The sequence below is a fragment of the Ochotona princeps genome, chromosome 2 (genome assembly GCF_030435755.1).
Source record: "Ochotona princeps isolate mOchPri1 chromosome 2, mOchPri1.hap1, whole genome shotgun sequence".
Classification (NCBI taxonomy): domain Eukaryota; kingdom Metazoa; phylum Chordata; class Mammalia; order Lagomorpha; family Ochotonidae; genus Ochotona; species Ochotona princeps.
In genome coordinates this window covers 118517208-118653320 of record NC_080833.1, presented here as the reverse complement: position 1 = coordinate 118653320, position 136113 = coordinate 118517208, and the positions used below count along the sequence as shown (strand labels likewise).

Below are 136113 nucleotides of genomic sequence, written 5' to 3'. Positions count from 1 at the left end.
CCACATATTAACACCAAGAGAAGAAGGTTCCTTGATGCAGAAGTTCTTTAGAAACCCACAGCATAGAAGACAGAAGGAAAATCACATTCAGAAAAATGAATGCAAGTCTCTCCGGAAGTGAATATTCGAGGTTGGACATAAAAGGGGCATGGAAAGGAAGTGTATGATGTGACAGATGGAGAGATACTGTCTCCCTGGCTACTGGAGGTCATTTGCAAAAGCTAAGCCGTCTTATGACAAAACCAAGTGGGGATTTTTGCATTTAGGGATTTTTTTTTTTTTAAGTAAGAAAACCCAGCAACCAAAGGGCAGTTCCTTTGTGGAAGCTCAGTGCTGAACTGGGAGAGAGCTTGAATTGGAACCAGATCATGGCAGAGATCAGCTACTTTCAGCTCCTTTTGCTTCTTGGGGAGGCAGGACTGAGGACTGGGAAGGTCAGTACTGATGTGAATACACAGGGATTGAAGCCCCCAGAGAAGGGGACAGGCAGTGATGGGGGCACTTGGTGCCCCACCTGCATGAAGATCTCTCGGGGGGAACAGACTGCATCCAGGGAATGGCGAGAATTGCACCTGACTTATCTGCGGTGACTTTGGAGGGATCCTGAGAGCCCTGGTGATTGAAAAATTGGCTTGTGAGCACTGCGCAAGGAGGTGAAGGTCTTTTGGGTCCAGCATGAGTGTACTATGAGGGCAGGTGATGCCAACACTGGTATCACAGGTATTTAATGAAACCTTTGAAAAACTATGGTTTGAAACTTGAGCCGCTAAGTAAAATATTGGGTGAGAGAATTAGAATCCCAGAGGCTTGGTAGACTGGGCCAATAAAGCAAATTCAACAAGATGATAAAGACATAAAATTAGCTACTATAGCATAGGACGAAGTGCCTTTGGAAAACATTAGGGCTTCAGCCACACATAAATGCGATAGGCATGTTGGATGTAATATTGTCTAACCAGTTAATTCAGACTTTATCTGTATGCATGGAAATGCAATGTTCAGAACCAGGAATACAAGGAAATCTGTATATTTTAAAAGTTTCTGCAAAATGCTTTCAACTACATCATCTCGCTGTTTTTCCACAACCTATAAACCTCACATTTTACAGATGAGTTAGGAGTTCATGACACAGAAAGGCTAATTAATTTTCTCCATATCATGTAGCCGGGAAGTGGAAATGTCAGAGTTCAAACTCAGGTCAGACTGATTGCCAGGCCCTTCTCTTTGCACCGTCCCACAATAAGGCTTTTAGAGACATGTGTGGGGCTCTGCTTACACGGCAGCACGGTGCTGGGCTTGGCAGCAGGAGAGGCGATGGACTGAAGGAATAAGTACCCTACAATATTTGCAGAGGGGAGTCCTCTGCATTTTGCTCTGGAGTTGGTTCAGGGCACCAAGTTTTTCTGAGAGATAGGACAAATACGGTATGTAGTCGCAGTGACAAGATATCCAAACTCTGTCGTGCAGGGATGCACTGACAGTATTCAGCCCGTAAACTAAAGCTGTAGGAACGATCTGAAATGTGAATGTGTGCCACGAGGAAGAAGCAGAGATGCTCTCCTTACTCCTGAGGCAGATTTGGAGCCAATGGGGAAAGTGACTGGAGTGTTGGTTTCTGTTCTGTGTCGGTGTCCTGTTGCTACTATTACAAACCACACGCACCTTAGCGGTCCCAGCGCCACCAGCATGCAACCCCACAGTTCAGCAGGTCGAAAATCTAACATGAGCCTCAGTGGACTAAAACCAAGGTGGTGACAGGGCTGCTTCTGGTGGCTCCAGCAGGCCGTTTCCTTGCCTTTTTCAGTTCCCCAGAGGATACTCACATTTCTCAGGTCATGGCTCCTTTCCTATACCACAAAGCCAGCAGTGCTACCTCTCTGCAGCTGCTCCTGGGCAGTCACATCTCTCTCTCTCTCTCTCTCTCTCTCTCTCTCTCTCTCTCTCTCTCTCTCTCTCTTTCTCTCTCAGCCAGAAAAGCCTCACTGCTTTTCAAAACTAGGATAATTAGATCTTGAACAATCAAGGAGATGCTCCTTATGTCTAGATTTTTCAACTTTTAAGAGATTGATTGATCTGTTTATTTGCAAGTGAGAGAAAGAGAGACAGAGGGAGAAATCTATGCATTGACTCACTCTCCAAATGACCACAATAACCAAATCTGGACCAAGCTGAAGTCAGTGTCCTGGAACTCCATCCTAGTTTTCCATATGGGTCACCATCTACTGCCTTTCCAGGTGCATTTACAGGGAGCCGAGTTAAAAGTAGAGTACCCAGGACTTTAACTGACCTTTCCATGGAGAATGCTGATGTCACAAGAAGTGGTTTAACTTACTGTGCCACAACCCCGACCCCAGACCTGTAAAAAAAGAAAACAACTCCTTTTGTCATGCAAGGAGTAGTATTTCCAGGTTCCGGGGGAAAGACCTGGGCATCTTCGGGAGGACACTACTCTGCCTGCCACACATTCACCGTAGGCTGACTTCCTGAGAAAGCTGCCCAGAAATACCAATAACCCTGCTCCTGCAAGTAATCCAGCAGAGAATGAACTGACTTCCGATGGTGATGCTGGAGAAGGGATTTAAGTACCTGATGAGAAGATGATCAGATATCTTTCTGTGATTGCTCCAAGTCTGAGAAGAGGACTCTGGCACAGACAGTACAGTGGATGGAACAATGGCCCTCCATGATGCACGTCTATTTGGAAACGCAGAATGTGACCTTATTTGAAAGTGTGATTAGTCAAGGTGAAGACATATTGGATTAGGATGAGTGTAAATCTAATGGCATGTGGTTTTAGGAAAAGAGAAGTTGACACACAAAGACGTAGAGTGAACAAGGCCCCATGAAGATGGAGGTGAGATTGGGAAGGAGAAGTAGGATGGCCAAGGAGTGCTGAGGGAGCCACCCTAGGGGATGACGACCTTGACTTCAGACTGCTGGGCCTAGGCCTCTGAGAGAAGAGTTGTGTGTACTCCTGAACCTCCCAGTTCGTGGCAATGTATCACAGCAGCCCTGGAGACTGACACTGAAAGAATTAAACAACTCCCAGCTGTCATTTTGTTTCAGAGCCTTGGTAGCGTTCTAGCTCCAGTCCTTTGGGGCTTTGCTGCACACATAATTTTCCACTCTCACCAGCTCCCTCCCAACCGGGCCTTAGAGTCTAATGGCTCAGAGCTGGGCACTCAACTTCTTGGAGTTGCTTTTGTCTTTTCTTTTTTTTTTTTTAGATTTTTATTGTTATTGGAAAGCCGGCTATACAGAGAGGAGGAGAGACAGAGAGGAAGATCTTCCATCTGATGTTTCACTCCCCAAGTGAGCCGCAACGGGCCGGTGCACGCCAATCTGATGCCGGGAACCAGGATCCTCTTCCAGGTCTCCCATGTGGGTGCAGTGTCCCAAAGTATTGGGCCGTCCTCGACTGCTTTCCCAGGCCACAAGCAGGGAGCTGGATGGGAAGTGGAGCTGCCGGGATTAGAACCGGCGCCCATATGGGATACGGGGGCGTTCAAGGCGAGGACTTTAGCCGCTAGGCCATGCCACTGGGCCCGCTTTTTTCTTTTGTAAACCAAAGAGTATAGAGTTGTAGAATGGTTTAAATCAAATTATCTATATTAAAAATTAAGTGCTGGGGGCCACTGCTCAGCTTAGTGCTTGGGATGCCTGCATACCTGGGATGGGTGCTTGGTTCTTTCTTCTGAGTCCAGCTTCCTGCTGATGCAGACCCTGGGCAGTGGTGATGACTCAAGTAATTGAGTCCTTGTTCCTCATGTGGGAGACATGGCTTAAGTTCCTGACTCCTGACGTTGTAGCTCAGTCACAACCAGTATGGGTATTCTGGGAGAGAACCAGCTAGAGATAGGAACTTACCCTGAAAACTTCATAATTAAATACAGAAACCTTCAATAAAGTGTCCATGCTCATTCTATGACCGTTTATGGGTGCCAAGACATTCGAGTGAACCATGTAGATAAAAGCCACTGGGACCACTATGCTTAGACCCTAGCATGCAGTAGGAAACAATGAACAGTAAAAACAACAAGTATGCAAATTTCACAATATTCTAGCAAGATGTAAGAATTATGGGAGGGCCCGGCGTGATAGCGTAGTAGTTAAGGTCCTCATCTTGCACACGCTGGAATCCCATATGGTCTCCAGTTCTAATCCCAGTGGCCCCGCTTCCCATCCAGCTCCCTGCTTGTGGCCTAGGAAAGCAGTTGAGGACAGCCTTGGGACCCTGCACCCGTGTGGGAGACCTGAAAGAGCTCCTGGCTCCTGGCTTCGGATTGGCCGCTGCGGTCACTTGGGGAGTGAACCATCGGAAGGAAGATTTTCCTCTCTGTCTCTCCTCCTCTCTGTATATCTGCCTTTGCAATAAAAATAAATAAACCTTAAAAAAAGAATTATGGGAAAAAATAAAGCATTAGGAGTATGTGTGGGGAGATGTAAGTAGAAATGTTAAACAAAGTCAGAGTGGGTAAAATTTGCTCAAAACTTGAAGATGAAGGAGTTAGTCTGGGAAAGAACATTCAAGACAGAAAAGAGGTAGTGCAAAGGCCCAGAGGTAAGGATATTCCTGGTAAGTTAAATGCCTGATAAGATGTAGTTGGAACAGAGAGATGATTGTGCTGGCAAAAGGAAACGGGGGTGGAGAAACAGGGAGGGAGAAGAGAAGCAATATGAATTTGTAATACCTGAAGACCTAAGATACTGATTTTGTGTGGAGAATACATTGCAGGAGACATAGATCATGTCTGAAATTCATGAAGTAATTCCTGGAAAAATATTGACTGCTGACTTCTATCTTACTGGATTTGTAGCAAGCATCCTCGACCTTGAGCCGATGTGCCTAAACTGCATCTACATAATTTCTCCTCTGCTAATGAGAACTTCATCAATAGCCACTGAGAAGAGCAGAGAGCCTGATCTGCTCATACCCTCACTAAGCACCAACTTCTCTTTGGCCTTCAGTTCCTTCCTTTGCAGTTCTGAAGTATTCTGCTCTTTCAGTGGGGTGCAATTGGGAAAGAAGTAGGCTATGGGGCTTCTTAAATGTCAGTAAATTTCTTCATGCACTATAAAAATAACTAATAGGAAAAATTTGCCACCTGCCTCTCCAAAATTTTCCTATTCTCTGTATTTTTTTTCATCTATATTTAAGATAGAATCCGGACCCAGTTTCATCCGTCCAAGCACCTGCTCTGGACTTGGTAAGGGTGTTTTCATTTAAAAGCATGAGAGAAAGAATGAGCTCTTGATCCCCTCAGAGACTTGAACCTGTTTGTAATCTCAAATACTAGCGAAAACCAGAAGAATCACCCAGCGGCTTAACGTTCTCATTTTGTCTCGAGCTTAAGCCGGGAGCTCTCTGCCTTGAATCTTGTTTTCAAATCAGTCCCAGCTTGAACTTGGCCTGAATGTGAGTATGTACCCCTGGTCTGGCACTTCCTAAACCTAGAGATACATACAAAGACCTGTTTAAACCACACATCCCAGAGCCATACCCAGAACCACAGAACCAGAAACTTGCAGGTCTGAGGCCCAAGACTGCATCATCTAAAGCCTCACTGTTGATTCTGACACAGATGGTCCTTGGATTTAGTCTATGCTACTTCCTAATTAAAAAAGATGGGACTTATACTATCTGAGGTACCACTCCTATTTTTAAAGACATCACAAAGAGAAGTTGTTCAACCCATCTCTGCAAGTCAATTTTCTAATAAAAAATAAACAGCTCCATTTTGAAAGCTTTTGCAATTTTTTTGGAGTGATGACTGTGCTTATTATTTATTCCTTTTATTAACATTGATTAAGCCAAGCCGTTTGCTAGCTCATGGAGATATAGCCATAGACAAAACATGATCCTGATCCTATTTGGACTCTGCCTCTAGGGCAGAGACAGGCATGTACCCAGTGCGTTGTGGGAGGCAGGCAAATAAGCAATGCCCCGGGTGGGGGATGCTAGCAGGCATGCCCTACACAGACGCATTGAAGGACACATGTGTATTGCATGCATCAGGACAGGTGTGTGCATGGATCCATGCAATTTGCTCATAGCTCCTTTGTATCTATATCACCCTCAACTTCCAGGTTGGAAGGAGATTGGTTGATTTGCTATCTATCCTTGTAAATGGATTTCTTAGATACCTGTTGAGTATTTCCCTATGCAAACCTTAGGGCTGCCAGCCAGAACAACGGGCATATATAAACGCAGACAAACACTACAGCCGACAGAACTGACATCTCAAGCAGGAACATGACGTGAATCACTCCGGTTTACCAAATAGGAGTCCAGACTACTGCCATAGACGGGACATTTATAGCACTCATTGTTTATGTCAGGATCAACTTCCTGTATGGCTTCATGGTTTCCTACATAGCTTCATATATACCACCCTGCCGTTCACACATGGTGTGGAGGTTACCTTTCTATTACGCCTATCAAGGACCTGCAAATGGTTCTGCATTTTTTTTGTTTATTTCACAGGGTTGGCAATGAGTATCCCGAAGGAGGAAAGATAGACTGAAGAATTCTTAATAGCAAAACTTTTGATCCTGTATGTGCACACACACGGATCATATATCTATATATATACACATACACCCACACATAGCATATATAAGTATATATACAGTATATGATACACAATATACACTATGTGTAAATGTATAATGTGTACATTATATCTACAGTATATAGTATATTTAAAGTATATTATATGTGTTAACTCTCTCTATATATAGTGTTAAGGATCTGCATGTACACACTGAACCTTTACTATTTGTGGGTGGTGTGCTTACATTTCATGCCGTCCTGAAATTCCTGCGAAGAAGGTGGGACAGAGGCTAGTGCACTCATTTTGAAAAAAAAAAAATGAAAATAAAGACTTAGTTTGCATTCTCTCAAGTTTCCCAGCTAGTAACAGTAGCCTGAATGTGACGTTTCTAGACTGTTTCGTGCAAGCTGTGAAGGTTTTTTGGTGCATTCTTTGGTAAGTCATACCCTACGAGCCTCTTGAAAAGTGGGTTGTGGCTTCCATGAACTTCTCTTTCAACTGCCTCTTAGCCTGGGATCCGAACTGAGGATGGCGCCCTGCTGATTGCAGCCTTGGGCAGAGACAATCACCTGCCCACTTGGCCGTGCCTGGGATGTCTTTGTGCAAGTACCTCCATCACACAGGTCGTGCCCAGGCTGTCTGCCCTTCATGCCTACTCCTGGCAGAGGAGCTGGGTGACCTGTTGGCAAGTTCTTTCCCATCTCTCTCGGAGATGAATCTTCCAGTAACCTAAAGAATGGCTTGTGTGTAATGAGAAAGAAACACACTTGCTTGGGACAAGCCAGAGAGGGCTAAGATGCGAATTCGCGTGGCCCATGTGGCTCTGTCCCTGAGCACTGCTGTCATTTACAGTAATGATTTACATGGATTAAGCCCGCTGCCTTCCAAGGTACAGGGGGAAGGATAATTCTGCCATTATGAGATGTCACACTGAGGTCAGCAAATAAATGTCACGGGCACCTAGAAAAGCAACTTGAAGAGGTTAGGGGCATGGAGTCTCGCCTCCAGGGTGACCAGGGGTGCTTCTGCACACCCGACACAGGCTGCACCGCTTGTCCTTGTCTGCGGGAGGAGCAATTCCCCAGAGCCTCTGCTTATTAGTGGGACACCAGCTGCTCCGTCTTTATTGCTGTCAGTCACTGAGCTTGCTTCTGCCAGTCTGCAGACACGCGGAGCGGTGGTCGGGGTGTGGCGACTCACGTCTGTGTTTGCTTTCTTTAGCCATATCTTTGCTTCCATTCCAGCGCGGCCTTGCTTGGTTAACTTGATTCCATGAACTGCTTCGAGGACAATCGGTGTCAGACAGCGCCACCTGCTGGGTCGCAGAGTGAGCCAGCTGAGAGCAAGAACCTGGAGCTGGCTTGCCACCCATCTCCACGTGGCTGCCTGCTGGATGACTTACACATAAACTGCCAAAGGATGCAGCTCGCAAACAGACAAAGCGGAATTCTGGTTCCCAGGGGCTAAGAAGAGGAGAACAGGCAGGTACTGTTTAGTGGGTACGGAGATTCAATTTTGCAAGGCCGTCAACGGTCACTTAATGTAACTGTGTTTTAAAAAACCAAATTCCTACAACTATTCGAAGAAATAATTTTCCAGTAAATGAAATACTCCACTAGATCATCAGAAACAAGTAAATATCCTGAGAATGTGAATAAACAGATAACTAAAAATAATAAATAAAAAGAATAAACTGAATAGACCCAGTTTAGGAGGACTTTCAGTTCTAAAAGTTCTTTCTTCATATATCATTGATCTTAGAATAAGGCATGCTACATTTGGAAATGGCTCCATGGCATGAGACCAGGGTTCGGGTTCCCAGCTCTACAGCCAGCGATGCTAAGAACTGAACTTTTGGAGCTGATCTACTAACTCATCAGTTGCAAGAAAACAAACCCTGGGATTTTTTTTTTTCTCTAGGTATACACATTTGTGTGTTCCTTGTGAAGGTAACAATTTGACTCCTGTTCTGGGTGTGACGAAGGTGACTGAGCTTACAGCCCACCTTAAGTAGAGGCTTTATGCAAGGAAAGCACAAGGGACAGGGCATGTTAATGCAGAGGCAGGAAGCATCCTTCAGCTTGGTTCCAGCCAATGCAGATCCCGGGAGGTATCCGGCTGATCCTTGGGGATGGTGATGACCCATGTAATTGGGTTCCTGCCACTGGCATGGATTGAGTTCCTGGTTCCTGGTGCTGGCGCTGACTGTGGAGGCATCTGAGACGTGATCCAGGGACTAGATCTGTCACTCAGTCCCTCTGCCTCTCAAAAACATATAATAATTTTGAATGAAAGGTATGAAACCACCTGGAGTAGGTGGTTTCATCAATGGTCTATGAAAAATGTTGGGGGTCAGACAAGCTGGGCAAAGAAGCTCCAACAGCTGGGTAATGTGTCAATTGGTAATGGAACAGGGTGGACTGGGCAGGACTGAGCAAACCTTAGCCCAAAAGCAAAACTAGAAACCAGCATGCAGCACAGGTCATGCCGAGCTAGGCTCTTGTACCTACTGGTCTGCATGAGCCAGGAATGCTAAGTTACAGTGTCTAAGGCAGAGGTCGGGACAGGTGAGGGGCTGAGCCAAGCTGAGTCAGAGCAACCACTGGCAGACACGTGATCTACGGCTGGGAACAGGCCCAGCTGGGGAACTAAGGGGACAACCCTAGCTGGGTTGAGGTTCCCACCAAGGGGCACGTGGCCTGGAATGAGGGCTGCGTTCTGATCAGGAAACAGTTGTAGCATCCCTTGGCACAAGTGTGGACTGGGATTGACGCACTGAGCCGGGTCAGACTCCAACACCCTCTGGTGTCCTGGAGGACCAGGGTAGATGTGGTTTGGACTAGACAAAGTTTCAACCCCTACTGAGAGACCAAGTGTGAGCCATATGTGGGTATGGATGAGCCAGGACTGGGCTGAAACATCTAACAGCAAGGACCAGTTTGGGTTGAAGGCCAGTCAGGAAAAGCCACTGTTCCTGCTAGGACAAGAAGTGAACTGAGTAGGGATGGCTCATGGACCCCCTGGTATGTGCAAAATCTGGCATTGGGAGACGTGCTGATGGAGGAGCCTGGGCAACTCCTCTGGACACAGACCCGGCAAGTAAGCGCAAGAAACATGATAGGAAACAGCCCAGAACAGGCCATGGAAAGTTACCCACTGGCACACATATGGCAAGGGTCAGGGGAAGACCAGGCTGAGTCAGTTCTCGTCATCCACTGGCAAATCCGAGCACCAGAACAGTGTGGGTCGAGCCGGGTTTGGTTGCAACAAAAACTATTGCACAATACGGAATGCCAAGGTGAGATTGCCTGTACTGGATGTGACCACAGTGCCCAACCAGCAACAGAACCAGGCAAGAGAACCAGACAAGAGAACCAGGAAGAGAGGGGCAGAGCCGGCAGGGGAATAAGGGGTGGTTTCCTTGCTGAACAGCTACTCCCACTGGAGAGCGTGAGCTGGGATGGGGGCAGACCAGACTAAGCAGGGCTACAACACCTGTGCGCCTCATGCAGACCAGATCAGGGAAAAGCCAGGCTGGGCTGATTATTCCTACTGGTGCAAACAAAATTAGAGTGGGTGAGGGTTGTTTGGGCTTAGCCACAGCATCAGTTGGCAGAAGCTGGCACTGGGGTCTAATTCTGTCAAGTCAAACCACAGAATTACCTGGAGAGTGCATAATCCGGAAGTGGGAGAGGCCTGGGAGGGAAATAGTGGGCTCCTCCCTCTTGGGTTACCACTTCCATGAGAGGGCACGAAAACTAGGACAGGGGCTGGGGTGGCTAGACAGATACCCAACAGCATCTGTGTGGCCTGCATAGTGGGCTCGTTAGATAGAACAAAGCTTTAATACCCCTTGACATTTACGAGAGCCGAATGGGGTGTGGGACAGACTGGACTACTGCTACACATACTGGCAAACCAGGGTAGGGGGCAGGCCTGGTGGGGGTTATTGTGGATCACTCCAACTAGGCTGTAGCTTCCACTGGTTTATGGGAGGGCCGAGTATGTGCTGGGCAGAACCAGGCTGGACTGCAACACCCATTGGTTCCAGTGGAAGTCGGGGCTGAAAACAGAACCAACCCAGCAATCACAACCACCAGCTGATCAGGGCGAGGGACTGTGCCGGGCCCTGTACTTGCTAGTACATACAAGAATCTGGTCTGAGAACACCTCAGACAAAGTTTCTTTGGAGATCTCCCCAATCAAAATGCTGGACTCAGAACCCTAACCAAGAAAAGACAGAAGGCAGAACAGGTCAATCAACGATCTCAGCTATATGTTGGCAGCGAAATACAGGGCAAATGGAGACTCTATGATGGGCTATGTCAATCAGTGTATTCTTCAAAGACCTCATCGTGCTTGGAGTGGCAAGATTGGCAGCGATTCATAACTGGTGAACTATCAAAACCACTTGAGCAAAAACCTCGGAGCATGCCCTACATCCGGGACCTGGGGAGGGTGGGAAATTGGGTGGGGCTTCTCCCTCAATATCCCCTTTACCTCAGACATATGAAAGAAACAATATGGGAATAATAGTCTTACCCACTTTCCTATAGCCATTGAACCTTTTTACCGTAATTAACTATGTAAAGATTGTCAAAAATAATAAAAAATAAATAAATTTTTAAAAATAAAATAAAAAATAGAAAACATTCGCCTACATTGCCTGGAGGTGTGGGGCAGGTGTTATATTGTCATACTTACATTTCAGTTATCTGTGTGTCTGCCCACATCTTCTAGTTCGTGATTCTGGATGAGAGAAACCAGACTAGAAACTCTGCAGAGGGTTGGGAGTTCATTCCTCTGCCCCCCGAGGACCGAAACAGCAAGCCACATTATTTAACTGGTGGTTATCCATTATGTCAGTCTCTCCATTCCATACCACGTCTAATTTGTTAGTGTGACTTTTTGTAAACCAAATATACACAAAACGCTGCAGGGCCTGGGTGGAGGAAGTAAATGGACAATTGTCAGTGTTACATCTTGCAGGCCTTGGAAGCTATTCTTCTGAAATAGGTCCATCCACCAATGATCTCACTGGCTGTCTTTTCCAACATTCCACTCAGTAATTGGGCAGTTGCCTTCGAGAGACCTTTGCAAATGTGAGGGTAAAATATCTTCCAAGAAGCAATGAATTTAAGGTTGTTCTCATTTTTTGGTGAGAAGTTGTTCGTGTCCACATTTTAAGACATGCCCCACCCAAGTTGGGAGGAAGCCTTTGAAAAACTCCTAACATTTTCTTTTTAAATTATGTGCCAATGAAATTAGATCATAATAGTGGAAGTAGTTGACTATAATAAACGAAGAATTTATAACCCCCTTGCCTATGTATTCAGTGTTACTCAAGGATGGTTCAATTCTGTAGCACAACTACCCCAGAACTCAGAAACTTAACAAAATATAGACGGTATTTTGTATTCACCCTGAAATTCAGGGCAGTCCCCTTGGTTGGCTGGTTCTTCTGGGAGCCTCTCCTATAAGTGGGGACTCAGTGTCCAGGTTTCTTCCATGACACCTGCTCAAGGCCATTGTAGAAGGGCAAGGAACATGGGAAAGGTGCCCTGGATTTGAACAACCTTGGCTTAGAAGTGACATCACATTGCAATATGCCAGGACTGGACACTCAGTTACACAAAGGCCTGGGTATGTAGCCCTGGCTGGAGAGCAACAAATTCACACTGGGGAACATGGACCTCTGTTAGTCACTACCACACCCTGCACTTGGCAGAGTAAGTATCTTCAACATCGGCTGGATCTGTGGGAGAGGGGGAATGTTAATGGGTGAATTCTGTAATTAGTGTATATATTCGTGACTGTTGTTTCATCTCTTGTTTTAATTCAGTTTAAAGACTATTACAAAGCAAAGCTCTTTTACTCATTTTTGCTGCTTTCCCTGGAAGAGCTTCCAAAATTACTTTGTATCTTGTCTCAGGTTTGCAAAGATTTGTTTATTTGTTTGAAGGTCAAAGTTATTGACAGAGAACAGTCCCATGCGGGTCCAGCTGTCTCACGTAGACAACAGGGGCATACAGTGTTGGGCCATCTTTGCCAGGCCATCAGCAGGGCACTGGTTGGAAATGAAGGAGCTGGAACATAGACTGGCATTCATATGGGATGCAGGCATTGGAAGTGGTTCCTTTACCTATCATGCCACAACCCTGGCCACCACAGAAATTAACTCAGCAATCTGATAAATGCATCTTCAATCTTTTCTGACTTGTACTGTTGTAAGCTATATATTACCCATCTTGTCCTTGCCCATAACCCATCAAGTGGTTGGTTCCAAGTTCTGTTACAGTAAATTTGATTCAGCTAATTGTGAGATGTGTTTAATGCCGTTGGCAGTGTGGGCTGAGTTGGACCAAAGCTGGGATCCAGGATCTCCGTCTAGTTTTCCCACATGTGTGGTAGGGTTGCAACTGCTCGAGCCACCACCTGCTGCGTCTTGGGGTGTGCATCAGCAGGAGGCTGGAATTAGGAGCAGAGCTGAGACCTGAAGCTCGGTGCTTTCACACAGGAGGCAGAAATCCTCACGGGTGTCTCAAGCGATAGGTCAAATGTTCACCTCTATCTTTGGTTCTGACATCATAAGAAAGAATACAAAATAATACGTTCATTGTTTCCAAGAATTATGGTCACAAGGGATGAGCATTCATAAACTTGGATGAAGCCTCTTGAATTTTTCTCTAGTTTGTATTTTGTTTTAAACCTCTACATATTCTGGAATCTGATGGCTGTTAATTGATTACCCCTTAATCAATGCACCAAGCTGACTAGCACTTTCCATTCCTTCCATAAGCCTGACAGACTGATGCCCACAGTGTCTTTCCTGGAATGGAAGTCTGGAGGCAGGGAGCCGAGTTCCATCAAGGTGCTAGGGACCCAGGCTGCCTCTGCTATCTACTTCCCTGTCTCCAAAAAGCAGCCCTTACCCTCATGGTCCATTGTGGATCCCAGAGCACTAAACAGAGTAACAGGTGGTAAGCCCATTTCTTCTATTTTAAGAAACTTGTGGAAAAATATTCTTTATTAAATTAAAATGTTTGATACATGTTTGTATAATTTTTCTTTTTAAAGAGGTGTATGTATGGAGTCAGCAGTGTGGTGTTGCATGTCAAGCCACAACCTGCAGTGATGGCATCCCGCATGACTGCTAGTTCGAGTCCTAGTTTCTCTATTTTCTATCTAGCTTCTTACTAAAGGGCTGAGAAAAGAAGCAGAAAATGGACCAATTATTTGGGCTCCTGACCCTTCAAGGGAGACCCAGATGAAGTTTCTGGTTTCCAGCTTTGATCTGGCACAGCCCTGGCCATTAATTGCTTGTATGGGGAGTGAAACCAATGGATACAAGAGCATTCTGTCTTATTCTGCCTTTCAAAAAAATAAGATACATTTCTTTGAAAAGACAGAGAATAGACAGAGAAGGAGAGATAGAAGTCTTCCACTAGCTGGTTCACTCTCTAAGTAGCCTGAATGGCCAGGGCTGGGCTGTGCAGCAGATCCAAGAACCAGGGGCCTCATTTGCATATCCCACGTGGGTGGTAGGGGCCCAAGAACTTGAGCCTTCTTCTGCTGCTTTTCTCAGGCAATTAACAGGGAAATGGATTGGAAATGAAGCATCTGAGACACAAACAGATGTCCATATGGGATGCCAGTGCCACGGGAAGTGGCTTAACCTGTTATGCCATGAAACAGTCCCTGAATCATTTCTCCACCGTAACCAACTCCTCTAGATTAAAAATCAACTAGTAACTCTAAAACTATCTGATAAAAGAGCTCTTAATTTAGTTTTCTCTGATTTTGGATACCAAATGAGACAAGGATGCTTTTGTAGAGTGAATTAAACACTTTGGGGAGATGTGGACAATGAGAACAGCTGGCAAGTAGTTTTCTCATTGGTCTTATACACACATGGTAGTCAGATTATATTATGGTCTAAGTTGCTATGACACCAAGATCCAAAAATGCAGTACCTTACATTAGGTAGGAACTAATTCTTTCTTGAATGTAATAGTTCAGTGATAATTTGGTGGTTCGGGGCTGGTAGGCTTGCTCTCTTTGTTTTGGGAAAAGATATGTTCTCCAATGGGCACAATTTTTTTAAAGGGCCAGAGGAGAACATAACTGATCTTTTTAAGAGTCCCAGGGTGGTAGGAGCTAGTGTTATAACACAGCGAGTAAGACTGTGAACTGTAACACCTGCATCCCACGGGGGCACTGGCTTGAGTCCTAGCTGCTTCCTCTCTGCTAATCCAGGTCCCTGGAAAAAGCTGAGGAGAATGGCTCAAGTTTTTGGGAACCTGGACCCACATAACAGAGACAGATGGATGAGATAGAAATAGAGATAGATCTCTCATCTGATAGATTATACCCCAGAAGCCTGCAATGGCCCAGCTGGGCCAGGCTGAAGCCAGAAGCCAGGCACGCCATGAGCGTCTCCCTGATGTAGGTGAGTAGCAAGGGCTCAAGGAGACGAGCCACCACCTGCTGCTTTCCGGGATGTGCGTTGGAAGGGAGCTGGACTGAAAGTGGAGCAACTGAGCCTCAAACCAGGCTCTCCAATACGGGATGGTCATTCCAACTGGGTGGTTAACTGCGCTCAGTGCCCATCCCACTTGTGCTAATGTTCAAACAGAATCACCATTGCCTTATTCATGGTTGCAGGCACTATTCTAGATACAGTCTTACCAGATGTGAAGGGATTCCTCAAATGTATGCAAAATGTGTGTTACCAAAAAAATTACATAAATTGCAGATTTTTGTACCAACATAAACATGTCTTTAATTGAGTTTGCACTAACTGAAGCATCTTTGTGTATCATTAGCAGGTTTTTTTTTTTCCAAATTCTGTGAGCTGTCCTTTTATTCTCTTTGATGATGTCAAGACAGACAAAATTCTCACCTGCAAGCACAGTACAAGGGAGAATTTGATTACAATGAACTAATTTTTAAAAAAATCCCAGGTAGAAAACAGATTTCCTTTTGGCCTACCAGTTCAAGCAAAATAGCAGGTAGTTCAGTAAAATGCCTATTCGACTGGGTTCGTTTTTCAGTATCTTGAGTGACTGAATCAGCAGGTCTTTCAGAAATTAAAAAATTGCCAAAGAACCTTACTGTTTTTCGTTTACCTTATGACTGCCTTTTCTACTCTACTTGGTTAGGAAAGATTTACAGCTGACTTGGAACAGAGAGGAAGTCAGAGTTGCAGCCAGGGGGGTTGGTCTTTTGTTTCACGCTGTCAGGGCAGAGAACGGAAGCTTTCTGCCCTAAGTTCCAGGCTGATTCTTTCCACTAAAGGGCTCCTTTACTGCCCCGTGGCCCGCTCTTCCCAGCTGCCTGTTGAACTTGCTCTCCTGAAAGGCAGCCCTAGGAAGTGAGCATTTCCGCATGGTGTTGTGGACTGACCGCTGAAGCAGGCAGGGCGGAGGGTGGCTGGGCCCTGAGCTGGAGTCCCTGCGTCCTTTCCCGGAGCAGGCGGAAGCCTCTCTCGGGTTGCAAGGGGCTTGGCGCACAGAATCTGTCAGCGAGACCTTCTGGCTGAGGCTGCTCTTGCACAGGAACAGATGATAGGTCGGCAGGCAGTCTGTCCCCTTCTAGGGAATAAGGCAAGGATTCCTTTAACACAATGTGACAACTAAGCTCTCTGTAGCACCTGACTGAGAGGCTTTAATTACTCCTGTGCTATGCACACGTGATTTCTTAGACACATAAACAGCCGGGGCTTCTCTGGTTTTCCGTTGCTTTTGCAGAGGACATAGGAGCAGAGAGGGTTCATCCTGCATCCTTCTCCTTTACTCCCCTTGCTCCCTCCTCTCCCTGCCTCCTTTGTTGCTTCCCCTTTGCTTTCACGTCTTCTTAGTTTGCCAGAAAGGACTCATCGGTGTTGTGCTACGAACATAAGGCCGGGTCCTTCAGCTCTCCTTCCCCTCCCAGCTAAGGTAGCAGCCCAGTAGTCTCACAGAGTCGAGTGTTTTTCACAGCCTTTCAGGCATTCAGACAAAATTCAGATGAAGATCTCTTTAGGAGGGGGTGCGGGCTGGTGTGTGGGAGTGGCAGGAATTTCTTCCGGCCAAGGACTTAGGCTGTGAGCCAGATCTGAGCCTGTCTCCCCATAATTGAACTCTTGATGTCACTTACCAAATAAGAAAATAAACACCTCAGGCCTACCGTGCTATGCACGTGGATATTTTGAAATTTCAGGATATTTGACTTTGATTAGTTGTTTGCATTCAAATATGAGGTGACCCAAATGACCACTTTGAAAGAGTATTTGGAAAACTCTTGTAGATCTTCCTCTCTGTAGACAAAACAATATTGTAAGAGAAGGTACATTTTCAGCAAATTAAAATATTGGTCAGATGTTTTTGAGAACCAAGGCCTCTCTTTGAAATAAAATCATTATTTATGTGAGAGTCAGGACTAGACAGAGACAGGAAAAGACACGGCAAGAGATCCTCCAGCTACTGCTACACACTCCCAGTGGTCGCCACAGCAAGAGTGGGGCCAGGCTGAAGACAAGAATCCGTGGCTTCTTCTGCATCACTCACTTGGGCGCAGGGGTCCAAACAAAGTGCTGATCAAATGGCTGCCCATATGGGATACCAGTGTTGCAAACAGAAGCATTCCGTGCTACACCACCACGCCGGCCCCCCGCCAAGGTTTTTTTTTTTTTTTTTGAGAAGTTCTTTGGTATTGGATTTGCCAGAATTTAAACATACATGCTGCAGTACCTGTTTTATTTAAATGGAAAGATATAATAGTATCAGTTTGAAACCATGACAATGATACAGGGACCAGAATAAGGCCAATGCTTGGTATTCTGTATACCATTATAATTCCAGCCTTGTGGGGTTGGGGGAGTAGTTTTTTTGTTTTTGTTTTTTGTTTTTTTCTTTAAATTCCATGTTATCTCAACAGTTGGGAGAGAACTGAGGGCCTGCAACTTTTTCCTCTCCATCTCAGGTATTATGAAACACAATACCAGAGACAATGTGAAGAGGTGAATTGATCCACTTAACCCACTATTAGGAGTTTTGATGGAAAGAAAATTTAGTCATCCCTGCTCCCAGCTCCAGAAACAGACTCGAGGTCCACATGGTTCGTTGTCTAGATGGGCTTCCCTTGGTGTGCTTGCCAGTTTTCCTCCTGTGTATCTGAAATCTGGTGTCTCACCCTCTGTTCCCTGCTAGGCTGTCCTTATCCTCAGCTACATGACTCACTTTGGCCTGGATGACCTAATAAAACTCGCAGTTTCTGTGTACCTTGGTTTTGACGATGCCATGCTAACCTGATCTTGCCCTTGGCCTGACCCTTTGGGTTGTCCTAGGTCTTGGCTTCACTCATTCTTTATGAATCCATGGGATCAGGCATGTTGCCAAGACAGGGACTGCTTTCCTCTTCTCTGTAATCCCCCTGTAGCTTTCATTTGCTGTTCTATCCCCTGGGATGCTCTTCTTGTCGCAATGCTGTTACCAACATGTCGAAACCCTACACATTTTTAAAGACAGGATCTGGAGGCTTAAGTTTTCAGGAGCTTCTCCTTTAAATTGCCATAGAAATTTGAAATGTATTTGCTTAGGAGATATGGAGGAGGGGGAACATGAGAAAAAGGGAGAGAGGGAGAGAGAGGGAGAGAGAGAGAGTGTGCATGTGTTCCATGTGCTGGTTCACTCCCCAAGTACCTGAAATAGCTGACTTTGGGCCTAAACTAAAGCTGGAATCAGGAAAAACAATCCAAATTTCTCACATGAGGGGCAGGAACCCGATGATTTAAACAAGTACTGCTGCCTCTCAAGGAATTCATGCCAGGAGGCTGAATTAGGATCCTTGGACATCTTAATCCAGGAATATGATGTGGGCATCTTAATTACTAGGCTAAATGCCTGCTTCCCCTCCATGGCACTTTTCCAAAAAGATTTATTTATTCAGATATTTGAAATGCAAAGTGCCGGAGAAAGAGTGAAAGAGAGTGATATCTTTCCTCATGTGTTCATTTCCCCCATGTCTGTCTGCAACAGCCAGGAGAGGGCCAGGTGGAAGCCAGGAGCTGAGAACTCCATCTGCATCTCACAGGGGCCCACGTGCTTGTGCCAACTCCCTTTGCCTTCCTGTGCGTTTGCAGGAACCTGGATCTGAGGCAGAGCCACTGAGACTTCAGTCCGCTTTTGGATATGCGATGTCAAGACTGCGAGTAGCACAGTACCATCTCCAAAGTGCTTTGGCTGCAGCTCTGTGGGAATCTGGAGTAGCAGAAGGGGAGTGGATGGGCGTCAAGGGGCGACGCATGAGCTTCACTATTTTATGAACACAATAAGGTGGCCTGAACTGTCCCTCAGTGTCCCTAACCCTCCACCTTTCCTCAGGGGGTCAGTGGGAAGGTCTGGGTTGCATGGCCTCTGCAGTTCTTCTGCTTTAAGTCTGGTGAATCTGTGATCATCATTCACACTCCTACAAACCTTCTAACTCGTTTAAAGCAGTACTGGTAGCTTATTCAGTTAACTCTCTCTCTCTCTCTCTCTTTCTCTCTCTCTCTCTTCTTGTGCAAGATACCTGTTGCATGGTAATCAGCAATAACTACGTGTAAAATGGAAGCGTGGCTGAGGCTGTGGGGAGTGGGGTGCCAGAGCCACTCCCAGGAATAGGAAAGGCTGTTGCAGGATGGCAGCTGGCCCAGGGCCAGCAGGTAAACAGGAAGTCACAAAGATAGGCTGATGCCCTCGCTGCGATTATGTCATTGCTACTGGCCTATCAGGTAGCGCCGAGTGGACCCACGGGGAGAAGTGATTGGTGGAGAGCGGTATAAAAGCAGCCACTAAAAGCAATCAGATGAACAAGGAGAAGAATGGGGCAGCAGACAGGGGTATAAAATCAAAAAGACCTATGAGGAGAAAAGCTCAGGAGAAGAATGGGGAAAAAGCAGCAGCAAGGGGTACAAAAGCAGTAAGACTGACGGGGAGGACGGATGGAAAAGCAGGAGAAAAGGTATAAAAGCAGTCGCTTTTGGCAATAAGGGGTCCGGTTGAGGTTCCGGCTTTTCCCAGACCCTCAAGAGTGTGCCTCGTAGGTAGAGTCGCTGCTGAAGCGCTAACTGGTAACCCGTACGGGGAACTTTCAGGCCTAAGACAAACAAGAGGGAGCGCTACAAGAGGCCTTAGCTCTTGCTATGTCAGATCACAGCTTGCTTTCGGACATGATACAGGTAAGAGCTGCCATGTCTGTTTATTTAATAACTGTCCATGACCTCCTTGTGTTCACCTCCTTGCTTTGCCTAAACACTTCTGTGCCACAGAGCAAATGTGATTTAAACAGAGAGTGTCCCATCTTTGTCTGTTGATCGTCTTTTTCTGTGAACATATGGACTTTTGTTGTTTTGCTGAATAAATTGTGTGCAAGAAATATGAAGTTGTTTGAGTGTGTTTGCTTCAATATTCTGCCTTCTGTCACAGGAGAGGCAGGCTTCGATTTTTGCAGAGGAATCTGGTGCCTCTAACTACAGCTTGGTTTCTCGATCTGTCAGTGTTGATTGGCTGCATGGAGTAGGTGATCACCGATGTGATTTCCAAGGCAACAGTCTTCCAACCCCATGGCTGTCATGAAAGAACCACTCCTTCATTCTAGAATGTTCTACACCTTCCAGAGCAGCCTGGCAAAATGAAATACCTCAAAACAAAACACCTTTTGGGCCAGCAACATGTGCCTCGGCTGCATTCTACATAACTCATGCTCCATGAGGTGCTCTTAGCTGTTGCATGAAAAGGGGGAAGAAATTTGCCAGGTCCAATAAACTAAACAAAGAGGTTTTTCCTAGCTGCAGGACCTGAAGGGGCTAATGTGCACAGTGAATCTTCATGAGAAGAGTGAAGTAAGCCATCTGTAACTTACACAGCTACTGCATTAGAACCCTGGCTGTCAACTCTCTTATTTTGTTTTTTTTTTTTTTAAAGTAAGCACTCCACAAAGTCTAGATTTCCACTGAACATGTCTGGGATAGCTGCCAGAGGAGGTAACAGAAGCTAGCCAAATTCAGAGAAGCAGGAAGACTGGGGGAAAAAAAAGCCATGGCCAAGACAGACTGCCACTCAGCAAAGCTCTGTGTGGCAGGTGGAAGTGCTGAGCAGGTGGTAGTGATCCAATTCTGCCTGAGCCTCTGCTTGAGCCTTTTCTCTCAAAAGCTGTGCCTGACTCGGCTCTGACTTGCTATCCTCTCACTTCCACTGGGCGACCTTGAGGGATCCAAGAAAGCAGTGTGCTTTCACCAGCTGGGCTGGTGCACTTGGCAGAACAGACGAAAGCCTTGTGGATTCTGACTCAAGGACTTCAGATACTATGCCCAGAAGATGTTAAAACTACTGCTATTTAATTCCGTCCAATTGTATAGGGCTAGCACTGTGGCACAGTTGGTTAAGCTGCTGCCTGCAGCACTGGCATCTCATGTAGCATATGTGTGAGTGCTGGTTGCTGCACTTCCAGTCCAGCTCCCTGCTAATGTACCTGGGAAAGCAGTAAAGGTGGCTCGGTGTCTTGGCCCCTGGCACCCATGTGGGAGACCTGTATAGAGTCCCAGACTCCTTACATTGGCCTGGTTCAGCCTGACTTGCTGTGGCCACTTGGTGAGTGAACCAATTGATGGACAATCTCTCTTTCTCTCTCTCTCGCCTTCTCTTAATGCAACTATGCCTTTCAAATAAAAATAAAACGCATCTTTTAAAAACTCAGTCTTCTCTGAAAGTTTCTGTCAATGGCAGGTGTAGGCAATAGGAAACCAGTACAGTCCATTCATGACAATACAGAGTGAAAAACATAAGTAACCATTGATCATTTGCTCTCAGCCTTCCAAAAACGTATTGGATTTTTCAGGGTGTAAAGTCCCCTCGACTAACAGGTTGACTACAAAGTTTAGCAGTGAAGTGGCTATGGGAGCACAGCAAGTTAAGCTGCCACTTGAGGCATCTGCATCCCAGGTTACCATCCCTTGATTCAAATTCCATCTCTACTTCTGATCCAGTTCCCTGCTAATGCACATGCTGAAAAGCAGCAGAAGATGTCTCAAGTACTTGAGTATTTGCCACTCACAGGGGAGTCCCACATGGAGTTCCTGGCTCCTGACTTCAACTTGTCACAGTCCTGGTTGTTGGGGTGTTTGGAGAGCAAACCAGGGGATTCGAAGATCTCTTTCTTTCTGCCTTTCAAATAAAGATGGAAATCCTAACAGAGTTCCTAATAAGCAGCTACATGCACCATGGTTGTCTAGGAAATGTTGGCAGGCCACTGAGATAGGCACATGGGGATTAAGAATAAGAGAGCAGTGATGAGCCTGGCCGAGCTCCGAGGAGCCTCCATCGGAATCTGATGCCCACAGGAGGTGGACGGTGGTCAGATGGAAAGAGCCAGTGAGCGGGCTAGCTGCTGTTTATCCAAAGTCCTCCTAGGGCATATACCGTGCCCTGACTGTGCCAGGCTCCTGGGGCTGTCACAGTCAGTGCAGCCTCCGTGTCGCAGCCCCATCCTGCTCATCGCATTCACATCTGCCACTCCCGCTCCTGTGCTCTGTCGACTCTACCATGCTTGCCTGTCTTCGTCTGTGCCCTTCCCGCTATGTGTTCTGTCTGGGATATCACAGGCTTCAGTCTCCACCTTTCCTGTAAGCTGTGCAGCATCACCGGCCACAGCTTCTAGGTTAGTCACTGTAGTCCCAGGCAATGATACACAGCATTTATTTTTGTTTATTTATTTCTAAAGATGTATTTATTTTTATTGGAAAGGCAGATTTCCGAAAAGAAGGAGAGGCAGAGGGAGAAAGATCCTCCATGTGCTGGTTCACTCCCCAAGAGGCTGCAACAGCCAGAGCTGAGCCCATCAGAAGCCAGGAGCTTCCTCTGGGTCTCCCACATGGGTGCAGGGTTCCAAGACTTTGGGCCGCCCTTGAGGAAGCTGGATAGGAAGAGAAACAGTGGGAATGTGAACCAGCACCCATATTGGATCTCCAGCACCCATGTTGGATCCCGGCGCATACAAGGCAAGGAGTTAGCCTCTGAGCCATCACACTCCTTTAACACTAAGACATCTCTGGCATATTGCCGTTGCTTTCTATATACAGGAGACTGGCTAAACTGCAACAAGGTGAAGTAGCACTCATGTCTGGTCTGAACACATGGCTCACTTAATCAAGGGTGGAGCTGCACCTGCTGGCCTGTGGCCGGAGGACAGGATGGAGAGCGGCTCCTCTGTGTCGAGCAGGGTTGTCGGATTTTGACCACTATGGAACCGACGGTGAAGCTCACTTCTCCCTCTTCTGTCTCTCTCTTTTTTTAGCTTTATGATTCCAAAGTTGGAGGACAGGGATGCAGGCATCAGGTAGTGCATGGTGGTTAGGGGAGGATAAGAGCAGTAGCATGCTGGGGCTGGGGCTGGCTGGCTGGGGCACAGCAGCACTTCCTCAGCTGCCAGAGTGGCAGCTCGGCGGGGGGCTAATGAGAAGGGAGGTGTGATGCAGGGCTTCAGCTGGAAGGGCAATTAGGGGCTGCTCAGCTGGCTGTCAGCACAGGCTGGCTGCAGGATGGCTGGCGGCGGCTGGGGCTACCTGTGCTGGGGACTCCATCCCTTCTAATGAGGTTATTACTGCCCCAGTGGCTGAGGGGACCCCCAGACCTTCTCCAGCTCTGCTCTGTCTTCCAGCTCGTGGGCCTGCAGTCCTCCAGTTCTCTAAAAAGATGGTGGTCCTGAGTCAGGGGTCTCTAGGTCTGCATGGTAAAAGTAGGACATGCCCGCATCTACCCAACTGACATTCTGTTCTTGGTCTTCATCAGGTTCCAGTCATGGAGAAAAGCTGGACAATGACTAGGATGCTCCCCACGTGAGCCAGTTGCCAGGGGCAAGCTTACGTCTCTCTTTGCCCCAGCACTGCCAAGAGACCACTTGATAATGTCGGCTGCATCTTTACCAGTCTGCCCGGCACTTCTTTCCTCTGGAAGCCTCTTGGGAGCCTGCCCACTCTCTCTTATAAGATTTCTCTCTCCTAAGATCCTCTGCACTCTGGGTTGGAATGGGGATTGCTTTTGAGTTTCTAACCTCACCCAAGTACTCCTCCCACTCCTCTCTCCTGGGTGCCTGGCATGAGCCCAGAGTCAATTCCCTGAAAGTTGTCCATGCAGAGAAATATTAAGTTAAACGTTCAAACTGGGTGCCCAGCTCAAGCCTGAGTCGCAGGGTATGCAGCACCCTGGGAGCTACCCTCCCCGGCCAGTGGCAGCTCAGTAAATATGTGAACTGATTCCTGCTGTTCTTTCCTTGATCTACACACACAAAGGCATCTTTTTGCCAGAAAATCATCAGAATGATTTTCAGGAACACCTGCTGCTGGGGAAGAGCCATCCTAGCTTGGTTTGCAGCCTGCTTTTTAAGAGAGTGTGCCTTCCCTTGGATCTTACTTGCCCCACGTGATGGGCAAAGCCCTTGAGCTCTTGTGTATCATTCCCAGGCCTGGTTTCTCCCCCGGCCTCAGGTCAGTTCCTCTCCCTCTCTGGCATCTTCCCCCAGCCCATGCCCAAACATCCCAAATTACTCCCTCACTTCTTCCCCCCTTCTCTAGCCCCAACCCATATTATCCTTAAAAACAGAAGGAATCTGCTTCAAGGTGAAGAACAGTGGCGTGCTGCAAGGATTTCAGTGAGAACGGAGTGTTGGTTTTCAGTGTTAGAGGAACAAGATGAATCCTTGTGGGCCCCTTGATTATCTGTCCCGCATTGATCTGGCCCTAACCTTATGGCTGTGATCCACAGTAAAGGCAGAGGACACAAAGAGAACGCAAAAGCCCTAAGCTACCCACGCGGGTCTGGAAACAAAGCCGGGGTGGCCAGTGGTTGGCTCCCAGACAGGCCCAGTAGCATCCACCTGCCCCAGCCTGAGTCCCCCAAAACGCCCCACCACGCTCCACCTCTCACAACAGCTGGCCTGCGTGTCACAGCCAATTAGGCTTCAGAGGGAGTGAGAGGGAAAGGAGTGACACCGCGTAGTGACCCCTGCTGTCAAGGGGCAGATGTGAAGGCCAGGCACGGCCACGCTGCTAATTAATCACCTCAGCCTCTGAGTCCTGACAGCGCTTTGCACCGCACGGGGCACGCGTGAAGGCAGGGCCCTGCACCTGCCGAGAGGCTGGCCGCCAGCAGTCGCCTCTCAGCCTTCCTAGCAGGCTGGCTTCTGGCACGCTTTCCTGGAAGCTGCCGGGGTTAACAAGAAGGGTGTCAAAGGAAGGGAGACTATAGGATCATAGAGTGCAGGCTAGTGGGCAGGGAGCTGGGCATGCAGGACAGGTCTTGGAGCAGCCAGACAAAAAACCTGCCGTCCAAGGCCAGAATCTGGGAAGAGCTGGTGGGGGAAGAGGGTGTGCAATGATTCCTAGGAGAGCAAGCCTGGGACTGGGTGGCCCTGGGTTTTCCTTCTGCGCTCTAACATCAGTGTGTCCCCCTGACGCTTTATCATGCTATTGCTTGGTTGGACATGGTCTCTGTCTACATGCTGGGGAGAATCTTTGTGTACAAGTTTTTTAGGACTTGACCTAGGGGCAGGTATCGTCGTGTTGTGGTGAGCCTCCTTCGGGGCACTGCATCCTATGCTGTTGCTCCCTTGGGAGGCTTACTTTAGATAGCCCAAGTGCTTGGGTGCTTGTTGCCCACATGGCGACCAGGATGGAGTTCTTGGTTATTGTCTTTGGCCAAACAGAACTGCCTATTGCAGGTATTTGGGGGAGTGACACAGCAGATGGAAGATCTCTCTCTTTCCCTCTCTCTTTTCCTCTTTCAAATGAGCAAAAGCATAAATAAGTAAAAATTAAAAAGAGAACTATTCTTGACAGACTCGAGATAGACTTCACTGCCCCAAGAAAGTTGCCCCGAGTTCTCAAGTGCCCTGTGGTGGCTCCCTGGGGTCCTCCGATAGGCCCCTGAAGCCCTCAAGGCTAAGCACGGAGAACGCTCAGATTCACCCACCTTTGTTACTCCAGTCCATCACATGCTGTGTGGTTCTGGTTGTCTGGGAAATAAGACATGAAGGAGATAGGGTTCTTTTTTTTTTCAAAGATTTATTTACTTTTATTGAAAGACAGATACCCACAGAGGAGGAGAGACACAGAGGAAAATCTTCCGTCTGATGATTCACTCCCCAAATGATTTCAACGGCTGTAACTGAGCCAATCCAAAACCAGGAGCCTGGCTTCATTGAGGTCTCCCATGCGGGTGTAGGATCCCAAGACTTTGGGCCATTCTTGACTGCTTTCCCAGGGCACGAGCAGGCAGTTGGATGGGAAGTGGGGCTGCCAGGATTAGAACCAGTGCCCATGTGGGATCCTGACATGTGCAAGGTGAGGACTTCCGCCACTAGGCTGTTGCACTGGGCCCTAGGATTCTTATTTTCAAGAGATGCTTAGCTTCCTGGGTCTCAGTTGTGGACCAAATCCTGTTGAAGACTGTATTAACACTTAGCAGTGTGGGCAAAGAGAAATGCCAACTCCAGCTTCAACCACAAAACACTCCCCAATTCTGCTAGGTGGGCAACTGCCCTTGTGGAAAACTTGGGTCGGGTCGACTATACTTCTTGTTTTAAAAGATAAGATTTATTGACTGGGGCTGGGGTGGTGGTGTAATAAGCTAATCTTCTACCTGCAGCGTCAGCATTCTAAATGGGTGCCAGTTCAAGTCCCGACTGCTCCACCTCCAATCCTGCTTTCTGTTAATGTCCTGGAAAGGCAGTGGAAAATGACCAAAGCCCTGGGATCCTGAATCCATATGGGAGACCCAGAAGAAGCTCCTGGCTCCCAACTGCAGACCTAGTCCAGCTCCAGCCATTTCAGCCATTTGGGTAGTGAACCAGTGGATGAAGATCTCCACCTCTCTCTTCATTTCTCTTGTGTGCAACTCTTTCAACTAAAAAGAATTAAATCATCAAAAAATTAAAAACCTATTGACTTAGTTATTTGAATGACAGAGTGATAGAGACCTTCATCTGCTGGTTTACTCCCAAATGGCTCCACATAGCTAGGATTGAGCCCAGGTGTCAGGGGCCCACTCACTTCGGCCATCTTCAGTTGCTTTCCCAAACTCATTATTAGCAGGAAACTGGATCAGAAGCTGCGCAGCTGGGACTTGAACCAATGCTTGCCAGTGTTGCACGCAATGGCCTAACCTCCAGTGCAGTGCTGGCCCCTCTACCATGTCTCTGATGTGCAAATAACAGCTGAAGCAGCCAAGGCAGTCACTGCACTCCTAGACAATGCTCTTTCTTCCTTCCAGACATGCTTGCCCTGTGACTCCTACACGTACCCAAACAAGGCTGCTGAGATGCTGTGCAGTGTGTAGGAGAACAGAGCATGACCTCTGAACTGGATTTAGATCCTTAGAGATTTGTTAGAATGTTCAGACTCATGGTCAACTTGTATCCCTCTGATCAGGCCCATGGTCTTGGTAGGAGAAGGAAGCCTTGGTCACCTGGCCCCTATACTAGTTGATCCTGTGGTTTCTTGGCCTTGTGCCCCAGGTCTGGCCCTGCCGCTCTGCAGGGTGGCGCTCTCTGCTGGAGAACCCTCTCCCCTATTGGCTGAACAGTGACTTCTCAGACTTCTGTTGTAGGAGAAAGCCTGAAACAGGAACTTGATGGGTTTGCCACAGGCCCTTCTGTCCTACTGGAACAGTGTCACAAGTGGTTCAGACAATGAAGGAAGACTCTGGAAAAATTCTTCCCGATTTATCAACTTGCTAGTGGATGAAAAACTCTACAAACAGATGAGGGAGATTTTAGCCTCTCTCTTGAGGATGATCTATCAGCCCAGCAGTTAAGCAGCTGTTGGGGAGGCCCTCTCCCATGTGTGAGTTCTGACTTCGTTCCTGGTTCCAGCTTCCTGCTAACACACAGCCTGGGAGGCAGCTGTGCTGGCTCAGACACTTTGGTCCTTGGCACCCCATGGGGGCTGTGGATTGAGTGCCTGGCTTGCAGCTTCACCCTAACCTAACCCCGGCCATCACAGTTGTTTGGAGAGTGGACCAGAAGACAGGAGCATTCTCTCTCTTTCTCCCTCTCTCTCAAACAAATAAATGAACATTGGGAAAAATAAAAGATCAAACTGTTGGGTGATTTGATTAGAAAAAGAAAATGATTTCTCTAAAAAGCGAGAAGTCCAATGTAAGTACTTTGCAACCTCCGAAAAGCAGCCCAGGATTGAGATCAGATCAGACATATCCCCCGGCCCTTGGAAATGGATCTAATTAATATTCAACATCCCCCCACCCCCATCCTTCCTGAAGCCAGCAGGAGCTGGCAGCACATCTCAGGTCTGACCCAGGGTTGAGTTGTAAGGGCAGGGTGAGGCCTGGAGTCCGCAGGAGACCTGGTTGTGTTTATAGGAAGGAAAAGGGAGCAGGAGGGCCTCACATGCTCACAGGGTCCCCATCAGCTGCCGCAAACAGGCCATTGTCGCTTCTTGGCACGGGCTCCTGCACCTTGTTGTCCATCCACTGCTGTCCTGTGGGCTTTGTGGACCCAGCCTCGAGGGCAGCAGAATGTCAGGAAGGGCTGGTGCTTTGTTTAAGTCTCCCTGCGTGCAACAGGAGGCCTAGCAGGTCTGCAGTCTCATGCTTGCTTTGTAGCCCTGCCCTCACACCTGTATGCTGGACACGTATGGGTGGTTACAGGCCCTTCAGACGGAGCGTGCAGTTGGCTCAGGGGTCTGGGGCCGAACCAGAGCCAAAGGGCAGCCTGCTTTGGTCTGAGGTTCCTCTTCTCCTCCTCCTCTTCCACCATCACCACCAAAAGGGACTCCCAGGGGTCTCAATTTTTACTCCAGATCACATTTTTGTTCTTTTCTCTGCCTTTGAATAGTTATTTTTATTACTGTCATCATCATCATTATTATTACTATAAACTTTGCTTTCACTCCATGAAAGCAGCATGTCTTTTACATTGATTGCATAGGGGATGCTTGGGGACACACAACAGGCAATGGGGACACACCCATCCTCACTTGTGTGGTGGCCTAGCAGAGTTCCGGGGGGGTGGGTGTTTATGAGGTGTTGAATGTTCCTGGTAAACATGGGCCCAGTCTTGTCATTGTAGGCTGTTTCTGTAGGAAGTTGCTCTGGCATAGGGAATACTTTTGGGGAAGCTTGTTCAAGAATCTTGGTCCCAAGATGGCACGGCAGGCATGGAATACAGAGTTCCTGACAGCCGGCAGGTGTCACTCAGCTCACAGTCCTTCGGCCAAGGAAGCTGACCATGGGCTTCAAAGAAACAACGCTGTGTCACATTGGCGAGGAGAGCATGCTGTATGTGCTGCTGCCATGAAGCCCTGGGACACAGAGCCATCGGCGCCAGCCACACCAGCTCTTCTTGCAGAGGAAGTTGAGCTAATAATTGAATGTGGACTAATTCAGCTGAAGCAAGAAAAAAAAGCCCAAGGGAAAGAAATAAAAGAAATGTAGGAAGAGAACCAGTGCTTGGCTTTCTTCCACATCCTCCCAAGAAAGTACTGTCAGGGAGACGTGATGATGCTGGCTCCTGGTTTGTCTGTTCAGGCTTGTTTCAAGCCTTGGGGTTATGACTTTCACAGCTACCCTCGTGCCTCTTCCTCCCACCACAGTAGCTGTGCAATAAGGACATTGCAGTACATGATGGTTTCCTGGGGAAAGAGCCAAGAGGTCATAGGAAGGAGGATGGAGGAGCTGGAACAGCTCAGCCAGTGTCCGACCTGTGCGTTGGACAAGTGGTTAAGTGCTGACTCCACATCCCGAATGCTGACACCCAGGTAACTACATCAATAAGAGGTTCAGCCTGTCTAACGTGACACTGTCCTATATATTAACAACTTTCTTCCAATCCAAGCTCTCTGTCCTTGCCTGTAGAAATATCAACCTTCAGGGCTTCTGTTTGGTATTGTATGGGTTAATGAAGACATACAGAGACCTACACTGATCAGGGTGACTTTTTCAATTAATTAAAGTTAAATATGAGTTGCAGCCCTGGCACAGTGGTTTAATAGACTAATCCTCCACCCGTGGTGCCAACATCATTATATTGGCAACAGTTCAAGTCTCACCTACTCTGATCTGGCTCTCTACTTATGGCCTGGGAAAGCCACAAAGGATTGCTCAAGTCCTTGGGCCTCTGCTCCCACATGGGAGACCCGGAAAGAAGTTGCTGGCTCCTGACTTCAGATCAGCTCAGCCCTGGCCATTATGGTGGTCTATAGACTGAGCCAGTGGATGGAAGATATCTCCTTCTTTAGCTCTCCTGCTAAATATCACCATGCCTTCCAAATAAATAACTTGGCTGTGCCAGATTATAGACATACACACTATTGATATGGAGGTGGGCATGGGGGTGCACCCCCCATGGTTGCTGCCAATTTCTGGCAGGTGGAGAGCCTCCACCCCTCCTTGCCATACCCAACATTTGTTGCCTGCAGCATCCCATGCATTGCAAAGTGCTGTGATGCAACAGTGGACAGGACGGGGCTTGCTAACAGCCTCATGACCTCATGGCAAGTTCTGTGGGTGCAAAAAGGACCAAGGTAGAATCCGTACCCACGGGCAAGCTCAAACAGGAGACAGCCCTGCACAGCGGCTGCCATGTAGAGCCAAGAGTCACCAGCCAGCCTGGCAAGCCCACGCCGCAGCCATCAAAACTGGCACCCCAAGCAGAAGCACCTGAGAGCAAGTGAGGAGACCTGAAAGACCATGCCAGCCAAAGGCCAGTTCCAGGGGGCCAGGGTGGGAGGTGATGAAGCCAGCAGGACTGCAGGGTTGGAGTTAGGAGTGCAATAGGCCTCGTCAGCCTCACATTCCAGGATGAGACAACCGGATGTTGTCCTAAAGGCAAATCAGCTTTGAGCAGAGGAGTTTCGGCAAGCCTGCCCTGCCTGATCGGTGGGGATCTGAAACTGGATGCATGGAAACTTGCATTATGGAGCCTGATTAAGGATGTGGCCCCTGCAGAGTGTAGGGCCAAGGAAACTGGCTGTCAGCAGCAGCGGGATGAAGATGATGAGCATGGGATGAGAAACACGGAGAGAGATGTCCTCGAGCAATGGCGGATGGTCCCTGCAGGATTGACAAGCAACAAGTGACAAGCGGTGATGGGAACAGAGATGGGAAGTGGGGTGTGAGCAGGGGACCCTGAGGCGGCGCTGTGAAAGGCTGGAGTTGTCAGGGCTGGTGTCCGACCTAGTGGGTAAAGCTGCTGGCCACCACGTCCTACTGGTTCATGTTCTGGCTGCTCCACTTCTGACCCAGCTCCCTGCTGATGGCTGGGGAAAGCAGCAGAGATGGCCCAAGGCCTTGGACTCCTGCCACCCATATGAGAGACCCCAGTGTCGCTCCTGGTTTCTGCCTGGCCCAGCTCTAGGCGTTGCAGCGATCTGGGGAGTGAACCAGCAGGTGGAACATCTCTCTCACTCCCTCCATTTCTCACTCTGTAATTCTGATTTCCAAATAAATAACTAAATGTTTAAAAGAAAAGAAAAAGGCTGAGGTTGGGGTCAGGTGTGGTGGAACAGCAGGTTAAGCTACCGCCTGTGATGCTGGCATCCCATAAACACACTTACTATGTTAGGCCCTGACTCATGTTTCCCCTAAAATAGTTTTATGCAGGATGTAGCTGAGAACCTTCTGTTGGAAGCTTCCTGTAGGTAATACGGAGCGATGCTAAGAGCCAAGGCAGCAGGTGTGAAGATAAAAAGCTTCCAAGGCTTGAGCTGAAACTCTCAGGTTATGGACCACAGTGAAGCCAGTGCTGCCACCTGCTGGCATTGTGTTGGTAGGAAGCTCAATCACCACCGAATGGGGAGGGAAGGGGACTGGCTCACTTCTGAGTTGAGAGATGAGGAAAACTAGAAGGGACATAAACATGACCAGAAACTAAGCTTGTGTTTCTAGAAACTTATGCCTGCTCCCCTGGATTCAGACATGTGGGATATACATTCTCCCAAGCATTGCACCCTGGCCTTTCCCCACCTCTTCCTGCCTCTCATTATAAGCCCCTGGGGCATCACACCTCCACCAAGGACCCAGTCTCTATTTGCCTTCACAAGGTCCCAAGCCAATGAAGTGTAAAAGAGGCGTTTGAAGGGTGAATGTTGTAAGGAGGATGGCTGGCCTCACTAACTCTCCCAGGAGCATTTCTCCCAGGGTGCCAGTGTTTGCCTGGCAGTCCTGACAAGTGCCCTTCCGGCAGCCGGGACTGGTCCAAGTGCAGGGTGGACAGCACTTGCAGAACAAAGCAGCCTGTGCAGGATGGACTCCCATGCTCAGCCTCCATCCCCAGTACATGAGGGAAGTTCAATGTCAAGCTAGCAGGGATTGAGCCTGGCTTCTCATCCCTGCGTCCACTGCTCTGGTGTTCCCCCCACCTTCACCCAGTGCTTCCGCTGCTCCCAGCAAGGGGGAACTCCTTAGAGCAGTGCCTTTCCCTTCGCCTCCAGAGGTGAACAGCAAACAGGAGACACAGAGACCTTTGACAAGCCAGTCTACCTGGGCCAGGCCAGGGCTGCCTCCACCAAGTGGCAATGAACGAAAGCGGTTTTTTTAATTTCATTTTTGATAATTTGTATATAATTGATCAGGGTGTGAAGGGTCAAGGACTCGGGCAAGTGGGTGAGACCATTGTTTTCACATTCTCCTTTCTCCTTCCTGTATCTGGGGGAAGGAGGAAGATAAGGGGAGAAGCCACACCCAGCCTCCCAAACATCCCTGGGTCCCCGATGTGGGGCATGCTCTGAGCGCACTGCTTAAATGGTTCTGATAGTTCAACAGTTCTGCATTGCTGTTGATCTTGCCACTCCAGTCACGATGAAATGTCTCCAGAATCCACTGGCTGACATAGTCCGCCTTAGAGTTTCCGTTTTCCCAGGTATTCACTGCCGAGGATTGGCTGGGGTAGTTGATCAATTTGTTCTGTTCTCCGTCTTCTGGCATGCTACCAGGTGTCCTGAAAAGGCTCCAATGTACTACCATATCTCCATGTGCACCTGGACATGCTGTCCACTACTCCATCTGAGCCACTGAGGAGGCCCAGCTCTGACACATGTGCTCCACGGTCAGACCTTGGAACCTGCACGTCTTTTCATGGTTGGAGCTGAGTTCAGTTGTGGGGGTTCCCAAAGAAACCTCATCTAAGATTATCTCAGACCTGGTTCTTGTGTGTGCATGCCAATACAGGGTCCAGCAGGTCTGTCACCCAAGTCAGCCTATGCACACACTGTTAGTTGCAACTGGCTGTTTCCAGCCCTGCCTTCTACGCAAACCAATGTGTGTTGCAGTCCAGCCCGATCCTGCCCACCAACATTTGACCCTCATATAAACCAGTGGGAGCTGCAGTCCAGTTGGAGTGAACCACAATACCCCCTACCAGGCCCGCCCTCTGCCCTGGTTTCTGTGTTTGCCAACATGAACAGCAGACTAATCCAGTCTGTCCCACTTCTCATTCAGCTCTCATACGTGTCAATGGGCATTGAAGCCTAGTTCAACCCAACCAGCCCCACTGTCCAGCTCACGCTAATGCTAGTAGGTGCCACTCTCTGTCTAGCCATGCCTGCCTCTAGTCTTGGTTTCCATGCTCATCAGTGGGAGTTGCAGCCCATCAGAGAAGTGCCCACTATTTCCCTAATGGGCTCACTCACACTCTCAGATCTTGCAGTCTCCAGGTGGTTCTGCCGTTTAGCTTGGCAGAGTTTTCTCTTCTGTGCCAGGATCTGCCAGCTGATGCTGCAGCAAAGCCCAACCCACCCACACCCACTCTGGCTTATGCATGTACCAATAGGTACAGTCTGCCCGGCTTGGTTTTTCCCTGATCCAGCTTACACACAGGCCAACCAGTGCTGCAGCCCTGCCTAGTCTGGTCTGTACCTCAATCCCATGAGCAAAAGAGTCTTCTGAGACCATCCAAGCCCACTAAAATCCTGGTCACATCTTCAAGTGGGTGGCACAAGAATTGCCCAGCCATTTCCTAACCACCAATGGAGAACTTTCCTGCTTGTTCTCACCCAAACAAGGAGTCAGGGAACGCTTAAAATCCTAGACCCTTCCAAAAACCCTCTCTTCTTTCAAGAGTTCCCATTTTCCAGGCTTCTCCTGGGAGGTTCTTTCACTCTTCCTCTTCCTTCTAGATTCCTCTGGTCAATTAACAAATAAAATTTCTCTGCTTGCAACTGATTCCTGGCTTTTTATCTCTACACTAAGCTGAGGAAAGAACCCACCAAACTTTTCTGGTAATATAAGGAAAGAAAGAATGCCTGCCACTCTTACCCAACAGATTAATTTTTAGATTTTCATTTTATTTGAAAGGCAGAGAGAGAGAGATGGAGAGAGAGAGAGAAAGAGAGAGAGATCTTTCATCTACTAATACCCCAAGGGCCAGGGCTGGGTCACACTGAGCGGGGAGCCTGGGAGTGTGGCTGTGTCTCTCCCTATCTCCATCTGGATCACCTGGGGCACAAGCCCCCATCTTCTGCTGCCTCCTGGGGTGCGCGTCAGCAGGAAGCTGCAGCAGAAGCCAAGGAACCCGGAATCGGAACCAGATCCTCTGATAAGGAATGCAGGCGTCTCAGGTGCTGACTCAACCACTGTGCCACCTGCCTGCACTCGGACAGTGACTTCCTCTTTAAAAACAAAAAATAATAAAAAATTAAATAAAGGAAAAATATCAGGATTTAGGGATAGAAGGAGAGACAAAGATTTTCCATCTGTTGGTTCACTCTTCAAATGGTCGCAACAGCCGATCCAAAGCCAGGAGCCAGGAGCGCCATCTGGGTCTCTCATGCAGGCGCAGGGCCCCAAGGCTTTGGGCTGTACTCCACTACTTTCCCAGGCCACAAGAGGGAAGCTGGATGGGAAGTGGAGCTGCCAGGACATGAACCAATGCCCACATGGGATTCTCTTGCTTACAAGCTGAGGATTTAGACATTGAGCCATTGTGCCAAGCCCTGAGATTTTTTATTTATTTATTTTTTAGTGGAAGGGTTTTTTTTTTTAGTGGAAGTTATTATTTTTAAATGCTTAATTTTTGGAAATCATTTTCCACACTAGAGCTTTTTAGGTTTGGGAGTTTCATCCCTTCCCTTCCCATTCCCTCTCTTGTTTTTCCCTTTCCCTCATTTCCCCCATCGCAACACTATAGTCCTTTAGTACAAGTTACCTTTCTGCTACTGAACTGTATCATGTCATGGTAGGAAGAGGCAATGGTAGACAATCTAGTATCATACTGTAAAGACAGATTCAAATGTTTCCTTGGGAGCCCTAGCTCTGTAAGCAGGTAGACACATGCTGTGGAGTACTTACTTGCTGGTATGCTAATCTCTGCTGTGCCATTTCTGAGAAGGTGTGTATATAAGTGTTTACCTATATTTATCTATTGTGTACTTTGCATAAAGGCTGTCTTATATCAGAGAGAATATATAATATTTGTCCTTTTGGGGCTGGTATACTTCACTAAGCATAATTGTTTCATGTTAGAACCATTTTGTTGCAAACAGTAGGATTTCACTCTTTTTGTGGCTGAATAGTATTCCATAGAGTAGATGTACCACAATTTATTTCCAATTGCCTTTTGATTTCCTGTATCTGGGGACATAGGAAAGGGGAGAGGGCCACTCCCAGTAGCCCAACTGCATCAGTACCCAGGGATGGGGAATGGCCACCCGATGTCATTACAGGGTTCGCAATGTGGAGCATATTTTGAGAGTGCTGCTTACGTAAGTTTGATAGTTATGAAATGCTGGTGATTCCATTGCCCCTAGAATGAGGAAATCTTTCCAAGATCCACTGGCTGTCATAGTCCACCTAGCGTCTACTTGGTCAGATATTCTCTGTCAAAGCTTGGCTGGGAGAAATGTCCAATTGATTCTGCCTTTCATTGTATTAGACATTCTCTGCAGGCTTCAATGAACTGATTGTCAAGTTCTCCATGTGTGTCTGGGCATGCCAGCCACTGCATCTACTTCAGAAACTGAAGAAACAAAGTTCTGAAACATGGTCTCCAAGATCAGACCACAGATCCTGTGATTTTCCCTGGAGTTGGAGTTTTGTGTCCAATGGTCCAGTTGAGGAAGTCCACCAAGAAATCTAGCCAGAAGTGACCTCAGATCTGATTTCTGTGTGTGCCAGGCTGTGCAGGGCTCAGCTCAGTCCATCACCCACATCAGCCTACACACATACTGGTGGTTGCAGTCACCCTGGTCAGTTCTATCTCCAGCCCCATCTTACATGCAGACCAATTGATGCTGCAGCCCAGCCCAACCCTGCCCACCACACACTCAGCCCTCAAGCACGCCAGTGGAAACTGTAGTCTAGTTGGGGCAACCCCCAGTAACTCTTACCAGACCCATGCCCAGCCCTCGTTTCTGTGCATCCAGGTTTGTGCCACAGACTGGTCCAGTCCATTTCACATCCCATTTGGCTCTCGTAGACATCAATGGGTATTGGGGTCTAGCTCAGCCTGACCAACCTCACTATCCAACTGACAGGTGCCATTCCTCTCCAGCCAGGACCTGGTCCCCATGCTTGCTGGTAGGAAGTTTAGCCCATCAAGGAGTTGCCCATAATTTCCCTATTCAGCCCACTCTCAGCCCTAGATCTTGCACTTTCCAGGTTTTTCTGCAGTCTATGCTGACAGCGCTTTCCCCCAGTCCAAGCACCTGCTAGCCGATGCTGGGGCAAGGCCTGACCAACTTGCACTTACCCTAGCTCATGCATGCACCTGTGGATACAGTTGGTTAGTCCAGCCTGGCTCTGCTCCTAACCCAGCTCACATGCAAGTCCTTGGGTTTTGTAGCCCTGCCCAGTCTGGCCTGCCTCCAGTCCCAGCTCTCATGCTCACAAGTAGGAAGAGTGGAGCAGCCAGTCCTCACAGTACCCCAAACAGGCTACATGTGTCCTACATGTGCTAGTGGGTGCTATGACCCAGTCATACCCCAAACAGGCTACATGTGTCCTACATGTGCTAGTGGGTGCTATGACCCAGTCTGATATGGCCTGCTCACTTCAGCATTTGTTGGTGGTTCTGTAGCTTGACCCAGCGAAATCTGCCTCCAGTCCCAGCCCAGCCCTACCCTGCCAGCTCTCAGTCCTGACCCTACTGTAAGCTGACCTATGTTGTGGTCCAACCCAACCTGGTCTGTACTCTATCTTGGCTCTCACATCTGCCAGTAGGTGTTATGAACTGGCCCAGCCTGTCCTGTCCCCAGACCTGACCCACACAAATGCTGGTGGGTAGCATAAGCTGGCTTGGTCTGGCTGCTCCCAGCATTAGTTCTTGCGCTCACCTGGAGGAATTGTGTCCTGACAGAGGAGTTCCCCAAGCTCCTCTATCATATCTCCTCCCTGTGGCAGATCTCATGCACACCTAGGTGCTTGGCCTAACCTAACTTGGCCCACCTTCTATCCTGACAGGAGCAGTGGCCTTACCTGACCAGCCCGCCCCCATTCTGGCTCTTACCATTGGGTTCTATAGTCCAATCCTGCCTGATGCACCTCCAGACCCAGCTCTCATGTGGTTCAGCAGATGCAAAGACCTAGCTCAGCCTATTCCTGCACCCACCCTGGCTCTCACAAACACCAACAGATGCTGTAGGCTAGCCCAGCCTGACACACCCAAGATCCAGTCCACACCCATGCTCAGGGACACTGTGGTCATGTCCAGTCCAGTTTGTCACTCTCATTTCAGCTCTTGTACTCACTGGTGGGAACCATAGATGTTGACTGATGCTGCCAGCTTCCTGTTCTGGGAAGAACTGAGGAGGGAGAAGGTAGCAGGGTATGGGAAGTAGGGCGGCCAGACCTATGGGAAGCAAGGCAGCCAGATCTATGGAGGAGGGATGGTGAAGCTGGTGGAGATAGACTTCAGGGTTGTTATCGATTTGATTGTATTAGTTAACTTAATTTTTTTAGAGCTGAGTTGGTTCATAGCAAAATGAGAGGAAGGTGCAGAATTCCCATCAACCTTCTGACATCTCCCTACCCCGCCACACACACAACCTCCCCCACCGCAGTGGACATATACTACAACTAGCAAAGCTACCCCGACTCAGCATCATCAGTCAAAGTCCACAGCTTCCTTTCAGGTTCACGCTGCTGTTGTACATTCTATGGATTTGGGTACATGTGAAGGGCTCTGTATCTACCAGGACAGTGCCATACACACCAGCTGTATGATCTCGAAAAGTCTGCTCTACCTGCTCATCCTAGCTGCTCCACATCTGTGTGAGATGGCTCAGACTCCTATGAAGCAAGCTCCACCACAGCTGGATTAAAGGGCAGCTGCGGGACCATGTGTGGCACAGTCCTGTAGCCGTTGTAAAACAAGCATATGATACACTAGTAAACATATACATGTCTATGACAGAACACAAAAATGCTAAAAATGTTGATTGCTTCTAGGGTAAGGACTAAAGGGCTGGAGAAAGTTTTACTTCTGTAGTTTTGGGGATCTTGGATCATCATCATTATTCTTTTTTAAGATTTTATTTTTATTGGAAAGTCAGATTTACAGACAGAATGAGAGACAGAGAGAAAGATCGTCCATCCACTGGATCACTCCTCAAGTGGCCACAATGACCAGAGCCAGAGCTGATCCAAAGCCAGGAGCCAGGTGCCTCCTCCAGGTCTGCCTCATAGCTGCAGGGTCCCAAGACTTTGGGCCGTCCTCCACTGCTTTCCTAGGCCACAAGCAGGGAGCTGGAGGGGAAATGGAGCAGCTGGGATACAATGAATTGGCACCCATATGGGATCCTGGTGCATACAAGGTGAGGGTTTAGTCACTAGGTGTTAGATGACTACCACCGACCACCCGCCCGCTGGTGGAATAATATTGGCAAGTTGTTCAGAGTTGTAAAGGAAGCTTTAGTGGAAAATCCGCTCCTGGGCCCCCTTCGCGCAGAGGGGAAGGAAGAGGGCGGCGAAAATGGCAGCTGAGATACGTGTGGAGGAATTTTATACCCCTCTAGACACGTGGGCAGGCAAAGGGGCTGCTGTGCCCCAGCTATGTAAGGAATTTCCAATCAGGTGTGCCATTGGTCAATGGAATCCCACCAGGTCGGTGACATAACTGGCTCCTGTGGCCTGTCCTGTTCCAGGCTGAAGCCTGGGAGACATGCCAGGTCCGGAGCAGACCAGCCCCTCGTCTCCAGTGCCCTGGGCAGCCATCACTAGGCTATTACACTGGACCCTTGAATCATTATTGATACAAATGATTCACCTTTCAAAACAAATCAATTAAAAAATATTCCTCGTGCACCAAAAATAAGTTAAAAAGAAGTTCTAAAATCTTTTTTTTTTCTGCCTCAGTTCTTTTTATTCTCCTCATCTGCTGAGGAGGAGGGAGGTGACCATTGCTTGCTATCCAAGCACATTAACCTCCAGGAAAGGGGAAGGGTCATTTGATGACATCTCAGAGACCTCCAAAAGTTGGTCCAGAGTTGTAACTCAAGTGATTTTGATTATTCTGAGACATCTTTGGTTTTGTTGCACCGGGGTTGAGAAAAGTTTTCCAAGGTCTGTTGGCTGACCAAGTCTACCTCACTGTGCATCCACGGGCCCAGGAACATGTGGTAAAGCTTGGCCAGGAGAGTGGTCCAGTCGCTTCTGTTTTTCATCCTCTGACATTTTCTGCTGGCCTAGATGAACTGGCTGTCATGTCCCCCGTGTGCATCTCAACATGCTGTCCACTGCACTGGCGTTAGCAACTAAAGAAGCACTGTTCCAGTATGTGCTCTCCAATAACCACACATATTGTGTGAGGCCCAGTCAGGTGGGAAGTGGCAGCCTGCAGGAGGAAGGCAGATGGGAAGGGAGATGGCTGAATCCCCTGCTTGGCCTGGAAATGAAGTGTGGGCCTCACCTATGGTGATCTCAGACTTGACTCTGGTGAGCGCCAGCTAGTGCAGGGTCAGGTTGAGTCCATTACTAGCACCAGCTGACACACATAGATGCTCTGTGTCTGCAGGAGAACAGGCTGTGTAGGAACCTGCAGGGTCCTGGCTACAGAGAAAGAGCGATAACGGATCAGCACGAGGGCAGGCTTCTTGTGAAACTTTGCTTTATTTCACGGAGTGTTAGAAGGGGTTGTCCAGGATGTTCACTCGCATCAGGAATTTGTTTTTTTCAATGTCCCGAATGTTTACCCTGCCGGATGCAATTTTTTCCCATGGTGGGAGACTCAGGGCGATCTGCTGCCAGTCATGTTCTGTCAGCATGCAGGAGGAATACCACCATTCCTGGGGGAGAACAAAGCATCAGCTGGCCACCCCGGGGCCGGGACTGGCCAGGGCCAGAAATGGCAAAATGTCCTTAGAGCTAGTTTGCTTGCTTGCTTGCCTGCTTCCTTCCTTTTTCTTACTTTTAAGGTTTATTTATTTGAAAGACAAGAGTGACAATAAGAAGGAGGAAGGGAGAAAGAGAGAGAACCTTCCACTCCCTAAATGGCGACAGCAACAGGTCTGGGACAGGCAGAAGCCAGAGTCAAGAACTCCAGCCTTGTCTCCCACATAGATAGCAGGGACCCGATGATCTGGGCCTTCACTACTGCCCCCCAGGGCATTAGCAGGAGGCTGAATCAGAAGTGGCATAGCCAGGATTTAACATAAAATGTCAGCCCTCCAAGCAGTGGCTTACCCTACTGCACTACAATGCCAGCCGATTGTTGGGTGCTTTTTAACTTTAAAAAAATATATATTTTAAAGATTCATTTATTTTTGTTTGAAAGAGTACAGAGAGAAGGAGAGATAGAAAGAGAGATGTTTCATTTGCTGGTTCCCTTCCCAGATAGTCATGAGGGCTAGGCTAAAGCCAGGCATCAGGAGCTTCTCCTGTGGGTCTCCCAAGTGGGCGCTAGAACCCAAGAGCTTGGGCTATCCTCCTTTCTTTCCTAGATGTGCCAGCAGAGAGCTGGATGGAAAGCAGAGCAGCCAAGGCTCGAATCAGCACCCATGTGGGATGCCAATGCTGCAGGTAGAGGCGTAGCCTGCTCTGCCATGGTGCCAGCCCCTCTTGGGTGCTTTAAAATCCAGGTGAACTCACAGACAAAACCAAAATTTGATCCCCAAACCTAGGACACTGATGAGTGCCTCCCTAAACAAATATATGTGTGTATGTGTGTGTGTGTATAATTACACACTCATTCTCTTTTTTTAATGGGCTTTTTTATTTTTATTGGAAAGTCAGATTTACAGAGAGAAAAAGAGAGACAGAGAGGAAGCTCTTCTATCTGTTGCTTCACTCCCCGAGTGGCTGCATCGGCCGTAACTGAGCCAATCTGAAGCCAGGAGCCAGAAGCTTCTTCCACGTCTCCCAGGCGGGTATAGGGTCTTGGGCCATCCTCAACTGCTTTCCCAAGCACAAGCAGGGAGATGGAAGGGAAATGGAGATGCCGGGACACAAACCGGCACCCATATGGGATCCCAGCATTTGCAAGGTGAGGACTTTAGCCACTAGGCTATTGCACTGGGCCCCACACTCATTCTCTATTTCAACAAGTACTGACTGTGAGGTGCTATGGTAGATACTAAATACAGTTTTGGCTTTTGAAGGCTTCACATAGTTTTGTGGGAGACTTGTAGACAAAAGTAACATGCAGTGGTAAGGTTATGTAACAGGGGCAGAGACTATGCTAAAAGAAGTTTGGATGAGGGCAGCGTCCATGACCACCTAAAGGATCAGAAGAGGAACGTTGCAAACCTGTGTCACTGGGGCTGGTGCAGAAAAGCCTGTGTTGAATGTGATCATCCCCAAAATTCTCATGTAGGGACTTAGGCCCACAGTGACGGTATTAAAAGGAGCCCTGGGTGGTGATTAAGACAGCAGGGCTCCATTCTCATGAATGGGCATAGCAGGGCCCGTGCTTGGGCACACTCATTTAAGCAGCCATCTAGAATGCAAGTCATGCCATATTGGAGACCAGCTTGAGTCCTGGGTGCTTCGCTTCCCACCCAGGTCTCTGCTAAAGTACCTGGAAAGCAGGAGAGGATGGCCCCAAGTTCCTGAGCCCCTGCAACCCACAAGGGAGACCCAGATGGAATTCAGGATTTTGGCTTCAGCCTGGCCTAACCTTAGCTGTTTCAGCTAGTTGGGGAATGAAACAATGAATAGAAGATTCTCCCTTTCTCTCTCTCTCTCTCTCTCCCTCTCTCTCTCTCTCTCTCTCTCTCTCCTTAATGCTAAGGAAGGTGGACGGGATGGGCATTGCGGCACAGTGGGCTTGTGCTGTTGCTTGGGATGCCCGCATCCCATATCGGCACACTGATTCAGGTACAGGCTGTGCCAGTTCTGATCCCACTGCCTGCTGGGACGCAGTGAAAGATGGCCCAAGTGCTTGGATTCCTGCTACCAATACAGGAGACCAGGATGGAATCCCTGGTTCCTGAATTCGACCTAATCCAATCCTAGCCATTGAGGAGAGTTAACCAGCAGATGGAAGATCTCTTTCTGTGTTGGTGTCTCTCTCACTCTCACTCTCACTGTGCTTTTCAAATAAATTAATTAAAAGGAAAAACAGTAAAAGCAATAGAACACCCATGTTAAGAGCATTATCACCTTATAAATAAATCAATGTAAGCACTTAAGGGAATGGATTCCCCCCCTTCTGCACATGGGGTGCAGCCAGTGGTACCCTCAAAGAGAAGCAGGCCCTCAGCGGAGACTGAGTCCCTAGCACCTGATCTTGACTTGCCCACAGCTTCCAAAGCTGAAGACAGCACATCTCTGTTGCTTCTCAGTGACCTGACCTAGGATATTTTCTTGTAGCAGCCCAGAGGGACTAAGGCAACAGGCTTCCATGCCTGGATAAGCCCAGTGGGAAGTAGGCTTCTGGGGTTTCCACTTCGTGGGTGGGTGTCTCCCCCACGTCTGCCCCTCGGCTTGCCCGGTGATGGCACGCACCTTGCTCAGGTTCAGCCAGCAGTTCTCCAGCACGTTTCCCTGGGATTCAGACAACTTCAAGGCTGCGCTCAGGAAGAGGTCACAGTTCTCCCCTTCCCCCATCAGTATACACACGTAGGCAGTCAGGTGGTACAGTCTTGGGTAGAAGACAGGGCCAGTGGCTCGTTGAGCCACCAGATTTTGCAAGCTCTAAGATGGAACACAAGACCACAGTGAATGCAATCAGAATCAGAAAGGGCTCCTCGGGCTGCAGCTGTTTCCTCCCCAGAGGGTGCGGGAACCTTCCAAGGGTGAGCGGTCAAGTGAAGGAGTGTGTTGCAGAGATACGGGCACCAGGGAGCAGACGACACGTGTCAGGTCGAGTGGCCCCCAAGGCCCACCCAGAGCAGGGCACAGAATGTGAGAAGGCTCATCAATATTCTCTGCAATGAATTAAAAAAAAAAAACAACCATTGTCTTTGGATTATCAAAGCAAAACAAGTTAATTGTTGAAGATTCAGGAGAAACATTGATGCATTCCTGGAGTGGGGGCTGTGAGGCAGCACATGAAGGGCCCGCCCAATGCAGGCATCCTGGCTGCCCCACGCCTCTGGCCCAGCTCCCTGCTAGTGCATGTGGGAGGCAGTGAGTGATGGTCCACGAACCTGGGTTTCTGTCACCCACATGGGACACCTACATGGAGCTCCCAGTTCCTCACTTTGGTTTGATCCAGCCGTGACTCCTAGAGGCATATGAGGAGTGAACAAGAGGAAGATCTCTGTCTCTCTCTCTCCCTCTCTGTTACTCTGCCTTTCAAATTAAAATATATATATATATATATATGAAAGATTTATTTACTAGGCCTTGCACAGTAGCCTAGCAGCTAAAGTCCTCGCCTTGCACGAGCTGGGAGATCCTGTATGGGCGTTAATTCATCGTATCCTGGCTGCTTCACTTTCCTTCCAGCTCCTTGCCTGTGACCTAGGAAAGCAGTGGAAGATGGCCCAAGGCCTTGGGACTCTGCGCATGCATGGGAGACCCGGAAGAAGCTCCTGGCTCCTGGCTTTGAATCGGCTCAGCTCTGGCCATTGTGGCCACTTGGGGAGTGAATCAGTGGATGGAAGATCTTTTTCTCTGCCTTTCCCTCTGACTGTAAGATCTGACTTTTCAATAAAAATAAATAAATCTTTAAAACATGAATAAATCTTCTTAAAAAGAGAGACATATTTATTTATTTTTGGAAAGTCAGAGTTACAGAAAAGGAGAGAGAGACACACAGAGAGAGAGATTTTCTATTTGCTGGTTTATTCCCTAGACACTCACAACACCCAGCTGGGCCAGGTCAGAGCCAGGAGTTTCATGTGGATCTCTAACACATGGGTGACAGGTATTCAAACACTTCAGCTGTCTTCCTCTGCTTTTTTTTTTTTTTTTTTTTTTTTTTTTTTTTTTTTTTTTAGCCACCACAGGGGTCTGTATCAGAAGTGGAGTAGCCAGGGTATGAACTGGTACCCATACAGGAGGCTGGTGTTAACAGAGGAGCTTTATCTGTTAGGCAATCATGCTTGCCCCACAAATAAATGTATTTTGGGAATGGCACAATGGCTCAATTGGTTAATCCCCTACCTGTAAGCGTCAGCATTCCATATAGGTGCCAGTTTATGTCCTGGCTGCTCTGCTTCCCATCCAGCTCCCTGCTTGTGGCCTGGGAAAGCAATAAAGGATAACCCAAAGCTTTAGGACCCTGCACACACGTGGGAAGCCTGGAAGAAGTTCCTGGCTCCTGGCTTCAGATCAACTCAGCTCTGGCAGTTGTGGTGATTTGAGGAGTGAACCAATTGGTTCACTCCTTTTCCGTCTCTCCTTTTCTCTGTGGAAATGCCTTTCCGGTAAAGATAAATAAATCTTAAAAATAAAACATTTTAAGTTAAATTGGGCAGTGCTGTGGCATAGTGAGTTAAGCTTTAGCCTGGGTGCCAGCATCCCATGTGGGTGCTGTTTTGAGTCTTGGCTGCTACATTTAAATCCAGCTTTCTGCTAATGGCCTGTGAAGGCATGGGAGGAGGGCCAAAGTCCTGCGCCCCTGCACCCCCATGGGAGGCCTGGAAGAAGCTTCAAGCTGCCAACCTTGGATCAATCCTGTTTCAGCTATTGGTGTCATTTGAAAAGTATACCAGTGGATGGAATCTCTCTCTCTCTCTGTCTCCTTCTCTCTGTAACTCTGATTTTCAAATAAAAATAGCCAAATATTAAAAGAAAAGAAAAGAAAAGAAAAGAAAAGAAAAGAAAAGAAAAGAAAAGAAAAAGTTAAATTGGCCAGCTTCACATGCAAGGAGCTTGGAAGTCACCAATTGGTCCTAGTAACCAGTCAAGGACTGAACAGAAAAGCCAGTGAGTCTTCCTGGTTCTGAAAGGAGTAAGCATGCAGAAGGGGGTGAGAACACAGAAAGAAGGGAACAACCAAGCTGGCTGGTGGTTCCTACAGTGGGGGAGGCTGCCAGCCCAGTACAGGAACCAGCACCTCTCATGGCCCAGACTCTCCAGGGGCAGCCATGGTGGGCAGCTGCGTCATCAGGGGAAGACCTGAACTGGCCTTGGCAAGATGCTTGAGACTTAGAGTGGACAAGTTTGTGAGTTAAAAACTGTATGTCAGAGGATTCTTGGAAAAGGACAGAATACGAAGGCCCGGGTATGTGTGTCTCCATCTAGACAAGAATCACACTGGCACACCCGCTTGGGTTGTCCCCCTTCTGGAGTCTGTGGAAGGCTGGCAAATGCCAGAAGCAGGCTTGGATGATAAGCTCAAGTTAATTTTGGCCACCTTCAACTCTTAGCACAGTTGTAGCTGTCTGACTCATCTCACTCCAAACTTACAGCAGAAAGCTACGTACGTGTTCCAGGAGTGATCTTGCTGGGACCAAGGCTGGCAAAAAGGACCGTGTGCTGGATAGCAGGAATCTGTGCTCTAATAAAAGATTGCTGCTTTTTGACAAATGTGTGTGGAGAACGAGGCAAGCAAGGGCATGCAGTAGCATCACAAGCTAATCCTGTTATGTTAGTAACCTGTATGGGCACTGGTTTGCTCCCTGGCAGCTTCACTTCCCATCCAGCTCCTGCTTGTGGCCTGGGAAAGCAGTCGAGGATGGCCCAAAGCCTTGGGACCTGCATCTGCATGGAAAACTCAGAAGAAGTTTCTGGCTCTTGCTTCAGATTGGCCCATCTTTGGCCCTTGCAGCGTTTTGAGGAATGACCCAGTGGATGGAAGAGCTCTCTCTTTCTCTCACTCTCTCTCTTTCTCTCACTCTCTCTCTTTCTCTCCCCCTTCTCTGTTTCTCCCTACCTTCCAATAAATAATCTTAAACAAACAAACAAACAGACAAAAACAGGCTCACCACCGACATAAAACCTCACCATAGGACTACAGAATGCTTCTCTTTCTTCAGGTCCTATCATTACATGACTGTAGATCCATTTATGCAAGTTCCTTTGATCTGGTGCATTGTGTCCAGTCAACAGGAAAAATTACAAGGCATATTAAAAGGCAAGAAGCATAGCTTGAAGAGACAGAGCAAGCATCAGAACTACCAGACATGGCAAGGATAATTGAAATTTAAGATAGACCAAATTTTAAAGCAACTAGGATTGATATGCTAAGTGTTCTAATGGAAAAAAAAATAGAGAGCAGGTAAGGGCAACAGAACTGATGGAAATCTGAACAAAGAACCAAAGGAAATGCTAGAGATTAAAAAAAAAACTATCAAAAAGAAATAAAGAGGGCTGATCCTGGGCTGAATAACAGCTTGGACACAGAGGCAAATCTCTGAGCTTGAGAATATGTTCATAGAAATCCACAGAACTAAGAAAGAAAAGAGAAACAAAACCGAAAAGCAGAACAAGATGTCCAAGGACAGTGGGACAATCACAAGGGTCTAACATACGCATAAGGGAGAAACTGAAGGAGAAGAGGAACAACAGAGTCATTGCCATAGATTCAGGAAGCTCAGAGAATACCAAATAGAATAAACGCCTAAAAGAGGCACTTAAACACATTGCTTTTTGATTTACCTATTGGAAAGCTAGAGAGTAACCCAGAGAAAGTAAAGATTGAGAGAGAGAGGAGAGAAAGAGTGAGAGAGATCTTTCATGCACTGGTTCAGTTTCCAAAATGCCAACTGTGATGCTAGCATCCCATATGAGTGATGGTTTAAGTCCCAGGTACTCTGCTCCTGATCCAGTTCCCTGCTGTTGAGCTTGGTGCCCTGGGACCCGTTTGGAACACCCACATGGAGTTCCAGGCTGCTGGTTTTGGCCTGGCCCATCTGGGGAGTGAAGCAGTGGATGCAAGCTCTTTCTATCACTCTGTCTTTCAAACAAATAAATGTTAAATAAAGAAGTTAAAAAGGTGATAATGACAGGCAACTTGTTTTTTACACAAGAGAAAGAGGGAAAAACTTGTAATGAATTAAAACACATTGAAGAAGGCAAAGAATATATTTTTGAATATCATCTGGCTAAGCATTTCCCAAACTCTAATAAATTACCTTCTTAAGAGACACTTACTTTATCAAATTGTGCTCATATTGCAAAATAATGTTTTTTTAAAAAAATATTTATTTATTTTTATTGGAAAGGCAGATGTACAGAGAGGAGGAGAGACAGAGAGGAAGATCTTCCATCCGATGATTCACTCCCCAGGTGGCCACCACGGTCAGAGCTTAGCCGATCGAAAGTCAGGAGCCTTGTGCTTATTCCAGGTCTCCCATGTGGGTGCAGGGTCCCAAGGACTTGGGCCATTCTCTACTGCTTTCCCAGGCCATAGCAGGGAGCTGGATGGGAAGTGGAGCAGTCAAGACACAAACCAGTGCTAACACAGAATGCTGGCACTGGCAGGTGGAAGATTAGTCACTTGAGCCATCTTGCTGGCCCCTGGGAAATATATATATATATATATTTAAATATTGACTTATTTAAGAGGGAGAGAGAGAGAGAGAGAAGAGAGATCTCCTATCTCACTCCCCAGATGGCTGAAATAGCTAGGGCTTAATTTAACTGATGCCAGGAACTGATGCCCGGAGCTCCATTTGGGACTTCCAAATGGATGGCAGGGGCTCAAGCACTTGGATCATCCTCTGCTGCTTTTCCAGATGCATAAGTAAGGAGCCAGATCAGAAATGGAGGAGCTGGGACTTGAATCAGCATTGATATAGGATGTTGGCACTGCAGATGATGATATAACCTACTATGCCATAATATTGGTCTCTAAGTATATGTTTCCCAATTTGCAGGGAATACCTTTAGAAATTTCTACATGTTGGACCTGGTGCAATAGTCCAGTGGCTAATCATCACCTTAAATTGCTGGGATCTCATATGGGTGCCAGTTCATGTCCCAAATGCTCCACTTCCCATCCAGCTCCCTGCTTGTGGCCTGGGAAAGCAGTAGAGGGTGGCCCAAAAGCTTTAGGACCCTGCACCCATGTGGGAGACCTGGAACAAACTCCTAGTTCCTAGCTTCATATCAGCTCAGCTCTGGCTGTTTTGTCCAGTTGGGGGACTAAACCAATGGATTTAAGATCTCTCTGCCTCTCTTTCTTTCTATAAATCTGACTTTCAAAAAAAATCCATCTTTAAAAACAAAAAATTCAACACATGAGGAGTGTATAAAACAAACAAACAGAAACTAGCAAAGGAGGCAGATGGGACTCCAGTTTCGGAGTGGTCTCTGCTAAAGCTGGAGAGCAACCTCACCTTGAGGAGCTCAACTGCAATGTCCTGGGATAACTCAGACTGTTCTTCCATTTGCTTTTGAAGGTGGAGAGTTTGCCCCTCCATGTACCTAGACATGCCACTGTAGAAAAGAATCGTTGGAGTTCTTCTTGATGCCAGAGTTTTAGCTTTATTTGAAAATATGTAGAAGTTGTCCCAGTCTTTAAGTCTGCCATACCTATACAGAAAGATGAGAAAAATCAGTACCACTCCTGGAATGAGCTCATTTTCAGAACTGAATCTCTCTGGGTGTGTCCATTCCAGGACTGGGGACTCTGAAAATCTGCCTCCAGGTCACCCCACTTCCTCTCCCTAACTGAGCAAAAAAGTGAGATGCAGCAAAGTCTGTAATTTTGGTGGCTTGAGATGAATGGAATGCTTGGGAACACGCAGGTGACATTAGCTCCTGCTATAGCTTGAAGGCATTCCCCAAAAGTCATGTGTTGGACTCTTCATCCCCACATTCACATGTTCATGGACTTGGATGCAGGCCCACTGGGAGGTGACTGGGTCATGAGTGTTCTATCTGTACATGGGTTAACTTGTGCCTGGATTAATGAGTTAGCAAAGCGGTGGCTCCAATGGGCTCTCTCTGTTATGCTCATTTTGTCTGGCCATGGGACCCCCTCCACTGTGTTATACAGCAAGAAGACCCTCACTAGGTGCCAAGCAGCTGTCAGTATCATGGTGAGCTGATTGAAGGTCTGTATTGCTTTTAAGGCACCAAGTCTGTGGTGTTCTTTTATAGCAACAGAAAATGGGTTAAGACAGTAACCATTGATTTAACTCTCCAACAAGTGAGGCCTGTCACACATTGGAAGCTATGGATGCAGGGACTTGGAGAGATTATTCCAATTCCAAAGAATGATGGCATAGGCCAGGCTCTGCCTGGCCCACCTTCCCCATCCCCCAGAATCAATCCCCACACTTGCCAACACGTGGAGCAGCTTTGCCCAGCCTGACCAAAACCCAACACCCAAGCCTGAACCACATGCTCACCCATGGGAACTACAGCCTAGCAGGGGAGTTTCTCAAGTTCCCCCACTAGGCCTATGCCCAGACACAGATCTCACATGTGCCAGTAGGTACTAGGCCCTTACCCAGCATAGTCCTTCCCCTCTGTCTCGACCTTTGAATGAGCTGGTAGATGTTGCAGTCTGGCCTGTCCCACACCCAAGGGTGTATCTATGGGTGTTGCAGCAAGGATCAGGCCAGCCTATTCCCAAATTCATGTGCAGGGCTGAGTGTGGGTCATGCAAGGTGAGGTTATCATATCTACCAGCTTTCGTGAGCCAAAGATGGAGGCAGACTGAACAAGGCCAGGTTCTAGCACCCATCAGCAGGAGTTCAGACTGGGTTCAGAGTTGAGGACACACCAGGCGGCAGCATCTAATGGCAAAGCCAGGACAGAGGATGGGTTATCCTGGGCTGGGTCAGAGTGACTACTGGCACATGCAAGATCTGTGGCTGGGAAAAGTACTGGTTGGAGAGCTAAGGGGATGCCCCAGCTGTGTTGTGGTTCCCACTGGTGAGTGCGAGAACTAGGTTGGGGGCTTTGATCTGGTCTGGACATGACTACAGGGTCCCTCAGCATGGATGTGGACTTGAACCTGGAGTATGCCAAGTTGAGCTAAGTCACAGTACCTACTCATACTCGTGAGAGCCAGGATGGGTGTAGGATAGGCGGGGCTAGTTCTCTACACCTGCTGAACCATGTGAGAGCTGGATCTGGGGGTAGATTAGGTGTGGTTAGGCTGTAGCACCCAATGGTAAGAACTGGAATGGCGAGTTGAGCAATGTCACTGCTCTTGCCAGGACAGGAATCAGGCCAAATCAGGATAGGCCAAGGACCCACCGGTGTGCGTGAGATCTGCCACGGGGAAGAAACCTGATAGAGGAGCCTAAGGAACTCCTCTATCAGGATGCAGTCCCTCCACATGAGCACAAGAACGAAGGCTGGGAGCAGCCCAGGCCTGACAGGTTATAGCATCCATCAGCATACAGGTCTGGGTGCAAACCAAGCTGGGCCAATTCATAACACCTGGTGGCAGATGTGAGAGTCAGGATGGGGTGCCAGGATGGGTTGCAACACCAGCCAGTTCACATTAGGGCTAGGACTGAGAGCTGGCAGGGCAGGGCTGGGCTAGGCTGTAGCACCACCAGCATGAGCTGGGACTAGAGGCAGACTGTTTGGCCAGGCTACAGTACCTGCCGACAAATGCTGAGGTGAGGCAATCTGTGTCAGCCTGAGACACAGCTCCCACCAGCACATGCAAGACCAGGTGGTTGATGGGGAGTCTTGTCAGGGTCAGCGAGGACTCCCCTGATGCTGCCACTGGTGAGCATGAGAACTGGGACCAGGAGCAGATCAGACTAGGTAGGGCTGCAATACCTGGTAGCTTGCATGTGAGCAGTTTCAGGGGGAAAGCCAGGCTGGGCTAACCAACTGTATCCACTGTTGCATGCATGAGCCAGAGTAAGTGCAAGCTGGTCAGGCTTTGCTGCAGCATCATCTGGCAAGTGCTGGGAATGGGGGAAAGTCCTGTCAAGACACATTGCAGAAAACCTGGAAAATGCAAGATCCAGGGCTGGGAGTGGGCCGAGTAGGGAAACTATGGACAACTCTCTGATTGGCTGAAACTCCCACTAGTAAGCATGAGAACCAGGGCTGGGGGTGGATCTGGCTGGATAGGCAGTCATACCTGTTAACATAACATAACATAACATGGTCTGGCTGGTGGGATCAGTCATGCCGAGCTAGGCTGCAGCACTCATTGGTGCATACAAGAGCTGAATGGGATGCAGGACATATCGGACCAGTCTGCTGCACTTACTGGCATGCATAGGAACCACGGCTGGGCATGGGTCTGGTGGGACTTACTGAGGGGTGCCCCAACTAGGCCATAGTTCCTACTAGTGTGCATGAGGGATGAGTGTGTGGTGGGCAGGGTTGGGCTGGGCTGCAGCATCAATTGGTCTGTATGTGAGATGGGGTTGGAGATAGAACTGGCCAGGGTGACTGCAACCACCAGTGTGTGTGTGTAGGCTGATGTGGGTGATGGACTGAGCTGAACCGTGCACCATCTGGCACACACAGGAGTCAAGTCTGAGGTCACCTCTGGTAAAGTTTCTTTAGGGACCCCATAACTGGACAATTGGACTTTAAGAATTCTACCAGGGGGAGAATTGCTGGATCTGTGGTCTGATCTTGGAGTGCATGTGTCAGAACTGGGGTCTCCTCATGGGCTAAGATGGAGCAGTGGACGGCATACCCAAATGCACATGGAGGAGATGGCAGTCCACTGGGGCCTGCAGAGGACATTTAGTACCATAGCAGAGGATGGCGGGCAGAACAAGTTAGACAACTACCCCAGTAAAGTGTTGACAGCAAATATTGGCACAAGTGGAGACTATAACGTGGACTACATCAGCCAATGGACCTTGGAAGGATTCCTCATCCTTGGGTCAGGGAGATTGACGGTATTTCAAAATTATCAAAACCATTAGAGCAAAACCCTCAGAGATGCCATCAGGAACCCTAATTCCCCATCCCTGGGCAGTGAGGCAGTTAGGATGCTGGGTGTGGCTTCTTCCTTTCTCTTCCCCTTTTCCTCAGATACAGGAAGAAGAAAAGGAAACTTAGAAATAACGGTCTCATCTACTTCACCCTAATCCTCGATCCTCTGCACCCTAATCAACAGTCCATGTAGGCATACATCCTTCTCAACTATGTAAGCATCATCAAAAATGAAAAAGAAAACAGGTTAATGGATTATGCCTCCCGCCTAAAAAGTAACAGAATGCAGGGAGAGCGCTGCTTCCTTCCTGAAGCTGGTTTTCCCACGAGCAACTTCTGTCTCTGCCAAGCATTAGGCTCTGCTTCTCTTACGCCTCCAGGGACAGGAATGACTTGGTTAATTGGTTGGTTGGTTGGAAGCTCAGGCAGGGGAAGCAGATTCCTGCAGTGCTGGGTCTCTGTCCGTCCTGAGAGCCAGTCGAGCCAACTGAGAGCACAATACTCACGTCTCTGCCTCCTGGAAGAGGGGTCTGCCTCAACTGGGGGAGAACTGTCGCTTTCCAGAACTTTCTGCTGCTGAGTGGGTAAGCCTGATCGCCAAGCTCAGTGCTAGAAGCGCCTCTTCCCTGCAGATGTCAGCCACATCCCCCGACATTCGCCACCTCAACAAGGCTGTCCTGTGTGATTAGATCTGAAAGGGCCCAAACCCTGGCACTCCTGAGAATCAAGATGTGTCGTCCCCCAGCATTCAAGGGCACTTGGTCCCAGGTCCCCTGCAGTTGCTAAAACCTACAGATACTCAAGCCATTTCTGTAACATGGCATGGTGCTTGTACATATCCTACACCTATCAACCAGTATACTTCCATCATGTTTAATGACTTCAAATCCCTACTAATACAATGTGCATGCTGTGTATTAGTTTCTATACTGTATTGTTTAGGAAATAATGACAACTTAAGAAGTCTATACTCGGCACAGGCCCATCTCTCCCTCCCCCACCAAATACTTTTTTGCTTTTTTGAAAGGCAGACTTAGAGAGAAGGAGAGACAGATAGACAGAAAGATCTCGTATCTGTTGGTTCACACTCCAAATGAGATCAATGGCTGGAGCTGAGCCAATCCAAAGCCAGGAGATTCTTCTGGATCTCCCACATGAATGCAGAGTCCCAAGGCCTTGGGCCACCCTGCAGTACTTTTCCAGGCCATGACCAAAGAGCTAGCTGGGGAGTGGAGGAACCAGGACATGAACCAGCGCTTACATGAGACGCCGATCCTTGCAGGTGGTGGATTAGAGAACTGAGTCAACGGAGAGCACAGCTCTCATGGTGCAGAGATAATGATACCCATAGAGATGATGGGCTGACAGAACTGTAACCTTTTCCTATTAATTCCTGCACCACCACAGCTTGTTACGTAAGGAGCAAATGCCCACACACCAAATACAACAGAGACCATCTCACTGTAGTCTCCTGGGGGTTCACCCCATTCCCCTGGGAAGTCTGGCACCGTGCAGTGCCTGGTTACCAGATAGCGACACTGGAGTACAGTCCCAGGAGGAGTCCGTTATGGAACTTGAGGATTCTGTTGTTCTCATTCTGTATGATGAAGTCCAAACACTCTGCAAAGGTTCTATAAACAAAGCCTAGAAGAGAAACAAAGGAGAGAGCTTCTTAGCTGGCAGGTGTGTGGGGGTGGGGCACCAGAGGGGCACCTTTCTGGCCTCGTGGCTCTTGGTAGGATTCACACCAAAGGGAGGGCTGTCTCTGCTTTGTGAATCCAAGGAACCTCATAGATCGTAGAAATCACACGACTGTGTTGCCTTGTGTTTGCTGAGACCCAGGTATTACAGTATTACATACACAAGGATATACCAGAAACTGTGGGAAAATAGTAATTAAAGGTAGCTTTTGGGACCAGTGTGGCAGTGCAGTGAATGAAACCACAGCCTGAGACACTGGCATTCCACGGGAGAAGCCACATGAGCACTCCGTGTGAGCCCCAGCTGCTCTGCCTCCACCCGCTCCTGCCCATACAGCTGGGAAAGCAGTGGGAGAGGATCCAGCTGTGGCAGAAATCTATCCCTTCATGGCAGAAAAAACTATAGAGGCTTTCAAGGAGGGGCCTTCCAGGGACAGAGGGTGTGTGGGGGAGGGTTCCTGAGAAACGCCTCAATGCTGTGATGTCACCTACAGTGACTCTGGTGCACAGAGTGACCTTACATAACCAGTGTGTGCACAGCATCATGACACCAAGCAACCAATCAGAAATTGTGTAACTGAACATGTATGAAGAAAATTAAAGTTGTTTGTGCCGGGGATTTTAAGACATTTCACTGCTTTTTCGGAGGCCCCAGAATGTGGAGAAGCCTCCTCTGCGTCTGCCAGAATGAAAGAATAAAAGCTGCTGCTCCTGCTGAGAGCCTTGCTGCGTCCCACCTCTCCGACAGAGCAGCCTCTGCACAGGTACTCAGGCCCTGCCACCCACACGGAAGACCTAAACAAAGTTCCAGGCTCCTGGCTTCAGCCTGGCCTGGTGTCAGCCATAGTGGACATTCGGGGAGTGAACCAGTGAATGGAAGATTCTCTGTCTTTCTTGCTCTCTTTCTCTGTGTCTCAGATAAATGAATAAGCAATTAAAAAAAAAAAAAGATGTATTTTCTTTATTTGAAAGGCAGAGTTACAGAAAGAGCAAATGGGAAAGACAGTGACTCACACCCCACATGGTATCAGTGGTCATGGTTGGGCCAAGCCAAAGCCAGTGCAGGAGCTTCATCTGGGTCTTCCACATGGATGCTGGGGCCCACGCACTGAGGTCGTCCTCTGTTCTCACAAGGGCATTAGCAGGGAGCTGGATCAGAAGTGGAGCAGCCAGGCTTCAACTGGATATTGGCATGTTAGGCCGTGGCTTAGCATGTAGCACCACAATGCAGGCCCTAATTAAAAAAAAAAAAAAAGAAAGAAAAGAAAAGAAAGAAAGAATGCCTCCAGGGCCCAGTGCAATAGCCTAGTGGCTAAATACTCGCCTTGAATGTGCTGGATTCCATATGGGCATCAGTTCCTGTCCCAACTGCTCTACTTTTTTTTTCACCAGCTCCCTGCTTGTGGCCTGGGAAAGCAGTAGAGGACAGCCCAAAGCCTTGGGACCCTGTACCATTATGGAAGACCCAGAAGAAACTCCTGGCTCCTGGCTTTGAATTTGCTCAGTTCTAGCAATTGCAGCCATTTGGGGAATGAACTAGCAGATGGGAGATCTTTCTGTCTCTCCTTCTTTCTGTAAACCTGACTAGTCTATAAAAATAAATAATTTTTTTTAAAAAAGTGCCTCCAGCTATAGCTGGCACTGCAGTTTAGTAACCTAGGCCTCCACCTGCAGTGGAGACTCAGCAGAGGCTCTGGGCTGTTGACTTCAGACTGGCCCAGTTTTGACTATAGCAGGCATTTGGAGAATGCATTAGCAGACTGGACATCTCTCTCTCTTTCTCTATCTCTCTCTCTCTTTCTCTATCTCTCTCTCTCTCTTACTCCCCCCTTCCTCACTTTCTTTATTTCCCCTTTTCTCTATAACCCTGCATTTCAAATAAAAATAAATCTTTTTTTAAAAAATGCCTCTAACTGGGTTCAAAATCCCTTGCCATCTGTCCAGGCAGCCTGAACCGCTACCCTTTTTATTCTCCTCCGCTAATTCTGTCCCTCCTGAAGCAAACTCTTTAGATACATACACACACATATGTACATATATTATATACGTGTATATATATTATATGGGAATACATGCATATGTTATTTGCATGTATGCACATATACATAATATGCATGTCATACATAGACACATGACATATATAACATATAAAACAAATTATAAATTACATAATATGTATGTATGCATATATACACACACACATATACATAAAAATGCCTCCAGTAAGATGCACAGAGGATGACAATATCAGTCCCTGTTATTTATGTGTGATTTAATTTGAAAAGAAAATTGGCGGCTTAGATCCAGCAGCTTCCGCATCGCTGTTTATTCCAGGCTCAGCACCTACAGGACAGCTCTTTGGTTCATAGTACCAGACTCTTCCTTCGTCTATCCTCTAAACCCATGAGCCGGAAACCCAGCCGTCTCCAAGCACCGTCCCCTGCGGCTGTCAGCCCATCAGCACCGGGGTGGCCCCGATCTCCTTTCCATGCCAAAGCCACACTCACCAGAATAAAGCATGATGTCCAAGCACATTACATAGAAAAATGCCTTGCTGAAGATGTGTCCTTCTGTTACAGAAAGCTCCCACAGCGTCCCCAGCACCTGGATCAACTGCTTGTATCTGTGAAAAAGACAAGATAGTGGGATTGACCAGTGCTAGGACTAAATTAAAAAAAAAAAAAAAAAAAGAAAGAAATGGTGGAAAGGCAGAATTTCAATCCTGGTCTAGCACCGGTCCTGCCCAGTAACTGAGATCAAAGGCGGCTCACTCACAGGCTTCAAGCCCGCCCCTACTGAGGACTGGATGCTCAATCTTTGATTGACTCTTTCCCCAAACTGCTTTTTCATGAGTGCTTGTGAACAAGTTGAGCAGAGTCAAGCCAAAATGGCCAGGCACCCAGTCCTGGGTGTCAATCTCTGGGTCTTCGCCTCCCTATAGAATTCTCTTTTCCCTCCCCTTGATGGGTGGGGCCCTGACCCCCACGACTGGGCTGATGATCTCACTCCCCTTCTGTCACTGCCAGAACAGCCAGATTAGAGATGACGCATGTAGGAGTGTTCAGTTAAATGAAGAGCAGTGTCCAGAGGCAAAAGATGATTCAAACCTGTTCGGTCATCTTACTGCAAGACCATCCTCTCTTCCTAGTCCTGTTGACCAGGGTAAGCTGGGTCACCCAATGTTATGCACACGCTTTCCTGCCCTCAATTTTGGGAAAATATCTTAAGCTAAATACCTGTTTTTCAATAAGAGAGATTTACTGAGTCTGCAGAGGACCGCATAGTGTTTGTTGGGATTCTGGAGCAATGCCCACATCTTGTGGGCTCGAGTGCCTGGGAAAAAAACAATTCCAGAGCATTTGGAGACATTACTCACCCCTTCATGGCCCTTGTAGCCAGCCAGTCCTTACCTAATGCAATGGCCAAATCCAGGTGACCCATCATGAGCTTGAGGTAGCTCAGTCTGTCAGCCACGTGTGCCACGATTTCAATGCCTTCCCCTTTGAGGGGGAGGTTGGTGATCTGTTCCATGGCCTTGACTTCATATTTGAACCACATGCCCCGGTAGCCAGCCAGGTAGCTGTACATCGAGTACTGCAGGTAAGCCTTAATGATCTGGAATGGCAGGGAAGATGGGAAAAGATGGAGGTGGGACTCCACGCTGGAATGCCAGGGGCATCAGCCACTGTGTGCCTGGAAGCATTTGTCTGTTCGGCTTGGAAATGGATCTGGTCATTTGGCCAAAGCTATGGGCTGAGATGCAGACATCGAACAGAGTTTCTACCATCTATTTACGGCATCATATAGGACAAGCTCGATGGGCCCTTCTGCCCACAGAGTCCTTAAAATAGAAACATTTTTATTTCTGTGAGAAATAAAAGCAACAGCTGCTATACATGGCTATGCAATTGCATAGCAAAAAGGCAAAGAGTGTTTGGCCCTTTGCTGTAGGGAGGGGGGCTTTGAGGGAGAAGAGAGTTTTTGCTTTTACTGTGTGTGTTTCCAAGCTGTTTAATTTGTTGTAAGAATTACAATCCTTTTGTAATTTAGCAAAAAAACCAAAGTCTGTTGGGCCTGCCTGTTGCAAGCATTTGGAGAGTAAACCAATGGATGGAAGATCTCACTACATCTCTGCAATAAGTTCATTATTTTATTTATTTATTAAATATTTTAAAAATAGATTCTCCCACTTCTTAAAACATTTATTTATTTTTATTGGAAAGACAGATTTACAGAGATAAACAGAGAGACAGAAAGATTCTGCATCAATTCACTCCCCAAGTGGCTGCAATGGCCAGAAGTGAGCTGACCCAAAACCAGGAGCCTGAAGCCCCATCTGGGTCACCCATGCAGGGGAAGGGTCCCAAAGCTATGGGCCATCCTTGGCTGCTTTCCCAGGTTATAAGCAGGGAGCTTAATGGCAAGTGGAGCAGCTGGGATAAGAACCAGCACCCATATAGTATTCCAGGCAGTGGGGAGGATTAGCCAATCAAGCCATTGTGCTAGGGACCCCAGTTTTCATTTTTTATTTTGCAGTAAATTCAGCCCACGTTAGTAAGAGATATCTGTGGTCCTCAGTGGCTTAGTTTGTGAAGTGATGCTAGGGCAAAAGAGCTGAGAGCTGTCGACCTTGGCAAAACCATGCTGTCTGGCAAGCTTTCATGGCAGCCTCGTGATTCTGAATCCCAGCTGGCTTTCAGAAAGATTTTCTTCCCAAAGGGGATTCCGAAGTTTACAGGACAGTTATGAAAAGGCCTTACTTGGAAATCATCTTGAGTTTCCATTGCCGTATTCATTGTCATCATAACAGCCAGGTGGCTGTAATAGTTGTGGTGAAAATAGTAATTGACACAGTAGGTCTGCCAGAGCAAGGAGAAGCAGGCCACTTGCAGGTGAAGCTGTGCCAGCCTCTTCTTCCTTGTGAGGTAAAACAAACACACATGGAACACGCAGGGAAAGAGGAATCATCACGCGCTGGGTGGGAGCAGGTGCGCAGAGCGCTTGCTATGGGCTTGGGAGTCAACACCACCTTAAACTTGAAGCCCACCTGGTAATTTTTGTGAACCGCATCTCCTCCGTTGTAAAGTGAGGACTGTAATACCTACTTGGGTCACATACTACCTCCTTTGTGACCAAGCAGATGATTTATATCAAGCACCTATCCCATATCACCTGTCCCTAACTGCTAGCTAAACGAAGTTATTGAAAAAGCACATAAGTATTATTCATAACATTTGGTTTTAACGACAACCTTATCAGAAAGAAAGGAATAACTAACCCCGGTTTACGTATGAGGAAGGTGAAATTTGAACAGTTTAAATCGTTAATTCTGAGTCACACAGCTGGAAGTGGTGGTCCCAGGACCAAAGTCAAGTCCACCTCCAGCCCAGCTTCCCCTGCATTGTGCCTCTTTTCCCAAACACTGCGCCTAGGAGCTGGCTCTCAGTTCAACAAAGGAGCCAGGTGTTTAGCAATTGTGTCCCGACAGTGGCCAGGTGGTGGTGCTCCTCCTCTTCCCTTACTCTGGAGGTGAATTCTTTGGGGCCTGCTGAGTCACATAATGGGAGTGTCTGTTTTTCTCAGCATGTGTCTGGAGAAACACGGAGATGAGATTGTAAGGAAAGTTGCAGTTGAGCAGTTTCAGTGCCTTCCTCAGCATTTGCTTGGCAAGCTCCATCTTGCCCATGTTGAAACAGACCTACAGGGAGATGGAGGGGAAGAGAAGAAAAGAGGAAATGCAGTCATTCTGGACTTGGTTGCTAGCTTCCATCTAGACATGTTTTGGTAATTATTTCAAAAGAGGCAACGTGGGGCCCAGAAAGAAAATCTTGTGCCCTAAAGTGCTTATTGGATGCACTTATGAAAGAAGATGGAGGAGTCCAGGTAAGTCTGCTCAGAGATGTGGATGTCTGACTCTCCCAGCCACATGGCTGGGAGAACCCGTACCGAGCCAGGCTTCCTGCTGGGGATCTTAGATCCCTGTCCACTGATGCCAAGCAGTGGGCAAATCTTGGGCTTGAGGGCAGCCAGAGTGACAATTGTACCAGGGTTTGCCCGTTGGCTGCCCCGTGGCAAACTCTGGGATCTTATATGTCTGGAATTGCTGCCTAAGGACATCCATGGATAAGACCCGTGGTACATGAAGATCAGGAATGAATCCTGAGGGTCACTCAATGACAGAGGCACTGTACTTATAGGTAAGTGAGGAACTGAGACCTGGTGGTTTGGAGGGGAGATATTAGAAGATCTGTATGGGTCAGACTCATGCACTGTTGGGAGCACTGCACGAATGCCCTGCCCTAAGATGGTGGCTGGTTCAAGGCCGGGGGGCAGCAGGAAGACAGGAGATCACAGGTGAGGCAGATCTGCCTCCTTTCCAGGGCCTGGCCAGTCAGGTAGCACCCAGTGGACCCACGGGAGTGCAAGTGATGGGAGTGAGAGCTGAAACTGCTAGAACAAGAAATATAGTTATTGTCATCTCTAAGCCTAACCTATCTTTATAATTTTTTGGAACATGGAAAGTGTAACTGTTTTAGCTGCTTCTGTAATTTTTGACTGAAGGAACTGGGAATGCTTTCGTTAGAGAAGGATGCTTTTGATTGTTGTCTCATTGTTTATGGAATTGTGGAGTCTGTAGTTGTGGGGGGATCCTGTATTTGGGATTTCTGTTTTGAAGGCTTTTTCTCCTTGTGGCCTGTTTTCCTGTTAGATGATGGGTGGATTGTGTAAGTGAAAAATGTGATGAGAATGTGCTACTAGTTGGCGGATGATCGCATGTGCCTTGACCTTGGAGTCCTGGCTGTTGCTCCATAACTACTGTTAAAGACTGAATAATGGCTTGCTCAGAATTATCTTCTGAGACGTCTGCTTAGCCTTGAAATACAGACGGAGTGACCAAATGACTGTACATGCCCCCTGAGTGTTGAAGTAAAAACAAAATAATTAGTTGCTTGTGCAGAGGCTTGTGAGGTATCTAAGCAAATAAAAGGGACAGCCTTTTCTTGGGCTGTGTGTGAGAACGCACCAAGCGTGCAAGAACGCACCAAGTGTCAGTGTCTGTGTCTTTCTTTATCGCCGACTCCACGCACCCTTCCCAAGCTCCGAACTCTGGGCTGGAGCTGGACTCCGGCAATGCACCAGCCCACATGGGAATCCAGAGCTGGGTTTGTTAGTATGGAACATTGCTGACCACCATACACTAGTCCACATAAAAGTTACACCTAGGAACCTGTCTAGTAGGACTTGATCTTAGTACTTAACTGAATGTTGGAACAGAGGACAGGTCACATTAGTTAGGGCCATGACACTGACCAACATGTGAGGGAACCAAGTCCAGGGGTAGATTCTGTGAGTGATATGTGAGCCAATCCCTGTGCAGATGCAAGTCCCACTGGTTAGCTGAAGAGCTGGGATGGTAATGGGCTGAGCTAGGTGTTATCATGGAACCTGTGAACACTCAAGGGTACAGGGACTGAGAATAGTCTGGGCAGGTCCACGCTACAATACCTGCGTGGCAACCTAAAACAGTATGTAGGGTGGGCCGGGCCACAGCATACACCAGCTCATACAAAGCCAAGATGGAGAGGCAAGTTAAGCTGGACAAGGGCCCAGCACCCACTGGTATGTGTGAGATCTGGGTTCGGGAGTAGGCTGAGTGGGGGAACTTGAAAAACACCCCTGGTGGGTCATAGTCCCACTGGTGAGCATGTCCAGGCATAGGGATTAAATGGGCTTGGCAAGGAAGTTTCAACTGTTGGCTAATGTGTGGGTTGGTTTTGGAAGGGGGCAGACAGGAGCAAACTTTAGCTCACCATCAAGTGCAAAAATCAGGATAGATCATACAAGGCCAAATGGAAGGCCAGACTTCGCCGGAACCTGGCCTAAACCCAAGGGCATGTATGAGAACTGGGTCTGGGAGTGTATTAAGTGAAGGAACTTGGGAAACTCCCTTGGCAAGTCATAGCTACCACTGGTGAATATGTGGTCCAGACCTGGGAATCAGACATGCTGGGCAAAGTAGCTACAACAGCTGGGTAATGTGTCAATTGGTAATGGTACAGGGTGGACTGGGCAGGACTGAGCAAACCTTAGCCCAAAAGCAAAACTAGAAACCAGCATGGAGCACAGGTCATGCCGAGCTAGGCTCTTGCACCTACTGGTCTGCATGAGCCAGGAACTCGAAGCCACAGTGTCTGAGGCAGAGGTCGGAACAGGGGAGGGGCTGAGCCAAGCTGAGTCAGAGCAACCACTGGCAGACGCGTGATCTACGGCTGGGAACAGGCCCAGCTGGGGAACTAAGGGGACAACCCTAGCTGGGTTGAGGTTCCCACCAAGGGGTGTGTGGACTGGAATGAGGGCTGCGTTCTGATCAGGAAACGGTTGTAGTCTCCCTTGGCACAAGTGTGGACTGGGATTGACGCACTGAGCCGGGTCAGACTCCAACACCCTCTGGTGTCCTGGAGGACCAGGGTAGATGTGGTTTGGACTAGGCAAGGTCTCAACCCCTACTGAGCAATGTGTGAGCCATATGTGGGTATGGACGAGCCATGGCTGGGCTGAAACATCCAACAGCAAGGACCAGTTTGGGTTGAAGGCCAGTCAGGAAAAGCCACTGTTCCTGCTAGGACAAGAGGTGAGTAGGGATGGCTCATGGACCCCCTGGTATGTGCAAAATCTGGTATTGGGAGACGTGCTGATGGAGGAGCCTGGGCAACTCCTCTGGACACAGACCCGGCAGGTAAGCGCAAGAAACATGATAGGAAACAGCCCAGAACAGGCCATGAAAAATTACCCACTGGCATACATTTGGCATGGGTCGGTTAAGACCAGGCTGAATCAGTTCTCGTCATCCACTGGCAAATCCGAGCACCAGAACAGAGTGTGGGTCGAGCCGGGTTTGGTCGCAACAAAAACTATTGCACAATACGGAATGCCAAGGTGAGGTTGCCTGTACTGAATGTGACCACAGTGCCCAACCAGCAGGCAAGAGAACCAGGAAGGGTGGGAGCAGAGCTGGCAGGGGACTAAGGGGTGGTTCCCTTGCTGAACAGCTACTCCCACTGGAGAGCGTGAGCTGGGATGGGGGCAGACCAGACTAAGCAGGGCTACAACACCTGTGTGCCTCATGCAGACCAGATCAGGGAAAAGCCAGGCTGGGCTGATTATTCCTACTGGTGCAAACAAAATTAGAGTGGGTGAGGGTTGTTTGGGCTTAGCCACAGCATCAGTTGGCAGAAGCTGGCACTGGGGTCTAATTCTGTCAAGTCAAACCACAGAACTACCTAGAGAGTGCATAATCCGGGAGTGGGAGAGGCCTGGGAGGGAAATAGTGGGCTCCTCCCTCTTGGGTTACCACTTCCATGAGAGGGCACGAAAACTAGGACAGGGGCTGGGGTGGCTAGACAGATACCCAACAGCATCTGTGTGGCCTGCATAGTAGAGCTCGTTAGATGGAACTAAGCTTTAATACCCATTGACATTTACGAGAGCCGAATGGGGTGTGGGACAGACTGGACTACTGCTACACATACTGGCAAACCAGGGTGGGGGGCGGGCCTGGTGGGGGTTATTGTGGATCACTCCAACTAGGCTGTAGCTTCCACTGGTATATGGGAGGGCCGAGTATGTGCTGGGCAGAACCAGGCTGGACTGCAACACCCATTGGTTCCAGTGGAAGTCGGGGCTGAAAACAGAACCAACCCAGCGATCACAACCACCAGCTGATTGTGGTGATGGACTGTGCCGGCCCCTGTCCTTGCTAGTACATACAAGAATCTGGTCTGGGTACACCTCAGACAAAGTTTCTTTGGAGATCTCCCCAATCAAAATGCTGGACTCAGAACCCTAACCAAGAAAAGACAGAAGACAGAACAGGTCAATCATTCATCTCAGCTATATGTTGGCAGCGAAATACGGGGCAAATGGAGACTCTGTGATGGACTATGTCAATCAGTGATTCTTCAAAGACCTCATCGTGCTTGGAGTGGCAAGATTGGCAGCGATTCATAACTGGTGAACTATCAAAACCACTTGAGCAAGAACCTCGGAGCATGCCCTACATCCGGGACCTGTGAAGGGTGGGAAATTGTGTGGGCCTTCTCCCTTAATACCCCCGTTTAAACACGAAGGAAACAATATGGGAATAATAGTCTTACCCACTTTCCTATAGCCCTTGAACCTTTCTACCCTAATTAACTATGTAAAGATTGTCAAAAATATAATAAAAAAATAAATTAATTTAAAAAAATCAGGATAGAGTGAAAATCATGCTGGGCTCGGCTATCACACCTACTGGTTTACATGAGCCGTGAATGGAAACAGACTGAGCAGGGCCATGCTGCAGCACCTGCAAGTGAGAGTTGGGACTGGGGGCTGGCCAGGCCAGGCCAGTCTATGGCATTGAAAGACAAAGGCCAAGACAGGAAAGGGGCTATGCCAATCTGAGTCAGAGCAACCACTGACATGCACAAAATCTATACCTGGGAATAGGGCCTGGTTAGGGACCAAAGGGGTGCCCTGGCTGGGTTGTGGTTCCCATTGGTGAGCGTGAAGGTCAGAGTGGGAGCTGCAGTCTAGTCTGGACATGACTACAGGATCCTGTGGAACAAGTGTGAACTGGATCTGAGGTGTAACAGACTGGGCCAGACTCCAGCACCCACTGGTGCTCATGAGAACCAGGGTAGGTGGAGGACAGGCTAGACTAGGTTTCTGCCCCTGCTGAGCCATGTGTGAGCTGTGTCTGAGTATGGACAAGGCTTGACTGGGCTGTAACACCCAACAGTAAAAACCGGAATGGGTAAATGCCAGTCAGGAAAGACCACTGTTCCTCCAACCTACCAGCTGCTAGGACACGAGGTGGACTAAGTAGGGCTGGCCCATGGACCCACCGGTGTGCACAAGATCTGGCACTGGGAGAGGCTCCGATAGGGGAGTTCACCAGTCCTTGCAGGTGAGCACAAGAACCACAATAGGAAGCAGCCCAGACCAGGCCAGGGAATGGTACTCACCAGCATACATTTGGCACTGATCGAGGCGAACCGGGCTGGGACAGTTCACATCACCCACTGGCAAATCCAAGTGCCAGAATGAAGTGTGGGTTGGGCCGGGTTGGGTAACAACACAAGCCTGTTCACATGAGGGCCAGAACTAGGGGTCGGCTGAGCTGAGTTAGACTGTAGCTACCACCAGTTGGAATTGGGAGTGGGCTGGGGCAGGCCAGGCTACAGCACCAACTGTCAAATGCCGAGGAGAGGCGGACCATGCCAGACTGGGCCACAACACCCAACCAGTACACATGAGAACCAGGGAGGGAGGGTGTGAGCCCAGAAGGGGGGCTGCATGGGGCTCCCCTATTGGATCACTGGTGAGTGTGAGAGTTGGAATGGGGACAGACCAGGCTGGGTAGGTTACAATACCTTTTGATCTCATGTAACCTGGATCAGGGGAAAGTCAGGCTGGGGTGACTATCCCTACTGGTGCACGCATAAATCAGAGTGAGTTTGGGTTGGTTGGGCTTTGCCGCAGCATCAGCTGTTGATGGTTGCAGGGGGCTCAAATTCTGTCAAGTTAAACTGCAGAACCACATGGAGAGGGCATGATCCAGGAGTAGGAGAGGGCCCAGTAGGGAAACAGTGGGTACTTCCCGCTTAGGTTACCAGTCCCACTGGTGAGTATGAGAACCAGGACTGAAGAGTGAAACCCTTCGGCATGGGTGTGGGCTGGATAGTGGGACTGGGTGAGTTGAACTAGGTTTCATTGCCCATTGTCATATATGAGAGCTGAACGGGATGTGGGACAGATGGATTAGTCTGTTGTACACTGGCAAGCATGGGAACCAGAGCAGAGCTGGGCCTTGTGAGGGGTTAATGCAGGTTGCTCTGACCAAGCTTCAGCTCCCACTGGTTTGCATGAGGACCAAGAGTGTGGTGGGAAGGATCAGGCTGGGCTGAAACATCCATTGGTTTGAGTAGAGGATAGAACTGGAGACAGAACTGACCCAGCAATTGCCACTACCAGGATGTGCATAAGCTGACTGGAGTGACGGAATATGCCGAACCCTGCCTTGGCAAGCACACCCAAGAATCAGATATGGGATCACCTCAGATGAAGATTCGCCTGACTGAATTGCTGGACACAGAACCCCAACCATGGAGAGAATTGCAGGTTCCATAGTCTGACCGTGGAGGGTGTGTGTCAGAGCTCGACCTCGTCAGTGGCTTAGATGGAGCAATGGACAGCACATTTAGGTGCACGTGGAGGATATGGCAGTCCATTGGAGCCTGCCTAAGATACCTGGTACCACAAGAGAGGATGGAGGACAGAATAAATTGATCAATTATCCCAGCCAAGTGTTGACAGTGAGAATCTGGGCAAGTGGAGACGCTAAGGTGGACTGTGTCAACCAGTGGATTCTGGAGAGATTTCATTGTGCTTCGAGTGGTGAAATCGGCAGTAATTTGAAACTGTTGAACTATTGAAACCTCATGAACAGGTCTCAGAGCATGCCCCACATCAGGGACCCTGGGTGGTGTTGGGTGGCTGTCCTGCATCCCAGTGTGCAGAGGCATTTGGGAGGTTGGGTGTGGCTTCTCTGCTTGTCTCTCCCCTTCCCCTAGATACAGGAAGAAAAAAAGAGAATGTGGACATGGTGATCTCACCCACCTTCCTGTAGCCCTTAACCCTAATCACCCTAACCAACTATGTAAAAATCATCAAAAATAAAAATAATTAATAATTGTTTAAAAACACACAAAAGAAGAAAGAAGACAGAGTAGGATTTCATGTCTTCGTGGTGCATCACCTGTCTCTGAGGAAAGGTTTATCCATTCATGTCCATTTGTGGAGCTGCCATGGAAAGAGTTCCCAAAGCCAGCAGCCTGGGCAGTGAGAAGATCTGCGTGCAGGGGCTGGGTCCTAGAGTCTTGGGTAGGAATCTGTGGTAAGGTGGGGAGCAGGAGACTGAGGCACATGTTTTCGGGGTATTTTCTGCTTCCATGAAAAGGCCCAAGGCAAGTAACAGAGTAATTCATGAAAGGTGTCTTACCTGACCTTTGAGGCTATAAAAGGTGGCTGACTCAAAAGTCTGGTTCCAGGACCTTTCCTTCTGGAGAATTTTCAGCAACCTCTCTCCCTCATTTAAATAGATGTATGCCTGCAATGAGCACACAGAGCAGATAAGTGCTGAGTCGCCAAGGACACAAGCTGTGGAACCCAGACCTTAGGGCTGAGAAAGAAGAGAGGCAGGTGCCCCCTCCATCCTGGCCTCAGGACCTCTGATTACAATGAGCCTCTAACTCTAGGCAGGAGCTGGACAGGTGAAAGCTCCTTCCTCCCCGGGAGGGCCTGACCCTTCCCTTCTCTCTCCCCTGGGAGAGTTTTCCAGCTGTGAGGCTTTCAGAGACCCTGAAATACTGGCAGTGAGAAACCCTATGTATCCAGGCAGCATTTGGCACAGTGGATCAGTTCCTACTTGGGATGTCAGCATCCAATATCAGAGTTCCTGGTTCAAGTCTTGGCTACCGTTTGCAGAGTAGCCTAATGCACTACTATGCATAGTAACTGATGGCTCAAGGGCTTGGGTTCTGTGAGCAATGGGGTCCTAGCTTTGGCCTGGCCCAACCCTGGCTGTGATGGATGTTGAAGAAGTGAACCAGTAGATTTTTTAGGCTCTTTCTGTATCTCCGCCTTTCAAATAAAATGAAAAAAAAAAAAATCAGAAGTCCTTCAAAAAGTTTGCAGAAAAAAACGGAATTGAAAACTAAGTTTATTTTAATGCAAAATGTTTTGAGTCCCAGGAAGAAATGAAGGGTAGCCCTGTGGGCCAACTTCCTAAAACCTGGGCGTTCCCCAACTACATTTTGATCTGGACTTAAGGCAGGCAGCCAGTTCAGGGTCATGCGTTTGGAAGGCACATTTCCCCCACCAATGCAATCCTTTCTGTCCACCTTCCTAGCCCACCCGTGACTGTATTCCTCACCTTTTGGATAAACCTTATCACTTTCTTAATGTTGATGCCTGTGCTTAAAATGCTTAAGCAAGAGACAAGAACCTAGGAAATGAGCACCAAACACCAAACTGGGCTACAGACACCAGTTTTCCTCTCCTGTTTGGCTTTTTCATAACGTGCGTTTTCAGTGAGCGGTTTGACGATCCGTCCTGTGTACCACGTGCTCTCTTGATTGGGGACACAGCACCCCAGAACCTGACACACAGACAGAAGTTGCTAGCACTTCTGTGGTCTACAGGTGTGTGTGATTGTGCAGCGCAGATTGTATGAAGAGAAAAATGGATGAGCCTCCTGTCAGATGGCAGGATTAAAATTAGATTTACACTCATGGACAAGACTAGGGGTTTTATACTCATGGGTATTTGGAGACAAGAGGAAACAAGTCCCCCTGCACCCCACCTGACATCATGATACTCAAGGCGGCAGTATCTGAAATGGTGTGATATCTGCTCATTGTAACTTCTCTCAACTGCCTTCTTTGAGTTCTTAGATCCTTTCCCCTCTGAGCCATGGGACTGCCCTAGGAAAGAGGGACGAGCAAGACACAAGAACACACAGAGAGGAGGCCCCACCTCGTAGCTCCTGTTGTGGATCTGGGGTGTGCATGTTCTGGAGTGGGGACAGTCTAGGAGGGAACAGCTTACCATGTAGTTATCTCCCAGGGTGAGGTAAGCAGACGCAATCTCTAAGAAGTAATACAGGGCTTTGCTGTTCTCGCCCAGGGCCAGAAGATGTTGGGCCAGAGGCAGGATGACAATCTCCAGGATCTCCTCACACTGGCAGGTCTCCAGCGGGATGATCTCTTCGTTAGACATCCTCATTTTTGCAAGCACGGTGTCAAAGAATTCCAAGATTCTTTGCACTGTTTCTTTAGGACTGTTCAAAACAGACATAAAGAATAGTAGGTTAACTTGTAGATCAAGTACAGTTTTTAATATGAAAATGTCTTTACAAACTAACCAAAAAGCAAGTGGCAGATTTTAATACGGAAAAAAAAGCTTTACATAAAAAAAGCGAGCTATTCTAACACCATGTAGGTTCTGCCGGCCACACTCACTACACACTCCCACTTCCCCGTTCTTTCTCACTAGTTTCCCAAGAGCCCAAATGATACTAAGCAAAAGATTCTGTGTTTTGAATTTAACAATTGTTTATGCTGTGCTTCCTAAACAATGATACGCATTCCTGTACCTGAGGTTTTCAGGAAATAATTCAGAGTTCTTGGGATTCTCTACTTTGGAAATCTTGGTCTCTTCTTTAGCTAGAAAATAAACAAACAAGTGAGTCGTATGGGGCCTGGAAATGTCCTCTGTAGTTGTCTGGTATCCATCAAAAACTCTCATGCCTATTTCCTAACAGAAGATTTTTGCTGCCCAGCCAGGAACTCATGCGTTGCCCAGTGCTCATAGATGATGGTCCATGCACCAGAGCCCCTACCTCCAGGTGGGAGACACTAGCTCTTGGCTCCTGGCTTTAACCCAACCCATCCACCCCTGGCTATTATGGCTGTTTGGGGAGTGCATCATCAAAAGAAGATTCTCTCTGTGTGTCTCTCTTTCTGCCTTTCAAATAAGTAAGTTTTTAAAAATCTGTCAATATAAAAAAAAAAAATACAACTTTTCTTTCCAGGGGCAGGCATTTGGTGCAGAAATGAAGTTGCCGCTTGGGATGCCTAGCTGAGTCCCATATTAGAGTGCGTGATTGGAGTGCTGGCTCGGCTTCTGATTCCAGCGTCAGGTGATGCTCAAGTGCCTGGGTTCCTGTTGACCACATGGGAGACCCAGACTGAGTCCCAGGCTTCCAGCTTTGAACTGACCCAGCAGGGGCTACTGTGGGCATTTGGTGAGTGAGTCAGCAAGTACATGGAAGATCTCTCTCTTCCTTTCTCTCTCTCTCTCTCTTCCTGTTTCTGCTTTTCTGCCTTTCAAGTAATAATAACTAAATCATTTTTCAAAAGAAACCTTTACTCTGAGCTGGGTATTTGGCCTCGTGCTGATGGTGGTACTTCAGACACTCACATCCCATTTTGGAGTGTCTCGCTTTAAGTTCCAGTTCTGCTCCAAGTCCAGCTTCCTGCTAAGTGTGTTCCAGGAGGCGCTGGTGATGGTTCCAGCGGGTGGGGCTTTACCCACGTTTGACGACTCCTCTCAGCAACATTTGGTACAACTGACCATGCTCTCTTTTCCTGATTTGGGACATGTAAAAATTCCTTCCTACATCATCTCACCTCTGACAAATTGTTGTTCTCCGAAAGTCAGAGTAACAAATGCTGGTGAAGATGCAGAGAAAGGGGAACGTTTACATATCTTGGTGAGAATGTAGATTAGTACAGCCACCTTATAAAACTGTATGGAGACTTCACTAAAAACTAGAAATAGACTTGTCTTATGATCAGGCAATCTCACCACTGGTATGTGCCCAAAAGACACGCAGACGTTGAATCAGAGAGATACATGTACCATGTGTATAGCTGTGTTGTTCACAACAGCCAAAGCATAGAATAAATCAAAGTGTTTGTCAACAGATAAAGAAAATTGGTAAGTGTATACAATGGAATGTTACTTAACTATTTAAAAAAAAAGAACAAAATTCTACTATGTGCATCGAAATGAATACAACTCAGAACATCACATTGAATGAAATAAGCCACACACGGAAAAATAAATACTGCATGTTCTCCCTTATTTGTAACAAAGAGTATTGCTGCAAATGCGGCTTTGTAAAGCTTTCTTTTCTTTTTAAGATTTATTTTTACTTGAAGGCGTGGCATGGTGGCCCAGAGACTAAAGTCCTTGCCTTGAACGCACCAGGATCACATATAGGTGCCGGTTCTAATTCCAGCAGCTCCACTTCCCATCCAGCTCCCTGCTTGTGGCCTGGGAAAGCAGTCGAGGACGGCCCAAAGCCTTGGGACCCTGTACCCATGTGGGAGACCCGGAAGAAGCTCCTGGCTCCTGACTTCAGATCAACACAGCTCTTGCCGTTGCAGTCACTTGGGGAGTGAATCAGTGGGCAGAAGATCTTCCTGTCTCTCCTCCTCTCTGTGTATCTTACTTTCCAATAAAAATCTTAAAAAAAAAAAAAAACCCTCTCAGATTAAGGCAAACATGTGGTACCTAACCTTTTGGGTTTGGCTCATTTCCCTTAGCATTATGGTTTCCAGTTGCGCCCATTTGACCACAGAGAACTGCATTTTGTTTTTTTTTTTTTAATAGCTGAGTAGTATTCCATGGAGTAGATGAACCATAGATATGATGTTATATAAAACACGTTATGTTATGTACATTATGTTATATGTTGTGTATAAACTAAAATTGAAATGTCAATGAGGTGGTCACAGAATGTGGTTAAGAAATTGCATTTATTTTTAACATATTGGTTACTCAATACTATATCAATTCCATAATGATGTAAATTTTTTGCTGATTGTATATTGGAGCTTTTAATTGATCAGGATGATACTCTGTGGGCTCTGCCTTCAAACCAGAGAGGGTCTTCCTAAGAAGCCATTGAACTTGACTGGACTATAAGATGCTGGACCCTATGTTTGGTATATGCTTGCAATGAGGGAATCTCAACTGAACTTGAACTGTGGTTATGCAACAAGGTGGAGGAATCCACCATGGGGGGAAGGTTTTGGGAGGGGTGGGGAGAATCCCAGTACCTATGAAACTGTGTCACATAATACAATATAATTAATGAATAAATTAAAAAAATAAAATAAAATAAAATGATTAAAAGAAAAGCTAAAAAAAAAAACCCTCTCTCTGAAAAAAACATTTTAAAATATTTATCTTTACTTCAAAGGTGGATCTACAGAGAGAAGGAGACACAGAGGGAAAGATCTTCCATCCTCTGGTTCATGTCCCAGTTGGCCAAAATGGCAGGAGATGAGTTAATCTGAAGCCAGTAGCCAGAGGCTGTTCCAAATCTTTCACACAGGTGAAGGGTTCCAAGGCTTTGGGTCATCCTCTGCTGCCTCCCAGGGCACAACCAGGAAGCTGAATGGGAAGCAGAGCAACTGGAACACGAACCGGCACCCATATGGGATCCTGCCACATGCAAGCTGAGGATTTAGCTACCAGGCTAGCCCAGCAGGCCCAAAATACCTTTGCCAATTCAGTGGGTAAGATTGCTATAGTAGTTTTAATGACTTGCAATTTATGTTTAAAAAAGATTTATTTTTAGTGCAAAGTCAGATATTCAGAGAGGTGGAGAGACAGAGAGGAAGATCTCCCACCTGTTGATTCACTTCCCAAGTGACCACAACTGCCAGAGCTGAGCTGATCCAAACCCAGGAGACAGGAACTTCTTCCAGGTTTCCCACATGGGTGCAGGGTCCCAAGGCTTTGGGCCATCCTTCACTGCTTTCCCAGGCCACAAGCAGGGAGCTGGATTGGAAGCAGGGTCGCCAAAATTAGAGCCAATGCCCAAATGAGATCCTGGCACATCCAGGGCAAGGACTTTAGCTGCTAGACCACACACTGAGTCCTTGTGATTTCTTTAACATTTACTGTGTATCAGAGATATCTCATTTTTTTCTTTCAAGCACTTCTATGGTTGTTTATATTCCCATTAATATTTTTTACAATTTATTTATTTTTATTGGAAAGTCAGATATACAGAGGAGGAGGAGAGACAGAGAGAAAGATATTCTGTCCAATGATTCACTCCCCAAGTAGCCGCAAAGGCCAAAGCTGAGCCCATCCGAATCCAGGAGCCAGGAGCTCTTCCAGGTCTCCCATATGCGTGCAGGGTGCAGGGTGCCAAGGCTTTGGGCCATCCTTCACTGCTTTCCCAGGCCACAAGCAGGGAGCTGGATGGAAAGCGGGGCTGCTGGGACATGAACGGGCACGCTTATGGGACCCTCCTGTGTGCAAGGCGAGGACTTTGGCCACTGGGCTTCCACACCGGCCTGATCTTCTTGCTTATACTTGCTAAACTTCTTATTCAGTGGAGCATTAAATCTTATTATTGTAACATAAATTTAAGAGATGATATCTCAAAAACTAAAAAGAGGAAAAAAAAGCAATGATGAAGGACGATGAGAAGAAAAAATGGAGGAAGAGAAGCAGGGAATATCATTATGTCACTAGAATTGTATCTAGGAACTATACTGCTACAATGAAAAAATAAAAAAATTAAATAAAATATAATAATTTTAAAAGCCCAACAAAACCATCAATATCCCTTCTCCAGCCACAGTTTCTCTTAGGTTATTCCATCTCCCCCATGACTTTATTATTAGTAGTAGTAGTATTGCTATTATCATTTTATGTTACAGTTTCATAGGCCTTGGCTTTTCCCCTACCTCCAACCCACATCCCCTCCCTCCTCACTGAGTTCCCCTATTTTATTACTATAGTGTAGTTCTTCGTAAACAGTCATATGTCCATCAATGCGGGCATGGACAATGGCAGAGAGTCCAGCATGCCATCATTAAGACACATTAAACAGTTTCACTGGGAGTCCATCTTTGATATGGAAGTAGAGATGCATACTGCATTGTATCCTTACATCTGAACATGATAGTCTCCATTACACAGTTACCATACATCCCATTAAATGAAAAGCCACAAAACAAAATCAGCAATAGGAAGAAAAGTAGAAATTTACAATGCTATGAAATTCTCAAGAGGTCTCCCCACGACTTTAAATTCCTTCATTATGACAATGACTTTCAATTTAACATCTCTAAGCCCTGACAGCTATTCTAACTACGGACTCATACATAATCAGCCATCTTCCTGGCCACTTGGATGCTTCAGAGCTATTTCACAGTAACATGAGTCTCTTCCAAGTCCGTCTTTGCCCAGTATTACCTAAAGGTCACACCCCTCCTCTCCCATATTCTGAAAAATTTGTAGGGATAACAAAGACTAAAGCAGGAAATTAAAAGGAAAACATTGCAAGAAGCCATTTTCTAGACACTCTTGGAGAAGTAAACATTTATTAAGAAATCTATTCATAGTATGTGTATTGGTTGGTTCTGGAATGGACGATTTTTCCAGCCTGTCCTGTCACACCTTCATGTCATCTGGGAGTAATAGAATATAAGGAAGGGGTTGCTGAGGAGTGGTGAAACAGTTAAATCCTTATCTACTCGAGCAAGGAAACAGATAAGGTCAGAATATCACTTAAAAAAAAAGCAGCATTAGCACAGCCTTTAGTAGATGGAAGGAATGGTTAGGAAGAAAAGCTAAGTTAAAAATGTTCCTGGAGCAGTGCAGGACAGCAGGTCACGGGATGATTATTCTCTATAAAACATTTAGGGAATTAAGGACAATGTCTTTGAAGCACATCTGGTTGACAGCCTTTGAACAGGAGACAATTGTGATGAGGGCAACAATAGCAGCCTGACCTCACCAGGATGGAGTTCATGCTGAAAGGTCACGCCAGCCACTACCCGGAGAGATGGTCACATGCACGCCAGGGCCAGACTGCCAAGGATCAGTGAAGAATCCAAAAATAACTGCACCTGCTTTCTTTGATGACTCTGGCCAGCCTGCCCAAAGCCAGTCCAGAGCTCACACTGCCCTATCTGCTACCTGTCAACTTGGCTCAACTCATTTTATCTCCCCCCAAACAAGGTCAGTCTACCAAAATATGTGTGTGTGTGTGTGTGTGTGTGTGTGTGTGTGTGAGAGAGAGAGAGAGAGAGAGAGAGAGAGAGAGAGAGAGAGAGAGACTCACTGATCCCACACAGTCTAGAATATTCTTCCCCTTTGCCTCATCTCTTCCAGGCGGCTCCCTCCTACCGATGTTTTCGTTGCTCTTGGATCATGGCCCTGCTCAGGATCCTGCAGGAGGTTTCCTGCTGCACGTGCATCCGCTTCAGATCTCCGCTGCCTGTCCCCTTAGCCTCACTGCACCGGACCAGCAACCTTGCTGAGGTCCTCTCCCACTCACGGTGCTCTCAGGATGAACTGTATGCTGTGATTGAGTCCTTGGGTGCTTCACCACCCCCCCCACACACACACACACACATCCCTACCCCAATTCTGCTGCAACATTTTCCAGGATCTCAAGACTGGTTTGTTACTGGATTGTGACAAAGTTCTGCTTTTCAGATGGTCTTAAGTCCATGCTCTGAAGCCAAGCCCTCTTTTCTGAGCCACCTATCCCTGATTAATGGTCTCCCACTCCTATCTACCCAATGAAGCTGTCTCAAACTAGACCAATGAAGCCACAACATCCTTACTACTCCTGGTGGGTTTTGCTTTTCCTGCCCTATGTCATCACGTCAGACCCATGCCCTCAGCACTTGGTTTTCCTCCTTTGATGTGATATAAACAAGACATATTAATTGGAGCCCTGGTCACATTTCATTTTGCCAGATAAGGATGGGAGCCCCTTCCCCTGAAGCCTTTCCTGAGCATCACAGTGAGGCGGGTCCCGCTAGACAGCAACCTGCACCTTCCTCGGCACTTGCCTTTCCTGTTGCACCACGCTGCTGGAGTTGTCTTATGCTGTGCACCCCAAGCCCAGGGGACTTGATCCCTTGAAGGCTCAGCCCCACCCCTTCTAGACCTTAGTCTCTGGATTCCCCAGGAAGAGTTAGGGTTTATTAGGAAGGAAGGAAATTTACTTTCAAATCCATGGGACTCAGCCATCTTCTTAGTGGTATCCATGTCCAGGGTGTTGAGTCGAATGTCCACTGTGAAATGGTGATAGGGAACAAAGTCCCCACTTCTGCAGTGGAAGCACTGGTGGGCATTTTCTTCCAGAAAACGTGCACACTTCAAGTGCACGGCTTTCTTCTGGTCCTTGAGCCACAGCTCATAGGCTGTTTTCTGCATGATGGGCTTGCAGAATCGAATGATGTGGCACTCAATCACCCTGCTCTCTAGCTCACGGAGTTCCTCCTGTTCAAGGTGAGCTACAGAGAACAGAAAAGAGGTTCTGAACCAGGCAGGAGGCACAAGCCAGCTTCTGGTGCCTAGCCCTGAGCAACTGTTTCATGCAAGCACACCTTCCACGGAGGGGAAATGCAGAATACTTCCAGGAGTTACTCACCCAATCTTTCAGTGGTCTGCAGAAACAAGGAGCGATGATGCACTTCAAATGAGGTCACATTCTGCTTCAGGGCCATTCGGAGATCCTTGCCACTCCGATAACAGTCAAAAATGTTGGATTCCACTAGAGTTGCCAGAGCCTTGATCATCATCTTTATGTCCCAACAAGGGAGAATCTCAAACAGCAGCTCTGTGGTGAAGGTCAGGCCAATGATGGCAGCACATCTCACCAACATTTGCTGGGAAAGGCTCATGCTATCCAGCTGGACCAGAGAGATTTCTGCAGATGAAAAGCCACATCACAGGGAACAGTTATCCATGTTTACCTAATGTGCTCAAGAGTTAGACGGCTGATCTGCTCTGCAGTTCTTAAAGACAAAATCCCAGCCAAGCTAAGCCTAAAGAGGTATTTGTTTAGAACCTAATGGATAGATAGCTCAGTGCTGGGAGAGCAAAGGCTACAGAAGCCATGGCATGATGATCAGACAGGAATAAGATTGACTTCAAGGTGCTCTGATGATATGCTACAGTGTGACAAGGCTGTGCAAGGAGAGGTGTGACACACTAATCAGAAAAAATATCACCTGTCATTTCTGTTCATTGTTAACTTCCCCAGCTGGCCCCTGCTGTTTCCTTCCCTGGCTCCTCTCCCTCCTGGGAACTCCTGGCAATAAGGCTTCTCTTTATCTGCCCCTGAGTTTCATTTATTCTCCTGACACACATTATCTCATCTATGTCATCATCAGGTCTCAGAGAGTTCACAGCTCCAATCCCAACTTCTCATCTAAGCTTGAGCATCATGGGTCACGTGGCATCCTGGACATTTTGATCAGGGTATCTCTCCATAGGGATAGAACATGAACTTCTGAGCTTGTCCACAAAGCACAGTGGAAGTTAAGCTAGTTCACCTTCCTTCTTTGGCAGGCACAATAAGTGAAACATAAATGATGTTCCTTTGAAGACCAAGAGCCTTGCACTGTCCCTACATCCGCACTCTAAATACTTGCTTATGGATGATATGAACTGGAGTTGAATGCATACTAAAATTGGTCTGAAAGTCAATTTTCTTTAAAGCATGATAGGGTGAGATGCTAGGCCAGGTGATTAAGATGCCAAGGGGCATGCCCATATCTTATGTTGGAGAGCCCTGGTTAGATACGTTGCTCTGCTCCTGACCAACTTCCTTCTGCTGCAGACCCTGGGAGGTAGTGGTGACAACCCAAGTCATTGGGTAGCTGTCACCGACAAGGGAAATCTAAGTTGAGCACTGGTCTTCAGCATCAGTTTCAACTGGGGAGAGTGGAGAGAGTTCATGCTTGAGGCGTGAACCAGCAGGTGGGAGCACTGTCTCTCTCAAGAATGAATGACTGGATTAAAAGAGTAGTATACATTTCTGACATAAACTCCCTTGTTTGCCATTTTGTTCTCATCAAAGCAAACAACAGAAATATTCTCCCTCCTTGGTTTCTATGTGCTAGAAAACACCCTGCTTCATTCTTCCACGCACTTGGATAGCCCTTCATTCATACCAGATTACAGAATACCCACAGGAGGAAGGTGGCTCCCACATAAAACCAGAAGAGCCAAGGAAGCCATGGCACCTGCTCCCATCCAGAACCACACACAACAGTCCACTGGTACTCCCACCTTCCTCCTTTATCAGATGGAAGCGCTAGAGAAAGCAACAGTGCAACCCAAAGCCGGGAAAATGAATACCAGATCAAATCTTCACCTTTTAGTGATGCGGGGAGGGACAGGTTTTTCAGTCGGATGCCACTTGCGAGGTTACAGACTTCTTCAGTCCCCTCATCACCACTGTCAGTAAGGATTTTTAACTCCTCTGTTAGCTTAATGAAATTCTCTGTGGGGAGACAGAAGAAAGGTTAAGAGTCTTTTTCCTCTCTTAGTCTGATTTTGAGGACTGGTGTATAGGCGCACCAGGTTAAGCCACCCTCCATGGCGCTGACATTCCATGGAACACTGACTGGTTCCTATTCCTGACTGCTCCACTTCCAACCCAATTCCTTGCTCATACACCTGGGAAAGCAGTGAAAGATGGCCTACGTACTATCTACACAGATAGAGTTCTTGGGTCCTCGCTTTGGCCAGATCCAGCCCTGGCCATTGTGGCCATTTGGGGAGTGAACCAACAGGTGGGTTTTCTCTATCTTTCCCTCTGTCTCTGCAACTCTTTCAAACAACTTAATACCTACAGAAAAAAAAAAAAAAAAGGTCTCACTTTTCAGTAGATCTTGAGGTGGTTCTCGTGGGTGGAAGAGTGGACACACATGCATGTTTGCTTAACAAATATTCCGGAATATCTTGTTTCAAGTAAAATTTAGGCATAAAAATATTAATTTTCTCAGAAATATTTTGTCTGTCATACCACACAACTCAAAACAAAGATGTATTAAATATTGATGACCTTCACAGCACATGTGCTTTTACAAGAATGTAATTTATTGTCAGATCATCAAGATGTAGCTTATCTTACATTTTGTGGTAGCATATGCTTGTATGTGCATTCACACACCTACACTCAGATACAAACTCCTTCTGTGGGAGATTCAGAGAAGATTATTACTACAAAAAGATATTTTCAAATGGTAAGGCTTGGGGTATAGTAGGTTAAGCCTCCAACTGCAGCACTGTCATCCCTTATGGGCACCAGTTCAAGCCCATGGCTATTCCACTTCCAATTACAGTCCCTGTTAATATGTCAGAGAAACCAGTAGAAGATGGACCAGGTCCTTGGGCCACTGCATCCATAAAAGAGACCCAGAAAAAGCTCTTGGTTCCTGGTCTCAGTCCAGCCTAATTCCAGCCATTGTGGCAAGTTGGAGAGTGAACTAGCAGGTAGAAGGTATCTTTTTCTGTATTTCCTTCTCTCTCTGTAACTTTGTCTTCCAAACTAAAAAAAGCAAATTTTTTTTAATTGGTAAGCTTGAAAAGTTGGCTTGTTTAGTACTTTGATCTCCTAGTACCCCCAAGCTCATCATTGACTTATCCCTTCCTTCAGTCACTCATGTAAATACTCAGTAGCTTCCAGACATTGTGCTGGGTGAGCTGAAATACAAAGGTGAATGTAGCCATGTTTCTCATCTCCGGGAGAGGTAAATCATACAAGCAAAGAACTGGGTTGCCAGGAAGCAAATGAGTGACACATGAGTTGGCACAACTAGTAAGTGCTAGACAGTTAGCATCAACACGGGACTAAATGATTAAGGACTTCCTGCATGACCGTTCTGTGGAGGTGAACATGAATAGCCCATGCTTCCAGTCCTACCAGAAGCTTAAACGCTAGAGGGGAGACTTCTATAAGTAAATAATCAGAATACCAGGAAGCCCAAAAGTTTCATGTGTTGTTGAGACTGGGGACAATTTAATTTATGTATGGTGGAGTCAGGAAATATTTTGATTGGTCCTTGGGGGACGAAGGGACATTCCAAATGGAAAACGTAGAGACCAGCACAAAGGCTCAGAAGCTTCTGGAGGGTGGCAGGTCTGGGGAATGTGAACCAGCATGTGCAGTGTGCATTGCCACCAGGGGAGAGGTGTTTGGAGAGCTAGTTTGAGGGTGGATTGTGAAGAGCATTTAACACCATTCTATAGGCAATGGGGGAAATGTCAGGGGCTTCTGAGAAGTGGAACTGTAGTAATACAACCCGTTATTTTGGGAAAGTTAACACTGGGAGTAGATCCAGGGCAGGCTAAAGTACAGCACAAGGAAGACCATGATGACAGATAAAATAGGTAAATGGTACAACGAATGGGACAAAATAGCCATGCAGGTGAGAGAAACCCAAAAGGATGCCATTAATCAAGCTGGTACAGTTTAAGAGAACGTATAACGGATTTTATTTTTGAGGCAGTCACCCCTAATGGTCAGTGAGAAACAAAGATCTGAAACTGAGAATGATCTTAGAGTTGGAGAAGTTGTGATTCTGCAGGTGTCCTGCACTTGTGGCTGTTAAGTTACCATCATTTAATGTGAGCCAAGCAAAAATATTTATACTTCAAGGAAGACAGGGGAGACTCTTTTTCCCTATTCCTCTTGCTAAATACAATCAAAGTCCCCAGATTTAATACATGAATGAATGAAATAAGACATTAAAGTTGGAGAGAAGTCAGGTCAGCGAGGGAACTTGGGACTCAAGGAAGAACATGACAGTGGGTTCCCTGGATTTTCTTTCCACCTTAGATAATCCAGATTTGGAGCTGAAAAACCAAGTAACCTAAAAACACCAGCAGGGGCAAACAAACCTGGCTCTCTCTGATCTTAATTCCTTGTACTATTTCTGACTTACTTTCTTCTTCTTCTTTTTTTAATATTATTTATTTTAAAGGGAGGATGAGAGAGAGGGAGATAAACAGAGCAAGTGAGAAAAATCTTCGAACTGCTAATTCATTTCCCATATGGTCATAATGGCTAGAGTTGGGCTAGGCTGAAGCCAGGAGCTAGGATTTTCTTTGGGATCACCCTTGTGGGTACAGGGACCCAAGCTGTTGGAACATCTTCTGCTGTTTTCCAGGCACAGTGTCATGGAGCTGGATTAGAAGTAACTTCCTAATATTCCACAGTATCCGTACCCTAACTCCCTTTCTTATACTTTCTTCTGAACTTAACCCAATTTTAGTCAACCTCCTTCATGCTATCACCTCACATTTCACCCCCCCTTGAACATCTTTGTAGCAAAGGAACCTCACTGACAATTTTTTTAGTTAGTTAAAGGTTTGTTTATTTGAAAGCAAGATATCTTCCTTCTGCTGTCTACTGGTTCACTCCCAAAAATGATGAAAAACAGCTGGGAGTGGGCCATTCCTCAGCCAGGAATTCCATCCTGCCCTCTAGGGTGGGTGGCAGGTCCCCAGTACTTGGACCACTTCAGCTTCCTGGGTACACTTGCAGGGAACTGAATCGCAAATTGAGCCACCAGGATTCTGATGAGAACTTAACCTGCGCTGCACCACCATTGCAGCCCTGACCGTTCCTTTGGAACTAAACGTCTTACCTCTGGAAAGCAAAGTCTTTCTTCCCCCTGGATAACATTTAAGTCTTTGGTTGTGGTTCTGAGCCTTCAGAATCCTCCGCTTTCTTTCATTCACAGCTAGAGCAGGTATACATTTTGTAGCCTAATTTAATCAATGCCAAACAATGAGATGTTTCCTCTCAGTCTGTTATGCTACAGATTTTATATATTGCCAGGAGCCATAAATAAAACCTTCTAACCCTGCAGGAATTCATGTAGGGAAAAGTCCTTTCTTGCCACCTTCACTGCAGGACAGAGGGAAAAAGAGCCTTCTTTGTGGAACTTACTGAACATGTTGTTCCAGGTCACTTTGGTCTTCTCCTCCAGCTCCAGCTGGTGGAAAACAAGGGCCCTGTGGTGGTCAAGGTGTTTTAGCAGCTCTTCACAGTAGAATGGGATCCCACAGCTGCCTTCCACCAAGTACCTGGCGTGAAAACAACGCGACCTGCTGACATTGATGCAACATCTTACTTTCAGGTAGGAGAAATGTCTAAGCTTCTGAATTGGTCGGCAACAATCTCTTCTCGTGTCTCCACGTTGTAGCAATGGCTAGTTCATCTTTTAACTATGTAACAAGATGTATATGTTTTCAAAGCCCACACTATGTAATAAAGTTCACCTTCAGGCTCACTCCATTCCTCTAACCCACAGGTTTTTGGTCTATTGTGCCAATGTTTCTTTTAAAGAGTAAACACACACACACACACACACACACACACACACACACACACACACACTTTACTGGCCACACTTTCATGGAGATAATTTCTCACATTTCTTTTTGTTGGTATATAGTGCTTCACTGTGTTGATAGGTTATTCAATATGTCTCCTCAGAATGATCATCTGAATGACTCCCCATATTTTATTGATATAAGTAACATCCCAGCAAAAACTCTGTCCTTGTATGTCATTGTCTTGTTAATTCATCTTTAACATAGATTCACTAGGAATAGGATTGCTGAATCAAAAGTTAAGGCACATAAATAACATAGATGGTGAGAGAAAGAGAATCAAATCCATATCTGGACATATTTTTATACATTTTTATTAATTTATTTTCATTTCCATTTGAAAGACAGAAAGGAAGTGCAAGAGAGACAAAGATCTTTTACCTACAGGTTTGCTCCCCAAATGCCTATAAAAGCTGGGGCTGAGCCTGGAGTTGTTTGAAAATGATGCCCCAGACATCTTTATTTCAGGGACAAGGCAGAAGTTTAAAAAATTATTTATTTATTTGAGGGCCCAGCACAGTGGCCTAGTGGCTAAAGTCCTCACCTTGCATGTGCCAGGATCCCGTATGAGCTCTGGTTTGTTCCCTGGCTGCCCCACTTCCCTTCCAGCTCCCTGCTTGTGGCCTGGGAAAGCGCTACAGGATGGCCCAAAGCCTTGGGACCCTGTACCCATGTGGGAGACCTGGAAGAAGTTCCTGTCTCCTGGCTTCATATTGGCTCAGATCTGCCATTGCAGCCACTTGGGGGGGGGGGTGCGGGGTGGACCAGCGAACAGAAGATCTTTCTCTCAGTCTCTCCTTATCTCTGTAAAATCTGACTTCCCAAGGAAAACAAATAGATCTTTAAAAAGTTATTTTTTTTAAAGAGTTACAGGGAGGAGACGCAGAAGAGACAGGTGTCCTCCATCCACTGGTTCACTCCTCAAGTGGCTACAATGATCAGAGCTCAGAAAGCTAAGACCAGGAACCAGGAGCCTCACCCAAGGCATCTTCCACCGCTTTTCCAAGGTCATTTAGCATGGAACTGGATGAGAAGCAGAGCAGCCAGGACACAGACAGGAAGTAGCTTTACTCTGTTCCCCAGTAGTAGTCCCAAGGCAGACTTCCTAGAGGAAGAACAGATGTGGAATTTTTCCCAAACTCTATATAAAATGTATTGTAAATAGCCAGCTAAACAAGAGACTTTGTGTTCTTAAGAGGGCTTCTATAAGATTCCCTGCGAGAGAGAGAAGAGATATTTGGCTTAGTATCACTTGGAATGCCTACATCCCACATGAGAGAGCAAGCTTGGTTCCAGGGCCAACTCTGCTCCCAATGCAGTTCTCTCTAGTAAAGTGCAACCTGGGAGCCAGCACATGATGGTTCAAGCACTTGGAACCCTGCCAATTACAGAAGAGACTGGGTTTGAATTCCAGATTCCTGATTTCAGCCTGGCCAAGCCCTGGCTGTTGTAAACATTTGGGAAGTGAATAAGCGAATGGGGAAAAAAAAACTCTCAATTTCTTGTCTCCCTTTCAAATAAATAAGAGGGAAGAAAAATTTAATCTTAACAAATAAAAATAGAATTTAGGGTTGGTGCATAGTAGCAAGCTAATTCTCCAACTGTTGTGCCTGAATTCCTTATGGGCACTGATGCAAACCCTGGCCGCTCCACTTCCAATCTAGCTCTCTACTAACGGCCTGGGAAAGCAACAGGTTTGGCCAAAGTGATTGGGTCCCTGCACCCACATGGGAGATCTGGAAGAATCTCAGTTCCCAGCTTTGTTTGGGAAAATGAACCAGTGGATAGAAGATATCTCTGTCTCTCTCTCTCTCTCTTTGTAACTCCAAATTTCAAGTAAAATAAATATATCTTTAATAAATAAATAGAGGGTAGGCAGTTGATTTAATGGTTAAGATGCTGCTTGGGAGGTAAGGTGCCCAGCATCATCATGTAACATGTAAAGCCACTGCTTGTAGAAATGGCATCCCATAGGAACACCTGCTCAAGCACTGGCTACTCTGCTTCTGGTCCAGCTCTTTGTTGATGTGCCTAGGGAAGCAACGAAGGCTAGCTCAAGTCCCTGGAACCCTGCACTCATGTGGAAGACCCAAATGAAGCCTCTAGTTTCAGTTTGGCCCAGCCCTGGCTGTTGCAGCCATTTGAAGAGTGAAACAGATGGATGATCTCTCTCTCTCTCTCACTCTTTCTCTGTACCTCTGCCTTTCCAGTATTTAAAAAATGACTTATTTATTTCTGTGGAAAAGACAGATTTAAGGAGAACAGGAGAGACAGAGAGAAAACTCTTCCGTCCACTGGTTCACTCCCCAAGTGGCTGCAATGGCTGGAGCTGAGCTGATATGAAGCCAGGAATCAAAAGCTTCCACCGGGCCTCCCACATGGGTACAGGGTCCCAAGGCTTTGGGTCATCCTCTAGTGTTTTCCCAAGCCACAAACAGGGAGCAGAATGGGAAGTAGAGCAGCTGGGATACGAATTGGCACCCACATGGGATCCCAGCACATACAAGGCGAGGACTTTAGCCACTATGCTACCGTGCCGGGCCCCCTAAATAACTCTTTAAAAACAAACAGAAGTGATGCTGCCTGAGACATTCACATTGCATGTTGGAGTGCTTGGGTTGAGTTCTCGTTCTTTCCCCTTCCAATGTGGCTTCCTCATAATGTGTACCCTATAGGGCAGCAGACGACAACTCAAGCACTTCAGTCCCTGCCACACATGTGGGACAAAAAATGGAACTTCAGCCTGGCCCAGCCCTAGATATCATAGGCGTTTGAAGAATGGAACCAGAGGTGGACTATCTCTGACTGTCCATCTCTGTCTTTCAGATAAATGAAATAGAAATCAGTAAGGTGGGTATACCCAGACTTTGCACAATGGAAAGAACACAAACACACTCAGCAAAGTGTGAGAAGGTGGTATAGGGACATAACATGGAAAAGGGGGCACTGTCCAATTCACATGCACAACCCAGGGCTACCTGTGAAGATGTCACCAGGAAAGCTATTGAAATACACACTTCAAGATGCATGCTAAAAAAAAACTGGAGTACATCTGGGGCTGGGGAATTAGAGCAGACAGAAAGACTTCCGCCTAGCATCAGGAAACTTACAAGTCCAGTTCCTTGGGGATTGAGGTCACGTTGAGGTCCATGTAGACCTTGCTGCGGATGTCCTTGGGCTGTACTGCTCCGAGAGTGATGTAGGTGGTGTACCTGTTCTTCATGATGGCACTGGCTGCTGCACAAGGAACTTCAGTGAAGGGAGACAGGGACATGATGATGAAGATAGGAATAGTCCGGATCAGCTTCTCCATAAAGATCCAGGAGGCGTAATCCACTAGCTGGGCCTCGTCGATGATGAAAATAACCCTTTCCTCTTTTACTGTCTGGATAAGGTAGAGAAACAGAAGCCATGCTCTAAGACATTTGGCATATGAATGTGTATGTACTGTTTTGCGGCTTGTTTATGATGAAGAGAAAGAAGTAGATAAGTTAAATCCCTTCTTTCCAATAACTACATTGAATTGCATTTCACCAATTTGGGATTTGTGGTAATTTGGACAGAGCTTTCTGTAAGATCTCTTTGGAGAATATTTTATGTAAAGATAATGGAAGTCTGTATGACAGATGGAGTTGTAAGGGTATTCACAAAAGCCAAGTGTGATTACATAAAAATTACTGATGCATACTAACTAAAATTCATTTTTAAAAGTTTATTTGAATGCCAGCTTTACAGAGAAAGAGAAAGAAGAGGAGCCTTCTGTCTGTTGGTTCACTCCCCAAATGGCAACAATGTTTGGGCCAGGCCAAGCACTTGGGCCATTTTATGCTGCGTTCCCAGGAGCATTAGCAGGGAGCTTAACTGGAAACGGAGCAACCAGGACTCTAACTGGTACCCATATAGGATGCAGGCATCATAGGTGGCGATTTTTCTTGCTATGCAGCAATGCTGGCTCTGACTCCAATTCATTTTTCAAAATATTATTTATTTATTTGAAAAGAGAGCAACAGAGAGAGACGGTGGGTGACACAGAGAAAGAAGAGAGAGAGAAAAAAAGAGAGATCATCTATTAACTGGTTCACCCTATGGCTGCAACAACCAGAGCCAGGCCACACCAAAACAGAATCTAGGACTCTATTCAGGTCTCCCCATGGTGGCAGAGACCCAAACACTTGGATCATCTTCTACTGCCATACTAGGAAACAGAGCATCTGAGACTCAAGTATGGCATCCAGTGTATCAGGTATGATTTCATCACTGTCAACACCACGAAGCTGGCCCCATAAGTCATTTCAATGTCTGTTGACACATTTTTAAGTTTTCCTGGGGAGGTGAGGTGGAGACTCACTAGCTGAAATCACTCAATCAACATACATTAAGTGTATACATATATCCAGTTGAAGCTATTGTAGTTGAAGTTGTGGTAGTGGTTACATTTAAAAATTGATCATATGTCCCTTTTGTCTGGTAGACTACCCTTTTCTCACTAGTCAGAATAACTCATTCACTCATTATGCATTTGTTGTGCATGTATTTGGGTCAGGCATCATCCCAGGTATGTGATTCTCAACATTTGCAGCTTAGGCAGGGATGTTTAGCCTGGCAGTTAAGATGCCTACATCTCATACTAGGGCATCTGACTTCGCTACCTGCCTCTGCTAATGTGGGCTCTGGAAGGAACAGTGAAGGCTGAGATGACTGAGTTGCTGCTACCCACGTGAGATACCTGGATTGAGTTCCTGACTTCTAGCCTTGGCAGGGCCCAGCTCTGGCTCTTACGGTTATTTGGAGAATAAACCAGTGGATCACAGATATGTTTCATCTGGGTATCTCTCTGCTTCCCTACTCCCTCCATCTCAAACAAAGAAAGCAAAAAAGCAAAAATGGAGCACCCATTGCAGTGGCAACCCCTTGCATAGCAGCCCTGCCTTCCCATGTAAGGTTTCTAAATAGACAGACCTCCCTAACTCACCTACCCTCTGAATTGAGAAGAGATTGAATTAACCCATTCTTACTCTTTATACTTTCTTTTTTTAAAAAAAAAGTGTTTATTTTTATTGAAAAGTTAGATTTTACAGAGAGAAGGAGAGAGATAAAGGTTTTCCTTCCACTGGTTCACCCCCCAAGTAATTACAATGGCCAGAGCTGAGTCGATCTGAAGCCAGAAGGCAGGAGCTTCTTCCAGGTCTCCCATTCAGGTGTAGGGTTCCAAGATTTTGGGCCATCCTCAACTGCTTTCCCAGGCCACAAGCATAGAGCTGGATGGGAAGTGGAGCAGCTGGAATTAGAACTGGTTCCCATATTGGAAAGCTATGGAAATAGGCCAAGAAGAGATAGGAGCCTTAACGATGGCAGTGGGAACCAGAAGTCCATGAGATTCCTGACACTGTTCAAGATAGTAGTAGACTGGAAACTGACTAGATATGGATGAGAAAGGGGGCAAGGGTAACTTTAAATGATGATTAAGTGAATTTGCCATTCTATCATATTAAGAATCGGGAAGAGGAAGGAAGGACATTGAAAGAGAAAAAAAGAGGATTTGGTGCTGGTCACTGAATTCAACGTGAGTCAGTACATCCAAGTGCAATAGCGAGGGTCTCATTTGAAAATCTGGAGGTCTGCAGGACAGACAAATCCTTCACAGATGTCCAGGGCTGCTTGCCGGGCGGTCTGTCACACTCAGGCCACATGGCTGTGCGGCCATCTGCATCTACTTTTCTTTCCCCCACACTTGACCTCCAGGTACTCTTACTTGCTCCAGGATCTTCATAAACAATGCTTCCAGATATTTCTGCTTTCTTAAGATGGTCATTTTGGAAACCTCTCGGGAAATGGGGAACTATACAAAGAAACAACAGAATATTGGTGATCAGAAAATTGAAAAAGGAATTAGTTACTCTCTGACTTTACGGGGAAAAAATCACTTAACTGCTTTGTATAATTCCAGTTCTAACCCTCTATGTAATAATGAGCCCAGCAAACTAGGGAAAGAACAAGGAATGCATGTCATTGCATTGGCAGTCACTTGTGGATGCCGTGACTTTGTGCCTAGACTAGCTGGTACGGCTATCATGAACAGTGAGGTGAGAAGATTCATCAGTAGGTAACCATTTGGATTTCTGTGAGTGTGGTTTATCTTGATACCACCAATTGGTCTCAAGAATACAGGTGTACACTCAAGGAGGATTGGGAGCCATCGTCTTAACACCTGGGTGCTGTAGGTGGAAAAAAGAAAGAAAATAAAGGACAGAGAGAAGATAGTCCTAAGGCACCAAGGAATAGTCACTGCACCTGCACCGGAAGGCTAATACAAGCTAAATACCTGGACACGAAAAATGTCATTAAGAAGACAGTGGTACTTTTCATCCAACAGGGTCTTGACTTTATCCTGAAGGTTGGTCTGTCGTTCTTTGTAATGTTTACAAGTATGAAGACCTAGGACATTGGCCATTAGTATTTGGATAGTATAAAAAGGCTGATGGTAGCTGACCTTAGTAAGTGCAATAGCAATAGTCCTGTGGAGAAAAATCAAGAATTGTAATTGAGTTTAAAGATTTCTTTTGGAAATGGTAAAGACTGAATGAAGCTCTCCCTCATATTCAGCTGGAGTGACAGGTTTATCAAGTTACCTAGAAGCTATTCTTCACTTCCATTTCTGATGCAACAGCCTGCTTCCACCATGATCTTAAACTCTAATCATCTAATCCAGTTCTCCATGGTCATACCACTGCTGCCTGTGCCCTCATTCAGGTTCTCCTAGTCTCATCTGCACTACAGAACAGCATGTCTAGTGGCAGGGCCCTTGGAAAGCATCACCCTCATAGATACCTGGAGTCCATTAGAAGAGGATCTTCTTGTGCCACTTGCCCACGTAAAATTTCCATTTGGTCACTTCTGTGACATTCAAGACTTTCCACCACCTCATTCTGTATCTCTGAGTCACAATACTGCACTTCCTGTCCCCACCGTTGCCCTCGCTCTATTCTACTTCCTCCCCTCTCTTCTTCGTGGTTCCTTGAGGGTATGGATCAGACCTGATTCATATCCACAGCTCCACCCCCAATCCATATGTTGAATTCTTAGATCATATTACTTCAAAATATAACTTTATTTGGGAATAAGTTTGGTATAAATGTAATGAGTTAAAATTGCATTGGGGGTAGGGTGGACCCCTAATCCAGTATAACTGATGTCCTTATAAAATTGGGCAATTTGAAGTGGCCATTGTGGCACAGTAGGTTAAACTGCAGCTTGTGATGCAAGCATCCCCCATGTGAGCAACAAGTCAAGTCCTGGCAAGACTATAAAAAGGGGGAATGTGGGGCTGGCCTTGGCTGGTTAAACCACTGCCTGCTGTGTTGGCATCCCATGTGAGTGCTGGTTCATTCGCTGGTTGTAAAACTTCCAATCCAGCTCCCTGATAACTTATCTGAGAAAGCAGCAGGAAATGGCCCAAGTGCCTAAGCCACCTACATGGGGCACCTAGATAAAGCTGCTGGCTTCACTCTGGCCCAGTGACGGTCATTGAGGCCATTCAGAGAGCGAATCCACAAAAGGAGTAGCTTTCTCTCTCTCTCTCTCTCTCTCTCTCTCTCTCTCTCTCTCTCTCTCCCTCTCTTTATCTCTATCTCTCTCTCTCCTTTAGCAGGATGTAGACATAGAGAATACACAAGGTCATGTGACAATGAAGACAGAAAAATACCAAAGAAAACCCCAGAACCTAGGTAATAGGATTAGAACAGATTCTGCTCGTCTTCCTGAGCATGGACCAACCCTGCTGACACACTCTTGAACTCCTACCTTCCAGACAGTAAGACAGTAAAATTCCCTTGTCTACATCATTCAGCTCATGGCTGATGTGACAGTACTGGCAAATGGATACTACACATAACACTTCTTGGAATATCACAGGAATTCAAAACATGTCTGAATAAATGTATGCCTTCTGGTTGTGGTGAATTTTCAGTCAGCAACGTAAAAAATATCTTAAAACTGGCCTATCTCAGTCCTAACATTAAAGAGGGATAGAAATACAGCTAAAGAGCCTAGCATAATAGTCTTCATATGCTGGGATCCCATACGGGTTCCAGTTCATGTCCCAGGTGCTCCACTTCCCATCCAGTTCCCTGCCTGTGGCCTGGGAAAGCAGTGAAGGATGGTCCAAAGTCTTGGGACCCTGAACCCAATGGGAGAGCTGGAAGAAGTTCCTATCTCTTGGCTTCAGATCAGCTCAACCCCGGCCATTGCAGCCCCATAGGGAGTAAACTAATGTATGAAAGATCTTTCCCTCTGTAACTATGACTTTCCAATAAAAATAATATTATATATTATTATAGATATAATATATAATATTATAATATATATATAGCTAAAAATAGCATATGGTTAACTGGTGTGATTTGGACCCCAGCTGCCCCAACACTGATCCAGCATCCTGCAAACACACCTGGGAAAGAGCAGAGATGGCCCAAGTGCTTGAACCCCCGCACCCCTGTGGGAGACCCAGAGTAAGCTCCTGACTCCTGGCTTCAGATGTGCCCAGCTCAGGCCATTAAAGCTATTTGGGGAATGAAGCAGTGAATTAAAGATCTCTCTGTCTCTCCCTCTAAATTCTTTTAGATAAACAAAAAAAATTAATAATTGTTTAAAAAGGATTAATATTTTTCCTTTATACCCTTTAGGTGAGACAGTGGAAGATGTGAAACACTGTCACCATTATCTTGGTCATCACTGTAGTTGCTGAATAACAGCATTCTGTCCACTTCTACAAGGCTACTAGGAAGACAGTCCCACGAACAGCCCTCATGACACTCATGTGAAAACAGATGGATAACACGAGGTAGGTACCTTAGCCTGAACTTCCAGAGCCCCATTACTCCCCACTCCTAACTCGGACCTAAACGCTGTGACCCAGTGATTGCCTGTCAGCTATAGCTGAATAAGCTTAATTCATCTACAGACCAAATCCAGCCTTGCTGTCTACATCTGTGCCAGTTGTTCTCAGCCTATGTGATGTTTCAGACTTGTTTAGGGAGCTTTAAAATACCTAAGCTCCTTTTGGCAGTAAATTATGATTCCTAGAAAAGAAAAAAATTAAGATTCCTACGGGTTAGTGCAGGTTCTCTCTTTCTTAATTCAATATATTTCCTGTTTTTTTTTTAATATGTTTCCTGTTAATGAACTGTTTATAACACTCACATAAGTCAAACCGTGGAAAGAAGAGAGGAGCATCAGAACAAATACAACTCTTTCGTGGCAGTCGGGGCTGTCTGATTCCACAAGAAACGCTCACTCCCACACACTCACCTGTGGCTCTCCCCTCTGGCCAGGTACTCAATTTCCATCAGTAGCTGACTTTTTCCATATCCAGATAATGCTTCATACATTAGCACGCGGCTGCAGTTGGATATCAAAAATTTCTTCATAACACACATGAAGTATTTGATCTCCTTATCACGTCCTGTTGTTTTTATTATTTAAAAAGGGAGCAAACACAATCAACACAGACTAGTTAGGTATATATGAAAAAAGCACATAGTGACACTCCTTCTAAGACTACCCTTGCACTTTTTTATGACTTCACTCATCACTTGACACTGTGTGCAGTGAAACTTTTAAAAAAAAATCTTTCTTACAGGACCTGGTGCGATGGCTCAGTGGCAAAATCCTCACCTTGCATGTGCTGGGATCCCATGTGGGTGCCAGCTCAAGTCTGGGCTAATCCACTTACAGTTCAGCTCCCTGCTTGTGGTCTAGGAGAACAATAGAGGATGGCCCAGAACCTTGGAACCCTGCAACCGCGTGACTCATCTCCCTAATTCTGTTGGTCAGAATACAAATAAGTATATCCATTTTGAAAAAAATTCTTGTTCTCATCTACTAAAATTGCACTCTTTGTCCCAACAATTTCACTGCTACATATACATTGAATAGAAATGCATACATGTGTTCACCAAAAACTTTTGCAATAAGCTTGTGACAGTATTATTACTGTTAATGACAGTATTATTCATAAGAATCCCAAACTGGAAACAGCCCAAATGCTGTGCAACAGAGTGAAGAGATTTTTGTCTATTTACAATATGGATAACCTCTTAGCCATGGCAAATAATGAATTACAGTAACACCAACAAAACAAGTTTCACAATACACTGTTGAGGAAAATAAGGTATATGTAATTACACAAAGTATGATCCCACCAACATAAAATCTAAGACACATTTAAGTAATCTAAGGTGGAGTTCTGGAATTCTGGGGGGAGAAGTGAGAAAATGCACGTGGGTACCCCTGGAATATTGCTATTTTTCCATTCCTTGACCTAGGTGGAAATTGTGTTTTTGTTGTATGATGATTCACTAAGCTTTGCACTTCTCATCAGTGTATTTTTCTGCATGCTTTGTTACAGTTCAACAGGACTTTTAAAACCAAGGCCACTACCTACCCAGCAAGGGATAACTCTCATTTCTGTTGCAGATAAGGTATGCCATCCCAAAGTTGCTGGAGAGAAGGGGAAAAAAAGATGTTAGGCTTAAAACAGGGCAATATTGAGAGCAGGAGGGATTAGGTCTTAGTTTCTGCAAAGCTTCCTTTTCAATTTCTAATAACTATCTATCTCCTGGTTCAAGGATTGCACATGTCCAGAGGGAGAGGAGGAGGTCTCCCTTGAGAGCAGAATCCAAACAGCTGTTTCCACGGCACCTGGACATGGATAAATAAATGCTTCTCGAGTCTGCAATGGCAGAATAAACCCCTTTCTCAGGAAAGCAGACACACAACATAGGAGCCTCTGGGCTTTGGAATTAAATAGAGTTGTGTGGTAGGTTTGAGCGATGGTCTTGTTTGTTCACCTTAACCTGTATCTGTGCCCTTTGCTATAGAACTTTTTAGTGCCCTCCCCACCTTTTTAAAGATTTGTTTATTTTCATTGGAAGGCAGATTTACAGAGAGAAGGAGAGACAGAAAGAAAGATCTTCCATCTGCTGGTTTACTCCCCAAGTGGCCACAGTACCTGGAGCTGAGAAGTTCGAAGCCAGAAGCCAGGAGCTTCCTCCAGGTTTCTCACATAGATGCAGGGTCCCAAGGTTTTGGGCCATCCTCTATTGTTTTCCCATGCTGCAAGCAAGGAGCTGGAAGGGAAGTGGAGGAGCAGCAGAGATACGAACTGGCACCCATATGGGATCCCACTGCTTAAAAGGAGATTAACCAATTGAGTCATTGCACTGGCTATTTCATTGCTTATTAGAGGTATGACTATGGCCAAGTTATTCAGTATCTCTGACTCTCAGATTTTAAAATTTACAAAATGTAGGTAATAATTTCTACTTCAGATAGTCAATGGTAAAATTAAGTTATATATCTTGAGGTAAAAATGTTTAACATTTGATTAGTACTCACAAATAAATTATCATTAATCTTTCATTTGCTCAAATAACATTTTATTGATTTTCTAGGTATGCCAACTCCCAGGAAAACAAAGGTGACTAAAAATAACTCCTTCAACCAATACAATCCTGATTCTGTTACTGAGACCTTGGCAGGACATTCTAGCTTGGTAGTATAGAGTAACAAGCTTCTGTTCTTTGTGCCATTCATTTCCTAGCTTATCCATCCATTCTTCTGTTCATCATTTAAAAGGCCTTCTCTGTGCCAAGCACAGGGGATATAAGAAAGAACAAGAAGGGGCAGGAACTATGGTGTAGTAGGCTAACCCTCTGCCTGTGACTCCAGCATCCCACATGGGTGCCGGTTCGTGTCCCAGATGCTCCACTTCTGATCTAGCTCCCTGCTGATGACCTGGGAAGCAGCGGAGAATGGCTCAGGTCCTTGAGTCCCTGCACTCACATGGGAGACCCAGAGGAGGCTCCTGGCTCCTGATTTCAGATTGGCTATTTGGGCAATGAGCCAGCAAATGGAGAATTCATTCATTCATTCATTCATTCATTTCTTTCTTTCTTCCTTCCTTCCTTTCTTTCTTTCTTTCTATAACTTTGTCTTTCAAATACAATAAACCTTTAAAACGAGAAATAAGAAATGATCAGTTTTCTCAAAGAGCTTTTGTATAATAAGTGGAAAGCTTATCAGGTCAGTGGTTGTGATAGAGTATGATATGTGTGCCAACGGAGCTGCACTGTAGAGTTCTACAAAGTAAAAAATAGGCTGTCTGAACTGGGAGGGAGTGGTTCCAGCTACATGCTCATAGTGGAACAAATCCTTTCGCTGGATTTCAAAAGCTGTGGTTTTCCCAGTAGACTCTGATGGAGTGGGTGTTGGTGAGGAAATCCACTTCGATACCCAAGAGGAGGAAGCAGAAGAAGAGATGAAGTGGGAAAGCCAATTACCTTACATGTCACTCCAAGGCATTTTAGCATTATGATGCAAATGGTTGAAAGCCATTGAAGGATTTTAAGTCCAAAATGATATCAACATAACTAGACTGAGCTTTGGGCAAATGCTTCACACTAAGGACCCAGAACAAAACAATATCTTATAAACTTTTAACCTAATGAATGAATGCCTGGGCACACAGTTGGCTAACAAGTAAATATTTAATGGTTAAAAACTTTGGTCCACCTGGGTACCCAGCAGGTGCTCAGATGGGGAGGGGTGGGAGGAGATTTTGTGTTTTGGGCCCACAAGATTTGAAGAATCACTCTCAGATTCTCAGATCTGAGTGTAACGTCCTAGAGTGGAGGAAAGATGACAACTGAGAGGTCAGAACCCTGGTCTAGAGAAAGGTTAGAATTCAGTTCATCAAGTGAAAATCTCAGATGCATGACTGATTGCTTCATCAGCAGCATTTTCCCATTTCTTTCCTAAAAAATAAAACAAAAACTAACCAAGTCCTTGCCATCAATGCCTCATACTCACACTTTCTCGTTAAGTCCCAGACACTGATACACGGGTCCGGAATCCGCAACACCTTTCATAACTTTTTTTGGAACCTCCTTGAAAAAATAGGCTGGCAGCCTGCTGCCATTGTAGGTGACCGAGTCACAGGTCACGATTCCTGGGTAGTACATCATCATCCTGGCAGCTATGTTGACTTTTTGACCAATGACTATTAACAGGAAGGAGAAAGTTGAGGAAGAGTTATTGAACCTGAAAGTAATCCGGGGATATTGTCCCCAGGGGACATTTTACCTCCCTCGTCTCTTGTGAACTACACACAGCTCTAGCCCTAAAACCACCTGTAGGAACTAATGGATATTCTTGAAGTATGCAAGAAGTTAATGCAATTAGCCATTAACAAAATTTCCACCTCACCTGGGAGGCCAAGAGGATGACCTGCTCAGGGATGGAAAGACCTTAAACATAAGGGGTAGCTGGCCTTCTAAAGAGGACAGGCCCTGAAATTGCTCCCCAAGCAGCACCTTGAAGTCAGATGCTAGATACCACCAGGTTCCAACCTCCCAAACTCTCTCCTTTGGCTTAAGGGGTCCCTGCCCTACTGTTTTATTGCAAATCAGCACCTTATTAAGATTATCTCATTAATGAGAGTGGTGCCACTAACACTGGATCCATGAGGTCACTTATTTCTTCCAGTGATTAAGGTACTGGCTTGAGGAGTGTGTGTGTGTGTGTGTGTGTGTGTGTGTATGCATGTGTGTGTTGGATTCCAGACTACCACCTGTATATAGCTCTCAGATTCACTGAAGCCCATCATAATAAACAAGATATCAATGTCGAATCAAAGAAGAGCAAGACAGGTCAATGTTGTGGCATAATGAATTAAACCACTGTCTGTGAAGCCAACATCCTATGTAAGTAACAGTTTGAATCCTGGCTGCTCCACTTCCCTGCTAATTCACCTGAGAAGGCAGTGAAAGTTGGCCCAAGTACTTGGGCCCTTGCCACCCATGTGAGAGATCCAAATGGATTCCATACTCTTGGCTTCAGCCTGGCCCAACGCCTGACTTATGGCCATTTGGGAAATGTACCAGCAATGAAAGATTAATCAAATTAATCTCTCTCTCTCTCAAATGCATAACTTAATTTTTTTTAAAGATGTGTTCCTTTTCATTGGAAAGTCAGATATACAGAGAGGAAGAGAGACAGAGAGGAAGATCTTCTGTCTGCTGATTCACTCTCCACATCACGACAACAGCAGGAGCTGAGCCCATCCGAAGCCGGGATTCAGAAGCTTCTTCCGTGTCTACCACATGGGTGCAGGGTCCCAAGGCTTTGGACCGTCTCAACTGATTTCCTAGACTGCGTTTAGGGAGATGGAACGGGAAGCAGGTGTGCTAGGACATGAACTGGCGACCATATGAGATCTAGGCACGTGCAAGGCGAGAACTTTAGCCACTGGAGTACCATGGCTGGCCCTGCATAACTTAATCTTAAAATAAAGCCACGAGCACTACAGACCAACCAGGAGCTTGGACACAGCTGAACACACACTTCTCAGCCCTAACTTCAGTGAGTGACAACCTTTGTTCCTAACCGCTCAGGGAGCCTGAGCTTCCTGGCTCTTTCTTCTTGCTCCACACCCTGGGATAAGTGCCTCCTTTGTTCTCCTACCCAGCTGGTGAACCCAATTTGCAGGTTGCAGGGCATGGGCTGGGAATCCCTCTGAGCCCAGCGGACGTTCTCAATTCCCACTACATGGTTGGGGACCCTCACCCCCACAACAGCAATACCTAGTTCAGGATGTTGCTGAGGAAGATTATGACTTATGACTCATTTCTCATTCTCAACAGTGCCTGGCTGACGGTGAGCCCTCAGTGTACTGCCAATTAGGTGATAAATGTTTCTAACATAAGCTTAATACTTTTGATTAAAATATTGTGTTTTTTTAAGTTGTTAAATGCTAAGGAGTCCATCGCTTTGAACTAAGCTCCTGGAGGGGCTCCCCAGTGAGACTAGGATTGGTGGCTCAACAGGTTAATCCTCCACTTGCAAGTGCCTGCATCCCATAGAGGTGCAAGTTTGTGTCCCAGCTGCTCTGCTTCCCTTCCAGCTCCCTGAGAATGGCCTTAGAATGTGGCAGAGGATAATCCAAAGCCTTTGGAGCCTGACCAATGTGGGAAACCTGGAAGAAGCTCCTGACTTCCAATAGGCTCAGCTCCAGCCATGGTAGTCATTTGGGGAGTAAACCAGCAGATGCAAAATCTTTTTATATCTCTCCTCTCTGGAAATCTCCCTTCCAAATAAAAATGAATAAATATTTTCTTTAAAAAAACTAGAATAAAAATGAAAAATAGAGTCTTCCATACTAAAGTTCCACAGTATCAAAGCAAAACAAAGTTGTTGTCTGGCCTTCCGAGGAATCAGGAGAGAGGATAGTCAAATTTCTCAAACAGATCATTTTCTTTTTCTTTTGTAAGGATTTATTTTATTCATTCAAAAGGCAGAGTGACAGAAAGGGACAAAAAGAGTGAAAGAGCTTCCATCTGCTGATTGACTCCCCAAACACACACATGGCTGGGCTTGCCCGGAGGGAGCCTGGAACTCCATGAGGTCTCCCACGTGGATGGCACAGACCCACGCACTTGAACCATCTTCTGCTGCTTTTCTGAACACACTGTCAGGGACCTGTTCTGGGACTTCAGCTGGCAATCACTTAGCAGCTGTTACAGGGAGCAGCTCAACCTACTGTGCAATGATGCTCGTGCCAAAAGGCCAGTTCAACTGGCCTACGAATGAAGCTCCCTGGGCTTTAAGTCCTACACACAAAAACAGCAACCTGACGCTAACCAGGCATCTGTGTTTCTATCATTTTGTCTCTACCTTAGGAGCAAAGCCACCTTGAAATGACCCTTCTGCTTTAGGTAATTTGTTTCTTTATAGTCTCCTTTCTGTCTTTAAAACCAGACTCCTTTGCTCTATCTATGGAAACACATCTTTTGCATAGAATGAAGTTTAGCTTGATACTAGAACAACATCACCACTTCACTGTTTCAGCTGCAATCATTTTTTTGCATAATTAATTAGTATCTTTAGCCCCGAATGGATTGAAGAGGGTTAATAGTATGCATCTAGAGACTTGGAGGTAACACCTCTTACCACTACTCTCTTGGCAGAGCAGTAGGTCTCCTCAGCTGTGCCAATATCTATGATTTGTGATTTGTAAAAGCAGTCCAATTCTATTGCAGGGATTAAGAATAGATGATCCATGTTAACAGGCAAATTATTTCAAAAACCTGCAATTCCATGAGCATCTAGCCTTCATCCCCCACTCCACTCCAGTGAATATCTATGCTTTTTTTCTTGATATTATTTATGTAAGTATATATATTTAGAGAGAAAGAGCGCTCCCTTGAGCTGGCTCACCCGGCCAATGCCCACAATGGCTGGGACAGGCCACAGCCACAGCCGGGAGCTGGGAACTCGGCAACCTGATTAATTGGATCATCACCACTGCCTCCCAGGATCTGCATTTTCAGGCAGACAGAGTCAGGAGCCAGAGAAGGGTGTAAGCCCAGGTACATCAATATGGGATACAACTGTCTTAACTGTCAGGTCTGATGCTTTGTCTGTTTACATAATCATTACCCTCACAAACACACCCCAAAGCGCATAGTTGGCAAACACGCAGAGGCTGTCTATGGGCCTAGCTGCATAGTTCCACTTGGAAGACTGTAAGCTTTCCGAGAGCAGGGCTCACGTGTCATTCATTTCTAGGCTTCCTTATTAAAAGTCCAGCAGAAAGAAAAGTGGGGAAAGGCTGGCTCGGCGCACCTGTGTACTCGTGTCTCACAGTGTGTCCGATAATTCCACAGAAGACAATCCCGCTCGCAACACCGATGGAGACAGTACTGTGCCGGGAATAGGGTTATGGGAAAGAGAGAGACGATAATGAGTACCGGAAGGTAGAAAGGTGGGAGAAATAATGAGTGGGCGTGGAGAGGAGTGGGAAAGGCCTCTCAATAAAGAATTCTTCTAGCCTTTGGAATGAAGTCAAGGCATGTGCATGGCCAGGGGAGGTGAAGGAGGGACACTTGGATGCACAGAACTATGTTTTTAGTTCTCCCTCTCTGTCCCCTGCACACCCACCTCTGTATCCTCTAAAAAGGGCAGGGTCCAGCGGGTGGGATCAGGGTCGACACTCACTGGACTTTTTGGACCTGAGAGCAGAAGTCAAACACATTCATGGCACTTTCCAAAGCACGAGTTTCCTCATCAGGTGCTTTCTCCCCAGGGAAGCCAAAGACGCAGAGAAAAGAGCATCCCTGTGGGAACAGGCAGCAGGTGTGGCTTGTGGAGGACGAGCTATAACCTGGACCAGCCAGGCAGCAGCAATTTGCACATCTTGAGTCAGGTTTCATCATGGCTTCTCCTACTCCCTGTTAGTTTTTAGTAAACCTCCCATAACGTCGAGTGCATCATCAACAGACCTGAACCCTTGGCAAGGGCTTGGTTTTGCTCTAGAGATGATGAGTCATGCTGATCTATTTGTGTGCGTTCACCTGTCTGTTCACCAAGACCTTACACTGCAAGCTTTTGTGTTGTTAAGCTTAAGTCAGAAGCAGCAGCACAGAGCAGGGGAATGGGCACCAGCCTTGAAATCAGAAAATCTGATGTCAGGTCACTTCCCAATTACGGAAATTTGGTTACCAATTATGCTCTATGAACTTGGGTTTATTTTTTAAATTGATATTTGAGGGACAGATAGAGAGTGCTCCCATCTGCTGGCTCTCTTCCCAAGTGATGGCCTGAAGCCAGGGGCTGGGAATTCAATCCACGTCTCTCCTACGGGTGATAGGAATTTAAATCATTTGAGGCATCACTGCTACATCCCAAGGTCTGAATGAGCAGAAAGCTTGAGTCTGGAGCCAGAGTCAAGGACCAAACCCAAGTACTTTTTGATGGGACATGGATGTCTTAACCAACATCTCACCCACTGGGGTACCAGCTCACCCTTGAACCTGATCTTAGCAATCTGAAAATAGATATCACATAGATCTGTGGAGGTATTTCTGGCTGCTAAAACGGTTAACGTTTTAGCTATAAAGCATGTTACAGATATTTTTATTACAATTATGGACAGTAGCATAAGCTGGGAACAGTTTTTCTTGCCACAAAATTAACTGATAAAGAAACACGAAGCTCTACAACTTGGCATTCTTACGTCGATTATATCATGACTTCAGCCAGATGCTCTTGTTTGTAAGAAAAGGGCTCAACAAGTAAGGGACCATGAATTAAAACTGAGTCTATTGATTAATTAATTAAATCCTTGTATCCTGATGAAATGCAAATTTAAAAAGAAATGCAAATAAACATTAAACGATCTGAATTTCTTCAACGCTCTGTGAAAAGAATTCATTCAAGTGTCAGATGCTCTAGGAATTTAAAATGTGTCCTTCCTTGCCCAGCTGAGTGGCACTGTGTGCGTGAGCTCCTCAGCCCAAGCTCCAGCCTTCCGGGAGCTGTTGGCTAAATGCCAATGGCCTCAGTGAGTGCGCACATGCAGGCGGCAATGACATGCTCTTCTACCACACCAACGTGCGGGAGAGGGGGAATCAATTCTCACTAATCCTTCTGCGGCCATTTGTCATCACATTGTCCTTCTCTGAACTGATTTCAAATACACAAAAAACATCCAACAGTGGGAAGTGTGCTCCTTTCCCCTAGAGGTGATGACATGGCAGGCAGAGCTTACTGGGAAGAAGCTTCTGGGATAAGAAAGTGTCCTGACTGCTGTCCTAAAATCCCTGGGAAATACACTACACGCTGGGCTGAAGACACTGTATACATGGCTGGGCCTGCTGATTGTAGACTGGGAAGGGCCAGCCTGAGACCACCTGGGTTTAAGTCCCAGTCCCCACCATACACACACATACACACACTCACACACACACATACATCACACATTCACACACATACATGTCACACACACACAACTCACTCACACACACACAACATCACACACCAGCAGGGTGATTGTGGGCAAAGCTTCCTCTGGCCTTGTCTTGGTGTCCAGCCAGCAGGCTCATCCAGAAAACAACCATTATAGCAGAAGCACCAACTCTTAGAGTAGTCATAAGGATGAAATGAACTACTTTAGTGAAAGTGCACGGAACACTGCTTAGGGGTATTAACACACCTGCCAAATAAACGTATTTCTAAGTTGCACTTTTAGTGTCCATTTCCTCCGAATCACCAATGTGCTTGGCCATGAATGCCACCTTTGAACTGTGAGTGGGTTCCAGCTCCTTAGCTGCAACTTACCTTGTCAAACATGAAGATTTTGTTGATTTGGCCTCGGAAGACATTCAGGACAGAACTGATGTGCACACAGGCATCCTGGATGGCCGAGCCTAAGACTTCGGCTTTCTTTTGGTCTTGAAATAACAGGTTCACAAACATAATTGTCACTGGGCGAAGCTCAGACAGATAACCCCGAAGCTGTTTGTCTTCAATCTGTAAGGGACACGGCAGCTTCTGTTACGTATGTCCTTTGCAGTGGATCCCTCCTCGGATACCACTCCCTACCTCCATATTCAAAATCATTGTTGGGTGGGAGGCAACGTTTTCAGTGTCTGGGAAGCTGAAGTTATGAGAATGGCAACATTCATGGCAAAGTCAAACAGATGGAAATGGAGGCCACTACCTAAGTCCCTTCCAGTGGGGACTTGCCATGCTTGCTGATTTTGGGCCAGCAGCCAGTCTGTTACTCCAACTGCTAGCTCCCCCATGTTAATATGAGTGCGTACAATAAGAGAAAGAACTGCTATTCCAATAAAAATCTATGTTATGCATTTCAACTATGTCACTTCACAGCCTGGTATCTTTCAGGATATTTTCACATTCTAGCCCAGTTTATCCTTCAGTGAAATAAAATTAGCATGATTATCATTGTTTGACATCTTAGATACCTGAGGCGTGGATAAGCAATGCAACTTTCCTAGGTCATATTGTGGGCTGAGACAGTAATCAATGTGAACCCAAATCTTCAGATGCCTCATCCAGATCCCATGTTCCCCCCTTTCCTGCCTGTGATGGTATATTTCATTTAGCCCCCTTTTCTGCTTTTTAAAAAAGACTTATTTATTTGAAAGACAAAGTTATGGAAAGAGAAAGAAGGAGAGACAGGGAGAGATCTTATATCCTCTGGTTCATTCCCCAAAGGGCTGCGATGGTAAAGCGTTCCCAGGCATATTAGCAAGATACCCGATCAGGACTCAAACCGCTACCCATATGGGATGCCACCACTGCAAGCAGTGGCTTGCCCATTACGCCACAATGCCAGCCCCATCTCTAATACCTGTTCCAATGTCTTTATTTACACCAATGGTTCACAAAGGTAATAGTTTTGTCAGCTAGGGCACAGCACCAGTCCCTGTCTGCTCTGCTTACCAGGCCTACCAACAACAGGCACAAGGAAGAAAAATTTTAAATCATTCCTGCAAATTATTAGCCTTGAATTTTGTTAAATGAGTGCACAGCAAACCAACGAGGGGGAAAACCTCCTCTGACAGCACAGAAGTATCAGACTCTCCAAAGACACTGTGAAGCCCGTCTCCCAGATGAAAGCGACAACTAGTTCAGAGGGTGTCACCGCCACGCTTCACCTGTCCAGGATGGTTTCATGCCATGTCAGTTAATTCTTCTCATAAAAGCTCACTAAAAATGTCCAACTAATCCAATGACTTTTTCAAATTTTTAAATGAATGAATAAATAATTTTAAAATATCCTATCACACTATGTGTACTGAGTTCTAGCTTGGAAAATTGGACCACAAGTATCTCTAGGCACCTCTACTGATTTCTTTTAAAGATTTATTCATGAGTTATAGAGAAAAAGAGAAAGCTTCCATCTATGTCCCAATGGCTCAGGCCACCCAGAAGCCAGGAGCTTCATTCAGGTCTCCCACATGGCTGGTGGGTGGTGGCCCCCAGTACTTGGACCATTGCCCACTGCTTTCCCTGGTGCATTACCTGGGAGATGGATGGGCAGTAGAGAAGCTGGGTCTCAAACCAACACCTACATAAGATACTGGCATGTGCAGGAGTGGCTTAACTCACTGTGTAATGCCCAACTCAAGGCCTCTATCTTTCAGGAAATCTTATTTATTTTCTTTGTGAGGCATCAAGACAGAAGAAGAGAGAAGGAGAAAGAGAGAGGGTGCTCATATTTGCTGCTTTACTTCCCAAAGGACAAGGAGCCCGGAACTCAATCCAGACCTCCTGTGGGGGTGGCAGACATGCAGGACTTCTCCGGGTGCAGCGGCTGAGCCAGGACTCAGGCCCAAGCACTCTGACACACAAGGCTGTGTCCTAAGTAGCATCCTAGCCACTGTACCAGATACCAGAGCCAGACCTCCATTCTTTATGTGTAGGAGCAAGCCTTCTTACAGTCATGACAGGTTTGTCTTTTGCTTCTTTTCAGCCCCATTAGCTCTACTTCTTCATCATACATTTATGATTGCTACCCACAATGTTCCCAGTGACTCACAGAATCCTTATAAACCATTCCCACAGGCCTGGCTTTCAGCTCACTGCAGCTAAAGAAGCAATAACATGACATATTTGTTGGTGGTGGGAAGGAAGTGGGGAATGGCTTTCCTGTACTTCAAAAATCTTGCAGAGAGGAACAATTGCAAGCCCTAGAGGTAACGTGTCAGTCCTGGGCTGAAGGCGGCAGGGTGCATTCTTTCATTCTTCATCCCACATATGATGAAGGCAGCTATCACATATCAGGAACGTCTCACAGATTTCTTCCAGGATGTAATTGCATTTGATGGAATTAAGTATTAAAACAGGCACATATTATGAGAGTATACAGCCTGTGCAAAAATCGTATGATTCAGACAGATTCAAGTCACAGCTCTTGCTTGGCAACCTCAGGAAAGTGTCCAACATCCCCCTGGTTCTCAGTTTTCTGATACACAGAACGGAGATAAAAATATCTAGGGGGTGGTAGCTCAACAGGCTAATCCTCTGCCTGTAGTGCCGCCATCCCACAGGGAAACTGGTTTGCGTCCCAGCTGTTCAACTTCCAATCCCGTTTCCTGCTCATAGCCTGTGAGGGCAGTGGAAGATGGTTCAAGTCCTTGAGTCCCCACACCCATGTGGCAGACCCAGAGGAAGCTCCTGTCTCCTGGCTTCAGATCAGCTTAGCTCCTACTCTTGGGGCGGATCCATTTGGGGAGTGGACCAAGGGATGGAAGATCTCTCTCTCTCTCTGTTGCTCCTTTTCTCTGTAAATTTGTCTTTTCAATGAAAAGAAATAAAATCTAAAAATATATTGAGGACCATCAAGAATAAATACACGAGAGAGCTGAATGACTTGCCAGCAAAAATTATGGTGGTGCTATAATTATAATAAAATTACAGTTATAATTCATATGAATTAATATACTTGAGAGTCTATTTCTGAGAGAATAACAAGGGAGAATTAGGGTGGGTGTTTTGTCTAGTGATTAAGCCACAGCTTTGCATGCCTGCATCTTATAGCAGAGTGCCTAAGTTCTAGTTCTGGCCCACTTCTGACACCTGCTGCTAATGTGTGTCCTGGGAAGTCATCGCAGGTGATGGCTCCAGTGCCTGGATCCCTGCCACCCATGTGGGAGACCTAGATTGAGTTTCTGGCTACTGGCTTTGGTCTCACCTACCTATTCTAGGCATGTGGATAGGAACTCAACAGACTGGAGCTAATTATCTATTGCTGTCTCTTTCTTTCTTCAAATAAATTATTTTATTTCTAGCAGAATAAAGCAGAAATCTGAGGTTTGAAGATAGTGTGCTGCATATTAATAGCCTGTATTGTTAACTCTCACAGTAAGCTCTAATGCATGTGACTTAGAGAAACTGTACGAATGCTCAACCAATTAACACTTGCCTGCCATGTAGCTTTTAAAGTGGCCATATGTTCTTGTACTCTTTTTTAAGATTTACTTATTTTTATTGGAAAGTCAGATTTACACAGAGGAGGAGAAACAGAGAGGGGGATCTTCCACCTGATTCACTCCCCGAGATCTTCCATCTGATTCATTCCCCAAATGGCCACAATGAAAGCCAGGAGGCTGGAGTTTTCTTTAAGTCTCCCACACAGTTGCAGGGTCCCAAGGCATTGGACCATCCTCCAAAACCACCGGGACTTGAACTGGTACCAAATGGGAACCTAGTGTGTGCAAGGCGAGGGCTTTAGATGTGAGGCTACCACGCCAGAGCCATGTTCTTATACTCTTGCAGTAGCTCAAGTTGGCCCAGTTCCACCAACCAGTGTCACAGTGGATCCCTAATGTCACAGTGTGATTATGAATTATTTCCCCTTTGACTCTTACTATCCTTATTTGAACAATACAATTTACAGTAACTTATGCATTGAGAATTTCTTTTTATGTCAATGAAACATTGTACTACCTGTGTCTGCCAGCCCATCAATTTTCCTTCCAACTAGGAAAGATGACTGACACTCCCCAACACCAAGGCATTCGCTTACGAAGTACCTGCTTCCAAATGCTTTCCATCACATGCTTCTTCAGGGACAACTCCAGCTCAGGATCAGACTTCATCATGCACGCGAGCCTCAGGAGGTCTAGGAGAGCAGGAGAGCATACCCAGCAAGGTCTGGATCCAAGTGCTGGAGGAAAGACTCCCCTAGTCTCCACCCCCTCTTGCAGCGACCCCCCACCGCTTAATACATGTTCTAGTTTATGAAATGGTGCCTGCTTCTAGAATAGAAAATAGGGTCAATTGACATCTTTCAATGAGGTTATAGTAATTTTTAAAGGATTTATTTATTTATTTCAAAATCAGAGCAACAGAGAGAGGGAGAGAGAAAAGAGAGAGTAGGAGAAAAGTGAGAGATGTTTCCTTGTGTTGATTCATTTGCTAAATGGCTGCAGTGGCTGATAATGAGTTAGACTGAAGCCATGAGCCAGGAACTCCATCTGAGCTCCCCATGTGGGTGGCAGGGGCTCAAGTAACTGGATCATCATCTGCTGCCTTGCCAAGTACATTAACAGGAAACAGTGCTCTAATACGGGAGGTCAGCAATGCAGGCAGTGGCTAAACCTCTATGCCACACAGCTAGCCCCATGTAGAATGATTCTGTCCTTTGACCATATCAGTTCATTGTGTGATCCTGGACAAATCACTCACTGCCGTGGTTGCCTATCTCCCCTTGGAGCAAAGCAGGTGGGCTTCATTATTTTGAAGGTTCCATTCATTAAAAAGGTTGATAGATTAATGTGTTAGAACCTATTAGGCCACTCTATGAAACTGCACACAGAGAGATAAGGGAAAGGCTGCAGGAACGTTGAGTGCTTGAAAAGTCCTGCACCTGGCAAATCTCATACTATTAACACAATGCATAGTAAACATCACCAAGGAGCCTTCCTGTACGTCTCCCCTCCTCCTTAGCAGGGACCATGTGGCGCTCTGCTCCTCCCCCAGTAAGCTGCTTAAGAAGCAACTGCCTGCTGCTCAAAAGGCATGAAGCCTGGTTTCAAATCCCAGTATCCACGCACACTGGATCCACCACTCTCTTTAACTTGCCCCCATCCTGTGCTACAATGCGGCCAGCTGTATGGTACAGAGGGTTTAGCCACCACCTGCACCTGTATCCATGTTGGAACCCTGATTCGAGTCCTGACTTTCTGTTACTGCATGTTGCAAGGCAGCAGGTGATGGTCCAAGTATGTGGGCCTCAGCGGATGGACGGCCTCTTTCTGTTTCTCCTCTCTGCAACTCTGCATTTCAAATAAGGTAATTAAATTTTTAAAAACTCATTACGCAGTGGGAGTCAAGATGGCAGACGGAGTTAGACTGATGTAACAGAGGGTCCTAAAAGTTAGGGACGGGAGTAGTCTGAAGTGAGCCCGAGAGGTAAAGAACCGTGGGAACACTGTGGGAAATTTCCCAGTCCCGCCAGGACTGAGAAGAAACAGCACACGGCAGTAAGACAATCGTGAAATACTGGGATCAGCAACCTGAGAAGGACTAAGAGGGAACCCTGGACTGCAGAGCGAAATTCGAAATTCGGGAAACGAACTTCGGTGAGTCGCTAACACAGGGGAGAGCCCGCCCTTAGCAGGAGGCAAAATTGAGCAAGCAAAATTCGGCCAGCAAAACTTGGGTAACGAACCAAGTTTCGCTAGCACAGGGAAGGGCCCATTCTTAGCAGGAGGAACTTGAGACCAAAAAAAAAAAAAAAAAAAAAAAAAAAAAAAACCAATGAAAGGTGCCTGAACTATTGGCTCAGAGCTAGGCAAGACCGGCCTGAGGGCACAAAGAAAAAAATCTAGGTCAGCAAGGCCTCAGGTCACCCACTAGGTGGCAGCAGAGGTCAAGGGTGTGAAGCCAGCAATGCCTTATGTCACATAGACATGGGGTGAAGTCACAGAAAAATAAATGAGTCAGAGGAAGGAGCCAGTGCCACTCCAAAAAGTCACCAAAAGGCCTGGTCAATCGTAGAGATTACTGATGAAGAAGTTGAAGACGTATCAGTAAGGAGTTCAGAAAAATAATTATGAAACTCTTCAGAGACAATGAAAAATGATGGGAGGAACTTAAGGAATTCAAAAACCACATGATCACAGAAACAAAATTACTCAAAAACAAGATCCTCGACCTGAAGCACAAAGTTGAGAGCTTAGCCAACAGAATTATTGCAGCAGAAGACAGGATATCCAAATTGGAAGATGCCCAGAATGAAAGCAGGCAGATTATTAACCAACTAGAGACACAATTGCACAAGGCGACCAAGGCAATCCAGGAGATGAGCGACAACATCAAGAAGTCAAATGTCAGAATTATGGGGCTCCCAGAAGGAGTGGAAAGAGAGACAGACATACAACCAGTGCTTGATGAAATTATACAGAAGAATTTCCAAAATACCTGGAACATGAACCCAGTCCAGATTCAGGAGGCCAGAGGACGCCTCACAGGTTTGACCCAAAAGGATCTTTCCCCAGACACGTGGTAATCAAGCTACCCTCCAACGAATACAAAGAAAGAATCCTGAGGCTAGCAAGAAGCAAAGACAAACTTGCATTCAGAGGCAGGTCCATCAGAATCACCGCTCACTTCTCAGAACAGACGCTCCAGGCAAGACGGGAATGGAATACAGTCTTTCAAATCCTGAAACAGAACAACTGTCAACCAAGAATATTGTACCCAGCAAAGATCTCATTTGTATTCGAGAATGAAATTAGATACTTCCATAGCAAGGAGAAACTAGAAGAATATGCTAGCACAAAACCAGCTTTGCAAAATCTCCTTAGAAATGCGCTACTCCCAGAGAAAAAGGAAGGATGGCAAATGGGAAGACCTCCCCACTAAAGTCCATGCAAGGAAAGACAATTAGATACCAACAACCTCAAAAACACACACGCATGGCAGGACAAAATCGCAATCTGTCAGTATTAACCCTCAACACAAATGGCCTAAATTCATCAGCCAAAAGACACAGATTAACAGACTGGTTAACAAACAGGACTCAACTATCTGCTGCCTGCAGGAGACGCATCTAACCAGAAAAGACGCTAAGAAACTGAAAGTGAAGGGATGGAAAAAGATACTCCACGCCAATGGACGAGAAAAAAAGGCTGGTGTAGTGGTCCTAATTTCAGATGATACAGACTTCAACATGACAAACATCAAAAAGGACAGGGAAGGGCACTATGTATTGTTGAAAGGGAAGATCCATCAGGAAGTAATTACCATTCTTAACATTTATGCTCCAAGTCCAGATGCACCCAGCTACGTGAAACAATTACCTATAGATTTAAAGGGAGATATAGATGAACATACGATAATCCTGGGAGATCTGAATACCCCATTAACACCAATAGATAGATCAATGAGACAAAAGCTCAGCAGAGAAGCTACAGAGCTCACACAAACAATAGAACAACTGGATTTAGTAGACATCTATAGAATATTTCATCCTAAGGCCGCAGATTATACATTCTTTTCAGCAGTGCATGGCACCTTCTCCAGGATAGACCACATAATAGGACACAAAGCAAGTTTAACTAACTACAAAAAAAAACCAGAATCATACCATGTACCTTCTCAGACCATCATGGAATGAAACTGGAAATCAGCAATTCAAAATGCCCCAGGAAATATGTAAACTCTTGGAGGTTGAACAATATGCTATTAAACGAACAATGGGTCAGAGAAGAAATTAAAGACGAGATCAAAAAATTTATGGAAACCAATGAAAACTCAGATACAACAGTCCAAAACCTGTGGGACACCATCAAAGCGGTGCTACGGGGTAAGCTTATTGCAATTGGTGCTCATGTCAAGGCCCAAGAAAGGCATCAAATACAGGAATTAAGCACACACCTCCAGGAATTGGAAAAACAGCAGCAGAATGACCCCACAAACAATAGGAAACAAGAAATTATCAAAACAAGGGAGCAACTAAATCAAATAGAAATAAAAAAAAAACTACACACAAAATCAATGAATCAAAAAGCTGGTTCCTTGAGAAGATAAATAAAATAGATATTCCACTGGCCCAACTGACAAAGAAAAAACAAGAGAAAGCGAGAATTAGCAGCATCAAAGATGAAAAATGCAACATAACAACAGACACTACTACCATTAAGGAAATAATTAGAAATTATTACAAAGAATTTTACTCCAACAAATCAGAAAACCACTTGGAAATGGAAAGGTTCCTAGACTCCCGCCACTTACCAAAACTCACCTCAGAAGCAACAAAAGACCTGAATAAACTCATAACTGAACCAAAGATACAGTCAGTGATTAAAGATCTCCCAGCAAAGAAAAGCCCAGGCCCAGATGGCTTTACCGCAGAATTCTACAAAACATTCCAAACAGAACCAACCCCAATCCTCTACAAGCTCTTCAAAACAATAGAAAAGGAAGCAACCCTTCCAAACTCATTCTATGAAGCCAATATCACTTTAATCCCAAAACCGGTTTGAGAATTGACAGAGAAGGAAAACTACAGACTGACCTCCCTGATGAATGTTGACGCTAAGATTCTCAATAAAATATAGCCAATAGAATTCAAAAAAACATCAGACAGATCATTCATCCAGACCAAGTAGGATTCGTCCAGAGAATGCAGGGATGGTTCAACATACGGAAATCCATAAATGTGATACACCACATCCAAAAAATGAAGAACAAAAACCATATAATAGTATCAATAGATGCAAAAAAAGCCTTCGACAAAATCCAACATCACTTTATGCTGAAAACCCTAAACACGGTGGGCACATAAGGAACAATCCACAATATAATCAAAGCAATATATGAAAAACCCAATGCCAGCATCATACTGAATGGAGAAAAACTGGATCCCTTTCCACTGAGATCTGGAACAAGACAATGATGTCCACTATCACCACTGCTATTCAACATAGTCCTAGAGGTACTCACAGAGGCCATAAGACAAGACAAGACAAAGAAACCAAAGGCATTCAAATAGGAAATGAGGAAGTCAAGTTGTCACTATTTGCAGATGACATGATCTTTCACATAGAAGAACCAAGAGACTCAATACAGAGACTCCTAGAACTCATACGAGAATCTGGTAGAGTGGCAGGGTACAAAATTAATGAACAAAAATCGACAGCCATAGTGTTTGCGAACTGCCCCAAGATGGAAGAAGATCTAACCAGCAAGTTACCATTCAAAATAACAGAGAAAAGTATAAAGTATCTAGGAATAAATTTAACCAAAAGCGTAGGAGACCTTTTTGAAGAAAATTACAAAACACTTAAAAAACAAATTGAACAAGATCTCAAAAGATGGAGTAACATCCCATGCTCCTGGATAGGCAAAATTAATATCATCAAAATGTCTATACTACCAAAAGCAATATATACATTCAATGCAATCCCAATCAAATTACCCAAAACATCCTTCATTGAACTGGAAAAATGATACAAAGGTTCATCTGGAAACACGAAAAACCACGAATAGCCAGAATCATTCTGAAGAATAGGAACTTAACAGGGGGAAATCACAGTCTCAAACCTTTGGACATACTATAGGGCAGTGGTTATCAAAACAGCCTGGTACTGGCACAAAGATAGAGAGGAAGATCACGGAGCAGAATAGAAACAACAGAAGGATGGAAGAAGTCCAAACTCTGCCGTGCAGGAACCAGCGTCATTGGAATGACAACCAGGAGCCCTGAGCAGTCCACAGAAACAGAATAATAAACTTCCTTCGGGACTAGGGAGGGGAGCTTTCTCTGGTCCTTGCCTGGTTCCAGCTCTAGGTCCTCACCCTCTCTCGAAATGACCATCGGGATCGCTCCAGAAACCCCTCAAAACAAACAAACAAACATAAAAAAAAAAACACCTAGAATGGATAGACAGACAACAAGGAAAGCATAGAATCAGACAGGAAATGGCCAGCGTGGATTTACTCATACCTCACTAGGTGGGATACAAAGATTAGTTACTCCTCACTGGGGTATTGGGGATTTCTCTGCACAACCCTCCTAAAAATGTTCTGTACCTAAGTTGTTGACACGTCTTGTTAGAGCTATAAGCCAGTTCAGAACACCCAAAAAAACAACTAAGTTCAGCAAAATCATGCTTCAACACTATAAACAGCTAAATACTAAAAAGAAAATGGACACGAGACAGCTGAATAGTAATCTATAGCCATTTTAAGGTGTATAGAACCCGGTTGAACAGAAACCAAAATTGAAATGTCTATGACGAAGTCACAGAATGTGGTTGAGAACCTGCATTTTCCTATTAACATATTGGTTAATCAATACCATGTCAATTAATACCATGATGTTGTAAACTGTTGTAAATATTATGTTGGGGCTTTTAATTGATTGGGATGATACTCTGCCGTCTCTACCTTCAGACCAGAGATGGTCTCACGAAGAAACCATTGAACTTACTAGGACAATAGGATGCTGGACTTTATGCTTGGTAAATACCTCCAATGAAAGAATCTCAACTGAATTTGAACTATGGTAATGCAACAAGGTGGAGGAATCCACCGTGGGGGGAGGGTTTGGGGAGGGTTGGGGGGAATCCCAGTGCCTATAAAAATGTGTCACATAATGCAATGTAATCAATAAAACTAAAAAAAATCTCATTACAAGAAGTCAGGAAGATAGGGAAAAGGGGTGGGACAAGATTGGATAATGGGTTCTAAAACACAATAGGGTGTTTGTAACAGGCTCTAGTTTACAGTGCTGTTATTCATTCTATATAAAGAATTGCAACAGGAGTTGGCGGTGTGACACAGCAGGTTCAGTGGCATTTGGAGATGCTAGAATCCTATTTCTGGGTGTTGGGTTCAGTCCCAGTTGCTCAACTTCTGATTCAGCTTTCTGCTAACATGACTGGAAGAGTGGAGGAGGATGACCCAAGTCTTTGGGTCCCTGCCACCAGTGTGGGAGACCAGAATGAGTTCTTGGCTTCAGCCAGGCCTAGCCCTGGGTGTTGCAGACATTTGGGAGCGTGAGCTAGTGAATAGATGTATTTTTCTTCTCTCTCTGTCACTCTGCCTTTCAAGTACATAAACAAATATATCTTTAAAAGGAAGAGAGGAAGGAAAGAATGGAGGAAGGGAGGAAGAAAAGAAGGAAGAAAGAATTGGAACAGAGGAAATGGTAGACTTGAAACAGAAGGACAAGATAAGGAAATGGAACAGCTGGTTGCCTGGTATGGTTGACTTAAGATATACATATGTGTTCAAATGTGGCATTAAAATCTAAAAATATGTATGTATTACCTGTTAATCCAAAAATTTAAAATAATATTTTTAAAGTCTGGGTTTGAATTCTGGCCACTAGGGCCAGGATGAAGGTGAGACAAACGATTTATGGGACCTGGAGCATGAGCTCCTTGTAAAAGTGCCATGCCCTAGTCTTCTCCCAGGCACAAAGAGAGAAGACTGTGAGATTGAATGAGGGAGGAAACTAGGAGCACCCCTTAGAAGCAGCCCAGTAAATTGTACATTAAAAGTCTTATCCATGTCAGATAACACTACACGGGGCTAATCCTTTTCTTTTCAAGATTTATTTTTATTGGAAAGGCAGATCAGATTTATGGAGAGGAGAGACAGAAAGATCTTCCGTTTGCAGATTCACTCCTCAAATGGCCATAACAGCCCGAGTTCAGTGATATGAAGTCAGGAGTCGGGAACATATTCTGGATTTCCCACATGGGTGCAGGGTCCCAAGGCTTTGGGCTGTCCTCTACTGCTTTCCCGGATTATAAGCAGGAAGCTTAATGGGAAGTGGAATAGCCAGGACACTAATCGGCATCCATATGAGATCCCAGAACACGCAAGGTGAGGATTTAGCCACTGAACCCCATCACTCTAGGCCCCCACAGTAACATCTTTCAAGTCCTATGCCCTGGAGATGATTTGGTCCCACAACATTGTACTGATGTGTGATCAGGAGGAACTTAATGAATTCCATCACTGGACAGCCCTCCACCCAGCAATACGCCAAAGAGGTAAGATGAGAAATGGTGGACCCAGACCCACAAAACTCCTGTGAACGTAGACTGTACTTTTAAGGTTTTTGTTTGTTTGTTTTGAATTTATTTGAAGGGTTGTGATCTCTCTGGGAGATGTTCCATCTGCTGGTTCATGCTCCAAATAGCTGCAACAGCCAGGGTTGGGCTAGGCAGAAGCCAGGAGCCCAACTTCATCCTGACCTGTCACATAGTTGGCAGAGGCCCAAGCACTTGAGCCATCTTCTACTGCCTTTCCAGGCACATCAACAGTAAGTTGGATCTGAAGTGGAACAGCCAAGATTTGAACCAGCACTCAACCTGCCGTGCCACAATGTTGATCCCTGGATGAGATGCCCACCTGACTGCCAGTTATGTTTTCTTCACCAACCATCAATAGCATGCTGCTTATTGCCCATCTCTTTCTTATGTCTGTCATTTTTTTTTTTTTAGGAGAAAACAAGAAACAGGCATTTCTGGTAACAATCATAGTCAGATGGAAGTTAAGTATGAATGATGAGAAAAGGTGTACAAAATGCTTGCTTCTGCCCAGAAGATTCTTCTAGCAAGATAAAAAATGCTTTATCACCTTTCTGAATCCTTAGCTTATCATGAGAAGTTACCAGTCACATCCTTCTGATGGCTTTGTTTTCTCACAGCAAACTAGACAAGGGATATAAATCTGGCCTTCTGATGGGCTTTGTCCATGCCCTGTTGCTGTGTGTTAGCTGTTGTTCTGCAAGCCCCAGTGGTGCTTGAAAGACACCAACCACTTCCACCATTTTCTGGGGTCTGTCCTCTCTGGAGCTCCCGTCCTGATGCTGTGGCAGAAGGGTTCTGTCTTTGATCAATCCTGCTTTGCTTACTGACATTTTTTCACATGAAAATCCTTCTTTCTTGGGAGATAAGAACTGAGGTTGCCTACACCTTTTGCATTGAATTCTCAATAACAGAAGGAGAACACCATAGTAATCTAAGGTCAACCTCCAAAGGTGTGGCCTGACAAGAGGTCACCTGAGTTAGCAAGTTCATTGTCCTTTGTGGCCTTGGGATAAACTGTCTCAGTAGACAGAAGGGCAAGAGGGTAGAATTACATGTTGGGAGGCAGAAGACTAAAGAGCAGGTGGGCACTGCCCTGCTGCACAGGCTGTCAGTGCTAATCGGGGAAACGGATATAGGAGCAGATAGAGCAGGAAGTTTGTCAGTGAAGGCTGTGAGGGGAAAGCAGAATTCACCAAATCTTTGTTTTCTGTCCTCATGGGAGAGACTTAGAAGCACTTGGGAAGTAAGGAAAAGGAATCACTGTTTCGGGAGAATCCTACTGAGCATCAATATTCAGGAAATGGCAAGCAGTTCTCCTTTGGGTGTCAGTGTTGACCAGCAGTCCTGTGCCAGTAGTGGAACTGTTGGCATGGACATGAGACCCACCCGATCGCTGGGCCTTGTCCATTGGGGGGTACTTACGTTTGTATTCACCAGAGGGGTAATAATCCATGAAGGTCATGCATTTGTTGAAAAATTCATCAAAATTAAAAGAAGGGGGTGGCTTTAGGAAGCTGACCTAGAAAGGACAAGAGAAGTTTTTAGTTATTCTGAGGGTCTTCTGGCCCTTGGAGTGCAATTTCATAGCACAAAGTAGAAAAGTGCCCTTCTCATTGTCTAATCATCAATGTCGACACTGAAGAGCTGCAATGTGCTAAACTGCCATTTTAAAATGCAAGTTTTTAAAAAGATTTATTTGTTTTTATTGGAAAGGCAGATTTGCAGATAGAAGGCAAAACAGAGAGAAAGGTTTTTCATCCACTGGTTCATTCCCCAAATGGCCGCAACAGCCAGACCTGAATCTGTCTGAAGCCAGGAGCTTCTTCTGGACCTCCCACCTGAGTACAGTGTCCCACGACTCTGGGCCGTCCTCTACTGCTTATCCAGGCCACAAGCAGGGAGCCAGATGGGAAGTAGAGCAGCTAGGACACAAACTGGCGCCCATATCGGATCCCGGGGCATACAAGGCAAGGACTTTAGTCACTAGGCTACTGCACCGGGCCCTAAAATTAAAATTCAGAAAGCCCTTCATGTTATTCATTAAGATCCTCGTGTTCAGTATACACAGAGATGGGAGTCATGCCAGGGGAGCAGCTTTGTTATAGTCAGCTGGGCTAACAGGCAGTCAGCGTCACCTCTCTTGCTGGAATGAGAAAGAGGAAGTCTGTTCAAAAGTTGACACAATGCTTGCTTCAGTCCAGAAGGTGCTCTTAGTGAGACAAACGTATGTTCCCACTCCTCCCAGTTTTTAGCTTATCGCAAGAATGGAAAGAAATTATTAGTCACACCCTTTGGGTGGCTTTTGTGATGCTGTTGCAAATTGTGCTTAAAGGACACCATTTCCACCATTTTCTTGAAACCCTCCTGGTTGCTGCTGTGGCATGAGGTTTGCATCCTCAATATCTTCCTTTGCATACTGACATTGTCTGCATGAAAATTCTTCTTTCTGATGAGGCAAGAATCAAGATTGCCTTTGTCTTTTCGCCTGAGGTTTCCCATGGCAGCATTATATGACGTTTGGATTCTCAGACTTTTTTTTCTGCTCTTTTGCTTTCTTCATAATATGTTAATTCAAATAAAACCTGGCTAAACTGTGCATCATTTCTGTCTCATAAATTTTAAAGGACAGTGAACTCAACGATGTCCAAAAAATATTAGAAACATCAATCCTAACATGTCAAGATCATGAACTCTGTGAAATGATACAGTGAGACTGGCATCACCTCTTCTCTTCTGGCATTCTTGTCAGCGTGAGGAGTCAGAGGGGCTAGTAGACAGAGTCTCTGATTTCTAGTGAAGTTACCTTTTAAAATAGTAAATCGTGCTTCTCCATGTTTCATACTCTTCCAAGAGCACATTCTCCCCTTGATGGGGAACCAAACAACAGAATCAACATATCAGTTCCCATTTCTTAGAATCAGAATGGGAGGGGGCGGTTACCAGTCCCACCCTTCTGGTGCTCTACAAGGTGCTACATTATTGTCCACTGTGAATGAGTCCCACCCACCTTTTTTTTTTTTTTTTTGTCATTTGAGTAAATCCCCTGAGATGGTGCTTTAAAAAGACCATTTCCACCACTACCTCAGGACTTTTTCTTCCTTGGAAACCCCTCCTGCCACTATGGCGGGAGATCTCTCTCTCTCTCTCTCTCTTTCTCTCTCTCATTTGCAAACTAGCGTTGTCTGCATGAAAAGTCTTCTTTCGTGTGAGAAAGAAACGAGGTTGCTCCATGTTTCACGTCAAATTCTCCATAACACCAGAAACGCCCCAAATGCATAAACTCAGTCCGATCATAAGAAAGCACTGATGGGGTGCAGCTGGGTGATAGCACCCAAAACTGTGGGCAGATGGGACTCCATTTTGCTTCCTTGACTAAGTTTCCAGCATTGCTAACTGCACCTATCTGCTTCTATAAACACCTTTGCTAGCTGATTGGCCTAAGGAGTTAAGCTGATTGGATGATTTGTAAAGCACACCATCTAAGTTGATTGGAATGTGTTCCACTAATTGGATGGTTTGTGAAAAAAAAAAAAAAATCCCTGCTGTTGTGTACTGATGGGAACTTAAAAACCCCTGGCAGCAGCCATGCAGCACAGAGGTTCCTGTTGATTAAGTTCTCCTAACATCCTACACTTGTGTCTGGGGTGATCTCTCTTGCTTTCTACTACAACACCACGCAAATTAAAAAAAAAAAAAAAAAAAAAAAAAGACAATTTACAAACCAATGAATCAATACTCTTCTTAAGTGTTAAGGTCACAAAAGACAGAGTAGAACTGAAACTGTTGCAGAGTAAGCAAAACAAACCACAAAATGCAATGGGATTTCATGTATAGCATCCTAGAACACATGGCCAGTGCTGTGGCTCAACAGGCTAATCCTCTGGTGGTGAGGACATGCTGGTGGCGAGGGCTGTAGGATAAGCGATTGTGTGGAAAGCCTCCGTTTTCTTTCTTTCTGCTCTGCAGTTCCACTCCTTTGGTTCATCTAGCAATATGACTCTCTTCCCCTTCCTCATCCTCAAAACACAGCTTCTCTAGTTGACCATGTTCTAAGAACAGTTCCACTGATCAGCCCTGAGCTAGCTACTGTGTTTTCCGCAAGGCAGGGCCCTGGGAGAGGTCTCTGCTCCCTCCCTCAACTTCGCTGCCCTGGCTCACCTCCTATCTTCACCCTCTGTGCTGTTTGCTCCTGGGTTAGGATGGGGGTGGGCAAACACAGTGAGGGTCCTCAAGTGACTCTCCTAGGGAATGTCCAGCACACCCTACCGGTTCCTCCAGCAAGGTCACTTCTTCAGATGACCACAGGAAGGCTTCATGTTTCCTCCTTGAACTCCCTTACCTCAGCTCCCCCGCCCCCTCCTGAAGAGCTGTCCAGGACTAAGGTCAGCTTAGTCTCTCCCAGACCGATCCCTGCCCAGTCTCCCTCCTTGGAGCCTTCCCCAGTCTTTTCTGGCAGGACTCTCTGGCAGGACTGGAGCCAGCAACAGCCTCACACCTACCTTCACTGCTCTATTATCAGGAATCCTCTCGATTTCAATCATATTCCGGTCACAGAGCTGCCAGCAGTTGGGTGACAGAACAATGTCATTCATCTGCGCCATGTTCTGCGCAAAGCGCACATCATCAACTGTCTGACCAGTTACCAGAAAGTGGTCGCGCAAATTATCTCCGAAGATCATCAGGGTAATGCGGCCAGCAGCCAGTCCTGGCAAAAATGCAAGTGACAGGTTTGCACACTAAGTTCTGGGTCATTCTCCAGCAGCACTGCTTCTTGGAAAAATCAAAATCTTGGCCTGACAAGTGAAACCTCATTCCTAAAATTTTACCTAAGCAGCAGAGAATGCTTCTTCCAGACCTAGGCCTTTCCAAGCTCACCTTCTCTTAAGAAGTTAGAAAATTTTTCTACTATTTTTTTTACCTCTTAATATTTATCTCCCTGGATGCCCCTATTAGTCTCTGAAATTATTTCATCTTTTCTTTCATAAGCCTATCCTTCAAGGTAAGAGAGAACAAATTCAATAATTCCTATTTGGGGGATGATTTGCATTTTATCAGAAGTAAGGGCTTTAACTAAAAAAAGGAGCCCTTGGGCCTGGTGCAATGGATCACTGGCAAAAAAAAAAAAAAAAAAAAAAAAAAAAAAAAACCTCTAAGGTTGAATTTCAGACATGAGCTACAGGTCGGAGGGTGGGGAAAATGGACATTTGACCCACCTATCCCCTTCCAAAAATGTTCTAATTGTTTTAAAGTTGTGAGAGGAAATTTTTGGTACTGGTATTAAGACAGAGGTTGCAAAAATATGTGCAGAAATACTGAACTACAAATGATACACAACTCTTTTAAATGATTATAATTAAAGACAGAGTGACAGAAAGATAGCCTCAACAGTCAGGCTGCAGCCAGAAGCCAGGAACCCCATCCTGATACCCAAGCAATTGGACCATCTTCCACTGCCTCCCGCGGTACATTTGCAGGAAGCTTAACAGGCAACAGAGCATCTGAGACTTGAATACGTACTCCTGTATGGAATGCCAGCTTTTCAATCTGCAGCTTAACTTGCTGAGCCTGAACACTGGCCTCCAAAGAGTGTTTTCTATCTTCACTCTGCTGTTGTGATTTCCCCTGATATCATCCAAGTGTGACTTTCTTTCCAGCTGTAGAAAACACACTGATGTTTAGATTCACTGCAAGAAAGGGTGGGGAAACCCGGCTCTGACAGCCAGTTAGCATGCATGCCAGGCGGTGGGCCCATCATTCTAATTCCCTGGATGTTGGACTTGGAATGAGCTTGCTTCACAACGAAATATTTAACTTAATTGGAATAAGATCAAAAAAGAGAACACAAGTTAAAGAAAGTTAAGAAATGACTAACTGGAAAACTTCTGATGACTGCATCAACACCCTCATTTGAGAATCACAAGTTTTACAATTCAGTAAGGCAGACGCTAACATCATTTATGTCTCCCAGCACCTTATTCTCCACCCATGGCAAGCATACAATGGTGTGTACACCCCAGGACTGCGATGAGATGAGCATAACACAGTGGCTCTTCATACAGTTGACAGAAAACAGTGCAAGCATTTGGCACAGTGGTCAAAATGCCACCCGATGCCTTCATCCCACACTGGAGCACCTAGGTTTGAGCCCAGTTCTGCCTTCAATCCAGCTTTCTGCTAATGGGCATCTCAGGCAGCAGAAGATGACAGCTCATGTATTTGGTTCTCTCACTTACACGGGAGACACAGGTTCAATTCCCAGCTCTTAGCTTTGGCCTGGGTCAGCCCCAGCTGCTAAGGTAATTTGCAAAGTAAAACTATAGGTAGAAGATTCTCTGTGTCTCTTTAATTAGTAAAACGGACACATTTTTTTTAACATTCACAGAAGATATGTCTTATGAAAAACCTGTACAGATTTAAATTTTTACAGGAAAAAGACTTCTCATTGTCTATCTGTTTCTTTATTTGAGAGACAGAAAGACAAAGACACCAAGCTCCCACCGATTCCCTTCTTAAATGTCCATCTCAGCAGGGCCTGGGTGGAGCCTGGAGCTGGAAAGGCAACCCAAGCCTCCCCTACGGGTGCAGGAACCCACAGACTTGGGCCATCAATGCTGCTTCCCAGAGACTGTGTCAGCAGGAAGCTGGAGCCAGAAGCCAGAGCCGGGAATCCAGGCCAGGCCCACTGATACAGGACACAGGCATCTTAACCAATGAGCTAAATAAATACGTACCCCCTGACCTTTTAATTCCATTTTCATAGGAACTTTTTAAAATACCTTAATTTTCTTTCTCTTTTTCATTTTTAAACATTTACTTATTTTTATTTGAAAGGCAGAGTTACAGGGAGAAGGAGAGACAAAGACAGAGGTCTTCCATCCACTGAATCACTTCCCAAATGGCCACAACAGCTGGAACTGGGCCAATCCCAAGCTAGGAGCCAGGAGCTTCCTCTGGGTCTCACAGTGGGATTGGGGATCTAAGTACTTGGGCCATGCTTTGCTGCTTTCCTAGGCTACAAGAAGGAAAGTGGATTGAAAGAGGAACAGACGGGACTTGAACCAGCACCCAAATGGGATGCTAGCATTGAAGGAGGAGGCTTAGCCTGCCACACCATGGTTCCATTGCCTGAAGTATCTTCCTTTTCTGTGCGTGATTCCACAAAGCCCTGCATGAAGCTGGAACTGCAGGGCAGACTGAGCTGTTAAGCTTTCCTTGTGCATTATTCTTATACAATGAAGGACGACTAGTCTCATGTCACTGCTGAATCCAAATAATGACAAGTTACTCTCTATTGTACTTCATGCTGCACAACCTCAACAAGCAGAAAGTTGTAGCAATAACAACAGCAATAATAGTAATAAAGACGTTCTTGTTGAGTGGTTACTACATGCCAAGCCCCATACTAACCAAGATTAGCCCACACTCACTCAACTGGCAAGTAAGGGAGCCAAAAATTCACATTCTGATCCACCTGCTTCCAAAACTGCACACAAGGTGGTGGGATTCAGCCACGGGGTTCCACCGTTTCCCTTCAGAGATGCCCCAGGAATCAGGCTGCAGCACCCTCTTGCTTGTGAGATGCTTACCTATCTTAACTCTTACATCTAGGCCTTCTTCGGACTCCTGGGTCTCAAAGAATTCCTGGATCTCCAGGCTACATTTAGTTACCACCGTGATAATATTTTTCAGTTGTTTTCGCTCCACCTTCCACAGAGCTAGCAACGCATCACCTGTGAGAGACACGCACACAGTAGGGCATCAGACCTGCCCTGGCTCTTAGTTCCTATTGTAGGCCACCTTCGCAGAAACTGCAAACATCCCCTAAACAGTCACCTGACATAGCCTCCCTCACAGCCCAACACCAGCAGCCCCTACTCCCGCCTCATCCCCTTCCTGCCAGGCAGCCTCCGTACCTGCAAATTTCAGGATGTCTCCTCCAAAAATCAATACTTCTGGGAAAACAACAACAATAGATGAGGTCAAACAAAGCTGTGAGAAGAACCTGTCTCTTGCCAGGACAGAAGCTATGGCGGGAGAACAGCCATGGAAGCTGCTGGCTCACTCAGCCCACTTGAGTCTGTTAACTTAGCGGTGGAGCAAATATGTGGAGTCAGATATGGGAAAAGACAGGGAAGAGGAAGGCAGGGTTGCTGAGGAGGCCTGGCACTAGCTGCCTTCCTTCTAGGATGGGGAATCCTCTAAAAATACACATACATAAAAGTTGATTCATTCATTGAAAGGCAGAGCAGCAGAATGAGGAGAGCCTGGGCCAGGCTGAAGTCAAGAGCTGGGGACTCCATCCTGCATTCGCAGGGAGCTGGATCAAAAGCAGAGTTGTCAGGGCTCACCCGGCCCACTGAAAGGGATGCAAGTGTTATAGCTGCAGCTTAACCCACCGCACCATGGTGCTGGCCCTTAATATTTATTTATCTGAGAGGGAGGGGGAGTGTAGCGAAACCCACATGGGAATGGGGCAAGAGTCCAGTTACTAGAACTGTTTAGCATGAAGCTGGAACCCAGGGCCAAAGCTGGGCTCCAATCCCAGAGTCTGATCAGGACCCACACATCTTAGCCTGCATGCTAAGCAGTAGGCTAACTACCAGCTCCTTCTTACAATCCAGGAATTCTTTTCACTGATCAGTAAGTGTAGCTGGCTGGGTTTTGCACGAGCATGGGTGGGTGTGTGAAACTAAAGGTCAAGAAATAAGGAAGTCACAATCATAGTCAACTTGGGTTACTTTGTCACCAGACTGCCATTTTGTTTGCATCACTGGACTGTTTTTCTGTTATTTATGCGTCAGGACAAATTTGCTGAGCACCTGCTGTGTTGAGTGCGAGGCACAAAGGAATCATCATGGCTTATGCATTTGAAATTGTCTGGTAGGGACCACTAAGACCACCAAGAAACAGAGTCTGATAAAACAGCAGGCCCAGAGTTTGCCTAAATGGAATAAACCCTTTTCTTCATGAGTAGTTCAGATCAATAATGCAAACAAGAGGGTGGGCAGAAACAGAAGAGACCCCACTCCTCCACCAGCTGTGCATGCTTCATAATCTATCAGGTGTTATAACTCACTCTTACTTTTTAATACTAAAATCTCTTAATGACTACATCTAAGTTATGTTGATGCTAACTTAAAAAAGAAAAAAAACAACTTGAGGAGCCAGTGTTATGGCATAGCAAGTTAAACTGCTGATTGCAAGGCCAGCATTCCATATGCATGCCATTTAACTCTTGGTTGCTTCACTTCTAGCCCAGCTCCTTGCTAACAAGCCCGGGAAAGCAGTAGAAATTGGCCCAAGTGCTTGCGCCCATGCACCTGCATGGGAAACCTGGAAGAAGCGCTGGGTTCCTGGCTTCTGCCTGGCTCAATACTGGCTGTCGTCAGTATTTGGAGAGTGAACAAAAAAATGGAAGATTCTATCTCTCCTTGTCTCTGTAGCTCTGCCTTTTAAATAAATAAATATTTTTAACTTTGAAAAATTATTTGAAAATATTGATTGTAACTGAAAATATTGCTACTACAATTCTTAAAATAAAAGTCTGCAACTCATCCTTTTAACTAACACAATGATTCCTTCAGGTGTCCTGAGTGAGAACTGAGTCTACTATATCTGTTCTACTCTATATTTCAAGGGGGAAAAAAGGACTTATTTCATACATATTTTATCAAGAAAATGAGAGGTGCTAAGCTGTTGTGCTCTGACATAAACAGGAGAAACACAGTGACACTGTCTGCAGGCAGAAGCCGGAAGCGCCGGGACCACTCACTCTCCACAATTGCACTGATGTAGTAGTTGAGAATCTCCACCAACTGCTCGGCGCCTCGGTCCATGTACATGGCCATGCTGAACTTCTCCGTCATTGCTGTAAATCCTGAAACACATATGCAGCTGGCTCTCTTAGCTGCTCAGGGGCCCAGGCAGAGCCAGAGGAGAGCTGTGCTTGAGAAGAGCGGGCCTCCGCGTGCAAGAACTGGGCGGAGTTTCTTACAGCTCCCTGTGGCTGGTCAGGTGTCAGACACATGGTCTCCTCTGTCTGTGCTTACTATTTTGGGAGTCAGGGAAAGGCTCCAGGAATCTCCCTCCCAAATTCTCAGCTTGTAGACTGGGGATTGACTGGAAAGAGAACTTTTTTTTTCAAGGTGATGAAAACAGAGGGAATTACAAACACTTCTGAAGAGGTGTGCGGAGTTTGGGGCATACACTGGTAAAGCTCAGGCAAGAAAACCAGAGCCTGAAGTTCCAGGCATGGAGCTTGCACTTCTTCAACAGGTGTCCATGACTAAAAGCACTGAATAAGAGAAGATGGAAGGGGGGCCAGGCCCACGGCTTATCCATTCCCTCCTGTGCCCTCAGTGGGGACTACCTGCTGTCATGGCCCATGAGCTCCAAACTCCACCAAGTGCAATCCCATACCAGCCCGTTACAGACTCATATTAAACAAACATCCCTTTGGCACTTGCCTGAAATGTCCACAAACATGAGGACTCCATCAAAATAATCCACAGTGGGTCGTTGGGCAGAGAAATCGCTATAGACAATGAGGTCTGGTAAATGAGCTGCTATTCTGATGATGGCCCGGTCCTGTAATTCTTCTATTTGTGTGTTCATGTTCAGGATTTGGGGGAGCGATGGAAAGCAGGCCCCAGACAGGTCCTCTAGAAACAAAAGTTGGGAAGGGAAGAAATCTGAGACACATTCCTGTGCTCCCCTTCCTGCTTCCGTGTCCTCGCTAACATCGCGCCAGCCTGTTGGACTGTTAGAGACAAACCCTTAACAGATTGAACCTTTAAACCAAACAGCTGTCATATGAATGAGAAATGGGAGAGGGGAACTAAATCGGCACAGTTTCCATGAAGGGCTAGCCCTTACTGTGCACATCCTGATGGAGGGCAGCCAGCAGCATCGCTCACTCCGGCCACACGCCTTCCCTTGTCTTTCTGTCCTTACGTGGCCTTGCTCCTTTTCCTTGCCTTGGATCTCTTCTCCTCCTGCCCGCTTTACTTGGAAAAAAACAAACCAAAAAAAGTGTAGCTATGACCTTATGTGTATGACTGTAAGTAGGTCCTGAGTGTTAGAGCACTGTATACAGACAAGAGATTAAGTATATGGATACAATGTTGAACATATAGAAAGAGTTCAAAAGGGAGAGGGAGAGAAAGAGAGAGTGTGAGCTGAAAAGGGTAGAAGGCCTTAAGCTGTAAGAGGAAAGAACATTGCATATTTGAATGTGTTGCCCAGTTAATTCTGAGAAAATGAGGATTTCCTAAGGATTTTTTTTTTAGCAGTTTAAACACTCATGCCTGAAAGTAAACATCATGCTTAAGTGGCACAGACAGAAACAGCGTTCTAGCATTTTTAGAGCAACACTGCTTCTTGGAACAATTGATACATAAGACAAGAGGATATAAAAAGACAAGAGTTGTTATTCTGGTTTAATTCTGATCATTATAGAAGGGCTGGGTAGCAATTCAACCAGACTTGGGTCACACTGGAACAGACAAAATATTGCAAGGAAGAAGTGAGATAGTCACACACATCATTTAAACTTAAAAAAGCATTTGTTTACAGAAGTCAGGAAAAATGTGACTAAACAGACTAACTGTAAAATGTACAGAAACTTCTAAAACTGAGCACTAAATGTTAGATATTGCGTAGGTATTAAAAAGAAAAGCCTTAGCAAACCGGAATGTTAGAAAGAGAACAAAAATCAGAAGAGAATTATGTAACATTAAAACTCACTGAGACCCTCAGCATGTACCAGGAACCATTGACGATAGTTCATAAAAAATAAATTTTGTTTTTCAAGCTGTGGATTTTGGAAATGCTATGTGATCATTTCAGAAGGATAAAAGAAAGCTCAGAACAAACCAATACTTACGGGAAAATGCGAAAGTTAAGAAAATCTAGAGGGATTTTAAAGTTTTATTGAAAATAAGAACATTAATATGAGCAAAATAAGAAAAAAGGCTAAATATGAATGCTAAGCTTCTTGTTTCTGCCTTCTCCAGCACAGAGAATTGAAAAGTGGAGCAAACATTGCTAAGAAAGCATTGATGTCCAAGCTCAGAAAGCAGTTGTGAAGCCTCAGTCATTTCAGGTCGATTCCGGTTAGCTTGCCCCAAACCACTTACATCCACAGAGAATGAAGGGCAGATGGACGGAAACACAGTGGAGAACAAGAGATTCTACAGAAAACCATCGAAGCGCTCACTGTCGCCTGAATTTCAAAAGGTGAGGTTGCCTGTGGATTCCAGAAAATACAATCTGGTAAATCCAACACATCATAGTATGATTTATCTGTCAAGATAATTCAGATTATGTTGCATTAACAAGTGATTCCAAACCCTCGGTGGTTTGAGATAACAATGACTTCTTTCTTCTTCATTTCTTGCTCACGCGGCACGTCCGTTACACCTTGCCAGAAGTCTTCTCTGTTGCTGCTCACCTTGGGGTCTGGACTGGGAGATCTGGTTGCCAAACTACGGGACATGGGGAGGAGCAGATTCGTTCTCCCCCCAGAATGACACAGTTCATGTCTACTCATGGCACTGATCGAAGTAGCTTTGTGAACACATGGAACTTCAACAGGTGGCAAAGCACAGTCCTACCCCACATGCAGCGGGAGAGAACTGGAACATGTGGGAGCACCCTCAGCACTTGCCACACTCAACAACGTACGCTTGTTTAGACTAGCAAGGGGCAGATAAAAGGAATCAACAGATTTAGAGCCAAGAGCAAATTAACCTTTTTTAAGGGGAGGGGGATGGTTATTATACTTTTAAATTAAGAAAATGATAGGAATTAAGAAGATACTTCAAAAAGATCACGGAAAATGAAATTAAAAGATGTTTATGGGACCAGCGTCGTAGCTTAACAGATTAAACTTCCACCTGCAACACCGACATCCCATATAGGTGTTGGTTCAGGTTCCAGCTATTCCACTACCTATTCTGTTTCCCATTGATTGTTTTGCAGGGCAGAGAAGATGCCCCAAGTTTATGGACCCCTGCAGGCATGTGGGAGACCTGGAAGAATTCCTGGCTTGTCTGGCCCAGCCTCAACTGTCCCAACCGTCTGGGGAGTGAATCCACAGATGAAAGGTCTCTCTCTGTCTCTCCTTTTCTCTCTGTAATTCTGCCTTTCAAATAAATGAAGACAAATCTTTTTTTAAAAAAAGTTTATTTTGTTGCCAATCGTTTTAAGTACATGTGTAGTTTCCCATAACACATGTTTTCAGCAAACTTTAAAATTTTTAAAGATTAATTTATTTGAAAGGTAGAGGTACATGCAGAGAGAAAGAGAGAGAGAGAGAGAGAGAGAGAGAGAGACCTTCCATTGCCTGGTTCTCTTCCCCAAATGGCTGCAATAGCTGGAGCTCCTGTCCAAAGTGAGGGCCCAGCGGCATGGCCTAGCAGCTAAAGTCCTCGCCTTGAACGCCCCAGGATCCCATACGGGTGCCTGTTCTAGTCCCAGCAGCTCCACTTCCCATCCTGTTCCCTGCTTGTGACCTGGGAAAGCAGTCGAGGATGGCCCAAGGCCTTGGGACCCTGCACCCACGTGGGAGACCTGGAGGAGGTTCCTGGTTCCCGGCTTTGGATCAGCGCAGCACTGGCCGTTGCAGTAACTTGGGGAGTGAATCATTGGACGGAAGCTCTTCCTCTCTGTTTCTCCTCTCTGTATATCTGACTTTGTAATAAAAATAAATAAATCTTAAAAACAAACAAAAAAACAAAAAAACAAAGTGAGGAACCAGGAGCTTCTTGCAGGACTCCCACAAGGGCTGCAGGGACTCAAGTACCTGGGCCATCCTATGCTACTGTCCCAGGCACATTAGCAGGGAGCTGGATCAGAAGTGCGTCTGCTGGGACTCGAATCAGCTCCTCCATGGAACACTGGCACTACAGACAGCAGTTTGACTTGCTATGCCACTGTGCCAGCCCCTTCTGCAAATTTATTGGTGTACTCTAGTAATCTTGACTTTAATAAGGTATTTGGTCAAGTTTCCCATATCTTTGTAGGTAAAACACAGAATTAGTAGAAGGAAGAAAATATAGCTGGTTACTAGTGTTCCAGTGTCAGTATAAAGAGAAATTCTGAAAGCATGTTAGAGGGATCTGATGATGATATAATTAGAAATAGAGCCATCATAAGAAACAGCAGGGAGGCGTTTCAAAAAATAGAGCTTCTATGTGGTGTGGCAATCCTACTTCTGCATATAAACCCAGAGGAAATGAAATCAGAATGTGGAAAAGATTTCTACATTCCCACGTCCACTGCAGCACCATTGATCCAAACAAATCAATGTGTCTATCAAAAAAAAAAAAAAAAAAAAACCAGATGCATTAAGAAAATAAAATGTTTTTCAGTTTTAAAGAAATCGTGTTATTTGAATCCACATGAATGAACCTGAAGAACATGATTGTAAGTAAAATAATCCAGGCCCAGGAAAACCACCACTATGTAATCTCTCCATTTTGTGACAAGTTTGTGAAAGCGGAGTGGAGTGGAGGCTGCCAGGGGCTGGGAATGCCGGAGCTGCAGGTGGAGGCTTACTACGCCACAGCGCCGGCCTCACACTCTGTGTATTTTTGGAAGTACACTTGCACAATCAGAGGGAGAACTAAGGTACTGAGTGATAGGATCTGGATCCGAGAGTAATAACACTTTAACGAAAATAGCAATGGCATTTCAGAAGAATACACTCAAAGCACTGTATTTAGAAGTTTGGTTCCTTTTAAGGCAAAATCAAGTGCATAAACATACAATGTGGAAGTTTGATTTGCTAAATGTGAATGCTTATGGAAAATTTTCATAGAAACGCATTATCCAAGCAGAGAAATGCACAAATCACAAGTGTATAGACTGTATTACCATAAACAAATTCATGCAACACCCACTCATAGAAAGGCAAAGAGCATTACCAGCGCTGCTTACGTCACTGCCCAGCCACAACTCCCTTTTCCTCTCCTGTTGCCACAGATCATCTTTATCAGCTTTTAAATTGTAAGTAAATGTATGCACACTGTGTCATCCATGTTTGATTTCTCAGGTATTATATGCATCCGTGTTGTTTTATCAATAATTGCTCCACATCAGGGGCCCTGACATGACATTGAGTGGCCATCCCCCCAACCTCAGGTACTGATGTGGTTAGGCTGTTAGAAGCAACCCTCTCCCCTTCTCTCCCTGCACCCCCAGATACAGGGGGTAAAAGTTGGAAACAATTGTCTCGTCCACTTTCCATTATTCCTTGACCGTCCCCACCCTAATCAGTGTGGTCCATATGGATACACATCTTTCCCAACTATGCAAACATCATCCAAAAGAAAATAAATATTTTTTTTAAAGATTTATTTTTATTACAAAGTCAGATATACAGAGAGAGGAGAGACAGAGAGGAAGAGGCCTGAGCTGAGCTGAGCTGCTCTTCCCTCTCCCGCCCAGCCTTGTCTTCCTCCTCCACCACCAGCATCTCAGCTTTATTCTTTGGCTATCTACCGTAAGACGGCCAGATTGTGTAATCAAACATGTGTAATGCCCACATCTGAATTTTAAATAAATAATGAATAATTTCCCTTATATTATGTTCAAAATGTTGGTTTTTATCTAACAACCATACTATGAACCTTTTCAGCCTTAGCACTACAGGCTGTTTTGCTTTCTTTAATACTGCAAAGAAAGTAGATTAGTTTTATTGTCTGTTGCTCCATGAGAATGACCTGTAGGGATAGGCTGGGCTAGACCACAGCAGCTACTGTTTCACATGAGAGCTGGATCTGGGTCAGGCCAGGACAGGGTAGGCTATAATACCTGCTGGTGAGAGCTGGGACCGAGGTTGAGCCATTTCAGGCATACGTAAGATCTGGGGCAGGGAACAGGCCTGGTAGGGACTTTGGGGACTTCCCTGCTAGGCTCTGCTCTTGCTGGTAACATTGAGAGCTGGGTATGGGGGCAGGCCAGGCTGGGCCAGTCCTCAGCACCCATGGGACTACAGAAGAGCTGAAAGGGATGCCAGAGCGGCCGGACTAAACTACAATATCGACCGACAAGCACAAAAACCAGGGCTGGGGGCAGGCCTAGTGGGGGTCATTGAGGGTTGCCCTAAGTGCAGCACTTGTTGGTGTGTATGAGAGTCGGACCTGTGGTGGGCTGGGCTGGGCTAGGCCATAACACCCATCAGTTTGCATGAGAGACAGGGATGTGGCAGACCTGACCAGGCAGCTGAGTCTACCATATGTGCACTGGTAGGTGCAGGTAACCAACCGAACCTGACCCTGCATTAGCTGACACTCACAGGAGTCAAGTCTGAGGTCACCCCAAGTGAGGTTTCTTGAGGGATTCCCCAACAAGGTCACTGGACTCAAATCTCAGGCACAGGGAAAATCACAAGATATGTGGTTGGAGAGCATGTATCAGGACTGGGCCTCCTCAGTTGCTGATGCCTGTGCAGTGGACAGCATGTCCAGATGCACACAGGGGACATAACAGCCAGCTCATCTAGGCCAAGAGGATGTGGAACGCCTCACCCAAAGGTGGAAAGCAGAAGAACTAAACAACTCTCTTGTCTAGGTCTGTGGATACACTGAAGTAGACCTTGTCAGGCAATAGACCTAGCAGACTTCTCTGCCAAGCCAACAATGTTGCAGAGCTATCAAGACCACACAAGAGACCCACATCCGGGTCTCTAAGGCTCCCTTCCAATCACCCCCACCCTGGGACACAGGAAAAAGAACTGAAACATTTATCTCACTGGCCTTCCTCTACACTTCAACCCTCCCCACCTTAATTAGAGGCCCACACCAATAAACATCCCTCTCAACTATGTAAACAATATTAAAAATTAAAGTTATTAATAATAATATAAAAAGAAAGAAAGTAAGAATGACCTGCAATTCCTGGGTGGCAAATACAATCTAATGAGGAAAGTTCCAACTGGACAGTCTTAGGAAATGATGGATGGCCAATTGCCTGTGAGGTAGGGGGCTCCTCGCATTTAGTGGGAAGATGAATAAGATCATTGCTAAGAAGCTGTTGCTTTAAATAGAGAAATTTGAGGACATGGACACATTTTTCTAAATTTCTGATCACTAAGCATATACAGTAGATACATTTTGGGATTAAGATAACAAAAGTAGCAGTAGAACTAGAAAATTAACTGTTCATGAGTGTAAATGGAATAGGTGTCTAAAAGGAATACTCGCACAGGAGAATTCTTACAAACACTCAAAGGAACAACACACGTTTCTATTTGAAAACAGCCTGTACATTAAATTTTGGAATGTTAGAAAATTAGTAGTGATATTCATTTTCTGTAGGTACCACCACTTTTAAAACATTAACTTGTGAAACATTCCACATAGATCAGCTCATTTTTTATTTTATTGTATTGTTGTTGACAATCTTTACATAGTTAATTGCGGTTAAAAAAAAAAGGTTCAGGGGGTATAGGGAAGTGGGTAATACTATTATGTCCATATTGTTTCCATCATGTATCTGAGGTAAAGGGGGATATTGAGCATCTGAAAACAGAACCAACCCAGCAATTGAAACCACCAGCTGATCAGGGTGATGGACTGTGCCGGGCCCTGTGCTTGCTAGAACATACAAGAATCTGGTCTGGGAATACCTCAAGGTTTCTTTGGAGATCTCCTCAATCAAACTGCTGGACTCAGAACTCTAACCAAGAAAAGACAGAAGACAGAACAGGTCAATCATTCATCTCAGCTATATGTTGGCAGCGAAATATGGGGCAAACGGTGACTTTATGATGGACCATATCAATCAGTGGACGACCTCATCGAACGAAAATGGCAGCGATTCATAACTGGAGAACTATTAAAACCACTCGAGCAAATATCTCAGAGCATGCCCCACATCCGGGACTTGGGGTGGGTGGGAAAACGGTTGGAGCTTCTCCCTCAATATCCTCCTTTACCTCAGATACATGATGGAAACAATATGGAACTGTATCCTAAAACAAAATAAAATATTTTTAAATGTGGGAGGAAAAAGTGTCCCTGATATTTGAACTCTGGGGTTTCCAGGAAGGTCTCGTAGCTCCTCTCACCACTGCAATGCAGGATGTCCACCAGGTGCTCGGTACCGTTGACATGGCATAGAAGTGGTAAGCGCTCAGCATCCCCTTATCCTGCTCCTTGATGAGCCAGCACTGAAGCAGATACTGCGTGAGCTTGGCCGGGTTCACAGCACGCGGGTGCCGGACGCCCTGGATCCGCTCCACAGCGCGTCCTCTTCTGCTTCGGACCCTGAGCCGGCCCTGGCCTCCTCCTTGGCCTCCTCTTCGGCCTCTCCAGCCTTGGCCAGGCCCCGACCCAGCCCGGCATGGCTGAGTCCTCAGCGTCCCTCGCGCCGCTGTCCTGGACTCCAGGGTCCTCGCTCCGGCGGCAGCTCAGCCGGTGCAGGAGGGCAGTGCCCTCGGTGCCTCCTGGCTGCTTCCCCTTCACTGCGGCCCTGACCGTGACCACCAGGGCTGCCCGATCCCTGGCCCCACATCACTGGGGCCCGGGCAGACAAAAGACCACATTCTATTAAATCAGCTTTTTCTACAAGTGCCTTTCTGGTGCCTCCCTCAAAAAAGGTAGACCCTTGCTATTTAAACACACACACACACACACACACACACACACACACACACACACACACACACAGAGAGAGAGAGAGAGAGAGAGAGAGAGATTAATCTTGTAAAAGAGACAAAAGAAAATGGGTTAGAGAAGAGCATGAAGTTAACACGGCCTTCCAGCTTCCCAATAAAGACATGCACAAACTTGAACTTTGACTCCCAACCTGACCTTCCACCTTTCTCCCAGCCCCAATGTCTGTCTTCTTGCCAGTCGCCCTCATCTTTTGGCTCAGTAACTTACTGTTCTTTCTACTCAGACTCCTCCTCCAACATACCTGCTCCTTCACCAAGGCTAGGGAAAAGCCAGAGCCTAGATTAGGGGCTAGATCTTTCAGGACTGCAACAGAAGACAGGGCAGGGGACTGGGTAACATTATTCCGAAGGCAGCACAAGTGCCATGTCTGTAGCTGGCTGGCAAAGTGACAGTTTCCTGTAACTGCCGTTTTCTAGGCCACACCCCCATCAGGAGCGCAGGGCACTGACTTGCTTCTGATTGGTTGGCTGCTCTCCCCTCCCCACCGCCCAAGTGGTCTACATAAGGCCTGGCTGACTTGTTTTGCTTTGTTTTTGGAAGATTTATTTTTATTAGGAAGTCAGATATACAGAGAGGAGGAGAGACAGAGGAATGCCAGAGTCCAGCTCCAGCCAAGTTTGGAACTCAAGAAGCATGTGTGGAGTAGGCGTAGAGAAAAGAAATGGACCACTACAATTTCAGGATCATAATGGACAAGTGCAAGAAAGCTGTCCCCTTTATTTATACAGAAAGCCTTACAAGCTCTGGCACAGACTGTTGATGTCATGGTCAAGAGGGTGTATCCAAGAACAATTCTGCCATTTGTTTCACCTTAAAGTTCTCAATAGAAGTTCTCAATAGATGGTGCGTATCAATCAGTAATACATTCCTACTACAATCCTCATTCTACAACTTAGTCTTGAATCAGTTAATGGAAGAAATGCATCACACACACAATAAAGGGAACCTAAAGATCAAGGTTGGGCAAATGGGGGCAGCAGAGACAGAGACAGCAGGAATAATAAAAGGCCCTTTTGCAGTTATCAGGGACATTAACCTCCAGGCTCACATTAATAGTAAAAAAACAAACTCCTCACCAGTAAACAATGCCTGAATAGATTACAGAATTCTTCTGCAGGGTGGTCTGGTGTCCATGCAAAGGAAGGTGGAACTGCCATCAGGTGGTTTATAGAGGCATTCGCCAGGCCCTGCCATGTAGTGGGAAATTTCTTGCGGCCCTGCCAGCAGTGGAACAGTTCTCCACACACCTTCGTGTCCTCAACACCCACTGCACAGACCCCAGCAGAGGAAGATATCCTGTCTGCTGATTCACCACCCAAATGACCACAACGGCCGGATCTGGGCCGATCCGAAGCCATGAGCATAGATACTCTGCTGGGTCTGTCACACGGGTGCAGGGTCCCAAGGCTTTGGGCCGCCCTCGACTGCTTTCCCAGGCCACAGACTGGGAGCTGAATGGGAAGTGGGGCTGCTGGGATTAGAATCGGCGCCCATATGGGATCCTGGCATGTTCAAGGTGAGGACTTTAGCTGCTACGCTATTGGGCCGGGTCCTCCACAATCTGTTTCTTCCTGTATCTTCAGTGGTGAGATAAGGAGAAGCCACACCCAGCCTCCCAAATGCCTCTGCACACTGGGATGGAGGACAGCCACCCAACACCATCCCAGGGTCCCCCATGCTTCGAAGGTGCTGCTCAAGAGGTTTTGATAATTCCAACAGTTCTGGATGACTGTCGATCTCACCATTCCAAGCACAATGAAATCTCTCCAGAATCCACTGATTGCTTAGTCCACATTAGCATCTTCACCTTCCCAGATTTTCACTGTCAACACTTGGCTGGAATAGTTGCTCAATTTGTTCTGTCCTCTCATGTGGCACAAGGTGTCCTAGGCAGGCTCCAGTGTACTACCATATTCTCCATGTGCACCTGGAAATGCTGTCCACTGCTCTGTCTGAGCTATTGGAGAGGCTCAGCTTTGACACATGCACTCCATGGTCAGACCATGGAACCTCCAATTCTCTTCATGGTTCTGGTTCTCAATTAGGCATTCGATTGGGGGGACTCTCAAAAGAAATTTCATTTGAAGTCATCCCAGATTAGATTCTTGAGTGTGCTTGCCAATACAGGGTCTGGCACAGTCACCCCAGTCAGGTTATTCATATGGTGGTAGTTGCAACTGCTGGGTCAGTTCTGCTTCCAGCCCTGTCTTCTACACAAAGCAATGAGTGTTGGAGCCCAACCTAATCCTGCCCACCACACACTAGGTCCTCATGCAAACCAGTGGGAACTAAAGCTTGGTCGGAGCAACCTGCATTAACCCCCACCATGTTCGGCTCTGCCCTGGTTCCTGTGCTTGCCAGTATGTACAGGAGACAGACTGGTCCAGTCTGTCCCACATCCCATTCAGCTCTCATACATGTCAATGGGCAATGAAACCTAGTTCAACTCAATCAGGCCCACTATCCAGCCCACACACCTCCCGATGGGTGCCACTCCCTGTCTAGTCATGCCTGTCCCAGTCCTGGTTCTCATTTGGCCAGACAGAGTGGCAACCCAGGAGGGAGGTGCCTATTGTTTCCCTACTGGGTCCCCTCCCACTCCCGGATTATGTACTCTCCAGGTAGTTCTGCAGTTTGGCTAGACAGAATTTGAGCCCCCTGCCACCATTAGCAGCTGATGCTGTGGCAAAGCCCAATCAACTCAATCCCACTTTGACTCAGGCATGCACTGGTAGGAACAGTCACCCCAGCCTGACTTTCCCCTGGTCCAGCTCACATGAGGCCAACAGGTGTTTTAGCCCTACCCAGCTTGATTTGCCTCCATTCCAACTCTCATGCTCAACAGTGGGAGTGGTAGTCCAGCAGAGGAGCCCCATGCAGCCCTCCTTCCAGCTTTGCCCCCACCCCTGCTGGTTCTCATGTGTGCTGGTAGGGTACTGCGGCCCAGTCTGGCATGTCCTGCCTCTCCTCGATATTTGCCAGTGGGTGCTGTAGCATGGTTTGGCTCAGCCCACCTCCAATTCCAGCTCATGCTGGTGGGGGCTACAGCCTAGCCCAGCCTAGCCCAGGCAACCCCCAGTCCTGGCCCTCACGTGACCTGGCTTGTGTTGTGGTCCAACATGACCCAAACTACACACCATTCTGTGTTCAGATTCACCAGCAGATGATGTGAAGTGGCCCAGCCTGGTTCGCCCCTGAGCTGTGCCAAATGTATGCCAGTGGGTACCATTCCCTAGCTGGATTGCTCTTTATCATGGTTCGTGTGTTCACCTGCAAGGACTGTGTCCTGACAGAGGAGTTTCCAGTTTCTCCATCTGAACCTCTCTCAATGCCAGATCTCGCACACCAGTGGGTCTGTGGGCCAGCCCTACTTAGCCTACCTCCTGAATTAGATGGAACAGTGGCCTTTCCTGACTGGCATTCACCCATTCTGGCTTTTACTGTTCGGTGTTACAGTCCAGTCAAACCTGGTCCATACCTAGACACAGCTCACACATGGCTCAGCAGGGGCAGAGACCTAGCCCAACCTATCCTACACCTACCTTGGTTTTCATGAGCACCAGTGGGTGCTGGAGTCTAGTCCAGTCTCATACAACCCAATCGCACAACAGTCCACTGTTGTGCCAAGAGACTTCTGCAGTCATGTCCAGACCAGAATACAGCCCCCGTTCTGGCCCTCGCACTCACCAATGGGAACTACAACCCAGTCAGGGCATCCCCTTTGCTCCCCTATGGTCCCCGGGAACCAGGCCTCTTCCCAGGCATAGATATTGTGCATGTCAGTGATTGCTCTGACGCAGCTTGGCAAAGTCCTTTCCCTCACCTGTCTTGGCCTTTGCCTTTGGATGATGTAGCCTGACCTGACCCAGCCTACCACCAGCCCCAACTCTGATTGGCGGGTGCTGCAGCCTGGCCCTGCTCAGTCTGCTCCTATCCATGGTTCATGTAAACCAGCAGGTGTAACAGCCTAACACAGCTTGACCTGAGCTCCAACCTGGTTTCTGCAGTTGATGGTGAGTTAAGGTTTGCTCTGCTCTGCCTGGTCCACTCCCTTCCAAAACCAACTCACACTTGCCAAAGGATGAAGCTACCTTGCCTAGCCAGCCCAGTCCCCATGCCTGAACCACACAATTTCCCGAGTTCCTCCACTGGGTCTACTCCCTGACCCAGATCTCATACATGCCAGCAGGTGGTAGTCCCTTGTCTGGTTTAGCCTTTCTCTCCATTTTGGTTTTGTAGGAGCTGGTGAATGCTGCGGCCCTGCCTGCCCCACATGCTCTTTCAGATGTACATGTGGGTGCAAAAGCCTGGACCTGCCCAGACTGCTCTCGATCTCTGCACCTGTGAGTGTTGGCAGGTTCCAAGGTCACAGCTAGCTTAGCCCATCACCACCCCAACTCCTCAGCTAACCAGCAGATCTTGTATTTCTACAGGTTTGGTGCACATATTCCCCATAGAATCTACCCAAGACCTGGTTCTTTCACATGCTGGTCAGTGTTATGGCCCTGCCTAATGTGACCTGTCCCCTAGTCTAACATTCAGTCAAGCACTGGGTTCTAGTCCTGCTGGACAGGTCCCCAGCCCTAGCTTTCACATGGACTGGCATGTGGTGGTCGGTAATGTTCCATGTATAAGTCCAACTCAGAGCTTCCATGTGGGCTGGAGCACGAGTCTGACCCATACAGATTTTCTAGTCTCTCCCATCTAAACCACTAGGTCTCAGTCTCCTTGCTTACCTGCAAGTACAGTGAATCTTATCATTGGGTGTCCCTCTGTATTCATTCCTCACCTACATCTACCGTGGCCTTAAC

The 136113-nt window shown here is 46.3% G+C and overlaps 1 protein-coding gene across 5 annotated transcripts; it reads right to left on the bottom strand.

Annotated features, from left to right (window-relative positions):
- Positions 1 to 39621: 39621 nt before the first annotated feature.
- On the bottom strand, positions 39622 to 131744 carry LOC101523050 (adenylate cyclase type 10). 5 transcript variants are annotated; one of them, XM_004589139.3, is made up of 33 exons: positions 131544 to 131744; positions 123086 to 123280; positions 122392 to 122496; positions 120533 to 120571; positions 120206 to 120349; positions 117119 to 117324; positions 114042 to 114138; positions 104598 to 104686; positions 100375 to 100566; positions 98254 to 98372; positions 97882 to 97958; positions 94069 to 94258; positions 91643 to 91698; positions 90508 to 90661; positions 87524 to 87716; positions 86954 to 87040; positions 84312 to 84586; positions 80756 to 80892; positions 77171 to 77299; positions 75440 to 75718; positions 75012 to 75302; positions 68615 to 68684; positions 68068 to 68299; positions 66461 to 66568; positions 58941 to 59116; positions 58179 to 58335; positions 56829 to 57033; positions 56655 to 56751; positions 55926 to 56041; positions 53245 to 53362; positions 48184 to 48379; positions 42458 to 42646; positions 39622 to 39798 (listed from the first exon to the last, which is right to left on the bottom strand). In XM_004589139.3, the coding sequence occupies exons 2-33, from the start codon at positions 123231 to 123233 to the stop codon at positions 39637 to 39639; spliced, it is 4833 nt and encodes a 1610-aa protein (XP_004589196.2). In that variant the 5' UTR covers positions 123234 to 123280; positions 131544 to 131744; the 3' UTR covers positions 39622 to 39636. The 5 variants fall into 5 exon arrangements, with proteins under 5 accessions (XP_004589196.2, XP_058516546.1, XP_058516548.1 ...); XM_058660563.1 differs by lacking the exons at positions 123086 to 123280; positions 131544 to 131744 and having other exon boundaries at positions 122392 to 122518; XM_058660565.1 differs by lacking the exons at positions 123086 to 123280; positions 131544 to 131744 and having other exon boundaries at positions 120533 to 120568; positions 122392 to 122501.
- Between the last annotated feature and the right edge of the window lie 4369 nt (positions 131745 to 136113).

What these genes read in the sequence shown, in the direction of transcription:
- LOC101523050 (XM_004589139.3), bottom strand. Translation starts at nt 123,233, where the DNA reads ATGAACACACAAATAGAAGAATTACAGGACCGGGCCATCATCAGAATA. An exon ending in TTTATAGCCTCAAAGGTCAG is followed by an intron (nt 59,117 to 66,460) that starts GTAAGACACCTT and finishes ATCTCCCTGTAG; the next exon opens with GTCTGTTTCAACATGGGCAA. An exon ending in TCTCTCTTATTGAAAAACAG is followed by an intron (nt 56,042 to 56,654) that starts GTATTTAGCTTA and finishes TCTTTTTCACAG; the next exon opens with ATACAAGCAGTTGATCCAGG.